The sequence below is a fragment of the Solea senegalensis genome, linkage group LG4 (assembly GCF_019176455.1).
Source record: "Solea senegalensis isolate Sse05_10M linkage group LG4, IFAPA_SoseM_1, whole genome shotgun sequence".
NCBI lineage: Eukaryota > Metazoa > Chordata > Actinopteri > Pleuronectiformes > Soleidae > Solea > Solea senegalensis.
In genome coordinates this window covers 8,310,568-8,454,746 of record NC_058024.1, presented here as the reverse complement: position 1 = coordinate 8,454,746, position 144,179 = coordinate 8,310,568, and the positions used below count along the sequence as shown (strand labels likewise).

The 144,179-nt window shown below is 40.1% G+C and overlaps 7 protein-coding genes across 12 annotated transcripts in view; 1 reads left to right on the top strand and 6 right to left on the bottom strand.

Moving 5' to 3' along the window:
• Window positions 1–46,192: 46,192 nt before the first annotated feature.
• eefsec (eukaryotic elongation factor, selenocysteine-tRNA-specific) lies at window positions 46,193–58,853 on the bottom strand. The gene is made up of 7 exons (XM_044023871.1): window positions 58,059–58,853; window positions 55,436–55,643; window positions 54,958–55,054; window positions 54,550–54,714; window positions 53,016–53,660; window positions 51,050–51,206; window positions 46,193–47,048 (listed from the first exon to the last, which is right to left on the bottom strand). The coding sequence occupies exons 1-7, from the start codon at window positions 58,357–58,359 to the stop codon at window positions 46,867–46,869; spliced, it is 1,755 nt and encodes a 584-aa protein (XP_043879806.1). The 5' UTR covers window positions 58,360–58,853; the 3' UTR covers window positions 46,193–46,866.
• Window positions 58,854–59,130: 277 nt separating this feature from the next.
• Window positions 59,131–65,330, top strand: ruvbl1 (RuvB-like AAA ATPase 1). Its single transcript, XM_044023872.1, has 11 exons — window positions 59,131–59,399; window positions 60,612–60,698; window positions 60,789–60,921; window positions 62,136–62,287; window positions 62,628–62,717; window positions 63,392–63,541; window positions 63,636–63,699; window positions 64,004–64,202; window positions 64,326–64,428; window positions 64,514–64,605; window positions 64,969–65,330. Exons 1-11 carry the CDS (start codon window positions 59,259–59,261, stop codon window positions 65,126–65,128), a joined length of 1,371 nt encoding a protein of 456 aa, XP_043879807.1. The 5' UTR covers window positions 59,131–59,258; the 3' UTR covers window positions 65,129–65,330.
• Window positions 65,331–66,321: 991 nt separating this feature from the next.
• Window positions 66,322–68,011, bottom strand: mustn1a (musculoskeletal, embryonic nuclear protein 1a). The gene is made up of 3 exons (XM_044023684.1): window positions 67,739–68,011; window positions 67,504–67,633; window positions 66,322–67,229 (listed from the first exon to the last, which is right to left on the bottom strand). The coding sequence occupies exons 1-3, from the start codon at window positions 67,745–67,747 to the stop codon at window positions 67,132–67,134; spliced, it is 237 nt and encodes a 78-aa protein (XP_043879619.1). The 5' UTR covers window positions 67,748–68,011; the 3' UTR covers window positions 66,322–67,131.
• Window positions 68,012–69,163: 1,152 nt separating this feature from the next.
• On the bottom strand, window positions 69,164–74,479 carry rft1 (RFT1 homolog). The gene is made up of 10 exons (XM_044023683.1): window positions 74,229–74,479; window positions 74,036–74,121; window positions 72,815–72,937; window positions 72,111–72,402; window positions 71,891–72,025; window positions 71,507–71,767; window positions 71,266–71,410; window positions 71,084–71,189; window positions 70,747–70,996; window positions 69,164–69,341 (listed from the first exon to the last, which is right to left on the bottom strand). The coding sequence occupies exons 1-10, from the start codon at window positions 74,289–74,291 to the stop codon at window positions 69,177–69,179; spliced, it is 1,626 nt and encodes a 541-aa protein (XP_043879618.1). The 5' UTR covers window positions 74,292–74,479; the 3' UTR covers window positions 69,164–69,176.
• A 513-nt stretch (window positions 74,480–74,992) lies between these two features.
• prkcda (protein kinase C, delta a) lies at window positions 74,993–91,603 on the bottom strand. 3 transcript variants are annotated; one of them, XM_044023680.1, is made up of 18 exons: window positions 91,393–91,603; window positions 88,082–88,214; window positions 87,290–87,489; window positions 87,133–87,199; window positions 86,080–86,236; window positions 85,678–85,709; window positions 85,469–85,554; window positions 84,921–85,050; window positions 84,731–84,831; window positions 82,775–82,871; window positions 82,502–82,632; window positions 81,004–81,177; window positions 80,818–80,909; window positions 78,719–78,781; window positions 77,163–77,301; window positions 76,860–77,048; window positions 76,061–76,189; window positions 74,993–75,973 (listed from the first exon to the last, which is right to left on the bottom strand). In XM_044023680.1, the coding sequence occupies exons 2-18, from the start codon at window positions 88,188–88,190 to the stop codon at window positions 75,815–75,817; spliced, it is 2,055 nt and encodes a 684-aa protein (XP_043879615.1). In that variant the 5' UTR covers window positions 88,191–88,214; window positions 91,393–91,603; the 3' UTR covers window positions 74,993–75,814. The 3 variants fall into 3 exon arrangements, with proteins under 3 accessions (XP_043879615.1, XP_043879616.1, XP_043879617.1); XM_044023681.1 differs by having other exon boundaries at window positions 88,082–88,211; XM_044023682.1 differs by lacking the exon at window positions 91,393–91,603 and adding an exon at window positions 89,221–89,412.
• A 5,945-nt stretch (window positions 91,604–97,548) lies between these two features.
• On the bottom strand, window positions 97,549–120,345 carry LOC122768790 (FYVE, RhoGEF and PH domain-containing protein 5-like). Of its 4 annotated transcripts, none has more exons than XM_044025013.1 (21): window positions 120,215–120,345; window positions 116,815–119,380; window positions 112,185–112,338; window positions 110,808–110,866; window positions 110,671–110,701; window positions 110,164–110,315; window positions 109,836–109,992; window positions 106,487–106,583; window positions 106,329–106,379; window positions 105,870–105,928; window positions 104,615–104,686; window positions 104,326–104,394; window positions 102,444–102,527; window positions 102,160–102,239; window positions 101,985–102,081; window positions 101,752–101,889; window positions 101,486–101,588; window positions 100,397–100,524; window positions 100,167–100,292; window positions 99,719–99,873; window positions 97,549–98,494 (listed from the first exon to the last, which is right to left on the bottom strand). In XM_044025013.1, the coding sequence occupies exons 1-21, from the start codon at window positions 120,222–120,224 to the stop codon at window positions 98,458–98,460; spliced, it is 4,425 nt and encodes a 1,474-aa protein (XP_043880948.1). In that variant the 5' UTR covers window positions 120,225–120,345; the 3' UTR covers window positions 97,549–98,457. The 4 variants fall into 4 exon arrangements, with proteins under 4 accessions (XP_043880948.1, XP_043880951.1, XP_043880949.1 ...); XM_044025016.1 differs by having other exon boundaries at window positions 100,194–100,292; XM_044025014.1 differs by having other exon boundaries at window positions 106,487–106,580.
• Window positions 120,346–138,307: 17,962 nt separating this feature from the next.
• Window positions 138,308–144,179, bottom strand: part of ccdc174 (coiled-coil domain containing 174) — a 6,932-nt gene continuing 1,060 nt past the window's right edge. The window contains exons 3-11 of the mRNA XM_044024987.1: window positions 144,127–144,179; window positions 143,825–143,883; window positions 143,585–143,741; window positions 142,392–142,481; window positions 142,130–142,266; window positions 141,907–142,001; window positions 141,124–141,268; window positions 140,859–141,014; window positions 138,308–139,616 (exon numbers count right to left, since the gene is read on the bottom strand). The exon at window positions 144,127–144,179 is cut by the window's right edge and continues 48 nt beyond it. Coding sequence (XP_043880922.1) covers window positions 138,883–139,616; window positions 140,859–141,014; window positions 141,124–141,268; window positions 141,907–142,001; window positions 142,130–142,266; window positions 142,392–142,481; window positions 143,585–143,741; window positions 143,825–143,883; window positions 144,127–144,179 — 1,626 coding nt within the window. The 3' untranslated portion in view covers window positions 138,308–138,882. The remainder of the gene's footprint in view (window positions 139,617–140,858; window positions 141,015–141,123; window positions 141,269–141,906; window positions 142,002–142,129; window positions 142,267–142,391; window positions 142,482–143,584; window positions 143,742–143,824; window positions 143,884–144,126) is intronic.

Below are 144,179 nucleotides of genomic sequence, written 5' to 3'. Positions count from 1 at the left end.
GTTTTTTGTAAGTTTGCCATTGAGCTTCTCATTGTCGGTATGTTCTGATGTTGTTATGATAACTGTTTAAAACACTGTTTTCTTTTGGAAGCAATTTAACACAAATTTCACCAAAATATTTGTATTTAAATATTCCACAAACAACTTTCTACGACTTCTCCCAATTTTCCTCCAGCCTCTCTGCTTTTGTCATTTTATTTTGAACATCTATGAATAAATGATCGTTACAAGTGGAAACTTTCTTAGCTACGAGACGCCTTTGCGTCAATTCACGCCGCCTTGAGCCTTTTCAGAACTACTCTGTTTCTCTTCATTTTCTATGCAGTGGAGATATGTTGAAAATCCGTGTCATGTTCTGTGAACACAGTGACAGTATAGTGTTTCATTAGCAACACATTAGTCACAGCTATTACAATGTCTAGCACTAGCCTGGTCAACAGTTAGCATATCAAGTTTAGAAAACAGTCAGATTTCAGTCTCTTTGAGGAGAAACTACCCACTAAATTTTACCCATGTTGTCTAGACGACAACAGCTGATTTCTTATTATTAGGGACCAGAAACATGAGTTGCACACACTGGAGGAACAAAGCGCCTTCTTTGATAAGTTAGTAGTTGGGATACTTTTGTTGAAGAACCATTCAGCATTAAAATCTTTTCATTTCTTTTTTACATTGGTTTAGTTTCTTACATCATGTGGTTGTGCTGTTGAATCTCAAGTTTTTTCTTTAAAACACCAACTTAATGTAAATTGAGGTTAGGAATAGTAGCAAAATAACTGGCCCCAACTCAACCATTATTCGGTACCCTTCACTCCAGAGCAATGCTACGATGACCGCGCTAGACCAACTTCACTCACGTCAGTCAGCTGATTTGGTGAGAAAAGCATCATTTAACTTCATTGCCCCCAGTGTATTCTCAAACAGAGCTTGATGTCTTGTGGAGACAAACAGCCACAAACCAAGCATGAGAAAAAAAGAAAGGAAAAAACGGAGGTCCTCCATTGGTGTCCATTGTGTTGTTGTCTGTTTTGTTGCGTTCAATGTTGTTGTTCGTTATGGTCGCAGCGGTACAACGTCACACTACATATCTCGCTGGTGCATTATCCATTATATTATGATATTTTCCATTATATTTTTCCAAGCGAGCGGAGCCGATACTAAAATGTTGTGTCAAATACGTGTCAAAGACTGCTGGATATTGACTGGTCACAGTGTGTCGTCGCTGGAAGAGTCATGAGCGCCACGTCCCACACAGTGGAAAAATGTGTGCATTAATCTCCAACATTTAGCAAGGAAATGTCTAACATCTCAGTGTTTAACGGACAGCACTGCCAAAAGCTGGCGACTCACAACCCGTTCAGTGGATTTTCAGTTCAGTTAGCGTAGCCGTGCTATGGCGACCTCACCTTCTTTGAGGAGGAGATATATGAAGTAATGGATAACATGTCTGATACTAAACCAAGTAGAGTTGAGTCGAGAAAAGCAACATTAGACTATTATACTGACCTCTATCATGGACAATCACATGCACAAAATCCAATGGGAATGAATAGCACATACACACACATATACTGTATGTATATATAAATATATATATGTGTATATTCTTATTTGACAGTAAGAAGATGTGTTTGCACAAAAACAGAGGTACTCTACAACTGAGTTACAGCCACACATCTAGAGTCACATGCAGTCTGAGATTTTCACACAGTCAGTCTGCTTATACTGTGCACAAAGTGTAAGAAAATCCACCTTTCTCCTCTCAACTGGATCTATTGTGAAATAAATATGATCAAACTGCTCACTTACACCCTCGTATTGTGCGTTTTATTGTCATTTAAGAAAATACTTCCTTCATGAACCACTGCTCCGGGCCACGTACAAGGACAATGCTGCTCAGATTGCTGTGACAAGGCAGCCATGGAGATTCGGCACAATCAATGTGGATTGAGTGACACTGTGAGGTTATTAGTCCATGTTCTGAAACCTCAACCTGCTCACCCTCTCTGCTCTACACCAACTATAAATTACACCTTGTACAGTGCTGTGCTCCTGTTACACCCGCACAACTATGACTACCTCAGATACCTGGTAATACAGTAGCTCTGTAGCTTGCAACACATTTACTTCTTCTCATTTAAATCAAGCATTCATTTTTGACTTGAATGGAGTCCAAGATAATATCTGTCAAATGTGAAACAGACCTTGTTCCGATATGTTCATACATCTACCAAATGTCGGTTACGTCATATTATTACAGATATAGTACACGCTAACATCAATGACATGTCTTTGAGAGCCTTGAGCACTTTGCACATGCGTGTGTCTTGACATCACACCACAGGTTCACCTTTCACTCCACAGTTCGGCTGCTCTCTTTAATGCGAAAAGACTCTATTGTGTAAGCATGCAGCCCACATACAGTTTATCTGACTCTCACAGACACACACACACACACACACAATCACTCACCTACAAATGGCTGCGAGGCTGCTGTGGTGCGTGTGTGTGTGTGTACTTGTATTTGTTGCCTCTTTAGGACCTTTTCCTGGCATAAACAGGACCAGAAGTCCTCATGGAGACCAAAACATGGTCCTAATGAGGCAGAACCTCATTTCAGAGCAACTGGTTAAAGATTAGGGCTAAGATTTGTGGTTGAGTTAAGGTTAGGGTTAGGCATTAAGTGGTTCTAGTTGAGGTAAGGGATAATGCTTTGTTCAGGCTCTCAAAATGAATGGAAGTCAGCGCAGTGTCCTTAGAAGAACAGCTGCGCAAACTGGAGTGTGTGCGTGTGTGTGTGTCCACAAGTGTGGGGGACATTGTTCCGCAAATTTCTATGACAGGAAGTCAGCTGGAGTCAGTCGACACACTAAAGGAGGCTAGCATGCAGTAGGGCCTGGGTCCTAACTGTACAGGGACAGATGGAAAAGGTGAGAGGAAGTCAGTTTAAGCAGATTTAACTAATAGTTGACTAACTTATGGTAAAGTAAGTGCATTTACTATTACCAAACCAAGACACAGCAGAGGGCTTTGAGTAAAGGTGGATGGAGGAGAAATAGAGGTGAGACATGACTGAATGAGGGCACACGTCCTCTATTTGCACAAAGCCAAGCTCCACCTTTAGCTCCCTCATCGCTCTCTCACCCTGTTAATCCCTTAATGACAAACCAGTGAGAGTGAGGGTCAGCACACAGGAGGAGAGAGAAAGGAGTGAAGTCAAGGAGAAGACCTAGTGTAGTTTTGTCCAAATGTTGTTTGCACTGCTATTCTGTGCTTCATTTTTGGAAAAATAAATCTTTTGAAAAAGAGATTTGGTGGTCTATCCAGCATCACAGGAAACAATGACTGTAACCCATGCAAACAGAATCAGTGGTAAGAAAGTCATGCATTTGTGAAAGAAACACATGTGGAAACATTAAATGAAGCAGACACGCATAGAGAATATATAGAAAACTGTGAAACACTGATTTGTTTCCATATTGTTAGAGCTGACCAGCTTCGCTAAAGTGCTGCAATGGAAACAAAGACAGTGTTTATTTGAGTGCATGATCTTTTTTTATTTTTTTAATGTGTGTGTGTGTGTGTGGTGTTCAGATTAATACTCCATTGTGACTGGAGAAGGAGGGCAGCAGAGGATCATGTGACAGGAGTCAGACTGAACCCGGCGCCTACACACTTCTCAGGGGTCACGAAGGGGTCATCATGTGACCACTGTGCCCACTGACAAAAATATACACACACACAAAGCACACTGTACTGTCAGTGCACATGGGAAAACCATATAATATAGTTAGCGTAAAGAAGCATGTATAGACACAAATGCACAGACTCAGAACATACATGTGTGCAAACCAATCAGTCGACATATCTCTCTGTTTCCACAACTTATACTTACACATTGTTCTCCATTCTCTCCTAAATCATGAAACTTGATATTCCTGTGCTCTGACTTCCTGCATGCAGCATTAAACCAAGCCATTAGTCATATTCGGAATGAGGAGATCAGTGGAAGGAGACATTGGGGAAATGATGGAGAACGAGTGAGATGGAGGGAAAATATTTAGTCGAGAGAGACATTATTAAGGTAGAGAGAGGAGGGCATGAGAGAGGTAGTGGATCAGGTTTCAGTGTGTTTTCATGTTCTCCCCCATTACAGTAATGTGCTGGGACCACTTAACTAATGCATTAAAGCACTGTGATACCCACAATAAACAGCATCAGACAATGAATTAGAGTATGAGAGGCAGAGCGGGCCACTGAAAACTGCAGACTGTACATACTTAACCCCTCTCCTCTCTTCCTCTCTCTAAACACACAGTAAGATGACTAACTTCATTAGCCTCCCCATTCCTCTTAGTGAGCACAGCGAATTGAAACCTAATTACCACACCAGAGACAAATTAAAAGCTTTTCCTCTCAATGGCTGCAATCCATCTCCTGACAAATGAACAGCGCCACTTCCACTGTGTTCGTGCTCGCTTTCTCCTTCCCTGCATCCACATGTCTTCATTCATGCCGACACACTTCCTTTCAAACTGCGCTGAGACTAAAGCTTCAATAGCAGCAGCACATTATCACACTTATACTAATATCAATCAAGAGTCACACAATAGCTCACTGTAGATGTGTATACGTATATATATATATATACATATATATAAGCAACAAAACTAATCAGGGAAATCACATTTGTCATCAAACAGACTTTCCGACATCTAAATAAGAAGTGACGCTAGTCCTTTTTTACTGCAAGTCAGCTGTTACTGTTGGCTTTTCCTTTTGTCAGCCTTTATTTTCTTCTGCCGTCTGTTTTCCAGTCCTCCAGTCATTCATACAGCAGAATGTTCATGTTGTTTTCTACATACATACAGAGTATAATATAAAAGTCATGTACATTCTCATATATTTAGATCTACCATCAAGAATGAAGGCTGAGATTCATAATTGCTGATATTGTCTAATATTCTAATATTGGATATCCCAATATTGTATTGATTGACATGAAATTTAGTAGAAAATGATGTATTACCTGACATGAGTTTTGTTCATGCATCGATTCATCTCCTTTCATCTTGTCTAAAAAATCTAACTAAAATATAATATTAGTTATATGTGCGGACGCTAACGGTCATAAAACAGCAAACAATAACAGCCCTCACACATGAACTCTTGATATGTAAAAATGACCCTTGTTTGACCCTGTTTCCAATTTTGATTTTGCCCTGCTGTTATTTACAAGCAACTAGCTGTTGCTTGTAATGCTACATAGTATTATGGATTAATTGAATTAACTGTTAAATAGTGTTTTTTTAGTAATTGTTCCGATGTACAATGGGGATCCATGCAGGAAGAGTAGCTATTGCCTTGTGTGATAGCTAATGGGATCTATAAAAACAAATATCAGTTCATAAATGAATGCCCATCACAGCCCTTTGAGTCTGATCTACCATGACTGTGAAAAAAAAAAAATAGGGATATCAATATACTTTTTTGCACTAAATCAAGTTACTCAAAGTCGCACTAACACACCCAGATAATGGAGTTGGAAGACAGATTAATATTGCATTGTCTACATTCAGCTGGGCCCAAACTGGCCTGGCATGTTCATAGACCCTGACCTAGGCCTTTGACCAGGAAATGATCAAATAACCCAGTACATGGAGGATGAAGACAGCAGAATCTGGACCGGTTCATTTACAGAGTGATGGAGACACGGATTTTAGGCTCTGTCAGTTTAAAGAATTAAATATTTGGAAGTTATGTGATGGTAGAAAGACACAGAATGGCGTTTGACATGAAAACAATTAGCCACTTCCTAAATGTATAATACTAACAAGCTGAAGGGGGCTTAGTAGAGTTGGACACTATACTTCCTGCAGTAAACTGCTAAAACTTAGACGAGGACAGCATTCCGATTAAATGGAGAAGTCCAGCTCAGCTTAACTGTGCGTGAAAACGTAGCAGTTTCATCCACAAGTTCTTGACAAATAAAGGCCATTGTCTTTCCTAAAATAATTCCTTTGCTAAAGTATTTTTAAAAAGAAGACAAGAAGTCCAGGTCACAGCATGAGTTTGTTCACGCTTAAGTGTAATCACTATTTTACCATCCACCCAGCTGTAAAAGCACTTTGTAATTAATAATGGTATGTATCAGTTAGAGATCAGATGTTTTTGGGTTGTGGGGGTTATGCTTAATCCAATGATGTCTTCTTTTAACAGATACTGCAGGCTCCCAGACTGCAAGGTTATCAGACTGGCTCTCTGCTCACTGCCACTTAATGGAGATCGCAGGAGATTGTGGCTCACAAATTCACTATTACTGCTACATTCAGCTATCTTTTTCTTGTCTGTGGTATTTCTACTTTTTCACAGAGGGACTAGCACCAGCAGACTTATAGGAAACAGCCACCATCACCAATTATTCTGGGAACAAAGATACAAAGCGCAGTCCTTGCTAAACACATTCCAGTCAGACAGTCAGAACAAAAGATTGTCAATGGAAAGCTGGTTTACAATGAGATTCCATGTGATTGATTTATAATGACCCAAATCATTAAAAGCCACCATTGCTAATACATGTAAAGTGTGCTCCTCTCTGAGATTGGGACTACCCCAGCCTGAAACGCATGGTTATCACATGGAGGGCAAAGTGCTCTTCATTTAAGACTCTTTATCACTAGTCAATCACGGCCGAATGGGTTTGAATTGACGACGGATCACTCGCGCTCAGTTTGCAGGTACTAATGCTATTATTTTCCCGCTGGTTCCATCTCTGTCTGTCCATCCTAATTCATTTAGACACAATGAAACCGACCCAGAGGGGCACAGCAGTGGACCCCTCATAGACACTTTGCCACAGAAGCTGCTCTATTTCTTTATTGTATTTACCAAGAGGGCATTGTCATGCACAGAAAGTGATTGTGCTGGTGTGAAACTCATATTTTTTGGCGCGGCTTCTGGCTGATTGACACAGATATCGTATCTTCCACTGACCTTGTGCATCCCATTACTCCTCCTGCCTGCTGCATCCTGCACTCTTATCTGTTCACTCCCCAGGGAGCTGCTTGTAACAGCACTTTGTGGCATCTGTCACACAGTGAATGAGTGATGGTGCTTGCATTTAAATTACTTTAAGGGCCTTAAACAGGCCCCAAAATACTGTTCTTTTGACGTGTTTTACCAAAATATCCTGTATAGCTCACAAAGATGATATCAAGGTCTTATAACTAACCTGTGACGGCAATAACAAAACTACTGGATTAGGAATCATGTCTGTGTAAAGAGGAGAGACGCTGGTGAAGCAAAAAGAGTGAAACAACAGGCAAAACAAAGAGAAAGACTCAGAATGTACATTACAGGACTGACTCTCCTCCAGTATAAAGGGTTTTTTATGCAACACCATGGATTGTCATTTGAGTGTTCACCGTCCTCTTTGTCATGCCAACAAAGCTGCAGAGGTATGATGGGTAAACGTAGATTCAGCAGCTTGCTGGACTGAGGACAAGTCGTGAGTAAAGAGGGGAGGCAGAAGAAGGAAATAAAGATGTATGAGACATTGTATATATAATATATTCTATTAAATTCATTCAATTTAACAGTTGTGCGAAACTATAACATTTGAACAAATGTCTGTTACATTCAAACCATTGTCAGATGAGTTCAAACAATGCTGCTTAAGCCTCCCAGCTCCACACGACTCTCTCTCTCTCTGTTTCTCAGTTTTTTAGTGTTTGGATCTTAAGTTGCCCAGCGATATTCCTGCACTGCACATAGGAGGTGATTTGTTTTATGTCAAGACAGACGGAGGCAACAGCAACACTGTGCTAGTGAAGTGAGACGGATTCAAATAGATTGGAGTATGACTAAAAGGTGCCCGGAGAAAGTTTCAGAAGTAAACTCTACTGCTCAAAAACCCGGGTGCTGTGACTGAATGACAGTCTGTGGGAAAATGAATGTAACTGTCCCTTGAACATTGGTCTTATTTGCTAGTTTGAGGTCTTCAGTGGCACTTTTGGCATTTTTATGTGAGACGTCACAACTAGTTGCCACTTGGTTTAACTTAATCTAACCTAACCATTGCTCCACAGCTCCTCTAGTGAATGAATCCTTTACACTTGACTGCCATTACTTGCGTCTAAACTCTTTTGTATGGGTGGATAGAGAAGAGTAATAGTGATAAAAGAGATAACAGGCAGTTATATTTCACTTCACAGGGAGATCAGACACTAGCAAAGATCCTGCTCTTATATGGAGCTGCAGTCCTCATCCTCCACCGTGTGTTGATGGAGCCCCAAACACTAAACCACTCTCCCTCCTTCCTCCTCCCTCTCCTCTTGTCACTGCAACCTTCATTCTCTTTGAGATAAGCACTCTCCTGCTTTAAGTAATCTCCTGTTTTCCTCTCTCCTTTTGCACCTTCTTATTTTCAGCTCCCCGTCTCTCCATTTCTACTTTTATCTTAGTCGCTCTCTAACTCCATCCATCCTGCTCTCCCGCTGTGAGCTGAACGGCTTCAGCTCCATCACCTTTTAACCCTCCATCAACACCGCGCCATCCAGGACACCAGGATGTGTCGGAGGCCGTGCCTCGGCTGTGCTGCAGGGTGTAGAGAGGTAAACAGTAAATACTCAGAGAGGGAGGAGTGTACAGAGGGTGTGTGTGAATCAGGTCTTTGTGGCTGATTTTAGACAGAGGTGTAAAAGGAGGACGGACCAGCTTGGCTTTGTCCCGGCAACATGATACAACCAGCTGAGCAAAGAAAGCTAAAAGGCCTCAATTCAGACATTTATACTGTCTAGTATGTGTGTGCTGGGCCCATGACGGAGGGTTTCATGACAGTAATCATTCCATTTGAATCTATTGCTGACTGTTTTTCAGGCTGTTTAAGTGGAGGCAAAGGGACAATACGGAGAGTGGAACTGTAGACTTGGGTTTTGTGTTTATCAACAGAGCACCTCCGATCAGCTAATGATAAAAGCCCAGGTGGAGGTCTGAGGTTCCTGCTTCATCCACGGCCTCCTGAGGCGACCGAGAGGGCAGATTTCACACTGTAAAAAAAACGTCTGAAACATCTTTCTTGTGTTAATTAACTGTAAAAACAGGTTGCACAAAATATTTATCTTGTAAGGTTAGGGTAGGTTTTTAAGCCTGTTTCCTCCACAGATTGACACAAATGAAAACAAGATATAGACACAACAGCTGACTTGGTTCCTTAAGTCATTGATTTATTGATTTATTGAAGTAAACTGCCAATATGGTTACAATTTGCCAGTTGTAGCATCCAGTGCATGCAGTCCAAAGAAAGCAATAGACATTTGGAATTTTTTAAATAATATAATACATAATTCTCAATCATTTCCTGTTGATTTTAGTTCAAATTAAGCTGTTTCATTCACATATGAAAATGCTGCAACTGTTATTGTTTAATTCAAGAAAAAAAGGGGGATTATAAATAGTTTGGAAGTGAAAATAAAGGTACATCCTGACAGAGGCAAAGAATAAAAGGAGTCGAGGATCATTCATTCATATCTTGCTTGTCATTCTGTCATAACTTTGTAAATGTTGAAATTATTAGACTGTCAGGCGAGTAAAGAATAAATATCTCAAGATCAACAAAGGTTCTTTTGGACTTAAAAAGAAATATTATGCCTTATGTTGATTCTGTTACTGAATATATTTCATTGAAGTTAGAAGATGTTTTTTTTTCAGGGAAAGTACACCATTAAATAATTAATGTCTTTGGCCTCCTTTACTCACAGTTTTCAAGTCTGCTTCACTCGTCGTTGCCGCAGGCTCAACTGCTAAATCGAAATGGAGTTGGAAGAAAAGACACCACTGTCTCATCTTTCAGCAGAGGGCAAGGCGAGCAAATTCACAGCCAAACTGTCAAATAATATTACATTAATTTGAGGATAATTTACTATTAATTAACTATTGAGTCCTAATGAAGAAAAACATGTTACAAAATTGTAATGCATTATAGTGTATTACAACATTAATCTTTTATATATATTTATATATATATATATATATATATATATATATATATATATATATATACATATATATATACATATCAATCAATATCCTATTTTTCAAGCCCTAACATTAACTTATCATCAAGTTTACAATAAAGGGATGGTTAACTGACATAAATATATCAAATAGGACGTTTGAAAGCTTGTTATGTGAGTGTTTTAGGTCGACAAATATCAAAGATTTTGTGTTTGCCGCCCTTCACCTTGCTTGAGTTGAAGACATCAAAGTTGTTGATGCTTTAATGGTGACTACTTAAACTTTCCACCTCAGCTGGGTAATTTGCACTCATGAGTTTGGCTCATTTTTAACAGTGCACTTCAACCCGTCTCGGTTAACCACACACGATCTGGAACAAATCCTCACCGCACACACACACAACACTTAACACTTGACCTTTAAACTCTGCGAGCAGTACCACACACTATGAGTCACAGGATATTAGGAAGGGATATAAATAGTGAGAGGCGAGAGAGAAAGAAGAGAAACAAGGAAAAGAGCAGCGAGCACGTCCCGGCACCTAATTCCTCTCACATTCAATCAGAGCTCGCTCTCTATTATGACACGACAGTGATTATGACAGTGATTATCTGTCAAAGATCTTACTTTTCTTTATGTTCTCAACTCCTTTGTATCCACTGCCTGCACATTACCTTTTACAGACATTATGTATCAGACCATAAATTGGCATTAGTGCGTGAAAAGCTTCACTGAGGATGAAATGAAAGCTCCTTCTGTCCTCACTCGAGCTGCGTCTTTGTCAAGTATCGCCCCAACTCTATTCACCGAGCTACGACCTCGCTATAACAAGCTGTCATTACAAATGAACTGAGAGGTGAAAAAGCAATTACAATCTCCTTTTAATCCGTAGCCGTACCAAAAAGTCAGATTCAGTTCGTCTTTGCTCATGCTTCGTGTGTGTGTGTGTGTGTGTGTGTGTGTGTGTCCTAATCAGGACATTGTGAACAGGGATCAAGTCTCTCTTTCACTGATCGGGATAACATGTCTAATTAATCCAATCTTGAATTTCCATTCAAACTCAAGGTGAGGTAGATGAATCTTTGAAAAGCCCTGATTCTTTTAAAAGAGGGGAAAACACAGGTAAGAGTGAGAGTGAGAGTGCTTCAGCCGGAGAGGGGGAGGTGGTGAGTGGATGTGGGGAGTGACAGGATGGGAGAGGAGAGGAGAGGTATGGTGGAGGTGGAGGGGTGGATTAGTTTCTGCCTATTTCCCACCTTCAGCCAGAGGAATTAGACTGGGGGGAAATGGGGGAAGGAGGGCTGATAGTTTTAACAATCTGAAAGGAGCCCAGATAAGGAGCAAAAGAGAGGGCTGGGCATGGAGGGGATCGAGATGGGAGGGAGAAGTTAATTACCTGAGCAGAGGCCATGGAGGGAGGTGACTGGAATGAGGCAGAGGGAGATATCTCACACGGCTACCCTCCAGAGTCCCTGATGCATACAGAAACAGAGGGAGGAGCGGGAGGAGGGGGTTTGTTTAAGTGGCCTCATGGTCCCTCCAAGACCACAGACAGCCGCGGAATATTAAACAGGAATCAAAAGGAGACACTCATCTGTAGGCTATCTCCCACAGAGCAACAGACCTGCAGTCCCGCAGCAATAAAAAAGGCATGAGGGAATGATTTCTGTCAAGGTTGTAAAGGCTCGTTGTGAGCGAATGCAAAGTAGCTGCGTTTGAATAGAGCGTTTTATATCAAATATTTCTGATACATTTGTGACGGTCCTTTTAACCTTTGTACAAACCGTGTGATCGTTTAAAAGTGCCCCAAAGAACAAGAGAGGAATGCAGGGATGGGGAGCATTAAAGGATATGAGGGGAAAAAGTAAAAGCAGAGTCCCATTAATAGAGCAAACTTCAGAGCCAAATTACTAAGGCGCCGCGGAGATAGTGATCAGAGTGGGGCTGTGCACCATGGGTCTGTTAACGCAGCACTCAGTGCATTTACATCACCATCATTACTGCGCTTATCATCAAAATCATCCAAAGCTACTCGTGGAGCCCATATTAAAGCTGTAATGGAGTACATTAGTTCACATTGTGAGAGGTGAGCTTTTGGTCGGGTCTAAAGTCGTCTCACTGAAAAAAAACCCTCAGCATTTTGGAAGTACTATTCCTTTCAAACAAGGAAGTGAGTAGAAGTGAGGCCGTCTGTGATTGGTCCCTGAAGACCAGCCCCGCGGCTCATTCGCTGGCTGGACCGTAATTTTGTTAAGGGCACGGGTTGCTTCCTGTGCTGGTTAAACATATCTGTGTAAATGAGGTTTGGGATGCCTGAGGGGAGCGGTTGGGAGAGTTGGTGGGGGTCCCAGTAATGGAGCCAGTTGAACAGAGCACCACAGGGAGACAGAAGAGGGGGTGAAGAGGGAGGACAGGGACGTGGAATGAGGAAGCGAGACAGAGGTAATGGAGGTTAAATGAAGTGGAGATAGAGGGAGAAATACAGCGACATCAAACTTGTATTAGCTTTGATTAACAGGCCTGGTTTGAGTTACTGCTCTAACATTTCCAGACGTCAAACAAAGTTGACCCAGTGCGCTGAGAGCTGTGTTCACGGTGACCTCCCGGGTCACGACCAGCCTAATGTGTCTCACAAAGCAGAACAAAAACAAACACACAGCTGCTCTCGATGGCTGAAACTGCTCCGACTCAAAGGCGCGTTACATGTCCTTCACCTCAATAAAACCGTCAATTATCTTAAGTATTTAGGCTCAACAGAACCCTTTCTCTTTCTTTAAGTCCACGTAAAGCATCTCCCTAAAGGAAAATGTGTTACTGACCAATTTGCCAAATTTGAATGATTTAAAAAAGTTTTTAAATAATTGGGTTTCAACTCATGTAAAATTGGGCAACATTCTCTGCTCTAAGACGCTGGGGGTGTGTCCACTGAGGAGCCCAACACACACACACACTCTACCCCTGTATCACAGATCAACAGAATATTAGCATATAACAAACCACTTGTTTAACAAACATGTAGAGAAGAGCAATTTTCTCCATTTTGGTGGCAGTTTAATGACAAACTGCACACTGCACTGGTTTAGCTACAGTCCTACTCCCTCTCTCTCTCTCTGCTCCTTCGTCCATCAGCGGTACCTGCAGCTTTTCTTTCTGTTCTTCTTCTCTCCATCACATCCTCATCACATCCTCATCTTTTCAAGTGCATGTTTCTGCATGTTTTTGTATCGAGGGAAGACACATTTTCAGACTAATAAACCAAAGGAACAGATGAACAGGTAACTTGCTGATAAAGTGTGCTGAGGGTTTTCATATGATTACAGTGTTTGAGGAGGAGCGATGCTAACTATGGCTTCAGTGCATCACTGATTCATATTTCTGACATGCCTAAAAATCCCAAACAGAACATTTTCAGTCTTTATTCCACAGTTGAATTATTTCATGTGTTCTCAGACAGTATTTTCTAACATATACAATGTGTGACGAGAAGTCTCTGCACACTTTAAATTAAAAATATGGCACAGTGCTGCTAAGATGGGAGATAAAACAGTCAGAATGAAAGAGACTGCTCGGCCCTGAGCTGGTTTATGTTTGTTAATAAAGACTGATCGCATCTCCTGCTTAAGTCTGAATGGCAGGAGCAACTCTACCCCACGGTCCACTCCAAATCCAATTACAGCCAAACAGTGACAGTTAGCGACCCAGGAGCCAGGTACCCTCCACTTCCCCATCCCCGGAGGCCGACACGCCCCCCTCTCTATCCCATCCGTCCCTCCCCAGGCTCCACTGAGCCCCTTACAGGCCCGTAATTGGATTGGTCAGCGGTTAACTCCATTACAACTGAGCAGTCAGGCACTTGATATTTCCAAGTTGTTGGCAGTAATTTGTGCCTATTAGCAGCTTTTACTGAGAATAAGAGTCCCAGCACAAACAATCAACCAAGTATGGTTTTGGTGTCCGGTGTATGTGTGTTTGTGTGTATGCCCGTGTGCGTAAAAGGGTGTTTGTTTCAGAGGGAGATTCAATTTGAGGAGTCAAATCTAATCAGACGACACAGAAGTCTTACAGGACAGCGTGTGGTGAAGTGGGTGTCGGAGGGGCCTGGGTGGCTCGGGTTACCTCAGAAGTGGTCCAGTAATGGGAATGGGGGGGCTGATGGTGGTCTGGTGGAGCTGAGGATGGAGACATGGGATATTTGCATAATGTGTGTGTAACTGCCTCCCACAGTGTCATGTGACTCACACTTTTTGAATATTTAAGTCTGTGTACATCAAAGCGTCAGCACAAACTAAGATTATCCCGGGGAGTCTGTGGTTATTTCAACTCATTCATATCAGTGAACAATTGATATTGCTCATTAGCAATTTATTTACTTATTACTTATTACTTTACTTATTTAAAAAAAATCTAGTTTTTATTTTAAAAATAAAAAAAATGTACTTTTTATTTTAAGTCCTGATTAATGGAGCCTGAAACACTTTCCTCTCGCTCTTTTTACGTAGTTTTGCATGTTTTTTATTTCATGTATTATTAGTCTAGCACAGACATAATAATACATGAAATAAAAACATACTTAAAATTGCAAAACAAATCTACCAAATGAATGACTTGAGGGTACAGGTTAAACTACAGAAACATCTATCTATGTTTATAAAACAACACAATGTAGCATCAACACCTTCATACCACAAAATGCTTACACAGCTCTCAAAGAGAGGTTTAGGAGAAAGTGAACCTTATAACCTTAATGGAGGAGGATTTACAGCAGAACTGATGCATTAGATTCAGCCTGATGCACCTAATAAACTGGTAACTGAGTGTTAAAAAACATAAGATTAGATAAGATAACCCTTTATTATTAACAGTGGGATTGGAAATTTACAGAAGTAACCATTAACATATTGGTCAGCTTATTCTAATGTGTAGACTGAATCTTTTGTTGACTTTATTGTGTGTGGGTAATACTAATAATAATAATTTGCTTTTACCTTATAATAAAGTACACAAGGACCATAAAACTGAGAGCAGAGGCAGCTCCAGGTTTCTACAGGAAGTAATAACCTCACTGACGATAACCATCTGAGTGAAGATAAGAGGGTGGATGGGGGTGAGCGAGGCTGACAGTAAACATTTTTTGGTTTTGTTTTATTCAGTTCCACTTGACACACACATTTTTTCAACTTACACCGGAGCCTAATTTCTGACTGAGGTGGCAGAGCTGGGGACTTGGGACTGGGAAGTCCATCTGCAGACGAATGGAAATATCTCTCGAAATGTGTCGACAGTGGTGTCAAAGCCCAATCAATCAGAGAGAGGAAGAAAATTGCCAAGAGGGGAAGAAAAGGAAATGCCTGGAGTCTTATTCTAAATTTAAATCAACCTTTACTCTCCAGTTTGTCTACTTCTCTTTTTCTACTGTTCATCATTTGCAGGGAGAAAACAGGAGAGCGGTTTCCTGACATTCATTCTTCACATAGAGCGTGTGTGGAAACTTCAGGGAAAGGGATGAGGCAGGGTGATGTGTCTGCGAGTGGAGAGAGAGAGCGAAAGGGGAAGAAGGAGAAAGAATGGAGTTTTTTTGGGGGGTTAGTGTCTAAATGTCTTTCTTTGAGGGCGACCTGTCCACCTGTCACAGACCACATTCCTGCACATTCCTGGGATCTCACGGACAAAGCGTGGTGAGAGGGCCAGGAACTGACCTTGGCTCTGCCTGTCAACAGCTGATCTCTCTGATAGAAATTGCAGGGAACCCATAGCCTCGTGTGTACGATACAAGACGATCCCAGACTTATGACCAGACACTTATCCACACAGGGAACCCTTTTGATTTCACTGAGATTGGTTGACTTTGATGCATCTGGCATATTATTTGCCAGATAGGTTTGATATGGCCACCTGCTTCAGCTTAGAAAGACTGGGAAAATGGGGAGAGCGTGAGCTTGGTTCTGTCCAAAGGTTCACAACAAGTCGTTTTTCACTCTGACGAGCCGTTTCCCTGCCATGTACAGTCTTTAAGGTTCACTACACTAACCAGATGTTTCCTTGAGAATAGTCGCTACAATGTGCATGAAAATAGGTGTTTTTCTTAAAAGATGTAGTTGTTAAGTATGTGCCCTGCTTCAAAATCTAAAGACATTTTAGTCATATTTGTGTTATAACGTTATTAATATGTTTGTATTGTTTGCAAAATTTAAGACAAAAAAACACTGTCTGCAATTATTCTTACAATAATCATTTAAAGATAGAATATGTGTAATAAGTGTCCACATTAAAATATATAAAATGACAAGATTAATGTTGTATACTTTGTTGAGTAGTCTCTTTAAATCTACAGAAATCTGAATTTCTATGTCTGGGTAACAGACAGTTTCATTTTGATCCACCTTTAATGACTTTATCTGCTCTAACTTCTCTGTTATTACTTGTGGTGCAAACCTGTGATGAAACACCACAGTGTGGAAGGGAATATTTGATACGACTTGTTAGCCAGTGTTATGTCTTTTGTCTTGTCTTTTTATTGTGCGTCGTTGTCACTAACGCATTATGACTATCAGCGTTTGCTGTGTTCTGCCAAACAAAGCTCTGCCCATAAAGCTCAAACGCAAAGGAAACCAAACAAGACAGCAAGACAACAATTCCCATTATCCCACGCTGCTTCCCGACATCAATAAACTTGGTCTTTTGTTATTGTTTTGAATGATTTACCCATAGCAGCAGAAATCTCATACTGTGCATTTAAGTCATTTTTCAAGCAAACATGGCAAATGAATGTTTTGTCTGATCTCTTTGTATCTTTGTCACTTATTTATGTCTAGGAATATAGCAAACTGAACGTATTTGGGTTCTGAATTGTTTAAAAAAATTTGCATTTTGCCTATTTTCCACTGTTTCTCAAACCAAAGAATGAACAGATAATTTGCCAAGAATATTAAAGAGTAAAAATGCAGCTTTAAAATATTCATGGTTATGTGGAACGGTATTTTTCTACACAGTGCAGTATATTCAAATGAGAAGAGCAGAAAACTAAAGCCACAACAGGCTGAACCTCCAGCCAAATGGAGAATATCCTGAGACTATCTATCATATTGCTGTCTGTCCACCTCAGTTTCATACCACGGTGAGCTCTGAGCAGTGTAGCATTTCAGCTGTTAACAGAGTGGAGGAACAGCAGTAGGAGGTGGGGTCGGGAGTGTGGAGGATGCAGGAGCTTATGAATGGAGCTATTCTCCCTGAGTGGACTTCAAACAGGTCTGCATCAATCAGTCAGGTGGAGCACTGGTGGCTGAGCCATGCCTGCCGGCCGTCAGCCGGGGGGTTTCAGCTGCACCGAGCATGCCCTTCACACGACAGACTGACTGACACACTGACCAGGAGTGAGCCAAGTGGACTGCAGGCACACACATGCAGAGGAGAGGGCCTGGCACACTCACCTCTGCCCAAATCCCCAGGACTTGTGGAATCCTGGGATCCACATGGAGCAGCAGCATGTAAAGGCCAAGGCTGAATACCTGTCAACTTTACTGCAGGGCAAACACACACACACATACCGGCTGTTTTCCCCGACTTCAGAGGACATTACGTTGACCTACATTCATTTCACTTAGTCTATTCTAATCATAACTACCACTGGCCTAACCCTAACACTAACCCTAACCTTAATTTATGGTTGGCTGACATATGGTCGGGTCCTGAGGTGTGTTCTGGGTCTAAGAGACAAAACTTCCTGAAGTCTGATGAGGGCCAGTATATCAGTGCTTGTAAGATATTTGCAGCCTGGCATTTAAATGATTAAAAGATTATTTCAAAGTATGTGATTTAAGATCATTTTCAAAGGCAAGCCCCACAAAACATATATCAGACAGACAACTCTACTGCATCCGAATACAAACGGCTTATGTGTGGCATACAGGCTCCAACTCGATCACTCCCTCCAGATATGTTACACTGACATATCCGGGAGTGATTAGCAGCAAGCAGAACAAATCCCCCTGGAGCCTGCAGGTGGATGCTGGGGTGGTGCTCGGGCTTAATGCACGAGCAGTAACAGCAATACGGGCAACAGTAGCGCTGATGAGCAGAGGGAGAGCTGGGGAAAAATATGCCGCTTAAACAGCCCGCCAATTGAGAGAGGTGGGTGTACGTGAGGCGTGTCTTATGGACAGTGGAACACGATTCGAGCTGGCTGCTTGAACGCGCTCGCCAGCTCGCCTCATGAGCAGCTCAGGCAGACACACTCAATGTGTGAACAACAGAGCTGTGTGAGCCACAGCAGATCAGCAACACATCCATCCTGGCCAAAGACTCTACTCACTACACCTTTCCTTCTCTTCCCTTTTTTCTAAGACAACTGCAATAAGCATGAAGATCCTTTACTTCTGTTTGACTACAACCCTGTCTCTGAGAAATTATATTCACATACAACCAAATTCTTCTACATTGGTTTCGGTCTATGTTTGGGTTGCACAAGGAAAAGGAAAGGTTACTGTATGTACATGGAAATCACTGAGAACGCAGATCAGATCTTTTACCATCCAAACCACATAACCTTCCACCAGGTATCTGTACTTCCTTTTCCCATGCATGACAAACACTGCTACAACTTCCTTTTCAACAACTGATAACAAATCATACAACTGTCCACATTCAGACCAGGGTAACACAGAGTGGACAGACACTGCAGTATACAGTATCTGTGGATCAGGAAACATTCTGCTCACCAGCAGACTGCTCAGCCACGACTGGCAGCTTCTTTGAGGTTGAGCTGGCACAACAGCAGAGCCTCTCAGTGGGCTCGTCTTTGTGTTTGTGTTGAAATTATGCTCTCTCTCTCCCTCTCTCTCTCTCTCTCTCTCTCCCAACCGCCCTGCTCACTCTGTGACTTCACCCGGAGGTCACGGGGTGACATGCAAGACATTGCTTCCAACATACACAATGGCCTTCCATTCATAAGGCAGTGGAGGAGAGAAAGAAGTAGAAGTGGAGGAACGTTCTCTCAGACATACGACTCCCTATCGCTCCATCTCTTCATCATTTCCCCTCATCTGTCTGAGCAGAGCAGGCTGAGCAGACTGTGCCCACATCCTCCTGCAGCTACGAGGCCCCCTGTCTGCCGCCCTTCTCTCAAACAAAACCCACTCAGCCCACATTCCCCTGCTCCACAGGACCAGGTTATAAACTGTGTGTGAACCTGCATCAACAGCCTACAGCACAACAAACCCATCACGCGCCCTTGCATCATAAAAAAACCCAACCCACAGTGTATCTTTCTTTCTTTTTTCATTTCCAGCAGCTGATTCTAAGGCATCCATGTGTCACCTGCTGCCCTGTGTGAATTCTGCCTGATGCCACCGTCACACTGGGCCAGGATGGTGGTGAGAGAGGAGGGAGAGCTAACCCTAAGGCTGAGGGGGCAAAAGAGGGGAGTGGAGGACGCGAGCAGAGGGTGGTGGTGGGTGTACGGGGCTGGTGTTGATGGGTGGGTGGGATGCAGCAAGGATTTAAATGGAGATTGATGCCCAGGGGGGGTAACCTGGCAACAGGCAGGAGTTGCTGTCAGATTAGAATCTGAGAGAGAGAGATAACCATTTTACTGCCTCCTGGACTCAGGAGAGCTGGAGGGCTGCAGTGTGTGTGTGTGTGTGTGTGTGTGTACCTTTGTGAGGACCAAAACACATATAATCCATAGGGAGTGAGGATATTTTGCCTGGTCCTCACAACTTTAAAGAGCTTTTGGGGGAGCTGGTTTTAGGGTTAGGGTTAGAATTAGGGTTAGGGTTAGGTTAGGTTTGGCTTGAGGGTTAGGCGTTTAGTTGTGATGGTTAAGGTTAGGGTAAGGGGCTAGTACTTGTACCTTTTCTGGAATACACATTAAGCTTGTCAGGGCCTCCTCATGGAGACCAAAAGTCAGAACCTCATTTGCGAGGAACTGGTTAAGTTTAGGACTAATATTTGAGGTTGTGGATAGGTTTCATTTAAGTTTAGGCATTAACTGGTCATGGTTAAGGTTAAGGATATTTCTTTTGTTTAGGCTGTCCAAATGGGAATGGGATTTAATGCAGTGTCCTCATAAGGATAGCTGCACAAATCTCTCGTGTGTTTGTGTGTGTGTGTGTGTGTGTGTGCTTAACCCACAGTACCATGTAGCAGTAGGCAGCTGCAGTTGTTTCTAAAGACCTGGTTAAAATACCACAAAACAAAGCACATCTATCCATCACTGACTGCATCACTTGAGTCTCTGGGATATTTCGTAACACCTTCACAATCAAAACACATGGAAATATCTTGTACACAAGCAACAGTCAAAGTGTCATGTGTTTGTTGACTTGCATATATTTCCGATATATCATATGCCTGACTTAACAATACAACACATATGTGAGGGTTTTCTGTCTGGAGTTAGAAATTCATCATAGACAATAGACCACCGGCCGTCTGTATTTACATGACAATAGTCTGCCAGCGTGGTTTTATAACATCCTAACAACAGCAAAGGCAAAGAGCAACCTCTTTACAGAGAGTGAGAGGGGCAAAGGTCATACATGAAAATACTTTCTGAATAAAGATGAGCCTCTGAGCAAAATGACATGCAGCTGTGTGTTAGTGGTGAATAAAACACAAATATTACAATAGCTGGTTGGCTTACCACTTTCATACAAACTTAAATATCCCAATAATGATTGCAGACTTTCATTATATGTTGTGCATTCATGGTCTCCAGAGGATGAACCTCATAGGTAACGTACTTTTATAAGTATCACAGGTAGGTTTAACTTTCTTTTCGCTACAGTGTTTAAAAACCAGAGATTCAGGGTATCTTTTTTTAATTTAACCTCTATAAACATCGGCAGTGTTGGTAGACGTTATCTTGTTGACTTGACCTGTTTATCCATACTTGTCTCTTTGTGCGCCATGCTGCGGTGCCTCACATGAGTATTTACAAGTATTTCCTGTGCGCAACATGAGAACGTCACCCAGTGACACGAGATCTAAATACCGTTATCCTGAGAAACACACAGAGTCGTGTGGAGCTGATAGGTTTAATTAGTATTGTGTATACTCGTTTTTTTTATGTATATATATATATATATATATATATATATATATTAAAACAGAAATCATGATAAAGAGACCTACACAACCTCAGATACAGATACATAAACTCCACAAATAAATCTGAGGGCAGTTTCAAAGACACACACAGACCCACTCGGGGCCTGCTGGCTGGCAGATTGAGAGGGATTTGTTGGATGGCACGCGACTGTGTCATGGCAGCGCCTCCACCTCCTGTCAGCTGTGTTTGTGCAGTGACTGGGTGGAGAGGGAGGGGGGGGGTCTACAGACGAGGAGAGTCTCTGTATAGAGGAGCCAGAAAACAGAGCATGTAAATCTTTTCGACAAGGAAGAGGGACGGGGAGGGAGAAAAGAGGGGGCACGGGCGAAAGTTGAAACAATCACATTTTCTTTTGTGCAGGTGTTTGTGTGTGTGCACGTGTGTTAAACACAGCGGGAGAATAGATGTGTTGTGTGAAGGCTGAATGACACAGGCGGACTCAATGGCATTAAACAAATAAGCTGAGTTCAGGGCTCCTTTCTCTTCTGGTTCAACTTTCCGATGATTTGCATTTGCCCTTTAGCGATTATAAACGTGCGTGTGCGTGTGTTCTTGTATGTGTAGCTTCGTGAGGACCAAAAACTTCCATGAGGGGATTTTGGCTTTCAGTGGGTTAAGACCTGGTATTAGGGTTACATTTAGAATTGGGTTTGGGTTAGAGTTAGGCATTTAGTTGTGATGGTTAAGGTTAAGGTAAGGGGCTATGAGGGTCCTCACTACGAATGCTGTGTAAACATGTGTGTGTGTATGAAGGGGTCCTTCCATCTTTTATGGATTTCATTTCATTAGGAGAAGGAGCTTAGAGTTTGTATAGACGATGTATGAAAAGTATCCGTAAAGTGGCTTAATGCTTAAAACGTTGTGTTGCATCACAGTATGAACCCCTGCTCAGTTTGATATTTGCATTTACTGGAATTCCCCACAAAAAAAACTGAAAACATATCAAAGGCGTCACACCTTCAGCAAACGCAACATAGAGGGTTTTGTTTTACTTTTTTGACAGCTCTGATCAATAAGAAAAGAAAGAAGGAAAAAAAGGTTATTTTTTACCATACTTTTTCAAGAACTTGCAATTAACCTCTGACCAGTCGTTTCCAAAAGTGAATCATCTGGAGATAAACTCCAAAGTACAATCCCCACCAAGTTTGGTGAAACTCATGTCACAGCTGCGCACAGAGTCACACACACTGATGACGGGAAACAATGGTTTGTTGCAGCAAGGAAACCAAGTCAGCAAAAGATGTTCGGAGCAGAGTGTTTTATTGTGGAACTATAAAACCTAATTTATGTTATGGCTATAAACCTGCTCCAGCATCAGAGCCATGAGTGTGGTCCTGAGAGTCTTGAAAGCACACTTTCTTAATGACAGTTTTATTTCACTGTGTGCCCGTGTGCTATGTTGTTATCAAGCATTCATTTACAGAGGTATTTATGAGCCGAGATCTGTTTTACAAAACAGGTACTTCCATCCAGACAGTTTTACACGGGCCTAAATCGAGCTGATATTGCTCAAATGACACAGTTAACGTCTCCCAATTAAGACTATTAATACAGTTGGATACTAGCAGTAAATAATGGACAGCCTCTGGTGTTGCTTTAGGCTACATTTACTGTAAAAACCTACAGGTAAAGACAGTTACATTACAGTACATGGGTTATGACAGTTGCACACATTCTAGAGCCAGATGTTTCATGCAAATATCAGCGTTGAAAAAATTTGCCTTAATGTAAAATACTTTGGCACAAACAGTCCTGAATACAGTGTTAAAGTTCTCATTAGGTCAATTAGTTAGTTTTTATTAATCCCCTTAGGGAAAGTATTCCTCTGCATTTTGACCCATCCTAGAATTACGAGCAGTGGGCTGCCACAGTGAGTGGCGCCCGGGGAGCATTGGGGGTTGGGTACCTTGCTCAGGGGTACCCCAGCCGGGTGGGGATTTGAACCGGCGACCCTCCGGTTACAAGTCAAGTTCCCTTTCCCCTTGGCCACAGGCTGCCCAAATTAATGATAATTTTGCAGGAACATCCATTCAGTTATTCTTATCTAATTATTGTATTTCATTTTATAGGGCTTTATAGTATTTAACTGTATTTTATTATATCTTTACATAATGTTTCCTAATTATTTGTCCTGTTTATTACCACTTTTATTCTACTGCTCGTACTGCAACTGTGCATGTACACATGATGAATACAATCTTGAAATGTGAAAGTATTGAATCAGTTGTTTTGGTAAAGTTACCACGGTAAAGGCAAATTCAATTCATTCAATGTCATCACATTTTCTGCCTTTTCGTGTTATTTTTGCCCTTGCAAGACTTCAGCAGAAAGTCTCAAGTAGCAGGTAGCATTAGATAATGAATTATTCAGCATGAGGCAGGTATTGAAGGAGAAGATGAGGGGATAAAAGGAAAAGACGGCAATTTCTGGTTCTCATTTCCAGTCCATGGGCATTACCGCTTCATTAGCAGGCAGCATGTGCTAAATATTATTCTGACTCTGATGACTATCACACTCCTATGTAATGAGATACAGGCACCATGAACGCATATCGTAGACATTTTCTCTTCCCCTACAACACCTCCTGACCCTCCTTTTACCTCTGGGTAAGTGCAATGTGAATGTCTCTGCGAGCACACGTACAGCAGGAGAAGTGCAATCACCAGAGAAGCACGAAATAGAGGGAGCAGAGAACGACACACATCCCTAAAACCAAACTCCATGTCACGAGTTACTACATCTCCTCCTGTGTGATACCTAGATCTTATTTCAGTTCCAAGATTTTAGAACCTAACTCCACACTCTCGTATCTCCCTCTGGCCGATTTAGAGAATTATTCAAATGAAGAAGAAACTTTGTCCGATAAAGGCCCTCAGATGTTCTTTTAAGGACCTTTGAAGGTTGCAGATGGAAAGGGGATTCCTCTAGAGTCGTTCCCTCATTAAGAATGATAATTGAGATCTGGATGTGTTTGATATACAACATTAAACTAAAGGTCTGAGCTGGTTACTGAGGGAGAGAACTGAGGTCAGCACAATGGAAATGTTCTACTGCACAAACCCTCATGTGAATTTTAAATTCTAATCATTTTAACTCAGTTTTCACACAGTTTGGTTCCACTTCAACTTTTGCTCCTTTATTACAGGAAAACGGTGCATGGTAAATGTGTGCTTTTTTAGGCAACTTTAGCAAGTTGCTGTGATGTGGCTTGTATAGTTAGCAATTAAGGTTGAGCATCTTTAATATCATTCCACGGTGAACAATTGTGAGATACACTGTATATGCAGTGAAGTCAGTGGATTGTTGTTCCTGCTGTGTGCTGTGCAGTGGTTCATCATATACTTATACTCATATGCATATGCATAACCACCAGCTGTATTTTATCATCTAATTTCCTCTAAATGGGAAAATCAGCACAATATTCTAATGAAGAAGTCCTGAAACCAGTGATTAAGGCCAGTAAATCCAGGAAAATGTCTCCTGATGTCATAAATGTCTCAAGTGAGACAAGCTGTGGAGCCGACCCTCAGTGGCTTTACATTCTAATTTCCTGGTTGGCCTCAGGAGGAAACCAGAAGACTACATATATTCTTATTTATATATGGTCTATGGTTGTAGTTGGTCAGACCAGGGGTCTCTAGCTCAAATAACCTGGGGGCCACTGAGCGTCAAACCGATCAGTCAGAGGGGGCGACACGAGTTGAAAATTGCATCACGGTATTCTATTATGATATTGCCATAACAACATTTGTGACAATATTTCACATAATTTCACAATAAAAGTGTCTTTGTTGATATGGAACAAAGTGAGTCAAAACATTCACTTCTCTCTATCCTAATGCAAGGATGAGGACATACAGAGATTGTTTTATTAACAGCAGTGTCTCAAATTGGGATTTCGATTTAAAAACAATGACTTGTTCAGCCTTACTTTTTACATTCTTCTCAGAAACGTTTAAAGTCTAAACTCTTCATTTGTGCACGTGACTGCAAACGGATGGAGAGGTTGAAGCTCTGGTGCAGAAGAGGATGAGGGGTCAAGATATAATGGTGGTGAGTATTATCTGTGTGTCGGGGCCGATCTGTGGCTTCATTGCATTATCAGGCTGTTTATGCTACATTGCAGTAAAGTGTTATGACCTCCCAATCAGAGCAGGTCTCAGAGATAAAGGCCAATCAGAGCTCAGAGGGCCGATAAAAGAAAATCAGAGAGGAACAAAGTGATAAGAAAGCAGACCTGGCCCTGCAGGTGATGAGCTGTGGCCTCAGAGCCACGCAAACCACATGCAAACTCACACACACACACACACACACACACACATGCAGGAGTCATTGAAGTATTAAATGATTTTTCTACAACTAAAGTCACTTTAAACGTATTGATGTACATTATGAAGATAAAAATGAATGGATTAAACAGACTTTAAAAGAATCACGGTGTGCGTTATCTGTACCACAATTATAACACTGTTGTGTTTTATCTGTAAATCTCATGACAGGTAACACAATACAGTCTAGCAGTCTAGATGGTGATACTTTAAGAATACAGAGTCTATCTATGATTTAAGATTCAGTAAAAGTCTGTGAACATTCAGAAAGTTTTCATGCACAGTTACGTCGAGCTATAGATGCAGCTGGATTATGAAGTTTAACTGGACGACTGTTATTGTCCAATTGTAAAAGCACTACTGGGGAATCCATTCATTGAAGTGTGTCTGCCTCCACGACACTAGGTGGCGACATGACACATTTCAGCTTATTAGAAACAGGTGTTTCCCAGCTGACCTATTACATCACAGACAAAAACAATGTTGTTCCCAGTCGAACGCCATTTCCTGTCTTGCTATGATCCACTAACTTAAAACTATTTAAGCTGACAGAGCATATATTCTGTCTTTACTCATCAGTCACAACAAAAATCTGGATTTTACCATGATTTTCTCACTGTTATCTTCTTCTGTGTACAAAAATAATTTGACTCCTAAGGCAATCTAGGCTTGTTAGTCCAACTTTGAGAAATGTGATTTTGGGAAATTTCAATTGAACGAACATGTTTTTCATGTATTTTAAAAGTCCATATTTAGTTGGACTTACACAATAAAAATCGTTCTTTGTTCTCTGATGTCATGTAGACGTACTTGGAGTAATTTCTTTAGGAGATGGTCACACTTCATTGCTTGGCCACAATCTGAAAGAAAAACATGTTTTCTTTGGAACGCATTTCTATTCAAAGTATCTTAAAGTGAAGTCTACTCATTTAAAACTTGAAGCAGAATGAAGGAACATCCGGCAGTGAACATTAGGCTGGGGTTAACGGCGATGTGTGATGTTTACACTGAATTACAAACGTGCTGTAAACACACACCTGACAATGTTCACCGAGTGTTCTTTTGATTTTCTTTTTCAACTTTTCAAGGTGGATGGTTGAATGGTGACAACAACGGGGTGAAAGGGAGCGTTTGAGAGACCTTCAGAAGTCTCTGTGGAAAATGAAAGCTCGGCCAGAACAGAGATCACAGGCTGCAATTACACCAGCGTGTAGCAGTGATGGAGGTGATAACGCGTGCTCTGGGGCCAACACAAAGCTGGCACTCTGAACCCCAGCTCACCCCGTCTTCCTCCACCTCGAGCCCAGAGCAGCTGAGCAGAAGACTTTGACTTCTTCCCACAGGTCAGGCAGAGGTCAAGTACAGGAAAGAGCCGGGAAATGCACAACACAATCAGACCTTCTCATCTAATCGTACGCCTGCTTCATTTTCTGGGTGTGTTTTTTGTCTTTCCCATTTTAGTTGATTTTTCTACTTTTTCTTTTTTTTTTTTGGGCTGAGACATTTTGGCAGAGGCTTTTTATGCAGGCATGCACTGCACAGTAAGTCACCCCGTTAAAAAGAAAACTTTGCAATATGAGAACTACATCTGGGTTTCTTTAAAAACCAAAGTGGAGACATTAACTTTTTGTAGAAAGCAAATTTTTACCGACTGTTAAAAAGTGGAAGTGTGCATGTGTATGTGTACATGTCTGTAGCAGGCTGTGAGGACGGATTTCAATCCAAACCTGTCTTTGTGAGGACATTTTGGCTGGTCTTCACAACGTTAAAGGGCCTTTTTGGGTTAAGACTCCATCTTAGGGTCAGGGTTAGAATTAGTTTCAGGTTAGGTTAACTGTTAGGGTAAGGGCTATGGAATGCATTATTTCAATGAGTGTCCTTGCAAAGAATGCTGTACAAGAACGTGTGGGCTGTGTTGACCAATAAGCAAACCTATCTTAATGAGGTCATTTTGGCTGATCCACACACATTTAATGGGCTTTTTGAGGATTAAGACCTGGTTTTAAGGTTAAGGTTAGGCATTTAGTTATGATGGTTAAGGTTAGGGTAAGACCAGCGTGTGTGTGTGTGTATGTGTGTGTTACCTCTTTAGGACCTTCTCTGGCTTAACTGACCTTGTCAGGACCAGTAGTCCACATGGAGACCAAAACCTGGTCTTGATAAGATAAAAACCTAATTTCTGAGGAAATAGTTCAATTTGAATGTTGGCACTGCCACTGTTACAGGATAGTGTCTCACACGGTCCACATGTGTCTTCACGCATGTGCTCGATACAAACAAAAAATTGATTTAGAACTAATCATGCTTAAAAACCTTAGAGAATACTTCCATCTCAAATATCACAATGTACAGTATACTACATGTATATACGGCCATGCCTGCGTGTGTGCACCCACCCACACACACAAACAAACACACATCCATGTACACGCACTCACAATTCACCTCCCTCTCACCCCTCTTCCCTGGGTGGGAATCCATTTCCGTCTCCTGATACATAAATAAATAAAGGGGTATATACTGCCCCAGGACAGGGATGGAGGAGAGAGAGAGTGTTAAAGCAAGAAAAAAAGAGAAGAATAGTGGTGGACAGACGAAGGAGAATGAGGGCGGAGGAAGAGGAAGATGGGGGGGGGGCTGGTTGTAATTGTTTCCTAGCTCAGGGAAGTTCAGTCCCGATGCGACGGGACCACTTCTCCCAGCGGAGTCCACCTCCCCTCTCTCCCAGACACAAGAGGGAGGCCTCAATCAAACACAAGAGCCACAGAACATGACCTGGCAAGTTCAGCAGGAAAAGAGGGAGGAGAGGAGAGTTAGTGTGAATTGATTGAATTACACTCGTCTGAAAACACCATGTGTGGGGCTGAAAGTGGAGAAACTGACAAGCTTTTGGTTAATAATGACTCTGTGCTCTAATAAACAGTTCTACGACTGCCTGGTTATCGTTTATGTTACATGATAACCATTATCAAACCAGAGTGCAGAGCTTATTATACACATCCATGTGAGCTCTATAAAAGGAGGAGAGGGGGGAAAATAAGGTTAATTGAGTTTGTTTTGTTTGGAGCCAATCTAATGATGGGTGAGAGGAATAAAGTTATGCCTAATGGGGACTGAAGGAGAGAAAATATTTATATAATGAAAGAAAAGACAGATTTTTGAGCAACAACATCTGCATTTGTCTTCTGGGGATCATATATCCTTTCCCTTTCTCTCATCTCATCCCTCACTTTTCCATAGGAGACTAATAGCTCAAAGCGCCAAAAATAATTAACCGTACAAATTTATTCATCTAATTTAAAATGGCCGTCCGCACAGGAGTATTGTGTATGGGTTTTTTTCCCTGGTGCTAATTCTAGCTGTAAGTGTTGTTTATTGTCGTATCTCTCACAGTCACACCGGTGTGGGCAACAGAAGCTTCACCTGTCAATCACAAACAACCCCGTCAGCCACATTAATTACACAGGACACGTGCTGTGACAGTGGAGAAACGGCATCCATGTCAACACAAAGACTCCACTGTAGTCCAATACTTATATGCAAACAAAATACTAAAAATTCAAATTCATGCTTGATATAGACAGTGTTCTTTTTCTTCTTGTCTGTTTTGTTTTATGAATGCGATGCATGTGATGAAACCGTTCTCAATGGAAACTAAGCAGGAAGCAGTGGAATAAGGAAAGCATGATGAGTAATCCTGAATGGGCAGCAGTATGTGGGCTTGCTAAAATAATGGCAATGATGCATTCAGATGAGTTGCACCTTAGAAGAAGACAGTGTGTCTCAAAGCAACATGTGAGTCACCTGCTTCCATGAAACCAACCTGTCAACCTGATGTGGCCAACCCCTAAATATGACGCATAGGTGTGGTTTCAGTGCACAGGTATTCAACTCAACTATGCACAGATTGACTACCAGATTGCTAAAACATACCTACATACATACCTTCCTGCATACGACTCATAGACTAGTTACCGTTGACATCTATAATCAGACCATGGCACAGAGGGACTCACTTGTGGAAGTCACTTGTGCCAAGGTGCAGCAGCAGGGAGGCTGCTGTGAAATCTCAGAACCTTCGCTGTTGTCCAGCAAGTGCAGCTCCTCTTCTACCTCAGAAACAATCAACTCCAAATTAACAGACTTATCCAGACAGCCATGAAGATTATGGCTGTAAGGCTTTATGGCTTTAAGACATTTTCCAACAAACCATAATCAGACAGGTGTTGTTCACCCCACAAACAGCTTCTCCCCTCAGGCAGACGGTGCAGAATCCCTGAAAACAGCAGTAACACCTCAAATTTACATTTGTCCCCGATGCCAATAAAACCCTCAACACCACCTGGGCCTTAAAAATAAAGGAAATATAAAAACATATTTCTGTGGACAATATGAAATAATATTTCATTAATATGAAGTAAGGTCTATTGTTTACAGTGTTTTGGTCAACAAACAACACAATAACTTACATGCTGGTTCTTTTCTTTGGCCTGAATTCTTTACTGCAACCTCCAGACCACATGACGCCTTCACTGTTCCACTATCTCTCCATTAAACATCTCACGTCTGGTTCAAAAAAGAAAACGCCCTCCACCTCCTTCGTGTTATCTACAGGACAACGTCACACCACAATGTAAAAGATTAGGTGAAATAACATATGAGATCAAGTTGCCTCACTGACCGCAGTCTTAAGTCTGTGGTGCACAACCTTATTGAAAAAGGGTCATTCAAATATTTTTGTCCTGTAAGATTGGAGAGAATCCAGAGCAGCAGTCATCTCTTCAGCATCAGTGGGATATTGGGGTTTGAATGTAATTACTCTGTGACCACTTAGTTCAGCCTGTCACTGCTAAGGTCACATAAATAAGGCTCCATATTTGTCTCCAATCGAGTCACTAATCTTAAAGATCTAAGAGCCTGAATCAATCCTCCATTCTGCGTCTATTGATCTCATCTCCTCCGTCTACCAGTTTCACTCCCGCTTTTTCGTCTCTGTCTCCTCCCCGGCATGCTCTTTGCAGTAATAGATACTGAAGATGTCAGCCAGATTCAACACTTATTGCTTATTTAAAACGGCCTCTGACCCGCACACAATACCCTCCACCACATCCCTCCAGATACGGCGAGGAAAGAGAACGCGGTGCGTCTCATTGGGCACAGTTAATGTTAAAGGGCTGTCACTCGTATTGTTGCAGTAGCCATGAAATGATCAAGCCCAGCTAATGGCTGCCTTATCTCTGCAGCAGGCCTAATAATGGCTGTTCAAAGCCCGCTTCTCCAGGTAGGAGTTATGTCATTAAGCTCCAATATTACACATGGACTAACCACAACAACCATATGGTCTGAGCTCAGAGTGAGATACTGAAATGTTTTTCAAAGCCTGCAGGCCTGGACATAATGGATCAAAGCAGAAAAAAGAAAAGTTGATTGTAAATGTCTACATGTGTCCGTTCCTCTTGTGTTAGTAATTACGAGCATGCGTAGTTATAGTCGCTTATACTCATGTCGCTTCATGCCTTGCCTGCAGTGTTTTCACAAGTAGCATTACTTACTAAAAAAAAAGCCTGTGTTTTATTCATATTCCTTGAAAAGAAACACTCATGTTGAAGCTGGTACTGCTCGCAGCAGCTGCGTCGCTGGTTCTGGCCAAAATGGTGACAGGCGAGGTTGCAGAATTTTACTCATGGAGGTAAATAATGGTGCTTTTCCCTTATACAGTTCTAGCACTACTCGGCTCTACTCGGTTTGGTATCAGGCGCGCTGTTTTCCATCACTATCGTACCTCCTCAATGTGGGACGTTTCACAGAAACTGCCGTAATGCTGCTTCATATGCGACAGAATCAGTTCATTAAAAAGATTAGTTCAGTACTTCCTGCATGACCGGAGCACAGACTCCATCTGACACAGTCACGGAACTGAAATGCAGCTGAATGGGATGTGATTCGGCTTTCAGCAGCGCTGTCATTTTATTACTATATTGAGATTTCCTTGCTAAACGTTCAAGATTAACGCACGTTTTCAAGAGTTTTAAATCCTTTTAAAGCAGGTACTATCACTAATGGAAAAGCAAAAAAACTGTGCTAGAACTGTATCATGCAAAAGCGATGCAATTTTCTTTTGATTTCTATATATTTGTGTTTTTCTGATGGAGTCTGCGTTGTGCCGTTGATGTTAGTAGACTCCAGTCCTACACAAAATACAACTCACTGGCTTCGCACTACCCACTGCTTCAGTGAGCGCAATTTAGTCGCTGATGTTTACCTGAGGCACGAATAACATCATCCAGGATGTCGCTGAAAATGTGACCCGTCTCAGATACATAAATCAGTCTACAGGCCATTGTTGGCAACAGAGGAGGTTGCAGAGGGTCTCATTTTTTAAAGTCTTATTCTGTTCATTCATTAGCATTTATAAACCATTAATGCACGAATAATCTTACATATCATCGCTTTAACTTCTGTTCGTTTAAAGTTGTGTTGTCTGTTTAAGACAAATGTGTAGATTTCCTGCATAAAGCTACCAGAACCACCAGAAAGGAGCATAAACCTTATGACTGAGTAAATATCCTCGAGAATGACTCACTACACTTGATACAGTCAGTCACAACTACTACAGATCTGATTTATATGACCTTACAAATCCATGAAGACATAAGACCGTAGATGCAAAGTGACCACCTAACATTTTCAGGGCTTAGCAGGATTATAGTGTGTAACACAGTTTTGCCAGAGTCAAAATTAATCCAGCAAAGAAAGTGTGACATTATTGAACATCCATGTTTCGTCACCTGAAAGTTAAGATTTGTTTACAAGAATCAAAACACGAGAAGAGGAGGAGGGAGCGTTCAAGAAAGCTTGAGAGAAATGAGAGACGGTGAGCAGCAGTTTTGGTTCATCAGGATGAAGAGGAAAGAAAATATATATGTGGTGCATTTTCCAAGAGCTAAACCTTTCCATGTGACACAATGAGGTTTATTCTACACTGACTTTCACTGAGGCTCCAAACCAATCACCCGTTTTATCAAACAAACACTGTGATTATGAAGATTAACACAGAGAGGGAGAGAAGACGGATCAGACCAGGCGGTGACCGTCGTTGTGGTGGTGGAACCAGGTGTTTACACAAACTCTGTGGGAACCAGATGACAAAATACATACACTGCAAACATACAGCATAGCAGGCTAAACATAAATATGTTGACGTCTGATTTGTCTAAGTTGTCGCGCGAGGGACGTGCTTCAGTGTCATCGCTGGTGTTTACAGAAAACAGACTGTAACAAAATGTGTGGACACTGTTGAGAGACAAATAAAGGCTGAGGATTCACTGCACAGATTGTGCCCTGGAAAGTCACTAGTCTACTGTATGGTGACATTTTAAAAATCAATTTCTAGAATTTATTTAGGCTTAATAGGGCTGTTAGGGCAATTACTATTATTATTATTAGTCATTTGTGGGGGGATTTTGAGTAGAATTTCTTCATATATATATATATACATATACACATATACACATGTATGCATATATACATATATATACATATATAAAATCATGTACAACACAGATATATTCAGTTTTATATAATACAAAAGCAGATTATTTTTAGCCCTGTGCAGCATTTGTGATAAATGACTTCAGATATCTACCGTGTAAAAAATATGTATTTATGAAAAAATAAATAAATAACTAAATGGCAGAAATTTAACAAAATACAATTCATCAATTTGAAAAAACAAGAGCAGGAAAATATTGTCCCTCTTTAGATTGTGTGTGTGCAATGTGGTTGATTTGCTTGTTGTGGTCTGTGGTTTGTTTTAGTGTCTCTTTGTTGCTCATCTGCATCCTTTCATCGCCCATCACGCTCGCTGTGTGATAGCTCACCTCCTCGCTGTCTGGATCGCAGCTCACATCAAAGGTCTGCTCAACACAACAATCCCGATAAAGCAACACGTCATCCAGAACTTCGACCACCACATCCCTCACTTTTGCTATTACCCACTATCTGCTTGACACTCGTCTGTACTCGTCTGTACTCGTTAGGTGGGGATTTATTTTCTAGGTAAATAAGATAAAAGAACTGCACAAACAAAACACACAAAAAAATCACAGCAGAAAAAGAGCAGTAAGTTGAGTTAGTGGCGTGTACACACTTAACTTTAGTGGGATGTCTGACAAGAAGAGCTCCAGTTACACGCTTCAACTACTGTCTGGGCAAATCGGAAGCATTCAAGACACCCAACCCCCTTCCAGATATTACTGATTAAATAATACAGTCATAATAATCGAAGCAACGTTTCCATTTATGAAATCTTGCTCACAGATGGGGCCGTACCACAGGGGCCGTCTGTCCTGGCCCCCATTTCACAGTCTCCCTGACGTCTGCGCCCCCATGCCAAATGCAGAGAAGGGAAAAAGAGAAAAATAAATAAATCTTCTATTTTAATGGCTCATTTCCGTGGGACACTACCCTTAAGCCTTGGGCCCGACATCAGTAAGGAGACAACCCCTCAACCCCCATCCCTCCATTACATTTTTACCATCCACCCGCACTCTGTGCAGGAACAAGAGCACGGAGTATGTCTAATCAGATTTTTCAGTTTGGTCCTCGTCTGCAGAGAGCAGGCAAACAGTCAGACCTGCTGAAGCGGCAGCAAACAGGCGGAATGCATCACTGTTTCTTTCTTTGTGTTTGTGTCAGTGGGGAAACAACTATGATTTTATACACAATGACTTTGTCAAATAAGTCAAAAATTGCAGATAAATAATAAGAATAAGAATAAGAATAATAAGAACAATAATAATAATAAATGGTTCATTAGTGAAAGATGAATTTTCTGGCACAAACTACAATCTGGAATTCTTTAAAGAGTTTGTTAAAGAATCTAATCTAGTGAAAATAAATAAAAGCACTTGACACTCTGATAATAATGTTACAAGTTCTGTGATTAATAGATGACTTTAGATAAGTTTACATGACTTGATCATACAGAATATCTCTACATGTGCAGATGTGAAACTGGGAGCACAAACAAACACGTAAAACGTGACATGCTTTTTTTAAAAACATAGCTCTTAACTGAATTTTACGGTCTCTGTTACAAATGTATAGGCACTGCTTATTATTATTATTATTATTATTATTATTATTATATGTTGTTATTTGTTCATTCAAACAGTCCGACCACTGGATATTTGAAACCGATGCTACATATTTTTGGAGAGTTTGAAAAAAACTAGAATAAAATATCAGACAATCGTAACAAGCACAAATCCATGAAGTACCGAATTTTGATAGGAAACAGAGTCTTTTTTTATTGCAACCAAGATAGGTATTGATCATTATCTAACCATAACTATGGTAATTACATCAACGTTTGTGTTCTGCAGTTTCTTGTTATTTATTTATGACCGTAACATTTACCAATAACTTAAAATATACAATAACTAACTCTGGTCACTTTGGCCAATTTATCAGTGAAACTAAATGTGTTATATTTATTTTATAAATCTATTCCTACATAGTTTTTATGGTTCTCCGTGACAAATGTGGTAACTTGATCCACTAATGAAAAGGTGTAGTTTAAATCTCTGCTATATGAGTTCAAAAAAAGTGTAAGGCTCTGTGTCTCACTTACTGAATATTAAATAAACATAAATAAATGAAAGGATTTAGAGAAAAGGTTTAGGTTTAGTTAGTTTAATTAATTAAAAAGAAAAAAAAAAGAAAAAAGCAGGTGGCTTCAGTATGTATATTAAAGTGCTGATCAAATCTACCAGTATGTTAACATTTGTATACTGATGAGCAGTGAAATGTCCTGAATCCTGTCTTGACTATAGGTGTCATTGGAAAAGAGATATTCATCTCAATTTGATTCTGTAAAATAAAGGTTAAAAAAAAAAAACACAGCTGTCATTTGAAGCTTCAAAATGCAGATGTGACATCAGATGGAAAAAGCGGGTAAAAAAAGAAAAGAAGAGAGGACATGTATTTTTCCGGCTATATCAGTGGTGGGATCTGCCATTGACTGTGTCACCCTCCAACGCTCTGTGCTCCTCTGTTGTCTCTGTGCTGCATGTGTGCCTCCACGCAATGATGTTATGTACACACACCTGACGAGGCCGTGAAGGCAGAGGCAGGAGATGGAACAAAAACAGAGGGGAGAAAGGCCTGATGGGAATCTTTTCAGGACAGTCAACCCTGCACGAATTAATCAGGGAGCTGACAACATGAGGCTGGAGCAGAAAACAAATAAAGACAGGGTGAGAGGTAAAAGTGAGAGTATTCTGTCACATAACAGTCCAAGCAGATAATACAAAGCGAAAGAGCGGCACAACTTTTCATAAACTGTATTTTTCAAGTTTACGGCACTACATTTCTTGAACTGCAGGTGATTCCTTCTGCATGTGTGTGTGTGTGTGTATAGGAGAGTCGACGTCAGTCAAGCTGCTTTCTAATTAAGAGTTGCTGTGCAAGGTTAGCGATTGTTGCTAAGGGAGGAAATCACTATCAGCCGCTCATTTTCATATGAATGAGCTCTTTTAATTAAACCGAAACGGCTAATGAGAGCCTATATCAAAATAATAGAATGTTTTACCAGCTATGTGCAAAGTGAACAAAAAAACACAAGGATGACATATAAGAGGGAAAAAGAGCTGAAGAGAGAGAAAGAGAGAGACAAACGCGGTTTAAGAAAAAAAAAAAAAAGGCGGGGAGATTAACTGGTTCTGAGCAGAAAACAGATATCTGTTGTCTTTGAACCTGTAATGTTATTTCTGCGCCGACAGAAGTTCAAAGAATCTGGAGACCGATGGAGTTAGACTTTGGTGCACAAAAGGAGCGGGTACGAGACAGAGAGAATAAATGTCGACTTGCATGTTTTAAGTCTGGTGTGTGTGTGTGTGTGTGTGTGTGTGTGCGTGTGTGAGTGTGTGAGGGAGAGAGGTAGGAAAAGAGAAACGCAGGAGGAAGATCTCAGAAAAGCAGAAAATATACTTCCATTGTTGAGTGAGTGTGAGTGTGAGTGTGTGTGGTTGTCAGACGTGTGCACACACACACACACACACACACACACACTTGTGTGCTTGCTGTAATTTCTCCATTTGAAGGTTAATTAACGCTCGGAGTGGAAGCTACAGGACTGCAAATCAAAGACAGTAAACAGTCTTCCAGCCGCCTCAGGGGATTATTAGAAAAAAAAGAAAAAAATGAAAGCTGCATAAAACAATAATAAAAAAAAAGAATATTTGAAATGTGAACTTTGAGAAGTAGTTTTTGCCTCCACTTTTCTGTGATAAAATTACAACAATCGGGAAGATGTGGAATAAACTTGCAAGAACAAAAGAGTATGAGAAACAACAAATGGGAAAAGTACAAATGACTGTGTACATACACTGTATATATACTGTATTTTAACATGATGAATCTGTATGGTGCAGAAGTAAATGAAATATAAATGTGCATTCTTGCAAAGTAGGTTAGAAATGGAAATAAACGGTGTTTCCTCCACTTTGCAAACAACACTTTAAACAGGAAACAACAGCTAATGGCAGCAACCGTTGGGAAAGAACCAATTACAAGGGGCACAGAAAAATGTTATTTATTCCCCTTGAACAAAACAGACGGAAGAGAGAGAGGGGTGTGTGTGTGCGTTGTTAGTGGTTGGCTCTTTACATATTTGATTTGGGGCTGTGCCGTGTGCATGTCTGCACCCTCAATCTGGCAAACCAGAGGGATATGAGCTAATTAAGGAGGAAGACAACCAAAGGGGCAAGACAGGGGAGAAATCAAATTAAAGGCACGCGGGGATTAGTGGAAGAGCCAAAGTTCTCTCGACTTTTGCTGGAGTTTAGCTCAAACATTTGGGGAAAGAGGACAAGACAAACTGGTAAACAAAGAATAAAGAGTTAGAAAGACATTTGCCAGAACTAATTTGGTTATTTCAGATCACATTTGCATGAAATGAACCCAGTTTTCATGTGTTCCATTTGTCTTGCTGTGCTTCTTTTTTTTCCCTCCTTGTCAGTTTCCCTCCGTCTTTGTCTATCTTTCCTTCTCCTCTTAGTTCTCTCTGAGGATCTGTCCCTGTCCCAGCCCTCCAGCTCCTATCTGATGGGCATCGCTCCACTGTTTTCATAAACACAGTTTTTGGAAGGGCTAGCATACATACATAAACAGCAGCACCACAGGCTGCAGTGTCAGATCTCCTCTAAACCTCCGTCACTCACTCCGCTCTTCTAAAAGCCCCATCAGGCAGTGTTTGGGCCAGACTGACAGTGCCGGCCTTTCAGATGAGTCCCAGACAGAACCAGAGCTGGTTTGGGTTCCCCTGCAGACTCAGAGCTCACTGGCCCATCAGAACCCCATTGTCCCTGCCTGTCAGTCCAGGATTAACTGTGTATACACACTGGTCCATTACAGAACACACAGCACAGACCTCGGGGCACACAAAATATCCTTTCATCTGATAGTCTTGTGCTTGCTTTAAAAACAGTTATTCAGAGGCTTTTGTGGGTTTAAAATGTTAGTGGATTATACTACGAAGAGGTTCTGGACCTGTAATCCGTTTTCACTTAAACTTCAGGAACCATTTGTGGTTTCCTTTGGTTGAGATTTAAAGACATCTATCGATAGTCATAGCAATAAAAGCCAGTATGCAGACCATGCAGTAAAGTCAATATTTTTGTTCTATCAATTTTCTATGTGAATGGAGTTGTTGCAAAACACTCGTCGAGTATTTTAGTTCATTGTTAACAGGCCGCACTTCTTTGACTTGGCTCACAGGCACAGCATTTTTGTCGTAAGGTTCAATAGCATTAACAGGTTCTACCAAACTTTCTAGCTGTTACGTGCAACAGTGGAAGAAGAGGTTTGTAGATTATTTCCATTTCATCCTTCTCTATATTTCCACAACATGTTCAGATTTCTTTACTCTATATTTGCTTGATTGTCACTTAAAACTCAACATATATTATTTGCTAAAACACGGATCAGCAATTGAATATTTTGGCCAAAACATCAAATCTTCATCAGACAAAGTGTCTTAAAACGTCTTCAGTCAGAAACAAAAACTCACGTTTGCTGCCTTAAACTAGCACTAATGTGGACATTGACTTTCATCACCGGCTTGTTATGAAGACAAATGTGTGTGAGATATGTACTTGTACTGTTAATGTTTATTGTGCAGCATTTCAATTTTGACAATTACTGCTTATTCTTTGGGCCAAACATATGCAAGTAGTTATTTTACACACATTTACTTCCCAAACCTGGCTGTCTCCATGACAACAGCAGTGTTTTTATTTTTCAAACCAAACATTCAGTTTGCATAACTGTCAATTCTAGCAAGACAATCTATTTGAATCAGTTCTTATTTTTTCAGAATAAAAGATTTTTTTTTTGTGAACATAAGCAAACAATTTCATATCAGATTTTTTAATTTATCTTCCGGGCCAGATACTGATGCTGGCGGGCCAGTTTTGGACCACTGGCCTAAAATATAAACTATGAACAGTGTGTAAAAACTGAGGAAATTAAGATATACAATACATGTTATTGTCCCCAAGGGGAAATAAGTTTTGGGCTACGTGATCCTGCATACCTCACAATCAATAAATAAAAGCTACACATATCAAAGTTAACATTTGAAAAAAGAATTTATAGAAAAAGAAGAGGAAAAACACTATAATAGAGACATAATAACATTAACCTATTCATCCAGCTGACACAATTGCAAATGAATGAATGATTACATTATTATCTCAATAATGCACAATTCTAGTTAGTAATGCACAGAATTGAACAGCATGGACTACACAGACAGATCTCTACGTCTGTAGCAAAACCTTATTTAAAATCCTGACGGCACAGAATTAGTTTTTAAAAAATGATTTGTTTTCATTTTTCTAGGTGGTAAAAGCTTGTGGTCAGGCATGTGATGGATGATCCAGTATTTTCTGTGCTCCTCTTATATAACAGTGCATCACTCTCTCCTCACAGAGTACATTTACTTCCAATACTTATCAGCACGTTCTGTTAATAGTACTTGTATGTTGTAGTAACATTTTTCATTGCATTGCAATGAAAAATTGCATTGCATTGCGTTTGAAATAAAGCTGCCGTGCCTATATCATTATTTAAATCATGAAAATAAACACTCTACCTGCATGTCATTGGCTATTTCTGTTTTCCCGTGAATCGATAATACAACAGGGTTTTATAATAGACAAGACAACAATAGAGAGACATTAGAGAGAGTGCATGGTACAACAGAAATGTCGAGATGCTGTGAGATACATGAGGAGTGAGTTAGGACTGTAGTGCATTTGTTTAGGAGGTGAATAAAATCAGAAAACTAACGTCTACCTCTGCGTTGCAGCAGGACACGAGGCTTCCCCAAGGCCCTCCCTCAAAGACGTTTCATTATATCGTCAAACAAGCATGAAAATCCAAGAATAGATGACATTTCTTTGACATCTTTTACAAAGTTATCCTATGAACGGATACATAAATGGGTTATCCCGAGTGGAAATGAGTTTTCACATGACCCCCACGCATCACATGACCCCCAGCAGCAGCAACGTTAGCCGCTGAAGTGAACCCCCAGTTTTTGAACCCTCCTCCCTGAAGCTTTACGTCTCCTCGGCAGTAACACAACGCTCAGAAGGGAACAGCTCCAGGCTTTTCCTTCAAATTCATTACTGTGTTGTTTTAACATAATTATTGGGAACTTCTTTGTGTTTACACAGAACCTTCGACCAAAATCCTTTAGTTTAATAACAGTTAAGTCTCTGCAATAAGTCAAGGGTATAACAGTGGTATCGTGATATCACGAGGGCTACCTTGACATAAAAATCATGAAGAAGAACTTAGGGTTAATCAGAAAAATGGGGAACAAAAATGCATTTTGATTCATTTAAATGAATGCAGCTGCAGTGGTTTACTGGAATAAATGAAAGACACTACCCTATGTTTGTATTAGTGTATAACGTTTTTGTAGCCTTAGCATCAGCCTTTTTTATGTGCCTTGATTTACGCAGGCCGCCATCTTGCACTGAAAACTTTCTCTAGCAGCCCAAACGGACAAGAAAGCCACCACTTTTTATCCCAGATATCCGTTTAAATGGGAGACTCAAAGCTTAAAAACTAGGTTGATTTCTAAAAATACAGCCTCTAAGTGCATCTGAGTGTCTGAAGTAATTACCTTGATGTCCAGCAGAGGGCGCTGTGAGCAGAACTTGGCCTTGGATCCATACTGAATGCAACTTTGGCCCCCAAAATAAGACAGCGATGATATGTTGTCTTGCTGTGAAAATGGAGGACACAAGAAAGTTAAAGTGACTGCCTGTTCTTCGACTATCAGCCTCTTCCTCTCATTCACTGTCCACTCGTCCTGAGGCGAGAGACAGAGAGAGAGAAGAGCAGCAAAAAAAACGACAGTTGTTTGTGCTGTGTGTGTTTGTGTGCGTGAGTGTGAGAATATGGAAATAGTACAATATATCAGCAGGTTGCCTTGTTGAGGTGCCAATACTAATTTGCATGTTTTTGTGTGTTTCTGTGTAAATTAGACAGGAATGGATATGCAAAAGACGTGAGCTTGCATTTCTTCAGGATGTACCTGTGTAAAACTCTATATTGATCAGCTGATGCTTGAGGAAGGAACTTAAGATTTTAGCTTTCGTAGCTAATGATGGGATTTCTCAGTATTTGGCGTGACCCAAAAATGCTGCCACACAGAATAAAATCCTTCAGTGGTGATTTGTTTTTAAAAAGTTGCTGACTTGGCCTCCAAAGTCCCAAACCATCAAATTGATCCACCAGCTGTAGGATGTGCTAGAAAAACAATGAACCCACAGAGACCCAACTTCACTTTTTGGCCTTTTTCTTTACAGAGCTCCCCACCATAAACATCCGTCCATCCATTATCTATCACTTTATTCTCACTTTTGTAAAGAAAACTCAACACTGACACTCCACTCTCCCAATCCATGTCGTCATGTCCATGCTGAGACTTTGCAAGACCTCCTGATTCTGAAGACTCCGGGCAAGGCTGGTTTTCCTGCTAACAGACAGTTGGGTGGGGGTCATGACAGCTCCCAGTCTCTCTGCAACAAGACATTTAACCATCACAATGACTCCGAAACTGTTAAATCTTTTAATTTAACAGTTAAAAATTTAATTATAAAAGTTCTGCTTTAAAGGATGGAGGAGGACACTGTCACGTGTCTGGAAGAAGACCTACACATTATCAAGCAGATGGTTTTAATACTGCGTTATCAGTGTATGATGCAACACAAAAACTGAGAATATGTTGTTTTGCTGTTGAACTGATGCAGTATATTCTAAAATGAGGTCCTGTCAAACTGACTGAAATCTTTAAATCCCTAGTTACTTTGCACATGAGTACTTTTTGTACACAAACAATAATACAATGCATTTCTGCAGATTCAGAGTCTCACCACCACAAGTTTTCTGTTTAACACAACCTTGACTTACAGTACATTTAAATATATATACCCTATATATCCTAATTAAAATAGTATTGTAATAAATACCACTCTATCAATGTATGAAATGAAGACATTCTGATATTTAATATACATATCTAAATATGCCAAGCTACTGTTGGAGGAGCAGAGAAATTAATATTAACCAAACAACAATGTCCACAGTTTACAAAGACATAAGTCAAAAACAACAAAAAAGACGTCCAGAGCTGATGAGAGACGAGGGAGAGGCTTTCCCAGAAATGGAGAAGTCAAATGAAAGAGGCTGCGGCGGTATTAATTAAACAGTGCCCATTTTAATCATAACTAATTATATTTGCAGGCGTGGTTGGAGAGGATTGGGGAGCTGGGGTTGATTGTATCTGTGTCTGTGCTCATTAGCTCAGTGGAGCTGTGTGATGGTGACATACGGCTTCTGTCACAGAGTAATCAGCGATGAGCATCGTCTCTGTCAGAGGAGGCTGATACTCTTCAAACTGTGACTTTACGACAGGTTGTTGTAGTTAAAAAAAAAGAAACAAAAAAAAACACACAAAATCCAAAACGGTGCAGCTTGGGTATCACATTGTGACCCCCCCAAAAAAAAAGTAGAAATTCACACAAATAGAGCTGCTTTCAGCTAATGAAATGTGCCGTCAAACAATTATAAAGGGGTATGACAGTCTGGAGTAAGCTATGAATATATTTCAGCACAAGAGAGCACATTAGCAGCCTGAACACCTCCCCACTGGGTAAACTGTTAATTAATGTTGCAGCCATTTATCAGTCAAATGGCTGCTAATTAGTCTTTTCTATCTCCTCTGCTTTGAACCACATTTTAAACTCCGTTCTTGCCCTCCTCCTTTGCTTTGTCAATAATCCTCCCACCATATATTCTTCCCCTCTGTGTTTCCTGCCTCTCTCTCTCTCTCTCTCTCCCTCTCTCTCTCTCTCTCTCGCCCGTTATCTCCGCTCATCAGTGACCGATTCCCAGCCTTTAAACATCCAGGAGCTCAGACGCTGACCCTCAACTACTGACTGACCTGGAGGTCACGAGCAAAAAGAAAAGAGACCGAAGGGAAATTATCATGTGTCTTATCTCTATGGACAAGATTTAAAAAAGGAGGATGATTTAGTGGTGAAGAATATGAGCATGAGGCCGCATTAACAGGCTGAAAGTCTCAGGAAGAGCAGTCACTGTGAGCACGTTCCCATGTCAGGGATCTAGTCCTTGTCATGAATCCATGAAAATGTGTGTGTTTGTGTGAGTGAGGCCCGAACGAGTTTGTGGGGGGGGATTCTAATTATGAGAATTGTATTTTTGAGTTCATAGTTCAAACTTCACTGTGTAACAGATTTGAAACTATACCAATAAATAATTGGTCAGTAATAGGGAACATGTTATTCTTAGAATAGATAATTGGAGCACTGTGTTCAGGACTCGGTTGATACAAGGGCCGTCCTGCATGGAGTTTGCATGTTCTCCCCGTGTGTGCGTGGGTTTTCCCCAGGTTCCCCAGTTTCCTCCCACAGTGCAAACACATGCAGATTTGGGGATTAGGCAAATCGACACTCTAAAGTCATCTATAGATATTTGTTTATAATTAAAATGCATGGACTACAATTTAAAAAAAAAAAAGAGAAATGCACAATCATTTTGGGGCCACTAAATAAAAACTGATAATCAACTGGGGGGAATTTTAACTTTTATGTATTTATATTATTTACATAATTTAACAATAAATAGTTAATGAATAGAGCAGAAAACATGATCGGTCATCACAAATTTAAAATGTAATGAAGCATTAGCACATGACACATCAACACATGAACATGCAAGGATAAAAACTTAAAAGATATGAACCCTTTTCAACAGATATGAGTTATTTTCTAATTTTCATAGAGGACAGAATAAAAATAGGCTAATTAAATTGCAACGTGTGCACATTGCTAATTGTGTGTTTAAATATGTGTGTGTGTGTGATGAGCAGAGGTGAGAACACACTCGTGGCTGCAGTCTCACAGTCTCCCTGTCTGTCTCCTCTGTCCACAATCAGCTACTGCCCTAAAAGCAGATTATTCAGCTGAGTCCACCCTGACCTCTGCACCTAAGCTCAGAGGGGACTGTAGTATGTGTGTGTGTGTGTGTGTGTGTGTGTGTGTGTGTGTGTGTGTCTCTGTCTCCCACACACTCACACTCACACACACACACACAACAGGATTAACATGCATCTTAAAAACATAGGTGAACCATGCTGCAGCCACACTCCTGTACCTCTATCATATGACACACAATGCATTTTATTTATTTAAATATGATGGAACATTATATTCTGTATCTGTTGCTATGATTTCTACAATAAGATATGTATAAATGTAGATTAAATATACAAAAAACCTGCATCTCAGACTATAGCACAGCAATGACTCACATATGAGTGGCCAGTGTTATGACATTATGGGAAATATTTAGGAACCTAAAAGATAATTTTCATTATTCCCTCATGACGCGCGCAATAACGAGAAAAATGTTTTCAATTAAAAAAAAAAAAACTAGAATGGAGGGAGAATGAAAGAGGTGGAGCGAGAAAGAGAAACTGGAGAGACTGGAGAGTAAAAAAGCGACAGATTTTTTTTTTTCGTCTGGTTTTCTATAAGAGGAACAAGAGGAGATAAGACTAAAAGGACTGTCACTCAGAGGAACAATCCCTCCAGTGTCCCCTCTTACTCCTGCTGCTCCTCCCTCCCTCCCTCTCTCTCCAATTTCCACAGATTCCTGCTGAGATAGAGCTGCTGTTCACAGGGACAGTTTGCTGACATCATCTGCTACACACTGAGTGTCCTGCACTCTCGCTGCACCGCCTTACAACACACGTCTGTGACAGTTACACATGAAACAAAAACAAAAAAATCACAGAGGTGTTCATATTTTCAAAAGCAACCTTTTAAGTATGGCTTTACATTAATTTGTGTCCCTTTATTTTGCTTCCTGGGTATTTTACATCATTTTATTCTATTTCTATCAATCCCTATTTTACGTTTTTATTTTAATTCTTATTATTTATCATTTTAAATGTAGATTCGGCTTAATTTAATTTCCAATTCTGCCCCTGTTTTTTCTTCATTCTTCTCCAATCCTTTTTTGTGTGTGTTTTTAATATTTATTTGATCTCCTCTAGCCCTTGTATGAACAAATTAAATGTGTTTGTGTGTTTGCCTGTGCGTGGTTAAGGAGTTTGTGTCAGTTTTTTGTGTGTGTATGAAAAGTGATGTAAAGTTTTGTTTGATTGACCTCATACAGACATCAGTTTTTCAGCCTGGGCGTCATTTTTGTTTATGAGCAAGGAATTTCTTGGAAATCTTGTTGGGTGTTGTTGTGTTTTCAGTACATTTCTCATGAAACGATGCAGAGACATCATGTAAAAATAGTACCAAACACGTAAAATCTGATGTGGATCCAGATAATGATCTGCATTTTGGGAATCTGAAAATGATATTATGACTGTGGCTCCTGGTGACTCATAAATCAGCAACCCAATATAGTGATGCTGCAGATCTCTACCACTAATCCAGGTTCACTTTTGGCTTGCAAATCTCCCTTTTTATACAGCCTATTATCATTTCTTTCTTTTTTTTAAAAGGCTTTAAAATTGTATCACAATAATTTCAAAATGCTTTTTAAAACATAATATGTGTAACTTGAACACAGCAATTTAACAACAACTCCTTTGCAAGACAACGCCATATGAAATGCAGCTCCCGCCTCTATATGATACCGTATATAAAAATTGTTATAGGCATGTTATTGCAAGGATTCCAGATTTCAGAAACTGTCCATTCTGCCCTGAAGCATGAATGACAGCATAACAAACCAACCACATAAACCCACAGTTGGGGTTCAGCGTCACATGCAGAAACTGTGACAAAGGTAAGGATGTCGAGTGTGGCTTTTCAGGCCAATAACTGCAGCAGTACATTCATAATCAATCAATCTGTATTTTTATTTAATTTTGATAAAATTATCATTTGTTTGGTCTGCCATTTTAAAAGGAGGTGAAGTCATCAAATGTATAGTTTTCTCAGTAAAGCAGTTCAAAACTTCACATTATTAACGTTTTACTACAGTCTTCACAATTTTACATTTTTCCTGATTATCACAATACGTGCTGCATCATTCTCTGCCAATCTATATTAACTACAGCAGTCTCACAACTAAAACAGTGTCAGCCATCCCAGGTCACACAGAAAGTAGCAGTCAGAAGTGGAGTATTAGCACAGAGAGCCTGTCTTTATTTTTCAAAGATTAGTATCCAATTCAATGTATGTGCAACTTCTCATATCATTGCTATTCGGGTCAAAAATGCCATTTAAAAAAAAAGGGAAAACATCTTGAAATCACACAGCAGGAGCCAACGAATACAAAGCCAAAGCATGACATGACCTTTGGCTCAGCTGGAGACACAGGCACAGTCAGTGAGTAAATAAATGTGAAGAAAAAAATCTGCAAGTTCAGGATTTCAGTGTGTTCATGCCAGAACGGGCTCAGCTGATCTGAAAACTGAAAGATTTTAGTGCTGATCAAACGAATTGATGCAGACTTTGTCCACAAAGAGGAGGAAAGGAAGTGATTTTATAAGACAAATCAAAAGCATCAGGTACAAACTGTGCAGTCTCCATCCTTGTGATGGAGCAAACTGGATTAAGTCCATCTCCATAAAGCAAGATAAGACGACCACTGTTTCAAATGCGTTCAACATTCCACAATCATTACATTTCATCAGACTGTCTCCAAACCCAAAAAAAATAAGCCAACACAAGAAAGTTACACACGCTCCTGCCCTGATACAGAGGCTGGTATTCCCCTCACCTCTGCATGACCTCTTCATGTCTCCAGCACTGTGACACAGTATCACACGCTAAGTGTGTGCAACGGAGGTCAAGTCTGGACCATCTTCTTATGTGGATCAAAAACATAGCGTTTAAAATGCAAGTGAATGCCAACAGGCTGAGAGTCTGCTTTGGGCTCCTCTTCATTTCCTGGTCCACCTTTGTTTCCACCCTTCCCTCTCTTCTTAGTGGTGGCAGATAACAACTGCTTGGTTTCTGGGCCAAGACCCTCTGAGGGAAAGATAAACAGACAGGTCAAGCCAAGGGGGATAAATATCTTTAAGTGAGTGTAAAGCAAATGTGGAGTTTCCTCTTCACACATTACAACTGTGGAGAAAAGTATTATGGCATAAAGACTGAAAACAGCTTCTCTCCGGTCTTTTAAGTGTGTCTAGAAATATGGCTCAATGACGCACTGGGTAGTTACCATAACTCCTCCTCAATTGCTGTACCAAAAATAAAAGCCCTCAGTGTGCTTTACCAGTGATTTACCTGTTCACTTGTGAGTAACGACACCAGCTCCAACACTACTGTCTTAGACGATATATCTTCCCTCGATGCTACACATGCAGAAAAGCTTTTAAAGCATGTAAAATTCCTAAAAATGTAAAAATTAAGTATAGAAGAACAGAAAGAAGGGCAGACCCCTGCTGTGAGGCTGCAGGTACGTGTCAGTGTGTTTACATGCAAGTTAGAAATCTGATTTTAGTCAGACTAAAACAATAATGTCACGTTAACACGTCCGACTAAAATCGAGCTAGTCTTAGTTGGACTAACATACCTGGATTATACGATCCATCTGCCTTTAACCCCAAGCGGTCGAGGCAGATGGCTGCACATCTCTGAGCCTGGTTCTGTCAGAAACTTCTTCCTGTTAAGAGGGAGATTTTCTCTCTCTACACTGATGCCGAGTGCCTGCTCATTGTGTGAACTGCTGGGTTCCTCTGCCCTCCTTGATGTTGTCTATGTACAGGGCCTTGAGATAATGTATGTTATGATTTGGCGCTATACAAATAAAATTGTATTGAATTGAATAGTCTGATTACTCCTGTATGTATACACTAAACCGAACTGGAGCCATATTTGGCTATGGAGGTGGAGTCAGACGTTCATGGCCAATGTCTCCTCTTACATTTACATAAAAAAAACACTGATGAACATAAAGTTCAGCTTCTTTGGTCCCCACTAAACCAAAGTTTTAACTTAACTTTAAATTTTTACTCACTCAAATTTGACTGGGTGCTTTGTAACACATTTTCCTTTGGGGTGACAAATAAAGTGTCAAATAAATATCCTCCATTTTACACACACTTTAAATTAAAAATAAATAAAGAAATAAATGAATGAATGAATGAATGAATGAATGAATAAATAAATAAAAAAAAAACAGTACTGTGCATAAGGTGCTTTGGGTTTGTTTATGTCTGTGAAATTAGCCACTGCCAATGCTTAAATCATATAGCATGTGTATGTAATGCTCAAGCATCTTTTTACCACAGCAGATATTTTTCAACATGACATAGGACAAAGGTTTCACCAGTAACATTAATTAGGGTTCCAATCCAGTTTTAAGAGAACCAGGCTCACACTATTGTTCAATTTTAGGTCACACTAAGTACTTGTCACTTTCACCTGTAGAAGCTATTTTTTTACAATTATAAACAATTATAACGTATCCTCATTAAAGCAGTACAGAAAAATCTATTGCATAAATAGATACCTTGTGTAAGAAATCTGGAATACAGTGTTATGTGCAGCACTTAGGTCAAAGTAATCATTTCAGTGAACACATATATCTGATGAGTGATAGAGATCTTTCCTGTTATGTGTACAGTAGGTGCTGTATCAGTGCTGAAGCCTGTTTAGTGAGCTGACCTCGAGATCAACCGATGTCTTCATCCTCCTGATGTAACTGATCAAAATGTCTGCGCTGCTCCTGGAGTCTCGGTCTTATGGTTCTTCCTCCGCCTCATTTTGACACAAGATAGACCCTGATATTATGGTGTCCTCTATCGGCCTACGCTCACTCATCGCTCCCCCTGCACTTGGGCTTCATTCTCAGCCTAAACAGCTTCCTGTGAATGCTTCTGTTCATTCCTCTTCATGCATGCACAACAAATTCTTCACTGGCACCAGATCTGCTCCTCCGTCTTTCTGTGTGTGTATATTTTGAGAATTAAAAAAACAAAACAAATCAAAACTGGCTGCTTGTTTGCTGTTTTGCACACGGAAGGTAAGAAATGTTTTGGGTTCACTGCTTTACATGCTGCCTGTCTGACCTCACGTACAACGGCGCCAGCATTATTCTCGTTATCTCTATGCCAATGTGAGGGTTGTTATGGTTGCAGAGCAGCCAGAAATCTCTTCTTGTTATCTATGATCAGCTGAAAACGTCCATTTACCACCACATAAAACACTCGTACACCCAAACTAAAATGTTTTGTGTTCACATACAAGGGACACAAAGGAGCTGCATATTTTTCTTCAAATGTTTATAGGAATTTATCTGTGAAAACACATAAATCCTTTACCACATCTACTGTATAATAAAAAAACACTGCAGAGGCTTAATGGAATGGGACTATCACTGAAGTATTTGTTTCGAGATAAGTGCAAGTGAAGCGTGCACTCGTGATTTGACTAGTGACCTACTCATCGGGCAGCATTTATCATACAAGGTCCAAATTTAACAGTAAACAGAATAACTTTGTGGAATTGGCAAATAAAATGAGGTCAGCACATTTATTTTGGGGGTGACGAATAAAAGCAGACTTACACCACTGTGTTTTTATTGGTTAGAGGAGATAAGAGCGTGTAGGAATGCTAATCTACCTGCTCCCTGCACCCGCAGGAAAACTGCAATACATTCACTGTGAGTGAATCAAATACCAACAGTGACTGTTGCTCAGTGGTGACATATATAGAGGATACACTGACAAACAAAAGTGGCTGCACATAATTAGCAAAGAAGTGATAAAGACTTAATTAGTCGATTGACATAAAATGAATCAGCAACTTTCTTAATAATCAATTAAGTGCATAAACTACATTCTAAATAAAGTACTCAACGCTCTCTGATTAAAGCTTTATAAACGTTTGCAGCGCTGCCTTCACTCTGATTAATTTGTGCTCCCACAGCAACATTCACCACTAAGTAGCGACACTCCTTCTCTGCCGTCTGTGGCAGGGGTTTTATTTTTTATTTATATATATATATATATATATATATATATATATACATATATATACATATATATGTATATTTGTTTGATACAACGTGAAACAATTCAGTTGAATTTATCCATATGAGAAAAAAGACAATAAAATATTTGCATTGAAACGCCTTATAGAAGGCAACATTTAATAACTGTTACAGAGAATAGGATTTACTGTGTTTTACACACAGAAAGGGAGCTCATCATGACACCTGCGCTGATGAAAAATACCGGTGTCCTTACCAGCATCTTGCTACTGCTGACTCTTAATGACAATGACCTCACAGGAACCTCAAGGGACACCAAAAATGTCTGTTAGATCTTTAATGAATGGTTAAAAAGTAGGAAAATTACTCATTATGAAGTTCTTATTAATATTGAATGACCTGTTTATTGTGTCTACGGTGAAACATGACGTAAAACTAGTTTATTACTCATATAAAACTATCATAACCCTTTTTTATGTATATGAATGCATTAATGAAGTATATCAATAAAATAGTTCATGTGTCATTTATATCTCTACATCAGTTATTTGACCTATATCCTAATCAGCAGAATAGTACCATCTCTGCTCTAATGCCCGTGGGGAGTCTCATATGAACACCACTGAATGTCTGCTTTATGCTCATGCCAGAAGATGTGAGTGTCAGTATGTCTGTGATTTCTGTGTATGCAAGTGTGAGGGAGAGAAGAGGATGTACTATAGGTGAGGTTCTCCTTTCTAAATGTTTTTGTTTTCTCTTCCCTCCTGGTGTGGAGCCGTGGGTTTGGAGCAACAGAAGGTAAAATAAACAGAGAACAGACTTCCACCGGAACACCGGCAATCCCCAGCGGAATCCTGGGAATGTGGTCCAGGATTACCACATCCTGAAAACTACTTGTAGAACCCCAAAAGCAAAGGGAGGATTGAGAAAGTGCTCTGGATATGTGTCCTGATGGACAGGGATACTTCTTTATGCAAGGCAGTGTGAAACTCCCATTAATATCTGCTGAGACACATGTTAAACGTCTTACCTGGTATGCGAATTTTGAACTTCCCGCTCTGTCCAAAACCACCCTCGATCACGCCACTCTCACCCGTCGACAGAGTGACCTTCAACCCCACGAAGAGCTGGAGGTTGGTCTCCTTCTTGAACAGGTTGCGACCAATCACAGTGTAATCATCGCTCACCTAAACCAGAGAGAGAGAAAGAGCCTTGTGAGCTGGAAGATTAATGAAAGACACAATGGAAGATGTGATGCTCGGCAATTAAAGCCCTAGTGCGTAAGTTAGTGATTTCTGTTGATGATGATATTATTCTGGATTATTTATCCAAGGAACCAGATTTTTTTCAAACAGCAGCATTCACTTCTAAAACTCTTTGTGGGCACTTCTTTGCGTTTCCAGTTAAACTCCAAACTGACGTCTGGCTTTACTACCACAACGTTGCTGTTGCCTACATCTGTCTTGACATAAAAATAATCAACAATGGATGAACTCACTTTACAATAGCTTGATATTTGTTTATATTTAAAAGTTATTCACATGGTTTTACATAATTTGCATGTGTGTGATCCAATGATTTTATTCTGTTCTTCCTTTTCCTTCATCTGGTGCCACTGATATATCTTATAGGTTGTTAGGGTTTTACCACTTGTTCATTGTAGCAGCACGGCGGGGAAGGGTCGACAATCTGTGCTCCTGTCCTCTCATTACCGGAACCCTAATCCTCGTCGTCAGCCACGTTATTCGATGGCCCGCCGTCTACTTGTCTAGGAGCCTCTCTTTCATCCTCCTGAAGATTTTATGCTATATTTGTTTGTATTTCTTGCTTATCATCCATCACTAAGTCAATCTGACCTACCACTAATGTGATAAGAAGAGGGCACCACTCTGTCTCCTGCTCTCTCTCCAACGCCAGCTCTTCCTTTCTCTTATTACTAACCCTTATTCATGATTGAACATTTGACCCTGACGTTCCTTAAGCGTGACTGATGCTCTGATAATTTTTTTTTTTTCTAAATTACAGTCGCTATACACATGAGACAGACCATAGGAAATGTGACTACATGAGGCCGTCGTATCTCAGAAATGCCAGAAAATGCATTCTTTTACCAAAGGGAATTCTTCAGTCCTGAAACTTCACTGCCTTTTTCTGGGCGACAAATACAACGTCACATGGCCACGATCTGACCTCTGGCACACACTGTTCTGATCCTCAGGCAATGACTAGAGCTGTCAACAGCCTGAGGTGTGAACAGCAGGAAAATGGTTCACACACTTGACCCCTGACCTAACTCTAACGCTGCATGATACCTACAGTGTGCTGCAGTGCAGACAAATAAAAATGCAAACTGCAAGAAGTCAAGGAGGGTGCTTTTAGAAAGATTGTCAAATAAGATGTTAAAGAATTAGATAAGGTGAGATACAGATCAGTCTGAACTTAAGCTTGAAATTAGAACAGAATGTAACAGCAATAACACAAACTAAAATCAAGATGGCGCGTGTGTGTGTGTGTGTGTGTGTGTGTGTGTGTGTGTGTGTGTGTGAGAGAGAGAGAGAGGAAGAGAGAGATAATGCTGAGGCAGAGAGAAGAAAAGGTAGAGTCAGGTTAACACACAGATATGTTGGTATTCCTGTGCCACTCAGGTGTGTCCAAATAGCGCCAGCCTCTGACAGCTAGACAGGGCTAGTGGCGTCAGGCGGCCACCCACACACACCTCTGTGCCTCAGCACATGCTAAGGCATGCGTCTGCAGCCATGCCTCAAACGCTGCTCATCAGGGCTGCATATACATGCTTGTTTGTGTGTACGTGTCTGTTTATGAATATACAATAGGGGCTCTGTCTGAGAAGCACGCTCCAGTGCCATCAGCAATGAGAAAAATCCAAAGCAACCAGAAGCAGAGGAACAAGGAGGTGGAGAGGGCAAAGGAGCAGGGACAACAATCAAGTCATGCAAAAGAACACTTTTAATAACAACTACTGAATATCCACTTACCCTCTCCACTTGTCCCTCCTTATGTTTGGTCTTGTAGATGCGCAGATTAGACAGTGCAGTCTCAGTATAGCTTTTATCTTCAAACCCCTGTAAAAGACGGCCTTGGAAGGCCAACCGGCATGCATTGGCGTGGATGTCACTGTCCAGCTTGGAGCCAATCACGAGGCAGAGTGAGGGACATGTGACAGGCCGCTCAAACTCTAGCAAGGCCCACTGCTCTGGGTCAGGTCCTGAACTCGCCTCTCCCTGTCCTGTGACATATTCATCCTGGTAGAAGTACTCCCTGTCGAAGGTGAAGGGTTTTTCCAAGGAGCAGGATAGTGATGGAGGTGTTCTAGAGTCACAGGCGGCCTCGGAGGAACCCACAGGAGGCAGACCAAAGAAGGTAACCTTCGCCATGACTGTCTCATGACCCACAGTGATGTGAAACTTGGCACGAGTGGCAAGAGAGCCCTTGAAGTAGCCTATCTTCTTGACAGAGATGACAGCTGCATAGAGGGTGCGCAGGGATCCTGGGGTGCACACCACACCCCGCTCTAATAGTTTAGGATCAAACTGTGTCACACACACTCCCACACGATCCCCCTGCATGGCCCCTGTTACTGGCTTCCGAAACATCTGCACCGATTTTATCTTCTTTGTCACCTGATATCAGAGAGCATAGAACACAAAAAAGTATCAGAGTAAACAGGGTTTGACTCAAACATACATGTCTGACAACAACTTAATTCAAATTCATAGCTGTTATCTTTTCCCAAAATAAGCGATTTAGATTGATTTTATGATTAAATATGACATTAAATATGACATATGACATTTCCATGAGACACGTTTTATTTAATATTTAAAAACTTGAAAATATACATGGATAAATATATACAGCATGAAATGAAATACACAAAAACATTATCTTAGTTATTATCTCCACACTACAGGAATGCTATTTTAGTGAGGCCAATCTATTCGATTTTTTACATTTGAACTTTTATCAAAATAAAATACAGCACTGGTTAAAAAGTACTGTTTTTTCAGTATCGTTGATGTAGAGTCTATTGTTCCAATAAATTGATCATTTTCAGAAAAAACACAAAACACACAAACAAATGATTTGTCTGTCTATCTTTATACAATAGTGGTCATCGCATCTGTGGTTGTCCTCTACCACACAATCCCATATCAGGAGAAATCAACCAGGAGGAAGCTCTACAAAGACTGTTAATTTAGCCATTTGCTGCCACCAAGAGGTGAATGTGATAATTGCAGACAAAAGTGCTGAGCGGAGCTGGAAGTTTGCATCTGTTCTGTATTACCAAATTCTTGTTCAGCCAGTCCACCCCCAGCCCCCTCATCTTTCCCTTACATTAAACTGACACATCCTCTGAACCCACTCAGCCATCTCTGCCTCTGTCTACCCACTTCCAGTCGACTGAACTTCTGAACCTCTGTGGTTTCTACAAAAGCCTTACCAGCTCTCAAGAATGCCACTTTCCTGTACACATCAAAGATTCTGAATTCCTGCCTGTCTGGATCATACCTTCAGTGCAGGGATTTCCACGGTGTCATTAATGGCCAGCGACCCTTGCAGGATGGTGCCGGTCATGACTGTTCCCTGACCACGGATGGAGAAGCAATGGTCTACAGCCATCAGGAGGTCACCTGCAGGATTTCTCTGAGGGAGGTATGTCTGTTTCTTCAAAAGCTGAGACAGACACAAAAAAGGGTTAAAGTAACACATTTGCACACAAAAACATCATCATATTGCAAAGCCAAATTGACACAAATTACTATAAAACCAGATTTATGCATATCAAGCAAAAACTAAGTCTGAGTTTAAGGTGGATTCTGTACCACTGTGCCTCATAATATTCACACTGATCTAAGCCCAGTACATGGGCAATATTAGTAGTAATGGAGAGGGCACCAGTGTGTTTCCAGAATTTACCTCAATTAAGTCTGGCACTCCCTGTGGTTCCTCTGTGTCCGGAGCCTCTGGGCCGCCAGGTTTCGCTGCCACAGCAATCACTGGACATTCCTTAAATCTGGCCCACAGAAAAGAGTTATCCACCAATTACTTCATGCTTTGATGTTGAAATAATGATTTCATTTGCTTAAATAAACAGATTTTCTTTAACTGGGCCTGACATATAGACAGCTAAAGAGATGTATTAATCAAGACACACTGAATGAGACATTTGGAAGGAATAGGCAGCAGTGACTCAAGGGGTAGAGTGGGTCATCCACTAATCAAAAGGTCAATGGTTTGATCCTTAGCTCCTAAAGTTTGCATTTTAAAGTGTCCTCGGGCAAGAACACCAAATTCTCTCAGTGCACTTGTGTAAAGTGATTAATGTCTCACAAAAGCCTTATATATAAAGCGCTGTATGCCAAAATGCATTTATAGTTTACTAATTAATGCCAACCTGGTGGTCTCCAGTGTTTTGTGCATTCTCTTGGTCATCTTCTCGATGGCACTCTGTCTCTTGTTGGGTGGCAGGAGGTCTATCTTGTTCAGGACGACCACCATGCGAGGGCAGGTCAGCTGTCCTATCAGCAGACACTCTGCAGTTTGAGTCTGTATCCCCTTCACCACATCCACCACCAGCATCATCAAGTCAATGATCTGGGCACCTGGAGAAAGCAAAAAATAATACAACCAACAATTAACCAATAATACTTGACATGGGAGAAAAACACAGTTATTTGCTTTTTAAGAGATCTTTCCATGTCTCTGTTGTGCTTCTGTAAAAAAGAGCAAAAACTCTTCATAAAGCCTATGAAGTGAGTATGAATTTGCCAACTGCAACACTAACAGGAACGGACACAGACAACTTAAGTTGAACAGTTGAACAAGAAGAGAAATTAGAAGTGGGGTGCATAGAGGCAAAGAGACTAAAAGGCTAGAGGGTTGAAACTAGAGCTGGAGCTCACTTGGTTGTCTTTCCTTCCCCTCGTTCCTTTTCCTGACTTTGGCAGTCTCTCTTTCCTGTGCTCCCCTCTTTTCTCTCCCTCCATTTGGCTCTCTCTCCTTCCTGTGCTCTCCCCACTTGAGACAGGAGGTGAAGTTTAATACATACACCAATTCCCACACTTTCCTTCCTCCCTAATCTACAGCATGTGCCACCTCACCTCACTGGCTCATAGGTATAAAAATTCTGTGTTTGAGCACCTCTTTGTCTGCTTTCCCGGGGATACATGTAACATATGTCTAACAGCGACTTTAAGCATTTAAAACAGTTAACACAGTCCCAATTCAAAACATTGGAGCATCTGGGATGCCACCCACAGAAGGTTTTCCAAAACATAAAAGCATATGCTGCACATACAGTATAACTTATTTGGTTTATTTCCACATGTCAGCAACAAGTGGAGATTGAAGGTGAAAGTGTGTCTCCTTTACAGCATCACAAGATGACAAGGTTACAATAACTGACTGTTAAAACATTACAAACATTAAATATCTACCCATGCACACCAACATATCTGCCTTCAGATAACTCTGCTTTCACGAATCTATATTTTAATGCATCTTCACTACAGACTAATTTTTCGTCTTTTCTGGTCAAGTTTGTGTTTTAAGAGGAGGCTTTTAAAGTCTTCTCCTGTCACTGTCTGTCCTTATTACAATCTTTTAGTTTTAAAAGTGAGATCCTGTTTTGTTGTCGGTTTTTTTAATGCATCTGTCAGACAAGGTCAAAATGACAGTAAGTAATCATCTGGTATAGAAAAACCTACACCTGAAATTCATTCTCTCTATTTCTACATCTCAACTTAGATTGTGACAGAGAGAATGTGCCCCCTGCTGGAGACGTATTTGCACATACAGTAAGAGAGATATTGTGGCTCATTCTATCACTTCTGGGTTTTGTTTCTGGTTTGTTCAATTTTAGTTTAGCATCTTTTTTTCAGTTTAGCTGAGAGCAGCCATACTGGGTGGGTTCGCCACCAAATTTTGGCCTTGTTCAGACCTGGTATTAACATCCGTCTTCACTGATCAGATCACATGCAGACAGCCTTAATTATGACTGTCCACACCTTAAAATGCGTCTCCTGTGACCATTACATATGATCAGATCTGGGCTTCCTCGACCTTTATTCAAATACAGACTGACGTCAAGTTTGTTTTTTGGAAGAGCAAAATTATGTATTTAGGAAGTCTGACTACACAGAAGTGTCTGATGACAATCTGTGTAAATATTGTGGTGTTGAGATCCTCCATCAGTCTGTTATGTTGCTCATTCTGAAAATCATCATGTTCAGTGCTTCAATCAAGATTCTGTCTCTATCAAATTGTGTTTCCACTTATATGTGAGCTCTGTATGAACCACTTCTTTGTGTTTTCAGTCCTACTCCAACCTGTTTGCAGCGGTCTCATTTAACTAGTATAATGTTGCTCTTACCTCATGTCAGTTTTGACATAAAACAAATCACTATACAGCAATCTAAACACTCAATACTGAGGAACACAGAGGGCCACGTGGCACTGATAGGCTTAATCAGCATTGAATGAACTCATCTGACTAATGTAAGACATTTGTTTATATCTAAAATTGGCATACTGCAGATTTAACATTATATCATTACACAATCATAAAAGCTCAAACATATTTTAGGCCTGTTGTGCTGAACAATATGTAACTTATATATTGTTACACTGAGGGTTAAGACTGCTTCCTGCAGTCAACTTTTCATCTGTTGATAATTTTATTAACAAATCAGTGAGTTAATTGGTCCTTGAAATGTCAAAAATACTTGAAACATGTCGGTCAGTATTTCCCAAAACTCATCAAATGTAGTGTTTGTGCTTTTATCAGAGCTGAGCAAATGAATCGGAATCACATGTAAGAATAATAAAAAAAAACATGTTTCAAGAAAAAAGATAGATAGCATTTAATTTGGTATTTGATTAACAATCAATTCATTACCGGAGCCTTACAGTAATAATACCATGCCTATAGCCAGGCATCCTATGATGGATGTAAGATTCTGATCTGCTGTCAAAGTGACATTTGGCATCAAAACATGCAGAGAACTCAAAGAGCTCACCCCCAATGATGGTTCGGATCAGCGAGGCGTGTCCTGGACAGTCCACCAGAGTGAACTGAAGGCTGTCATACTGCTGTTCTTCGTCTCGCAGCTGATCGGGTAAATCCACCGTGAAGGAGGAGAAGCCCAGGTCCAGCGTGATGCCTCTCTCACGGGACTGCGGGTTCTTGTCGAAGGCAGCCGTGGAGGCGGTGCTGCTCAACGACCTGGCCAGCGACGTCTTCCCGCTGTCGACATGTCCGAGCACTCCAATGTTGAAATTTAACGTTTTAGTGCGGTTGACTCCACCACACTCAGACATTTTGACCCTAGTCTGATGTGCTATAAAATGGGGTCGTGTGTTTTCTTTCCTCAAACCTGGACCTTGAACTCAGCTCCACACGGAAACAGCAGGCGGTTCAATAAACTGTCTCCCTTGCGTTAATTAAAACTGAAACACACAACGCTACAAGCTGTCTTATTTAGTTTGTGGCACAACTGAACTATATGTAGTATGTCAGTTACAGGACAGCATGCTAAAGCGGTAGCTAGCAAAAGTTTTAGAGAGGAGAGGGGAAACGGGTCTGCCACAACGAGTTTTCTTGAATGAAATCTTAATTGTTAACTTCTTAAATTGTCAGGGGAGCCATGTCTTATACAACCCTGCATTCATTTGCAAGTCTCGTGTACTCACCACAAACTTTCTGATGTTGTTTCTACTACGACAATTGCAGCGCAACACAAACGGAAGTTAGAACTCCTGGGGGGGCGGGGGTTTCTCTGTATGAGTGATGCACATTTTAGCCAATGAATGAGTTGCCTGCGTTCACATGAATGGTCTAAGTGGGCGGCGCATCCGCTTATACCTTTTCCATAGTAACCCACATGGAAACCGATTTCCCTTGATGTTCAAAGGAGGAAACTGTCCAGAGACTTTGGGAGAAGTTGCGTACTTTACTCACTCTGGACATACATAAAGTAATTGTTCCGATATCGGCAAATTATTGGACTTTATAAACAACTGGCAAAGACTGATAAACAGTAGAGGGCAGCAAAACCCTGTTGTTAGGTCTAGTCTGCCAAAGTCAGCACTTTAGAAGAAGATCCCCCAGTGTTTTGAGTTTCGGCGCCGGTTGCGGCGGTAAGGAATTACCTGAAGCGTATACTTTTGTATCTACCTGAACATCGGTTTGCAGCTCGTGCATCAAATATATCACAACTATGAAAATCGAGGAGGTAAAAAGCACCACGAAGACACAGAGGATTGCCTCCCACAGTCATGTAAAAGGACTCGGGCTAGACGAGGCCGGGAATGCTAAGCAGAGCGCATGTGGTCTGGTAGGCCAGGAGGCTGCGAGAGAGGTAACAATCATCTTTCACTGCACCTGCGTTATTAATGGTATTGTTATCACGTTTAGGATAAATGTTTCATATATATCAGAAGTGTTTATGAGGAACGTGTCCACTGTAGGCACTGTACACTCAGCTAGTTTAGTTAGCATAGTGGTGTCGCTATTTCATACGGAGGTTAACGGGAATGTCCATCATCAGTAATTAGTAATTCATTATTGCTTTTCAGTCTAATAAACATCATATTTGTAACATTTTAACCAGACTGTATAATGACAGCATGTACGAACGCAGGAAATGACCTGGAAGTAATAGCGTTGAGGGTTGAAAAACAATTTATAAACGTACCATAGCGAGATCTTTCAAAACAAATACAAAAAATGTACAATGTTTTTTTTTTTATTTTGTCGTTGATCTTTATGTTTGAGGCCAACCTAAAAATAAAACAAAATTGTAAAACCTAGCACGAGTATGTTACCTCCATTGTTGTTTGTTTTCGGTTTCCATGGGTGAACCTGACCCGGAAGTACACTGATCTACATGCGCGCTCCCAAAAGCAAATCCTTTTTGTTCTGGCATTAAATATATTTGCATTACATTATTCTTTTCTTACATTTATTTATTTATCTAAATGCAGACATTTAACCAATTTTTGAATAAGCTGTCTTCCAGATAAAGGAGGCACACAAAGCCTGTAAATATAATACAGTATTGTGTATATAAAAATATAATACAGTACTGTAATAATCTGTGCAGATCTAGCTCTGCACAATTTAAACTGTTTTAATAATTGTTCTCTTTATGGTATCACTATGCATGTTGCTGTATGCTGTATTATGATTATGAAAAGACTATATATATATATATATATATATATATGTACAGTATGTATGTGTACATATATTTGTATTCATCTGTTATTGAAAGGAAACTTGACCATGAATTATTGTTTTGGTTGTTTTTTTTTTACTTAAAACGATAAATTAATATCTTTAATGAAAGGTAAAGTAGCACTAGTTTATTAAATTGCACTGCTTACTTATATGAATTGTGTTAGTTTAGGCACAATCATGACTGTACATTTGTAGTAGACAGATGTAGACTATAGCATGTTTGTTTGTGCTTCACAGTAATCTAACACATACATGGTTAATAATGAACAATAAAGTTTTAGAAATATGCTTTGAAGTCACTTCAATGTATATTGCTTGTGTCGTTGTCTAGGCTTGTGGCATAATTGTCGAGCTCATTCGCTCGAAGAAGATGGCAGGCAGGGCAGTGTTATTGGCAGGGCCACCTGGTACAGGGAAGGTAAGTTTTCAGCATACATTTAGTAGGAGACTCTTGATGTTGCTGAGTATCTTCCCCCTAAAACCCCTTTTTTACCTCTCCTTCTTTTAGACGGCCCTTGCCTTGGCAGTAGCACAGGAGCTGGGAAACAAGGTGCCTTTCTGCCCGATGGTCGGCAGTGAGGTCTACTCATCTGAAATTAAAAAAACAGAAGTACTGATGGAAAATTTCAGGAGGGCCATTGGTGAGTTTCACTTAAATAGTTAGCTTTGAATCAAACTTTGGTTCGTAATACCCACACAAATCACAGTGACTTAGGTTGATGTGTTTTGGAAGGCTCTAACCTGTTGTGATATTGATAATAAGCTGAGCATGAATTCAATTTTCACATTTCTTAGAGCCTGTTCAGACCTGTTGATAACATCTGTTCTGAGTGATCTGATCATGTCCAGATCACACTGAGTACAGGTCTCACAAGAGGTTGACATCAGACATATCTTTACATTCATACAATCAGCATAATTTTATTCTCGCGAAAAGACATAACAGGACTGTGTATTTTTACTAAAAGGTGTGGATGTCATGTGATCATAGGAGACACATGCCAGGTTTAAAACAGTCTTGCTTAGGGCTACTTGCAGGGCTGTTTATGCAATTGGGTCACTGAGGACACTTTAGATATTAATACCAGGTCTGGACAGGGTCTTAGTCCACAACACAGAACCAAAGTAGCAGCAAGAGGGGCAAAAGTCACATCCAGATATCTTGATGAAAAGTGTTGGCAGAAACAGCAGGAATTATCCCAAGCAACAACACAGAAAAATTCAAAACCAAGCTAACTCCCTGTTGGCACCAAAACTGTCGATTTGAAAAACAAATTTTGGTTCTTGAGGTACAGTAACACACTGAATTAATTTAGTCCTATGCATTATTTGATGTAAATGGCTAAATGTGATTCCAGCTCAGTTTTCCACTGAGGATTCACATGGCATCATTCTTATGAGCTGAAAGTCAACATTCTACAGTGGATTCTAGAAGGAAGGAAGGCTTTAGAGGGGAAATTTGTCTGAGTGGTGATGGCACCTGTCGCAGGGGAGGAAATGGAGCTTAGGTAGACGGACAGCTGGTCGTCAGCACCTTCGCTCCTCCCCTAGAACAAGATCCACTGGAGGAGTGGGCTTCATTTGAAGGTTGTCATCACCTTGTCGACAGACAGTCCCTGCTGTCTGACCCGCACCACTAAGGGCCTTCCACCTGTGTGCTGCTCGTACTCGGATAGAATGTGATCATGTTACACAGTAATGATGCCCAGTAATTTCATGGGCACGCGCACACGTGTCTCTCTCTGTGTAATAAACGCATTGTTCAGCAGTCAGAGGGATGTGGCGGCTTAGCTGATACAGGAATCTCAAGGCCTGATGTGTTTGTGTGTGTGTGACTGATGTCGCCTGCCTTCAGGACTGCGTATCAAAGAGACCAAGGAGGTGTATGAAGGGGAGGTAACAGAGCTGACCCCCTGTGAGACTGAGAATCCCATGGGAGGCTACGGCAAAACCATCAGCCACGTCATCATCGGTCTCAAGACGGCCAAAGGCACAAAGCAGCTCAAGGTCAGATTGGGAGCTACATTATGCTTTATCCACATTAATTGTATTGTTTTTTATCAGGTATTTAAAAAATAGTCTCTTAGCTGTGTAATTTTTTAAACTTAACTTAAAATTATTCAACAAAACAACTGTAGATACATCAGGGAGCAATTTTCCAGTGTCATTAAACTCCTCTGTCTTGCAACAACTGTTTTTTGCAACAACAAAATCCTAAATCAGTGTCATCACCTAAATCTCTTCCTTGGCCCATAACCTACATCCTTCACTTTTTGAGTTATGCTGCTCACAAACAGACTATCGATGTAACAAGTGTGAGTCAAAATATCTTGTCTTGTTTCTTTAGCTGGATCCTAGTATTTATGAGAGTCTTCAAAAGGAGCGCGTGGAAGTGGGAGACGTCATCTACATTGAAGCAAACAGTGGAGCTGTCAAGGTATCATCATATCACTATTGTGTGTCCCTGCTTTGATTGGCCTGTCAAATATTGTAATTCACCTGATTGTCTTATTTCACAGATTAAATATTGAAAGTTCAAACTTAAAAAGAGAATCCTGTGTAGGCCAAGGTTGAGTGATTTCTGTCTTGCCTGTCCTCTTCTGTCCTTCATGGTTATGTACTTTCATCTCCCTCTGTTCTGCTTGAAAGCTCAGCTGCATTTCTGCTGTTCACTGGAATGAGTCTGTCTCTCATTCCTGCAGCTCTCTGCTCTTCATCTATCTCACCATCTCCTATAGTGCCTCTTTTCCAGCAGTGGTGCTTGTGGTCTGTGTTGACAGGCTCTGATGACGGTTCCTTTAATCGGTACAGGTGGGCTGAGGGCGCAGGTCGGCTCTTGTCAGAGGCCAAAGAGAACGGGCTGGGCGACACATTTGTTGCTGTTGACAGCATCTCATGACCTGCCTCCTCAAACCCTTTCATCTCTCAGCCTGCTCTCTCTGTTGGGCCTGGCACTAGGTTCAATCATACACCTGCTCGGCCTCCTCTCGTGCACCGTCTTTGTTTCTCTGTCGTCCAGAGACACTCACTTCAGTCAAACCAGTGGGTGGTTAATTAATTAGTTTGCTATTTTACAAAAATGATTCACATTCTTTGCTATTGTACTTGCAGAGACAAGGTCGCTGTGACACATTTGCAACAGAGTTTGACCTGGAAGCAGAAGAGTATGTCCCACTGCCCAAAGGTGATGTCCACAAAAAGAAGGAGATCGTGCAAGATGTCACGTTGCATGACCTGGATATTGCAAATGCCAGACCCCAAGTACGTTACTGCTAATGTTCTTCAGTGTTACAGAGTTTTATCCCTTTTTATATTTTTAAAACTAATCAATCATCAATTCATGATTCAATCCTAGGGAGGACAGGACATTCTTTCCATGATGGGACAACTGATGAAACCAAAAAAGACAGAAATCACAGGTAGGAAATGATTTACAGCTACCGCTTCCTGTTAAATGCCTCATTCCCACTGGTCAAAAAAACAAATGAATCCTGGGTTTAAACAGGATTTTGACCAGTGGGAATGTGTTTGACATTCTTACACACACATTTATAACATCGCACTTAATAAGCAGGATACAGGATTGAAAAAAACTGAACTGAATGTGTTGTTTGGCTTAAATTATGCTATTTATATTTGCAAACTGTAGTGTGAAAGAGTCTCATGCCAGAAGTTGTTTTTCAATTTTCAGTCAGTCCTTATTTAATCCTTGGTCTTTTGTAGATAAACTCCGAGCTGAGATTAACAAGGTGGTGAATCGCTACATCGACCAGGGCGTAGCTGAGCTTGTACCCGGTGTGCTGTTTGTGGACGAGGTGCACATGCTCGACATCGAATGCTTCACCTACCTACACCGAGCACTCGAGAGCTCCATCGCGCCCATCGTCGTATTCGCGTCCAACAGGGGAAACTGTTTAATTAGGTGAGAGGTGTTAAAATGTGTTTTCTAGAGCAAGAAGCACAATCCTAAAAAGGAAAGAGACCAGAGACATTTTTCTGCTAAGATAAAGAATTGTAGATGTAACTCTTACCTGTCGTTCACCAGGGGGACGGAGGACATCAGCTCTCCACATGGGATTCCTCTGGACCTGCTGGACAGAGTCATGATAATCCGCACCATGCTCTACACACCACAGGAGATGAAGCAGGTGAGTCTGACAGCCAAAGTGTCTCCATGTGTGATGAGAGACAGCGAGTGAGGCATGACTCACTTACGTGCCTGTGATTTTGTAGATCATCAAGATCCGTGCTCAGACTGAAGGGATCAATATCAGCGAAGAAGCCTTGTCACACCTGGCAGAGATCGGCACAAAGACCACCCTCAGGTAAAGACTGTCACTCAAAGTGGGTGTCACTGAATGACAGGGACATCTCAGCAGCTTTACATTAAGTGTTCCAGGTTTATTTGATCACATAACACCACACTGTGGGTGGATCAGTGATTTAAAAAAATGAGTCATTTTTATCTGCATCTTTATAAATTGGTGAAAACAGTTGGCTTATTGATAATAGATGTAAAAAAACGTTCTTTACTATTTGTGATATATTTGATTGGAAACCATAATATTTAGCCCCGTCTGGTGCTAAACGTGATAGACCAAGAGACAACATCATCAACATCACACATATTTTTGTGAAATTGTTCAAATATAATGACATGAGGTTAAAAATTTGCTGTTTGTTTGCAGATATGCTGTGCAGCTGCTGACACCGGCCAATCTGCTGGGACGTGTTCAAGGAAAAGAGAGCGTGGAGAGAGAGCAGGTCGAGGAAATCAACGAGCTGTTCTACGACGCCAAGTCCTCGGCTAAAATCCTGCAAGATCAACATCATAAGTTTATGAAGTAAAACCGGAGTTAGTTCTTTCTTTCACAGACTATAGAGAGTGTCACCAGGGCATGTTACATCGTTCACTTCAATCCTCTGCATTTTCCCCATCGTCACTTTCACCATCGCTCATTTTGTTCTGCAGCAATTACTGTAGGAGTTTTGTTTTATTCATTCTGTTTGTTAATGGAAATAATTTTGAATAAAAGTGGAAAAAAAACAATTTGACTTGAGTTATCATTAATATTTTCTCTACATTTTTTTTCTTGAAAAACAAAGCGGATGTTGTTATTTCACATATTCAAATTACTTGACAGCAGTTTTTTTATTAGAAACAAACTTAAGCTACAGGATGCGGGATATAATCACATTTTGGCAAGAGAAAAAAACACATTTAACCGCATTGGCCCTTTACTGCCATTTCAGCAGGTAAAATAATTAAACTATAATCTGTCAAACATAATACTTGTGAATTACATGCATCATTTTTAAATCAGAAACACCCATTCAGTCACTAAGCAGTATGGCCTATAATCATTATAATCACCAGTTTATACTGGCCCTTAATCCAATAGAACTGAATGAAATTAAGTAATTTTAAGAAAAAACAACTGTCAGCCACATGGTGGTGTAGTGGTTAGCACTCTTTCCTTTGCAGGAAGAAGATCCAGTTTCGTGACCTGGTTGGAACAAGGGTCTTTCTGCATGCAACTGTATGTTCTCGTGTGTGTGCGTGGGTTTTCTCCAACAGTCCAAAAACATGCAGATTTGGGGATCAAGCAAATCAAACACTCTAAATTGACTGTGAATGGTTGTTTTTCTCTTTGTGGCTGTGTGATGGACTGGCGAACTGTCCAGGGTTTACCCCGCCTTTCGTCCTACGTCAGCTGGAACTAGCACCAGCGACCCTCATGTGGAGGATAAAGCAGTAGAAGATGAATGAATTGATCAAACTGTCTAAGGATAAGGGGCTACCAGTCGTTCATTTTTGCAAGTAAGAAACTGAGCTGCTTACATTAGCCCTTCACAGTTGAAATCAAATAATTTGGATGGACAAATTGCATTTTAGTCACAAAGTAGGTGTTGACATCACAGCAAGTCATTTTAGTTGTTTAGTTTAGTTTAAATAGCCCTTAAAGATCCATTGTGTAACATTTGGGAGGGTTTACTGACAGAAATAGACTAAACTACCAATAAGAATTGTTTTAAGCATATAATCACAGGCCTTGCTTTATTGAGGGTGTCACCTCGTGTTACCATGTTTCTACAGTTTTATTACTTTGAAGCAGAAGCTTCTAACATAAATAAAAAGAACTGCTGGCTATCTAACATGACAACGACTGAATAACACTTTTAAACATCTGGATCTATGTGAACCTCATCAGCTAATGGATGACTCAAAGCTCTCTTTGAAGCTGCTCAGGCCACTATGACAAAGAAAGGGCTGAGCAGAGAAGTCCCGTTGTTTCACCATTAGATGTCACCAATTCTTATACACTAACTTTAACAGGCAAATAAACGGTTAAGAAGGACTGAGTGGACTATAATCTGTCTAAATTAACCGCTTAATGGAATCAAGTCACGCAGATGGTCATTAGTTGTAATGAGCATTTACATGTATTTTAACAAGTGAATGAGTCATGATTATTCAAATAAAAGACCTCATGACTTAAATCAAGAAATCAAGTCATTAACTTGCATCATTGAACAGTAGATAAATGCCAGTGAGAGGAAACCACAACAGAGACTAAATTAACCAAATTATCGATTTGAGATACCATTTATGTAAATAAAAATGTATTGGGAACCTGTATATCTGTTCACTATAATACTATAAATGCAACTACGTGCTACAATTAAACTTAGTGCAAAAACACAAGCAGAACTTGGATGAACAGGACAACGGCACAAAAAAAGTAAGAAGGTGGCTTTTTATGCTGATTTCTTTTTTTAAATGGATGGATATTCAGCTGGAACCAAACCCAAACCCTTAAAGTGTTGTCCAGTCATGGTCCAGAGGTCTGCTACTTTCTGACTGGACGACCTGAGCGTGTGTTGAGCGCGGTCTCTGCTCCAGACTTAGCTCGACTGAACACAGACGGAGCAACTTTACCCGTTTTCTCTGCAAAAGGAGGAAAAAAGAGCGAGAAGTAACTATCACAAGTGTGGTATGCTCTTCATAAACACATGCACTGATTTCCCCTCATCCTAGTAGGTGAAACAGAGAGAGAGAGGGGAATCTCCCATCATTACAACCCCCCCTCTCTGTATATGGAGTGGAAACTTCAGCATCATGGGAAATGCTCCATACACACCCACTGACTGAATCTGATTTTAATAATCTAAAAAATGCATTTCTTTCCATCTCCTCAGTGTAATATTGTGTGTGTGCTTACCACACTCCTCCATGACTTCAAAGGTCTTGCTCTTTGGTGGCCCACCAGTGCCCAGTTTGCCCTTTGTTTCAGTCAGATCCTCTTCACTCACTTCAGGACGCTGCATGTGTTCACCTTCTTCCTGTCCTGGCTGGAGATCAGGCACAGGAAAGGCACAAGTCAAACAACATTAAAGAGATTCCTGCCCACCCATTTCTGGCATGCACCATTTTGGAAACTCAAAAAGTGCACTCACTTGAGACATTGTGGTTCAGTGGGTGAAAATATCCTCCTCCTCTGTCAACTGTTGGTCTGCTTCTCCTGTGCGTTCACCTCAACACACTCACAAATTACACAACCGAGCAAGATTCTCTAGTGGTCAATAAATGTGTTTCAAAGACAAACACATGACGCAATGAGTGTGCGGGCTCCTCCTCTTCTGTCTCTGCCTCTGGATTTTCTCATGGTCTGCCATCTTCTCTGCTGCTTCAGTAAAAACTGATGAGCTCACTTCTACAACTGGTAATACGTTCCCCCAAGATAATACTCTCTGCTCTACCTCTCTCAACCAACACTGGTAACAAGTGGGCAAAGAAATGTGGACTCAAGGTCAAGGGTTATGACTTTTACTTCCTGGAGGAACTTTATGGCATGGTACTAGAAGAGCATAAAGAACAGAGAATCACACTGCCTTCCCAGGATTTCCGGCTCTTTTCTTTTTTTTTTTACATAATTAGGGACAGCAGTGATTAGTAAAGAGGAAAAGTCCACCCAGCAACATGTCAACAATTGGGTCACTCTCATACTGTTCAGGCTCTAAGAGAGAACAAGTAAAAGACACAAACTGGAACAAGAACCTAACGTACAAAACCTAACCTAACGTACAAAAGTCTAAGTAGACAGACGTCAGGAGGAGATCCCATATGTACTCTTTTTTGAATGTGTGTAAGCTTATGAAATGAAGACTCTTCCTGCACCGACAACATAAACAATCAGGTGCTGGTTATCAGTGGTCACAAGAACAAAAATGTCAATATCAAAAGTCAAAGTGAACCTCACAAATGTTCTTTCACTCATGAACCAAATCAGCAAGTCATCATTTCAATGTGCAGTGGTTTTTGGCTTTTGATCAACATGAGATCAGACACAAAGTGCATCACAAGTGAAATCCTTCAGAAACAGAATCTTATGAACAAAATACAACTCTATAAACCGCCCCAAATGTATCTGCTTTAAAAATGTCCATTATTTACACAATGTGATATTAAATCTAAAATAGACCAAACATCAATTGGGACCTTCCAAAAAGAGAAAGACAAGTATTGCAAAAGCTGTCTTTTGGTCATTTTACACAACAGAATTTCATATATTTTAATTATAACACCACAAATATGAATAGAAATTACCTAATTTTATTTGTGTTAGACAACCTGCCCCAGTAACAAAGTCATTTTCATCTTTAAATACATTCTTCAGTTTTTTTCACCCATAATTACATCCTGAAACGGATCATGGCATCATTACCGATGCAGGAATGTTACAGTAAAAACATTGCACGCACGCACACACAAAACAAACACACAGAGGTCAAGTTTCAAAATGTTGTTCCCTCGTTGCTTTCACACAGACAGTAACCATCATTTAGTAGCATTTTAGCTACTGATTGTGCATTTTTCTTCCATTTTTGGTCAAATTTACGTGTGTTTTTTTCCGTACTGAGGCAACAGCCGAGTCCTCACAAACTGTATGAGCCTCGTCTCTGTGAGGAGAACAACTACAAGCACACCAAGTAGACTCACTGCTCCCACGCCAATATGGACCAGCCTCAGTAACCAGCCGCTGTCACAGCAGAAAACACTCTGAAAATTGAATAACAATATAACGTGAACACGGATTACCACAATAATATCAATCTCTGGATTAGGTTTTACAGGACAATCAGAATTAAATACAAATACTGGGATTTTTCAACCTGGGCTTTATGTTTACTTGTGGGTGTGTCATTAAAATAGTGCTGACATTAACTTTAACAATGGGTCCAGATGACTGGTTCAGTCAGCTGCCACAACATTGCCACAATGTAATCCTGTGGGGCAACTGCAACATTCACATTATGTCCACTAAAAGTGCTGGTCTTCACCAATATATTGCTGAAATTGGCTTTGTAAGAGTCTGACATCATTACTGAAGCACTGTAGTCAGTAACTCTCGCCCAAGGCCTGCTCTGAATTGCCATAAGGCTTGAGATGTTGCAAGGTATATGTAGCTGACAGGGACAATAATATGATATTGAAGGCTGCCCCGATTTGTTTGAGCTGGACTACACCGTTGACAAGCTCACACCAGATCATTCGCCACTGCAAGGATGTGAAGTTCTGGAAAATGGTGGTGTTGCTGTGGCTGCTGTGAAAACGGAGAACACCAATGTGGTCAAAGGTGGAACCTGTTGATGCCTGATACTGGTGGTTGTGTCCTTCAATAATACCTAGACATTTTTTAACGCTGTATTCTGCTTCAGAGCGGGATCTGAGTGAGAGCTGAGTGACACTAGTGCTTCTGTAATGTTGTCTCTTTGGTAATGTTGTCTCTTCAAGACTCTTACAATAACAATTTGAACCATTTATTGGTGAAAACAAGCATTTATAGTTGACATGATGTAGATATATAGTATAGCAGTTGCCCCAGGAGCAACCTCTTAGCGGCCCAGCCACACAGAAACAAACTCGTTTAACTGCCCCTCAAAGATTACTACATAAATTCCTATAGTAGTACAGACCATTAATGCAGCACTCTGCACAACCTGATAGGTTTGACAGCACTGATAGTTCTTTTGCATTATATTAAATGCATTTTGAGAAGTGCCTGGGTCAAATATTACAAACATTTCAAAGAGAAACAACTGGTAATTGCTAATATTAAATACTCTTAATTGACTCCAGCCACATCCAGTGTACTCCTTGTGCCATTCCCAAGCCTGGATACACAGGAGGGTTGTGTCAGGAGTAAAAGTATCTGCCAAATCAAATATGTGAATTATTTGCTGTGGTGACCCCCAGAGATGGAGAAGCTAAACAAGCAAAAAAATATATACAAAGCATTTGTATAATAATTGAACAGCCTTGTTGTGGTCACTGTCGTCATATTGCAGCTGCTGGTTGAACCAATCTACTGGATTCTAAGTATCTGTGAGTACCTTTAACTGACATAACCCACAACAGAGAACTCAGTTGTTGTTAAGAATAAGGAGGAATGTCTGTCTTGTACCTCTGAAACTGCTGTGATGACTCCACTGACAGCAAGGGCCAGTAGGAGGAGCGGGGAGGGCCGGAGGCCTCGCAGTGGTTTCCACGCAGTGAACTGGAAGTAGCGGTGTATGTAAAGCAGGCTGTGGACGATGCGCAGGCCCATGTTGAGGCAGTTTGCAAGTATGAAGCCGACACCACCAGCCCACCACGTCAGCACGTAGGACAAGACAAGGAAGGACACAGACAGAGCCAACATCACCAGATTGTAGCTGAGGATAAAACAAAATAAAAAAGTGTTAACTGACATTAACCATCATATGACGTGTGACAACATCTGCATATGTTTACTTCCTTACTTGTCAACCTCTCTTTGGCTCATGGCAGCAAAGACAAAACACTCGGTTACACCGTTTACAGCGAGGAGGAGGACGTAGCAGCTGTAGCATCGCAGCAAAGTGGGACCTTTGAAAAATAAATTATCATAACAGATTTTTATATGTTATGAGTCTTCATCTTGGCGTCACCACAGCTCACTCACCTGCTCCACTGCTCAGCAAAGAGCCGCCGTAAATGTCCAGAGCCAAGTGAGAGAAGGCGTAGCCAAACACTGTGATGATAAGACCGATCACTAAAACCAGTTTTAGCAGGCACTCCAGGACATCTGCTGCTATAGCAACATCTTCCTGCCGTCATAAAAGGAAGTAAAATCAGTGTCTAGCTTTCAAATAAAACATTCATGAAGCAGTGTTTGCTTTGTTTTGTTTTTTTAATATTTAAACCTGTTTCTGGTTTTTGACATCATGTCCTCTCTCCAGCACTTTGGCAAAGAAGATGTAGAAGCTTTCCTCGATGGGCAAGAAGATGAAGCGCGCCACCATGGAGCCCAGGTTGTTGACGATGTCATAAACGCCCTGGTCTCCAAAGCTGAGGACGTTCAGAAAGGTCATGATGTAACGCTCACCCTCTGTCAGGATCTGCTTCAGGAAGGACTGTTTGAAGAAGCTCCATGTGAGCCGAGCTAGAGTCCAGTCAACCAGTGGCTGCAACAACAGTTTTTATGACAAACATCTCAAAACTCATCAGCTTTCGTTTGTGGATATTCTCTGTGTGTGTGTGTGTGTGTGTGTGTGTGTGTGTGTGTGTGTGTGTGACAGCTCGACTACCTCTCCATCCACTCTACAGGGTAAGAGCTCCCCAACGTGGTGCACAGGAAAACTCTTCTTGTAAGCTTGTTCAGAGCCCAGGAAATGAATAAAGTAAGCAGCATAACACAGCACCAGGACTCCTGTGTACACCAACTAAGAAGAGATTAAAGTGATTAATTACAGTAGGAAAGAGATATTTACAGATATAATGACAGGGAGACGTCAGCTGATTTCTTACATGAGCAGCAGAGAAAATGTAGAGGCCCCATTCACGAGCGGACACCACCAGCACCACAGTTATACTGCATTTTGCAATCATAGCTAAACTCTCAGCGACCACCTTCAGGCGGACAAACATGTGAGCTTGAGCCAGGACCCAGAGAGGCTCAGCCAGGAGCTCCTGCACTCCAGACAAGCCAAACAACACCACAGCAGGGCCATAGTACGGGACAGTCTGAGGATCTGGGATCTCCAAGAGCCACAGCCACACACACACCAGCAGAGCCGCCCATAACACACCGAGAGGCAGTCTGACAGGTGAAGACACGCAGGTAAATATTACACAGGACTGGGGCTGGGTACCAAGCTCTGTACTTTCAATGTGATTGTGCCAGTCTAACCAGACAGAAAAACTATTTTCTATCATGAGCACTTGAACACTGTAAAGAACTGCCTTGTGTCAAATTATTGAATTATGTGTTTACTCTTTTTTTCCCACATTTTTCCTAGTATTAGATTTTTTTTTATATTCAAGTTATATCTATATTTTATATTCTTCCTTCTTCTTAACTAGACTGCCTTTACAATTATTTAGCAGAAATGGAACTCTGTTTCTGACAATCAATCCTTTCTTGGCACAACATCATACAGGTGAGTGGTACCCAACTTGACACAAGACCCAAGAACATTGTTAAATTAAGTTCTGTTGTGAATTCAACTCACGTCAGCCACAGCAGGTTGATAACTTGTCTCCAGCTGTGGTTTGTCCCAGATCCCCCACTCAGACACGCTCTGCGGAAAGCCTCTCTGGACAAAAACACCAATGTGGTGTAGAGTAGTGTAAGCCTGCACAACACACACACAAATTAAATGGTTAATCATTGATGATGGACAATAAATTCAGTTCTATTAATTTTATTACAGACATAAAGTCCAGTAAAAGAGAAAGAAAAGGGAAAAAACTAAAACATAACAGATTTCAAAAGCACATAATACAGTATCTTAAAGAGTATATAAATATAAATAACTATACTTATAGACAACTACATTGACAACCAGCTCACCAGTTTAAGAAATAATAACTTCTTAAATGCTAGCTTCTTTATGATAGTGAACTGAATATCTTTGGTTATTGGTCATGTTGAGTTTTAGAAAACACCAGCTGACATTTTCCATCAATTTTTGCACCGGATGACATTAATACTGCTCAGTTCATGTAAGTTAGAACAGTGTGACAGAGAAGCAGCATGTACCTGAGGAAGCCAAATGGAACACAGCCATCATTAATGTGGTCATTTGCACCTGTAGTTTCCACTGCGGTCAGCAATCAATTTCTCCATGGTCAAACTACCAGACGCTGAAATTTAACGGCCTCCTTACCAAAGCTTTTACAGTAAAAAGCCTGTGAACCAATAAATCAAGCTGATTTGTAAGGATATCAATATCCGCTTTTCAAAATTAAACCATAGAGAACTGTATCTCTGTCTGAGTGCACTTTTGAAAGCACATCTTTGAATGGGAAAAATAATGAAAATCCTCACCGCTATAAGTTTCAGAGACCTAATAACTACACTTTGATTAACTGTATAAAGAGAATTCTCTATAAGTTCTAAACGAGAACGATGAAGTTGTGTTCAGCACATTGATCTGTACTAGTGCACTGGAGGTCGGCCATTTTATAGTGCAGTTTTCAAGTTAAAGGTCTCCCATTGGCATTTTTTAATCAAAACTATTTGCAACTTTGAGACGCAATAAAAACAAAAATGTCCATACTACTACTCGATAGACTACTATGATACTGGAAATCTGACATTTTTAGAGATATTTCAAGTTAAATATCCCACATTAGCAAAATGTCCATAAGTTCTAACTAATAAAATGGACCACTGGAAAATACTCATCAGTTGCAGTCCTGGCTGCCATCACAACATCTGCCATCTTTACCTGACATTAACGACACCAATTAGCTCTTTGGACACAAACCGCAATGTGAATGCGTTCAGCAAAAAGGTGAGCACACGAAACATCACCTGAAACAAAAAAAGACACAAGCAAAAGTCAGTCAAGTCAAAACTATGACATGAGTAGCGTGGTAGTTTACCTGTCTGTCTTTCTGTCTGACTGTGTGTCCACGTACCTGTAACAGCACATTGTAGGACGCTAGTGTGGACGCGCTCTTCAGCACATCCTCAGAGCTCATTGTGGACTTCCTCCTCTCACCCACTATGAGTTTGCATCAGGCGAGAAACTGAACAGCAACCCGCTGCTTTCTACAGCGGAAAAACATTACATAAACACGCTGTGATACAAGTGTGAAGGCAACAACTGTCTGACAGCAGTGAAATCGGATATCACTTCCGGACACACTGTTACGGCTGCACTTTACGCGCTGACGTCATAGAGCGTTGCGTCCAAATGTGTTGTCGCTAGAGGGCGATATAATCCTTCTAATAATCTAAACCAGTCACTAAACCGGGAGTACCATGACCGTACCATGTTGTAGTACTGCCGTATTGTAGTACCATATACATATATATATAGTAGTACTACCAAGTACATTATATTAGTTCTACCTGTAGTACTCCGGTCCGGACTCCATTTCCATAAATCATTGATAACTGCCACGTTTTGACGGAGCATTTATATTTCAACTGGCGTAACTCCTCCAGTCTTTACGGTACGAGAAGGCCAGGAAATGTAGATATTATACACGCTGTTAATTTTCCATGTGTTAGCTCGTCGATTTTAACTTTCGTATGAGAAGAGAAACGGAGACAGCACATCAACAATGAACCATGTGACCCCGTAATAGTCGTCCATGTTTAGGAACTTAATTTTCTGTGGGATAAAGATATAAATCTAGAAGCGACAGCAGGAGTCTTAAAACAATAAACATCAGACTTGAGAGTTGATGTATTTTAATCAGATGTAAAAGATGGAGTAAAAATAAAAAAAAGCAAAAGGTACATCCTGAGTGAACCAATAAACATGTTACATCAACATACTGTACATATGCATATTATCTACACAGCATTTTAGTGACTTCCTGCGTATTGTTTACAGTCGCGTACCATTACTAACATTTTTGCACCCCCGACTGCACACAATCCATCCCTGACCCTGTCGGACATTTACAAACAGCTGTAGCTCTGTTTACATTTGATCTTTACATGGCACTGTTCAGTCAACCAGACAACCACAAGTTCTTTTTCTGCAAGACATTCATCCAATCCAAGGCAAGAAATCATACATTCACAATTAGGCAACAACGAACATAGATGGGGTTTCTTTCTTTACATGCTGTCACCTCATTAACACAATCTACATTTGAAGTGTACAGTACAAATTATTCTTCTGTTTCTTTCCCTGTTCACAAGTATTCAATACCACTTGAGTTGAACTGACAGAACTGACCAAAAAGAGATGCAGAATGGCTACAGTGAAAGCTTTTCAGCCTCCAGCCATAAAATTATTATTCATACAGGCCTTTACAACCTAAACAAATAATTAGCATGCACACAAATACAATAAAATTAACATGTACCGTACAAGGACTTATTTCTACTCTTATTTTTTCTAAACGTACCCATGAAGAATAGTTTGTGCTTGAGATAAGTTCACACAAATACTGGATGTGGGTCAGCTCACTTCTCTGTGACAGAGTAAGTGAACTATCTCATAAACAGTAGAGACGTGACCCGAGTCTGATTGTCATAAGAACAGTTACTTTTCTAAAATGTGCTCCATCTTTGGGTTGATGAATGAAAAACCAGCGAAAGCTGACTGGTCCATGGAGTCTATGAAGTTCTTGTCGCTGTAAGAGAGCCGAGGCTTCTCACTGAGGAACTCCCGATCAAAGTTGCTGCAATCGTTGGGTGCTTTCTGCAATTAAACATATGTCAGCTAAATAATAAAACAAGCCATAAAATGATTACAGCTGTATGACACCACAACCATAGACATACATACCACTTTCGGTTTGAAGGGGGGTTCAACCTCCCTCCTCTCCAAGGCCTGCCAGTTAATGGCTTTGAAGAAGGGGTGTAAACGAATATTACCCACGATTCCTAGCCTGCGAGTGGGGTCTCTCTCAAACAACTGCAAGAAACAAAGTAACGTGCAACATTAGAACATAAAACACAGCACTGTCACTGTTCTACAGGGATTGAATGAATAGTGCGATAGAAATATAGCTATAAAAACAATCAAACAGATGCAAGGGTACTTCAAAAAGGTCTCAGCCTCAGAGCCATGACACGTTTTGGGGCAGAATTGTTTGGGCTAGAATAACTTGTATCACTGTCCATAAAAACTCACATATCTGTAGTCACTTCTTTACAAGTCACACTTTTAAATTCAGTGGGTGAGAGGAAAACAGAACAATGGACAAGAAGATGGCAGAAGCAGTGGCTTTAAATTGTAAATCTTATACTCAGCCAAACCTGCACTTTCTAACTTCTGTCGGTTTCTCTACCCAAACCCCATCTGTAGGGTTGCCATTTTCAGACTGATGATGGTGTCATCCCTGCTGTTGAGCAGAATATGGAGGCTTAAGATGTGACCTTCTTCCAAGAGCAAAGTTTGACCATCAGTGGACCAAGTAATATGACGTTAAAGGAGGCAATGTTGAAAAATAATGTAAGAATTTTCTCCTGTGAAGTTTTGTAGGTGAAAACCTTTTGAAGTCATCCTTGTATAAAACACACTCCAATAAGGAGAAATGGCAACATAAGACAAGATGTATTAGTATAGGGAGTAAAGTGCAGACCCTCTCCATCAGGTCCTTGGCCTCTTTGTTGATCCAGCGAGGATAGTGAGGAGTATCCATGCGGATTGACTCAAACAGCTCATCCTCATCATCTCCATGGAAAGGCGACTGTCCGACCAGCATCTCATATAGCAACACTCCAAATGACCACCAGTCAACTGAGAAAGAGTATTTCTGTCCCAGCAGGATCTGGATTCATTATAAAAAAAATGTATTAATTACATGCAAGATGATAAACATTAATCTTTTTGATATTTCAACATATCAGAGCAGGAGAGCGTCTCCAAGTGTGAAGCATTTCACCTCAGGAGCGATGTAGTCAGGAGTGCCGCAGAATGTCGTGGCACGATTCTCTCCAAACACGTTCTCCTTACACATCCCGAAGTCGGCGATCTTTATGTGTCCCTCATGATCCAACATCACATTGTCTAACTTAAGATCTCTGGAAATAAAACAATTTACTGTTTAGTGTTTATCACTTCGGAATGCCACCTAATGCATATACAGTAAGTTTTGATGAACTCTTTGTGACCCTAATGACTCATAACTTACAATCAGTTTAGAGGCAAAGTTTATCTAATTTCCTCAAGTTGAGATTTTGACTTCCAGTCAGACGCTGGTTACATGTTTGTTCCTGCGATTTGAAAATCAAAATGTGGTATCGAATTGAGGTTTGCCTGAGAAGTACTACAACTGACATTTATAATCACTTATTCCAGAGGTTCACAAATGCATAGAGGGAGACAGGCCCCACTCCAGAGCTCCAAAGGAACACCCTTTGGACTGTGTGATAATTTTTATATTAAAATACAGATGAATAAGGATTTTTTTTTGGTAAAACAAAATAAGAGATTGTGTAGACCTGTAGTAGGCCAGCTGAATTCCACTGCTGATTCTTTTTTTATAAACAAAGTTTGATGAAGAATGATGAAGAATCAGGGAGAGGAGCATTTCTCAAAATTAAATACAGTCTCGAATTTGAATCAAAAGCCGGAATGCTTAGATCCCCTTCACTGTACTGGATTCACTATAGTTCATTGTTTGTTGATTGTATTCCTCATTGTTTCCTGGCTCTACTCTTTTACTGGTTCTGCAATGAATACAATGAAAAATAACAAATATAATTCAAATGTAGTGTTTTTTTCCCTCTGTTTTGTAAGTGTGTGGGTTCTTTAATTTATATAATCTTGGGAATATGGGTCCCTTATCTTTTTTTAACTAATTATTGGTCTCTATAAACACAGACAACAGAAAATAATGAGACAATATTATTTCATTATTTTCCTGACCAAGCGCAAGGTTATATTGTCAAATGTCATGTTTTGTTTAGTCTGAACAACAGTTAAAAATCCAAAGATGGTCAGGCTACTCTCACATAGAATGAATTGTGTAATCTGGGAATTCATTATAGTGAAAATTTAGTCCACTGACTGTGTTGATGAACAGTGGATAGAAAGTATTAGAAAACATTCAGTATGTTCTCATGTGATTATGCAACAGTTGCACTTTTCATAAGTTTATTTTTCAACAATAAACAGATATAATCACACTTCGCTCCACAGGATACATGTTTCAATGATATCTGGAATGAAGCCACAAGGACAGTTTTCTTAACAGTCCCCTCTCACCACCGCAGCACTACCACACAGTCACAATGAAACTTTCAGAGAAGAAGAGGTGTCAGAATGCGTGGGATTATCTAACCAAGCAAGTTTAGAAACTCTATTTTCACATGACACTTGCAGCTAAACTGAAATCAAGGGGGGATATAGTTTTTGGTGTAGAGAAATAAAAAAGTATGGTCCTACGTGTGTTGTATGATTTGTCTGTTTAAATGTAATTAAGCAGTTTGCTCTGACCTGTAGATGATCCCTTTGGAATGTAAAAACTGAAGACCACAAATGATCTCAGCCGAGTAGAACCTGGAAAGACAAAGACAGAGGAGACGGTAGACATCAGTACTGTTTATATTCACTACTTATCTCTGGTGGAACCCTACAAATCTGCTCACTACTGAGCTGGCCACTCAACATTGTTGCCACTGCAAACTTATTTCAGTGTAGAGCTGAATTATTAAGGGGGACATTTGTATGTAGCAGGAGACAGGTGAATAACACTTTCATAGTGTGAAACCTGAGAACTGCTCAGAGCTGAAAGATTAGCCTATCCCTCCGACCTGCTTCTCCTGTCATGTGTCTCAGGTGAAACTACTGAGTCCAAAGGGTAAGAGTAACCTCTGCTTTAACCCAGTAGCAGGTTGTTCTCTGTATTACCAACTTATGAGGACTTAAAGATCCAGTGTGTAACATTTAGAGTGGAATAAACTACCCATATGAATATGTCTGTAAGTGTATAATCGCTCTGAAATAAAAACAATTTGGTTATGTAGCCTTTAAACCAAGCCTTCTATGTACTTGAGCTTGATTTAAGGAGGCCCCCATCTTGAGCTGACGTGTTTCTACAGCAGGAAAAGCTTATTATGTCAACATGGAAGATCCAGCTCTGCCTGCATAAGTAAATGGAAAAGGATGAGTCCTCATTTGTTGCATTCTGCAGTCTCACTATTAGATATCACTAATTACTACACAATTGACCTATTCTTAAGAAAACCTTTTACTCAATCTTTTACTTACCAAACTTTTACAGAATGAGTTATAAAGTGAACACATTCACATCTAAACCACCCTAAAACACTACAATGTAAAAGGAAGTCTATGTATGTATGGTTTAAAGAAGGAAAATGTAACTTGGTCCTGCTTCAGTATGTGAAGAAGACAGATGATGGTCTGATGGAAATCTTTACAACACTGGTGTAGCAGGAGTGACTAGAGGAGCTGAGACTTTGAGCTAACAGTAACTCTGCAGTCCACTCAGCTAAGGAAAAACATTACATAACTAAATCCAGGAGATACAGCTCCACTGTAACAGCTTGTGCAGCAGCACAAAAACCTCATTTATTACATTTAAACATATATGCAAACAAACGTGCAAACTCTCTGAGATGATGAAGCAGCCCTGTTTCTGTCTTACTCAATGTGGGATAATCTATCAATCCACCCATCCTAAATACAAGTCACAGAGTGAGGAGGATTTATGTGGATGCCAACACAAGATCAGGTGTCTGTGTTTGCCAAGTCGAGAATAACTCCTGTCATCTCACACATCGAGAGGAGGCAGACACGAGTTTAACTACAGGAGATGTACATGCAGACTGCATAACATCGGCACACAACCACCATTTGTTCACACTCAAAACAGTAGCACACAAAGCAGAACACTCATTCAAAACGGAGTCAAGTCATTTTCTTAACCTTACATAGCACTCGTGGTAATTAATTTTATTATTACTGATCTGCTACTTGCAGTCAAACCAAGGAATGCATTTCTGCTCTGAATAAGTAAAATACATGCACATATCGAAGTAAAAGACCATCAAAATACTACAGTTCTTGTCCAAGGAAAAATTAGTATAACATGAGTTTTGCATATTTGCTGCATCTAACACAATAACCACAAAGATTTGGACTTTAGAAAACGTAATGTTACTAGAGTTACTGCACTTTTTTGGAGGTGTTCCCACAGAACAATGAGTGTTGTGGTGGGTGGAAGTAACTGATACTTATGCTTACAATGTGTACACTAAGAGCTGCTCACTCCTTACAAGGTCACCTGGTTAGTGAGCAGCAGCTAATGGATGCCATTCCAGCCCTAGTCCATCAGGGTTCATATATATATATAATATATAATGTGAAAAAAAAAAACATATTGGGAGAGAGACAAAGTGAGTGACAAAGGGAGAGAGTACACATAGGCTGCTCTTTATGAGTCTCTGCTTTACATCAGCTCATTGATTGTTTATGTGAGAGTTTCTGTGCAGCTACACAAATATGAGCATTCAGTAACAATGTCAGGTTTTGTGTTGTATGATATTTATGTCCATGGGTCAGGAAAAACTCACGTGGTTCTATAGAGTTCAAAGCGCCCTTTCTCTTGAATATGAAACATCAAGTCTCCTCCATTCAGATACTCCATCACAAAGAACAGATGCTCCTGTAAACAAGTATTACTTCAGTATTAAGGATATACTCCAAGCTTATTATGTAGCATGCAGAAACATGTGGCTGTGGGAAGAAAGGGGGACTACCTTGGTCTGGAAGGTGGAGTAAAGGTGTGTGAGAAAGGGATTTTCCCAGGCTAAAGCCAAGACTCTCTTCTCTACCATAGTGCACTCCACGTCATCATCCATCAGCACTACGTCTTTCTTCAGTGCCTTCACAGCAAAGTACTCGCCGTGACCTTTCAGCTCTGCTAGAAGAACCTGTGGAAGGAGAGGGAAGTTGTTTTGCTATGATGTTATTGCTCTTTCCAGCGTGGGTCATTTTTCATTGATACATCATCAGTGTTGATTTCTTGTTGATACCAGTATTGCTGTAAAAGGGGTCATATGTAAGAAATGTATTATAATAAGTCATAAAAAGAACATGATATGGTATCAGAGATTAAGGATACATGTCAAATTGAAACTCCTGCATTTGTGGCCCACAAGATCTATTTATTATTTGGCTTGGTGCTGTGTTCTGCTGTCCCACCCATCACTACCCACACCATGACACAGCCCACAGCAGCCAGCAGATTCAAACACAGCGAACTGCAGCTATGGATTGGAAATGAAGAACATTACCAAACCTAAAAAGCCTCACTACCACTCCCAAAAACAGTTCCTTTTTTTCTGTGTTTCAAACACAGAAACTTTGGCAACCACACTACAACGGTTTGAGTTGGGATTGCAGTAACCATTTTTAATGCTAAAGTTTGTTGTTGTCTTTAATGGTCCGTTCAGGGGCACTGAATTTTGGATTGAGTGTAATTACTGGGTTCAGTCAATTGGGTTCAGGAAGGTGGAGGTGTGGGTCTGTGTGAGTGCCTGCAGCTCTGTTTGATCAAACACCTACCTTTCAGTCATAGTTATGACAGCTGTGTTGACTGGAGTGTTGTTGTTGTTATGTTAAAATGTGATTTTTTTTTAATATATATACAACCCACATCAACTAAGCAAAAAGACAAAACTGAAAATACGGACATTTACTTCACACATCAAACGAACAATCTCAACCTCACTGTTGTCATATTAGATCATCTAATATATAAAGTTAAATATAAAGTCTATACATTTTCACCCCTGTGTTTTAATTAAAACAACTGAGAAATGTAAACACATGAGTCACATTTGAATTTTCTGTATATTTCATTTCAATTAGAGTTGATTAGTTCTATTTGGTGGCTATTGTGTTTTCCATGTTACCACATTTGTATTCCAGTGTAGTTATGTGGGAGGATATGTGGATTTCACTAAGAGTTTCTCGTTCCTAAATACAAAATATTGTATGTCACACTTTATCCTGAAAATTATCCTAGATTGAAATTAAACGCCATCCACAATATCCCCATTCAAATTTTATATATTGTGTATTTTGTTTACAGATATAATTTTTGGCTTACAGATTGTTTTGTTATGTTGTTTTTTAACTGGAGGTAATAGATGACAAAATCAAGAAATGTTGGGAGTGAGGTTCACACCCATGAAGTCTGAACTTTGAACTTGGTCACACAGTTAGATTCACACTGACGTGGTTGCATCGTACCTTGCCAAAGCTGCCTTTCCCCAAAACCTTGTGGAGGATGAAGTTGTCCACATTGATGCGGGTCAGATGGGTAATACGCGACTGAGGCCGAGGACTGGATCCCTCCCACAGTCTGCCATAGGCAGATCCATCTAACAGCCAAACACGCATGAAAAGTATAAGTGACTTCCTAAATACTTTTTTGTAAATTCACTCAGCACCGGGATAATGGTTTTGCAAGTGTAATCACAACTAAAGCCGTTCATATTCACATGCACAGAAATACTCACTGACCATTGATTTCCAATCCAGCAAGTTTATTAACTTCGTCATAGATTCCAATATCTGGCAAATTAGGCAGGTTTGGATCTGAACGGCGGGTGGACGATTTCTGAGGGAATAAAGAAAGAAAACCAAAAATGAAGCATGAAACAGCCACATGAACAGTTTCCTAGAAATGGTTACCCATGTAGATATGTTCAAGTAATGAAAGCACATGTCAGATCCTTCCTTTTAGCAACGTTTGTATGTCTATATGTACTGTATGACCCATCTCTCCCCTAAACAATATACATGTGTTTGTAAACATAGCATGTAAAAGTGGGGTAGAGAACTGGGAGTTCCACAACAGGTCTGTCCTTAAACACACCAGGACAGGAGGCTCGGGTTACTGTTGAGGTCCGGTTAGGTGTCACAGTGTGGGTGGATAAATGTGACACTCAGTCTGATGGTTACACTACAGAGGTAGTCTATTGTTAATCATCGGCTTAATCAATCAAGTGATAATAATACATCAGTGACTGAGTGTAGTCAACAGATATCCTGTATTCTGTGTTTGTGTTTGGACTTGTCTATGTGTTGGGATTAATGTTACAAACAGCCTCATATAAAAACTGGGTTTAGGGCTAAAATGGACTTGAGGTAATATGAAAATATAGTGACGTTCAGAGTTGACAACATAACCTGTTGTTTGTTTCAACATCTGGATATTTGCATGGCTGTCTCAAAATGACTTTTAGAGTGGGACAAAAACCATCACACTCATACTGTATTTGTTTGCGAATTGAATTCCAAACAAGAGCCTCTAACATTTTATACCTGGGATTTGTGAAATTGTGAGATTGTCAGATGAATCTGACCAGTGGAAAAGGAAATAATGGTAAAAATTCACAGTCTTTTGGAAGACCATAATAAATAATGTATCTACATCAGAATGTTTTAATTGTACATAAAATATGTTCAAGTCTTTCTACATTAATCATCGTAAATTAAATAGTTGTGTCTTGTATTTTTGCTAATATTGTGCTTCAGTAACACACTCTTGTTTGAAGAAATACACTTCACACCGTCCTCCAGACATCTTAGTATATTGCATACATTAGTGTAATATAAACCCATGTGGGAAAGGCATTCAAACATATTAAGTGCTTATCCTTTTCAAAAGTAAGATAGAGTATTTTCCACTGAATAGTATACCAATAATAATGTTACTGCCGCTCCCTGTAGTAAACTGCTTGGAGCTGCTTTTCCCTCTCTGTGTGTGACAGTCCACAGATGAAAATGATCACTGTCCTCACAAGCCTCTCCTTCATCTACATGTCTACCTGTCTTGAAGCCTCATCCCCCCGCTCTGCACACCCCTAACATCGTCATCTCTGGTGTTCATCAACAAAACATGTTACAAAAAGTGTCTCTACGTTCATGTGTCTACAGAGGTCTTATGGGACAAACAAATGCAAGTACACCTACAGTTTGAGACTATGCATTCCATACACACCAACTGTGCATGCTCCCTGTAGCACAACACTTTCCAGTCTAGTTGGTGGTGCACACTTGTTTTAGTCAAAAGAGACAACAAACAAGATGAAAGCATGGACATTGTGCTTGAGATTATGCGAGGACATTTGCAAGTACCTATGCAAACTCCTGTTAAGAAAGAGCCACTACTTTTAATGAAATTAAGTACATATGAGGAGAATGTTAGACTGACACAGACCCCTATTTCAGTATGAATCAAACCGCAGCCATGCAGAGATTCCAAGCAGCTCATGGAATTTGGAAAGTATGACCCAGACCTAAGTCCCTTGAAATTATTGCTATTATTGCCTGCTTTTGCTGCTGAGCTCACTCATTTAGCACCTAACACCAAGTAAGGCAATTCTAAGACTTTATACTGACTTGAACACTTAAAAAGACAATTGATCTGAAAATGCATTAAAAGGACTGAAACTAATGTCTCCATGAACTCACCTGGCTGACTTGTGTCAGTGCTTCAGCAAGTAGCTTCTGGTTGATACCACAAAGGTTGGCGACTTTATCCTGACACTTGTGATGAACATTCATGGTACAATCTACAAACATAATAAAAGAAAGAAAATAATGTTAAAGGAAAACACTTTGAGCTCAGCAATCATTTAGTCAAACACTGTATGCACAGTACCTTCACACTTCAGGCCTTGTTTGACAATACCCCACAGCAGACTTCCACAGTGGTCGCAGAAGGTGGGACTCATGTAGTTGTGGGTCTTGAAGCGGTGCGGCATGTCAATCTTAAAGCGCTCCTTTTGGAACTGTGTGAACAAAAATGGTTCATCATCAACATCTCCAGGTGTAACTGGTGAAGGAATCCACATACATGGCCTGGGACGCCTTACAGCCCTTCTGCACCTGATCATTTCTGGGTCTCCACTGTGACCACGCTCCAGAATATAATGTTACATGTTCCTCACCCCAGGTCTTTCCTCACTATTTAAAATGCCTCTCCCATTGTGTGGGTGTTTGTTCATGATCACATGTTGCGGTTATCTGGGTCATTTAGTCTTCAATGTCTTTATTGACCAATGCTGATGATCACTGAAAAGAGATGTGGACCCTAGACGGTATCTATTCAAACTCTGACCCATTAATTCAATTAAATAAGCACCATTGTTTACATTGTTGAGGAAAGACACTTCACAAAAGTGTACTACAGAAATGTGTGTTACTTGCCATAGTATCCCGACTGTTAGCAGCAGTACCGGTGCATCTGCCAATAATCTTGTCTATGCATTTCTTGTGGATGGCTGCATTGCATTCTGATTAAAAAAAAATAAAGAAATATCAGCATACTCTGATTCTGTATGTGAACATCATATCTTAACTGGCAACAGTGACAAAATTAAAATGTATTACACACATAATTCACACATAACACTTACGTCTGCATTTATAGCCTTGTTTGTTGAGCCCCCTGTAGGAGAAAGAAGCAGAGAGAGGAATCATTCTTTGATCACGTTAACGGTTTACTGATTAATCCTGGTAATAATGAACAGCTGGAGGACACCCAAGAGGATTTGTTTATCACAGTTTCATTTTTCAAGCAAGCTTCCTTTGTGATGAGACCAGGATGGGCTTGAAAGCAGATTACTGAAGATCCTCTCAGCAGATGACATTATCTGATACTTCTTTGTCCAAGAAAGGTATTGCAACTTAATGGGAAAGTTGACCTCATTGATTTTTGCAAAAAGGTTATCAAAGAGAGTAAATCAGTGGTTGTGAGTTCAGCTGCCTTACAGTTTTAAGTTTTGTTTACATGAGGCTAAAATGTAGGCCTCACTTACCAAACAAACTCTCTGCAGACGGAGCAGAAAGTGGGCTGTCTGAAGAACGTGGCAATGAACTCATGGTTCTTTATGAAGTGGATCTTGGCTTGTTTGATTGCCCCTCGTCTGCGGTTCAGAGTAGGTGCCTCTTCCTCTTTTGCGTCCTGCTTCCTCTCTTCGAGATACACAGAGAAACACAGATCATAATACTCCAGACACTGGAAAAACAAAGCAATTTTTTTCAACAGGATGTCACAAATTATTAGCCTTAATGATAATCTATGGGTTGATGAAAATAAACTAAAAGGAGTGTTTTTCTGTCCCAAAAACTCCACGGTTGGATCATTGAACTAGAATGACAGGAATGACAAGCATGAAAACTTCAGAATATAAATTAGTCAAACTGGTTGGGGCACTACAGACGGTGCTCAATCAATACAGTATTTGATTAACTCTTAAGTTACAAGACAGAATTATTATTTTTTTATGATACTTTTATTTTGTATGGGCAGCATCGGAATAGCAGTGGTAAAAAAAATTGAACACTGTTAAAGAGTTGAAATCATAGACTGCTTTAATACTTACATATATATAATGTGTAACATTTCTGTATTAAAATATCTAAAAATGAAAGGGCTAATCTTAAAAATACTGTTGAGTCATAATGTTTTCAGTAGTTTTTAAATCTATAGAAATCTGTATTTTTACTCAAGGTAATGGTACTACTAGTTGACCAGTAGTAGTCTGTAGTTTGTAACTGTCACTAATGGATCATGACTAGTCATTGTTATTTGCGTGCGTGTTTTGCCGCTAAAGCTTTCACTGTAAAGTGAAAACGCACACAGGTAACCAAACAAGAAGAAAACTTCCTAAGAATACGTCTTTTTGTACTGTTTTGATTAAGTGACCCCCTAGTGAGTAAAAATATATACTGTGTATGTAATAAGTATTAAGGCAGTGAAGTACACAGAGCAACAGCTCCAAAAAGTCATACAGATTAGCATACAAACATTCACAAAAAGGTAAAGAAATAAAAGAAAAAATAACTGTTTTCATTTTAGTTATATTCACCTGTATCCGCTCCCTCCAGGAAGTACTGCACTGCCATCATTACTTTCCCAGAAGGATGGAGATCAACCTGAACACACAGTTAAACACAAAGTTACACTTGGCCAACCAAAAACATCAGTTTGGAAAAAAAACAGAGGAAAAATTTCAAACATAATACCCAAAATTCCGCACGTCCGTTGGCTTTCTTGCAGCGCTCGGCAAGGACAGACACACCGACAGAGACTTCAGCCAGAGGCTCTTCTGCTGTCTTCATCAGCAATACCTCAAGCACACGACCCTCGTAGATGTGCGCATCAAAACTAGCTTTCCATGCTGGGTACATGGTAGGTTTCCTCTGAACCAGGGTCTTACCTCGTTCTTAGAGAAGGCAGAGAGACAGAGGGACGATGGACAAACGTGTTTAGTTAGCAGTCAATAACAATTTAAATATTGTTATTATTACAGTGCAGAAAATAAGAATGATGAGAAAGCTTAATGCCAAGGTCAAACTACACAATTTGATCTATTACTATGGTCAAAGGCATGACAGACTACACAAACCCAACCAGACATCACACCTGACAGGGGATGGACCATGGGGAGAGTCAACACTGAGAGAGTATTGTAAACAAACAATGGCAAAAGCAGCATGAGTGATACTTGCTGAGTTTAGTTGCGAGAAAAGAACTTTAGGTAACTTAATCAATCCACTTTCCACTTCACCATTTTGTTTGAAGGTGCTTGTTACTTTTGAATGTGTAGAGCACTCAATGTTCAACATCAACTGAGGTGATGGAAACATGCAACATCGTCTTACACCTCGGTTTTGGCTGACGTGTCCCAACACCCTATGTCTGTCACATCAGGCTATAATTGTAGTTATAATGTGTAGTCTGGTCTCACCATTAGAAAGACACTTCCTGATAAAGAAAGAACAAAGATAAAGAAAGAACAGTGATTTTGTTTTTACCAGTTGTCAAGGCCTCCTTCATCTTGATTGCACAGAAGGGAGCATCTTCCAGTGGGGGCAGGACGCCCAACTCATACGAGTTAAAGGTGATCCTCAAGAAAGGAGCCATGGTGACAAGTGCCAGGGTCACCTGCTGTCAAAGATAGGCAAACCCAGTGTTACCCTGGTGGTATTGATCTAGATAAAGCAGTCACTGTTGTCATATTGCACATTTTGTCTTATGCAGCAGTAAGACATTTGGCTGCAGCTCAACCATGACTTTGCCTTCACTCTTTTCATAACCAGAATCCACATGCATGATATGCAGAGGTTAAGCAACATGTTTTTTCTTTGGCTGAAGACTATCTTTAGAAAACAGTGCAAAAATTATGCACAAAATTGCTTAACTTAACTTAACTTAACTTAAATAAACATTCATTGAAACGTTCATCACAATACATTGAACACTTAAAATCGCTCTCTCCAAACTGCATTTTGGGTCTTTTTATCTTAGACAGCTTGTGTATGTCTGTGTGTGAGAGAGGCAAAGAGGTAAAGACAGAATCAACACACCAGCTCAACAACAAGGTGTGATTTACTCACGTGAAATGTCTGAAAAATCTAAATGTCTGAAAAACCCATATGTGACAGTCAATGCTCATATTGTGGCATCAGAAACAAAGTATTCTCAGTTCATTTTGAAGTGTAGCAGGCCAGATGATGATGTCAGCTGAGTAGGAGGTCACTGACTGTAGGCTGGGACACACACAGTGTGAAGTATGTGGCCACATGCTTCCACAATCACCTCCAAATATTATAATAATAAGATAAGATAAGATAATATTACACGTATTGTTAATCATCCAGTTGTGATCAGGACATCTCAGCTCAGACAGATATTAAAGTCAGGTATGAATAGGGAAAGTAAGACATTTAAACTTAGCCACACCCATAAGGAGAAGGAGAACTAAACATTTTTACACACCTGTTTCTGTGTGGAGGATAGATACTTCAGTCTAAAAATGTATTTTTTATTTCATCTTTTGTGTAATGAAGGAAGAAATATATGCCAATAGTGGCATATTGGTGAGAGATCAATGTAGCCCTACATACTGGGCATTGCTGAGCTTACATGTCACAACTCTTTTGACAAGACATACTGTATTCAATGCAAGAGGTAACTCCCATCAACTTCATGTGCTGGCAGGAACTACAGACACTCCCATGTCACTCTACATCCTCTTTCTTGGTTCTACACCTACAACCATGGTGTCAAAATTGTGCCTCTGCTGCTTGTTGGTTCCCTGCCACTTTGGTGTTTTCAGTTCTGCAGATTCTGTAAAGCCGCAGCTGCATAAGTGGAGGTATTTTTCCGTCCTGCAAAAGCAGAGCGAGTCTCAACATGTTGCCGATCAAAACACAGGCATGTAGTGCTCAACACTAGAGCTGCTTTTTGCAATCCTGAACTATCCATGCTGAGGCCAGAGACAAACACAAGGAGGGAAACACAGTCAGATGAATGATTAAATGCAAACTCACTGCTGCAGTGAGCTGTGATGTTGGGGAGTTCATCAATAGCAAACACACGGTGTGACTGTGAGTGGGGCAGTGATTGATTTCCTAGCAAACTGTTCATGAGCAGGTTTCGATTTGTCCCATCTGTTACATTCAGTAGCATCAGCATGCTTGCAGACTTTCACTTGACTTCCTACTCATCTTTATTTTTTTAATTATTTTTTTAAAAGTATCAAGTCATTATGTTATAATACTTGGTGTGCATTATAAACCCATTTTGTTATCTAAAAAGTATTATGGATAAGCATCAATAATTAAATGGTATTAAATGAAGAATCTGAATTTGTCTTATGGCATTATCATGCATTAACAAACATAGTAACAATAAAATAAGACTAAAGAAGTCTTAAAATCCATTGATTAAAGCAGATTTAATAAAGAAAAGCAATTGCTTTACAAGAAAGAGCAAAGAAAATAGCATATATGAAACTATGTCGCAACAGTGTAATTTGAAATAACTGAATAATGGAGGAGAGATGTTTAAAAAGGTAAATGACTATACCAGCTGCCCTAATCAATAAATCAAGTAATAAATGCCAAGTTTATTCTAATGCTACAAAAACAAAACACTTATACAAACAATATTTTTTACTCAATTTCTGTCAATATACCTCGGACATTTTAGGGTTTACACACTGAACATTTAAGATGTTTTGTGTATTATTTGTTATTAACCTGTTATGTTATCAGATAAATTCATTAAATTGGGGTTGCCCTGATTTCTAAATATAGGCACTGAAAGCCACATACAAACGACTTTTTCTCAAAACTATTTTATTCATTCATCGTAGCGGAGAATCAGTCAGTGCATTTCCCTTTTTTCAGTAAGTAGGAGGTTTACCTGTGAAGGATGTGGTTGAGCAGCAGTTTGCTGAACAACAGATGTCTTTGGCCACAGTTACAAACTAGACTTTCCACAGCACGAATGAATACAGGGCTGGACAACACATTGATCATTTATCAATACTGTGACTTGAGACAATTTTGGAATATTGTCATATCATGATATAACATCTGTTATGTTTTTTTGGTTGTTTTTTTTTGGTTGTTACAGTACTAATGTTGAGGCATTTAGCCAAATATTATATTTACATGGAACATTGAGATAAGAAAAGTCAGCTAACAATTATACCTCAAATTTAGCTTTATATCGAGATATATCGTATATCGCGGTATATCTTTTGCTGTTCAGACCTGCCTTCATCCCTCCTTCTCCTCTTGTTCTACCGTATTCTGTGACCCGTGAGATTCTGTGACCTTAACTGGAATTCCACAACGACACCATGGCCACAGCTGAGCACCACCCCGTGGGTTAGGCCATTACATGACAGATGAATGTGGTGTTTTTTCGTAATTGTGACAAGTCACAGATTCCGTACCATGGTCTCAAATTATACTCGCCCATAAAAAAAGGGAACCAGTGGCGTTTTATAAAGTCTAGTTTCTCATTTCCAGTAAACGAGCAGAGGTCGGTAAGATTCGACGGTGCACACGGTTGTCACTGTCACTAAGTCATGGAAGGAGTGTTGCTACTGTACACACACACGCACACACACACTCTGACTGTTAATGGTGTTAAGCTAACTTCGGCGCCGACTGTTACGGAAGAAGAAGTAAAAGAAGAAGTAGAAGAGAATGATGAAGAAGAAGAAAAAGGAGGAGGAGAGTAAGAAGAAGTAACTGTAACTTTTTTGCGAACGTTAAAAACACAAATTGCACGAGAAGAACGAGTGAAGAGGAAACTGACAGACACTCACCTCAGTGCTCGCTCTATTCCACCGCAGCAGACGCACGCAAAGTTACTCTTTTCCTCGTGGTTTTTTCGTTCACTGATTCCGTCGATTGAGGAAGTGAGACGCGCGCTCTCTCTCTCTCTCTCTCTCTCTCTCCCCCTCCCTCTCCCTCTCCCTCCTTACACAGAGAGAGAGAGAGAGAGACTGTGACGTTCACCTGGTGTAAAGACTAAGAGAGAGAGAATAAGGAAAGAGAGAGAGAGAGGACCGACTGTGGCGTTCACTTGGCAGAGAGAGAGAGAGGGAGGGGACAGGCAGTGGTGTTCACCTTCTGTAAAGATAGAGAGAGAAAGACATAAAGCAAAAAGAGGGAAAAAGACAAGAGAGAGAGGATAAAAAAAGAGGGCAGGGTGTGATGTTCAACAGCAAGACAGAGAGGGAGAGAAAGAGAGAGAGACGTCCACCTGCTGTTGAGAGAGAGAAGTGGAAGGGGGCGGTGGAAGGGGGGGGGTCCCATCTGCCCTATTTTGAATAAATAGAATGTCTATAACATACATTCTATTTTAACTTTTTATAGTATCGTTAATATCTGTCTATGCTTTCTTGGTAATGCATGTTTATTATTTATTAGCTCTATCTTTACTGTCTTTGCTGCTGTGACAATGTAAATTTCCCCACTGCAGGACTAATAAAGGACTGTTATCTTATCTTATTATTTATTATAGTCCATGTTTCCACATTTCACGTGCTCTTTAAAAAAATATTTGAAAATTGACTGCAGTCTCACACTCGATATTGACGACTGTACGGACTGTAATGACCATAATGACCGTGGCCTTTATTTCCCCAAATGAAGAAGGAGGCCTGTGACAGTCAGGCCTTTAATGTTTCATCCCCTTCAAACATTAGGTCAAATTGATCATACTGGTATAAAAGCATGAAGCATTTAATGCGCCAAACTCCAGGTAAAAGTAATTTGCTGTTAAAAGATCCAAAATATATGCCACCACGATATCAGTTTGAACCCTTTATAGTAACATACTGGGGTCATTTATTGGCAATATTGAGATTACGACAATTAGTGTAAACTAGTCAGCAACATCACACCTTATCTCTTTAGCAACAAAGATACCCATACAAGAACACACACACTCAACGAGGACACAGTCAGTTCTGTGACACGTCCTCAGAAGTCATTAACAGCTGATGCCACAAAGGTGAAGCTCTACCTGAGCTGAGCATCTTTCTTTATACTTTTTTTTTTTTTGCACAGTATGAAAAACGCCCTTGTCACATCAACAAAATAACATAATATTGTAAGATTTGGATTTAAAGCCTGGTTATAATGTGAGAAAATATGTTTTTTTAATACTGATATCAAACCCTAACCCTCATCAAGATGAGAAAAAGACAGACTTTAAAACAGACCAGATTATCACTCAGATTAGCTCAGATTACCACTTTGCACTAATGACTGAGTGTTTATTCTGAGAGAATTGTCAATAAATTGACTTTAGTGAATTTCCATCATTTTAATAATTGTGAAAGGGCAGAATTGTTAATATTTCATGTGAGTGTCTAGCATGCCATCATACAGTCCTAGTGATTGAATTTAAAGTGCCACCAGGGGGAGTCCACACATCACAATAAATACACTCACAGTAAATTGATCGTGGGGAATTTCCATCATTAAGATAATTGTGAATGAGGAATATTGTAAATATTCCCCACGGCTAGCTTGTGAATGTTGTCCAGCTCGCTAACATACAGTCTCAGTGATTTATTATGAGGTGCCACAAGGGGGAGCCAGCATCTTTCCAGTCATCCCACAACCTCTGGATTTATAATAGTTGAAAGAAAATGTAAGGTAAAGTAAGTTCTGTGTGTTTTAGATTACATTTACATTACATTATATCACAATAACAGAGTGAGTTGTAAGTAGTTTGTTGAGGACAATGACGATAATCAGCTGTGATCATTTTAAATGATTAAACAGTTTTGACTCTTCAAACTTTGTATTTTATGATCTAATTCTTCTGTGAAGCACTTGGAACCTTGTTTTCTGAAGTACTATTATATTGTTATTATTGTCTCATATAACGTGCAGCAACAGTGGGTTCCTCTGTGCAGACCTGTTGATCACTTGAGTTGAGAAGACAAATTCTTGTACACATATATAAGCATGTGCATGGCTGTCGAGAGAGTGCCCTAGATTTCTGTAAAATAGTCTCGTGTGTGTGGGGGGGGTGGGAGGTTTTCTTTCTTTTCTTTCTGGGGTCACGTGGCTGGCAGGCTGCGGGGGCCGTTTTTGAGGTTTGAGCTTGGTTTTGCTGAAGAGGTGGCAGCTTTGTCTCCTGCAGCCAAGAAGATCTGTTCTTTTCTAAACTGAGCACAAGTGCTTTCAAATTATCTACAACCTCGCGCTGCATGTTTGTGTTCATCCCCCACCCGCCCGCACACAAATGAGCAAGGGTAAAACCTCATTCATGCCAACTGAGCTATTCTCATCCTGATGACACAAGTAAAATATTGGCCGAAATGAAGACGCTCTAAATAGGAAAGGCAGCAGATAGATTCGTATGCAGGGTGAGTCATAATTCCATGATTAGGTGTGATTTAAATGTTTATACAACTGTATGTGCTTTAGTTAGTTAAGTGAAACCTGCCAGGGAGGAGACAGAGACGAGGCACAGGTGTGCCCGTGTTCTCCCTCTCTCCTCTGAGGATTTACGTAACAGGCAGATTGTTGACTCATGGCAGACACCGGAAGTTTAGGTGTGAGTTTGTGCAGTAAAGACTTTAAAGCTCACCGACTCCTCTGTGACTCCAACAGATGCACATTTAAGCAAACGTCTCCTTCTGCTTTCCCTCTTTGCAAACACACACACATCCACACATACCCACTGTCATGACCTAACAGTGGGATGTATAGGTCGTCAAACAGGCGGAGGGTAAATTTAGCATGCAGAGCTTAAAGAGAGCCTGCATGGTGAAGAGCCACGCAGAATGCAGAGTCGATGTTTGTATATGGCAACGGTAACTCAGATAACCACTTGTTACAACCAATGTATAAAGAAGACAATAAAGTGGCCAGTGAGTGTGTGTGTGTCAACAGTATAATATAAATGATGTAAGACCAACCTCAATTATATGATGGTGGAATTACAATCTTGTGTGACATATGACACATGGTCCATGTGAAGAAGCTGCTTATCACAAGCTTGTCTCTGAGCTCATAAACACGCTAAGATCATGCTGTTGTTTCTGTTTTCCCTCATTATTCAGCATAGACACCATGTCACTCTCCTGCTTTTCACCTCAGCATTATCAGATGAACACAGGACCCTTGATTGGGTACACATACAGGAATACCCAAGGGAATGACCAGTGAGTGTAGTTTCTTGTATTTCGACTTAAGACGTACGCTGGGCCCCTAAAAATGAATTAATGTAAAAATAAATTTGGTTGAATTTGATTCCAATAATGTCAACAAAAATTAGAAACAGTTCAATTTTCTCTCTTTTTCACAATTAAAACATATTCAAACTAAGTATAAATCAATGAAAACTCTATATCATCTATAAAACAGGCAGATGGAGAAACAGTTGCATCTTTAAAGACGCAGGAGGGGAGAAGTGGGACAGTATTTTTGCCTGCTTTATTAGATGAGTGAGATGATTGATACTAAAAGCTGGAGCCTGCAGTTAAAACTGGAAACACCGCAAGCTCTTAAAGGCATTAAAACCAATAATTGCCTTTTTAATCTTTTCAGTGGGAACAATCCCATGACATGTTCTCCTTCTTTTACTTTTTTGGCCATTAACTAGTCCCACATAGAAACTTCATTCAAACTTCCATTCAGAAGTTTTCAGTACTAATTTGATACTTTCCAAAAAAAATCACCTTTTTTTTATAGAAAGTTTATCACACAAATTAACTGAAACATGCGTCAGATGCAACGATTTCTACAACTTACAGAATTTTTCTAGGTAGTGAACGAGTTATACTTAGATGCACAGAAAGAATGCAAAGCACATTGCAGAAGGCAACAGGGACAATAAATGTTTAGTCAGAGGTGCAGCGTGTGCTGCAGGCTGTGTGTTTTTCTGTTTTTGTTCTGTTGAGGGAGAATGGGCTATTTAAAGCTTTAGGGGAGGAGGAATAGGTGCTACATTGACTTGGCAGTGTAGGCTGCAAAGAGTTTGCAAAGTGGGACATGAGAGTCCGTCCCTCTTTTCTTCCAGCCTCTCCACATCAATTTTTTTCTCTCCTTCTCCCTCCCAGACTCAGAGGGAAACAAGATGCAAACCCAGAACTGTCAAGCCAATGTCAAGTGGACAAACTATTTCTATGTACATTTTTGACTACCATATAATAAAATACAATATAATCCTTCCCTTTTCTTGAGAATCTGCAGCCGACACATTACTGCAGAGGCTTTGTTCGTCACCAGGCTCATGACATCAACAAAAAGTCATGAGCGGGGTGGAGTGGCCCAGTGGTTAAGACTGGTACCCTGTGTGTGAAAGACATCATGGTCGCAACGGTTGCAAGTTCGACTCCACTCCTGGCTGATTGTACTCGATTCCATTGTAAGTCGCTTTGGATAAAAGCGTCTGCTAAATGACATGTAATGTAATGTAAATCAGTGCATTACCTTTTCTTCATAAACCTGAAAACGGCCAGTAAATTTGATCTCACAACTCTGCTTTTAGAGCATCTTAAATTTGTAAAAAAAAATAAAATAAAAAATAAGTATAAAGAAAGATGCTCAGCTCAGGTAGAGCTTCACCTTTGTGGCATCAGCTGTTAATGACTTCTGAGGACGTGTCACAGAACTGAATGTGTCCTCGTTGAGTGTGTGTGTTCTTGTATGGGTATCTTCGTGAGGACCAAAATGCTATAAACCACAGGAAGTGAGGACCTCACATTCTGTGACCCCTTAAAAGGGTGTTTTCAGTAATTGGGTTTAGGTTAAGGTTAGGGTAAGGGTTGGAGTTAGGCATTTAGTTGTGATGGTTAAGGTTAAGGTAAGGGACTAGGGAATGCATTAAGTCTATGTGTCCTCACTACCACTACTGTGCAAACACGTGTGTGTGTGTATGATTGATTATTGGCTTTCTGCTTTGCTACAGCCCGTGGCAGAATGGAAGTAGGCTTGGATTATGACGTTGTTGGTAACTGTAACACTGTAAAAAAAAAAGAAAGAAAGGGCTCCACCATCAGTCCCACAGCCAGCTGTCATTACATTGCAGTACTTGTCATTTTCTGATATATTCATTATTTAATACACAGACAGTCTTTTATAGTGTCGCTTGACTTTGCAGTTTGAGCCCTGTCTGTTGCCATAAGTCAACAGTTTCCTGTGTTGTGCTGCTGAGGTGAAACCAGACACAACACACACACAAAAAAGGTAAGGCTAAAAACACAGACGATGAAAACGCTTAATTTAAATGGGTATAATTCAACATGAAAGCTTTACTGTGAACTACAAAACAACGTTAAAACCCAGTGAAAGGATAAAGTGAGATGGAGCAGGCAGAGTAAGTGCGAAGCAATATACTGTATATATACATATACTGATGCATAACTGTGTCTTCAGCAGCAGCAGAAGCTAAGAAAAGACAACTGGGGTATTTAATTAAAACAACAGAGAGAAGGTGAAAACAGAACTGGGGCTAGAGATGGAGAAGAGAGTGATGAATGATCTGTCCTCTATATAGGACGACGTGTCTGCAACTTTTCAGCAGCCCCAGAAAGAAAACTTTGTGCCTGATATTATTCTGGGTCAGGAAGCCTCGGGGGGGAGACGAGAAGCAGAACAGTTCTGGCCTTTCTCTGGCCACAGAGCTCGTTGGTCTCTGTATCGCCCCATCCCGTGTGTGCTGGAGCTGCTCAGAGTGTGATCTCATACACACTCGTCAGCCAGGCGTTTGATCAGAACAGGCCCCACACGTGCAACATGCCAGCACAGACATGATACGCTCACACAGGAGATGCTACAGATGCAGCGCAAACAGCATGGCAACATGGATGCAGGTGTCTCTGTTTTTAACGTCGTGTTTTAATGAACACACGAGTGACAGAAAGTCAATGACGGCCTGCTGTGTGTTAATGTTTAGTCCACTTGTCACCCAGAGGACACGAGGGGGATAAAGAGATGACGCAGACACAGGAGGATTCCATAATGAACCACCACCTTTACTTGATTGTAAAATAACAGTTAGAAATAAAGTCAATAAATCATTAACTACAGTACAAAGTTCAAGACTTGTCTGAACGTGGGAGTTTTTACACAAATGTGACTTTATATTTGTTACAGGTATTTAAATCAGTAAAGATATATACATACAGTATATATATGTATATATATATATACATATATATATATATATATACTGTATATACGACCACATTTAACAATAAAAAAAAAAGAGTAAGTGTAGTAAATTAAGTGAGTAAGTTTTGCCCTCCATCCCTAATATCAGTGCAAATAAAAAGCATAATAACTATTCACTGGCAGGAACTACTCCAACAATACAGTACATGACACTTCTATTTATAAAATTCTTTGATTCAGCCTGTGCCTTGTATATACATATTTTAAACTGAAAACCAGGCTGTTCCTGATTCAGGCATTTCTGTGTGAGGTTGAATTTGTTTGTCATTTCTCCACGTCCCTAAAATGAAGGCGAATGTCATTGAGCAGATTATTCATAATGTCCTGAATTACATACAGTATATGTCCTTTTTCCAAAGATCCACGATCTTCCAAGTGATTGGGGAGGGGGTGATGATGATGAAGATGATGATGATCCGTCTCTGGGGAAAATGCAGGTTACATGAACGTACTGTTCCACACTGGCCGGAATCTGGGCCATCACCACTCGTGGCTGTGAGCATCACACCTGCTGCTATAGCAGGTGACAAAGTAGGTGAACGTGTCCTCTCTCAAAGGACAAAATGTCTTCATTTCTTCAGTCCAGTCAGATGAGAGACAACTTTCAGACATAATCAAATAGTAGTTTTTTTTTTCCCCTTTTCACTATGCAGCCTTAGTGGTTTCACAGCGAGGCAGCGTCAGTGTACCTATAAAACTGTGGCTTCCTCCATAGCATTTGCCCACCTGTGTGAGGAGCACAGTCTTCATTAGAAGGAAATAGCATCAACTGCAATGGGGCTAAAACTGACAGTCCTCTGTCTCTCATCAGGACATGTACCCACACTACTGTTCATACTAACTTCATCTTATCATTTTACCAGTCCTGGCTTGTTTTATTGCACAAATCTTGCAGCTTTATTTATATATTTTTTTTAAATTTTGGTTTCTATTTTGTACAGTCGTTGTAACGTTTGTATTTTTATATATATTTTTTACCTTTTTACTTTCAGATTTGGTCACGTGCCTTATGTCCCACAGTCCACAATTTCATTGTATCCTAATGTGCAATGGCAATTCTATGTCTAAGTCTTGTCTACTCTATTACATACTATCTATTTTAAAAACGTACATTAAGAGAATATAGAAAGTAAAAAATATTCTTAGATGTTGGGCTGTGACTGAGGAAAAATATTAAATGTTAAGCTCGTAAACTCTTAAGAAACCACTGATTAATGTGACCATTCCAAACTTAATAATACAAATCATGTGAGCCTTCACACTATAAAACATTGAGGCATACGCTTCTGGCAAGTCTCTTGTCATCTAAAATGATTTGTTTTTCATTTATGTCATAACTTTCTTGTATCTGCCTCTTGGCCAGCTCGTCATTGCAAACGAGAATTGGTTCTCAATTGACTTACCTGGTTTAATAAAGGTAAAATAAAAATAAGTATCTTAAAATTAATCTTTTTAAAAAAATTCAAATAATAAAAATCTTAAAAAGCCACCTGTACTACTCTTAAAGTAGTGGCCCCCGTTCTGACACAGTAATGCATCCTTAGATCTGATCATAGAAAGTACATTTGAATTGAGGACACATGTGGTCACATTTGTGCGCATACATGAACCCAATCTGCCCTGAGGACACATTAGAGATCAGTTTATTTCACACTAAACGCTGATCGCAAAGCTTAAAACTTACTGTATTTCATGTCACAGACACACACATCTATGGTCAGACTCTTCAACAACACTATTTTGTTCTTTCAAACAGACATCACATCAATGTGTATTTAAATAAAATATGGAGACACCAGATCTGATCCTATGTGATCACAGCAGACACATCCAGGATGCATTTTTAATGGCATCACCCGGTCTGAATGAGAACAAAAAGTTTTTTTAAATAATGTATTTAGATTAGATATCTGTATATTTCTTTATCGACCAGAAAACCCTGTCTCTCACCTCTGGGCTGTGTAGTTGTCCTCAGCTTTAAAGGCATAATACAAAGTGTTTTTGTGGTAGAGCTTGAAGACGTTGGCCTCCTCCTGTCCGTCCTGTCTGTCAGGCAACTTCACTGTGAACCCCAGCAGAGGCAAACTCTCTGACGCTACTTTCTCCTGTGAACAGAAACGCCATCAGAAAAAAAAGTGATATATAGTAATGAGGCTATGTTTTTAACCATGCTCGTCTGTCTGTTTGTTTGTCAGCAGCATAACTCAAAAAGTAAATGACAGATTTGGGTAGAATTTTCTAGGGATGTAGGTCGGCATTCAAAAACGATAGATTTTGGTGTTGATCCAGATTTGGATGTAGGTTTTTTAAAGTGTGTTGATAGTGTATTGTCACTGTGCTGTCTGAGTGCTTGAATCAGAGCTGCGCAGGTTGAAGGGGAGCGCATGTGTCCCCTCACCTCTTTAGCTCGGTAGGTGTAAAGCACCTTGTCTTTTAGAAGGAACCACAGTCTCTTCCAGTTCCTCTTGCTCTTCTTGCTGCGCTGCAGACTGCCACTAACAGAGCCTTCCTCTGACACCGTTACCTGCACAAATTAAAAAAACAGTGCTGTCAATCGTAACACATCATCAGTAATCTGAACTGCGCGGTGAACATGGCCTCAGAGCACAGGCAGAAGGAGCGGTGTACCTGGTTGAAGGACAAAGTGCCTTTACGATGTCTCCAGATGTTGGGCGGATGAATGTTTTGGAACACAGCAGAGAGAGGGCGGGTGGAGCGGTTTGGACCAGGGCTGTTTTTACCTGCAGACATGTCTCCTGCAGAGACATACGACTTCATATCAACCACAGCAGAGAACCCACAATGGCAAACTGCAGAACATGGCAGGTTAAATGAGCACCTTGAAACTAAACTGCAACTTTGCATCACATATTTTACTTTCTTTATGGTTTATTACAGTGCTGTTCAAAAGATTTGGGCCACCATTACATTTGTTTGTTGTAGCAATGCTAAAAGGACCATACAGTATAATTATTTCATATTCACGTCATTGAAACTTCCAGAAAATATGGGAAGCATGTATGCAATTTGAACAGAACACAGCTTCTACAGGTTAAAGTGCCAAGTATTTAGTGTGACCAACCCTTACAACCTTGGCTCTGTTAAAACTGGGGTGGAACCGTAATTAATGTTACTGGTAAAACCAGTGTTTGTTTGTTCTATTACATGTTGGAAAATATCTGCTGTGAAAAAGGTTTGTTACACCGGGTTCATTCAAGACAAGCTTGAGCATTACATGTATGAGTTAAACTCACTGCCACTTTGTTACCAACTGACCAACTTTCAGTCACACCGTTCTAATCATAATGCCAATGATCACAGAATTTGGCAGACATAAAACAACAACAAAGCAGCTTTAGCACAGTACTGTATAACATTATCTTTATCCTGCGAACAATCTGGTTAGAACTACAAACAGTACAGTGATGTAGTGTTTGTACATTACTGTAGTGTACCAATGTGCTTGTTGTACACTATGATAGTAGCCAGTGACCTTCTACTGTTTGTTCTACTGTAAATGTGCAACTTCCTGTGTTTTTTGAATATTCTACTTGAATTCAGTCAATTGCAAATTGAGCTGTGTTTCACTTCCATCACTGGGTTTCATACTGATAAAGGTAAAAAAAAGTGATGCAGCAGTTAACTGTGAGAGGTCACCACACTGCCTCTACTGGTTAAAAGAACAACAGCAACACTAGCATTTAAAGGCACACTCACCTCTCTTCTTTAGTTCATTGTAACAGTGGTCACACACTTTGGCCATGTGGTCTTTCATGTATTTCAGTGGATATCTGTTCCTGGAGCAGCTTCGACAAACAATCTGAATTTATATATATATGTATAAAAAAAAAGCACAGGCACCAATTAAAACACACTTTGAGCTCTGGTCAAAGCCACAGTTTCACAGTTTCACTAATCGTCTCGGTTGGATATCACAGTCTCATATCTCAGTATCAACAGAGTTTTATGTGTGTGTGACTCACTCTCCCGCAGCCGTGACAGTGGTGTCTACGAAGTGTGAGGCTGAAATCTGCTGTGCAGTTCATACACATCAACACCTGTGAGATGGGGACAAGGGTGGGAGCTTTCTCTCCCAGAGAGAGATGCAGACCGTCTCTGGCCTGAAAGAAACAAAAACACAATCACACACATGTGAGTGTTAGTTTCTTTGTGGTTGTTGAGGATAAAATGATGAAAAGAGGAGGAGTTAACTCACCTCTGCTGAGCAGCTGTTGAACGCTGCAGATCCTCGGGTGTGTTCAGCCACGGTGCGACTCAGTGTGTAAAACCAGTCCTCTCGTTCAAGGAAGGAGCTGTAAATCAATCAACAATCACATATTGATTAATGGATTTCACAACAAATATGACATTTCTCACGCAGTGTGACCCACCTCGCAGTCAAAGTTATGGAGATATCCGCTCCTTCGATCTTTAGTGCATTCAGAACATTCTCTATGACGGGTTTGCTGACCTGCGCAGTTTCAATAACATTATCACAAATCAAATTTCAGAAAGAGAATATATTTTTTCTTTTATCACAGTCTGTTAACTGGGTTGGTGGAACCATTTCACCATATAAACAATATAACATATAACAATAAACAAACAAGCCTATATTAAAAAAACTATTACTTCCATGACTACACTTTCTCTCTACGTTCTATTGGCCTCTGACCTTTAATCCAGTGAGAGGCAGCATGTTCTTCAGTCTGTATTTCCCGTCCTGCTGAGGATACGTGTAGAGCAACACATCGTTCATCTGAAAATAGAAAAGCACTCATAACTCACTGCACACACAAGGTTTTTTTTTTTTTTTTAAATCATGTGTTAATGCAAATGTGTAGCTTTATTTAAACAGTACAGCAGGTCAGCTGCACCATCTTCCTCACTCATGTGTTTGCAGGGAACCTCCAGAGGGTGGCACTCTAAGCTAATGAAACAATGAGGTAAAACTGCACATAGAGCAGTACTTGTTATGTTGAGTAGGACACCAGGAACAAAGCATCTTGTATTTTCTTTTTAACCTTCTAATACACCAGCAGAAACACAACCAATGTCCACCTAAAGGAAACAGACTGACTTAGTTTAGAAGACATAATAGTTATAAAAGATATAAACATTCTAATTAAACATGTTTTTATCTCACAAAGAAGTTTCAGTGTCACTTTGTGCAGAATTAGACACTTTTGTGTACAAGTGCAGGGATCATTTCTGTGCGCTTTCTTAAAGCCTTTATATGCAGTGGAATCTGTGACATCACAACTAGGTAGGCAACTTACCCAAATGTGAGGGAAAACCTGTAGGCTTTAGTACAAAAACCCTCGAAAAAAATTTTTTTTTCCAAGCACCCACTTAGTATATGTCTTAGTGTGCCACCATTGCAGTACAAACCCCTATGATAATACTACTTCAGTAAATAGGAATCACATTGCATCATTAATCTCTGTATTATTTTTCCAGTGTACACACATTGTCACTGTGTGTTTTAGTACCTTCTCCTGCAGACCTGTTTTATTACGCCATTTTCCAACATTAATAACTGTTAAAAGCATGTGATGAGGATAAACTTGCAGGGTATTGATTACCAACATTCTTCCAGCAGAGACATTTATGAGCATTTTTAGTGTCGAGCCCAGATCACAAAATTTAAAAAGACGCCACAGGAGGGAAACGTGGTGCACTTAGCTGATGCTCTGTGGATGATTAGCAAAGATGTTCATTTTGAGTACAATATTTTTTAGAGCTATCTCTATTTTATCCGTTAACAAACTGAATGTCTGGGACAGTCTATTTCTTTGTTTCACTCTCTTTTCTCATATGAAAATATGGATGGACATGGCAGTAAAAATTACAGTTGCACTTGTTTTACTCTAAATTAGACGTAAATCCCTTTCATTTGCCACTTCATCTTAGTACTGTATGTAGAGTATCAAAGCTGCTGAAGACACAGCAGACTAATATAAGCTATCAGATAAGTTATAAACATTCACAGGTGTACATATAGATGCCTCCATTTATAGGAGTAAGGCGTTGACCTTTCCCATGCTGTCAGTAAAGAACTGACTCAGGAAGTCGGCATTCAAAAACATCCTGCAAGGAAATGGCTCAGTCTGGGAAAAGAAACAATCCAAAACAAAAAAAAATAACCCAACAGGTATCTCTTCAAGGTCTCGTGTGTAACATTTTGGAGGGTTTATCAGCAGAAATTGAATATATAACCTACAAGTTGTGTTTGTACATGTGTATAGTCATTTTAAAATATAAGAAAATGTTGAATTTGTTTTCAGAGCATTAGAATAAATCTTTTGTGCCACCATGCTTCCAATGCAAAAAATGAGGAATGGAATAGAGAGAGAAGAGTTCTGAAACAGAGTTTACATCCTTTCTGGTGTGTGAACGCCACCATAGTTCCCTGAAGCACTTAGGAATGGGAGGCGTGAGCAGAGGAGTGCTTCAATTGTTGCACTCTGCCGTCTCATCATTAAACATCACTAATTCACTAATTATTACACACTGGACCTTAACCTATTATATTAAAAGCAGGAAAAGGTCTTTACCAAAAACAGATGCCTCGGCTGCTGACTCTTCCTGCTGACCTTCATCAGGGTTCCCTCCTTTACAAAGACCTGATTAAAAGACAAAATACATACATGATTAAGTCAAACTGAACATCCAGTGTCTGCCGGTGACACATACAGGACGTCTGCAATCATTAATGTTGTTTTATTCCAAAGCGGCTGGGGATTCCCAGCTGACTGTGTAAAGGGCAGCACAGGGGTGGTGCAGAGCAGACAGGGTGGGCAGACAAAGAGTCAGACTCAAACAATGCTGTTATCAGTGACTTACCCTGCCAGGCTGCAGCAGATCTCGCTGACCGTGAACGCTGTACTCGATGTTGACGAGACGCAACAAGTTCTCCTGAGCCACCAAGACATAACAGAGAGGAGAGAGATAGGGACAACATTAAGATGGTAAAAATAAGAGGAAAAGATGAAAGAGCACGAACATGAACTCAATCTGTTTTCATTCATCATCTCATGTGGTTGCAACAAGATAGTCTACTCAGAAACATCATGATTGGGTAATAATAATTATAATAATAATAATAATAATAATTTCAAATGATGTCCATCAGCCTGTTCCTATGCACAATCTCAATTTGTGTGTAAAAGAAAACCTGAATAGAGACAGAGAAGATTTATAGTTACATAAAGTTTTTATGCTTATAGGTTAATCAGCTGCAATCATGTGACTGAAAAGTCCATCAAGCTTGAAACCACAACATTTCACAACTCAATTATAATGACAATCACAAATCAGCAAATCAGAAGCAGCAGATAAATGCTTTTTGACCACACACATATTTTAAATTGCTTGGGGCTGTTTAATTACATCATGACGTTGCGCCCTCTTACCCTTCTGTGGTGAGCCAGACTTTTGTGCCACCTAGAGGCACAAAAGGAGGAGCAGCTGACTGAGTGCACAACAATATATGCAATGCGGAAAATGTTTTTTCGTTACTTATATCAACACCTTTCCTAACCAACTCAATGTTCTGATTAAGAGTCAGTGTGCTGTATAGGTGGTCAGGGTCACCAGATCATTATCATGACGCTGATCATACCTTTTTTTTTTTTTTTACTTTTCCCTAAAAGCTTGATCTCTTTAAAGCATACTCAATGCTAAATAAAGACTACAGTTCATATTTACAGTATATTGTATCATTATAAAATAGGGGAAATGCTTAGATGTTTTGTCATATGTCTTACTCTGTATAAGCATGTACTGTGGTGCTGCATTTATTCAGGAAACAATTCTTTGAGTGTGGTGTACAATATATTTATGTGCATCTGTATATCGTGCTGGAAGACTGATGGAGAGAGGATGTCATCTGCTTTTGTACCTGCATGTGTACATCAGGGTGTTGAGGTCATTTGTGTGTTTCTGTTGCATTTGAACAGACTGTGAAAACAAATTTCCTGCTGGACGATAAAGATGATATCTTAACCTTTAGGTGAACGAGTTATTAGGGACAACAAGCTAGCTATCTACAGAGTTTTAATACACAGAACCAACTGACGTGCTTACAAATGAAACTTACCCCATGTCTTAGGCTGTCATTTACTTGATCTTCAATATCAGACACTATTCCCACAGCAGCTGAATGAGACAAACACAGATGAGAAGAATGTAAACAAGTGAACATTCACACATTTGTGCAAAAAACAAACATAAAGGTCGGAATTAGTCAAGAGCGTGGACGTGACTGCATGTCTGGAATGACGAGACTCTTATCGGAGATACAGCCAGAGATAGTGTGACTGCAACGCGCCTTCTCATGAATTACACATTGCACAGCAGAGAGCTGAAATATCTTCCTGACACAGACAAAGAAATCCAAATTGGCCCTCTCATGGCCGGCTCTCCATGCCAAATGAGCATATATAAATTCCCTGGAACACACAGCGACAAACCGAAGCCAATAAGGCTCTCCCATGAGTGGAAGAGAGCGGAGCCAGAGGCCTCTGCGCACACTGACGCTGCAGTTTGTTTACGGTACCTTGGGTGTCCTCATATTCCTTGGAATCAGGGGAGAGGTTGTTCAGGTAATCTGTGGGAGGAGTGAAATACATTCAATCCCCTTAAGTGTCAAGAAGGAAACCACTGTAAATGAAATATATTTGTACTCAGGAAACTCCACATTTCACTGATCCTCACCTGTGAGGAGCATGCGATACTGAGCAACGCGCACGATGACCCGCAGGAGCTGATGTTTGAGAGAAACCTTTTCCCCGACTGGACTCTGCTGCTGCTGCTGAAACACAGACATTAAATACAAGTTTACCACTGTATTCACATCACTGCTGGTTATCAGGACATTTTCAAAAACCTTAAACAAAGAAAATGAATCGTGTACTGAGAAGTAAGTTATTCCACGTGGGAGCTTTGGATTAGATTCATGTTCTAAGTGTGAACCAGGGTCACTGACACTTACTGCTTGCCAGCACAGTGTGTCTCCCATGCTGCGGGGACTGGGGACATAAATCTCTTTTAAAATTTACATTAACAAAATTTATGCTTAATCTTAAAAGGTACAGTGTGTAAAATTCAGCAACATTTATTGGTAAAGTTTTATGTTGCAGCTGAATTTCCCTTTCAAGTGTTTTGTTGAACCTACATAATGAAATATAGTTTGTATCTAAATTCAAAAGATGTTTAGATTGTCCACTGTGGACTATTGTAAACACATGGTGGTCCAAAATGTTGGTCTTCGTAGAGCTGACCCAGCTCCTGATATAAATACAAAAGACTCTTTCTGGTGTAATGAAAAACAACAATTCTTACAACCAGGTGACTGTACAGTACACACATATATAATGAAAATTATTTCACCAAAATCTTACAAAACTGGACTTGGCTAAAGATAAATTCCAAAAACAGTTCTCTATAGTGACACCTGTAGCTGTGGGAGCTCGCAACAGCCACGTTTGAGCATCTTGGGCTCCGGCCAAAATGTTGATTTTATGGTAATTGTATTTATTTACTCATGAGAAAGATGCACACTGATGAGGTAAAAGCAACACTCTTGTCTCAAGTGGCTTCAGTCACTTTCCATTATGGCCCAACAGGCTATACTTAATCAAACTTTCTTTTGCTTTTTCTGCTCTTGTGGGGTTTGTTTTGTGCTTGGAGTCATTGGTTGATTTTAGCAGAACGCATTCCTTCACAAACTACAACTCAATCACTACTCACTGCTTCAGTAACAGAGGCCAGAAGTCAGCCAACCTGGCTGCAATTTCCAGGAGTGTCAGTGTCCAGCGTATTCCACCTCAACAATGCAAAAGCTGCTACAGAGCCAAACATCCAACTCAGTGGAGTTAAGTTCAAGCACACCACTAATCCAACCTACCTAGGAGTGACCCCTGACATGACCCTATCCTTTAAGGAACACCTGAAAGACACAGCGGCAAAGGTGAAGTCCAGGAACAACTTGCTGTGTAAGCTTGCTGGTTCAAAACACTGCACACTTCAGCACTGGTCTTAGAGTTCTCTGTAGCAGAATACTGTGTTCCTGTTTGGACCGGATCACCCCCCACACACCATGTGGACACCAAGTTCGAGACAACTATGTGATGTCATAACCGGGACTATTCACACAGCACCACTCCCCTGGCTTCCTGTGCTATTAAATATAACTCTCCCACACATCCGGCGAGTAGCACTTACTCAAAGGATGCTTCACAAATTCAAAGACTCCCCACATCTACCAATCCATGCCGACCTTTTCAATCCACCCACTGCTCGTCTACCGTCTAGAAGACCGATTTTGAAGACCCCAACCTGACGACTTCACCAACCAGTCAGCTCAGAAAAAGGAGTGGGAGTCCAAGGACAAACATGTGGTGTCAGAACCCACACAACAGCTTTGTGGCAACAACCTCTCCAAGAAGACAGTGGTCAACCCTCAATAGATTCAGGACTGGACGTGGCCGCTGCTTGGCCAGCCTTCACAAATGGAGAAGTAGCCCAAGCTCATTGTGTGCTTGTAGAGAACAATGGAAGATATCAGTGAAGCTTCTCTGCTCCACAGACTGAAAGGAGGGCTGGTCAGCCTCCATACAGCAGACCAGGAGGCAACTGTTTGACTTGAGGACTCCTATCATTGAGACATTTTACTCTAAACAACACATTTAAGAGTCAAGAGGAGATAAATTCATCCTCTAAGGTCTAAATAAAGTTCATTATCGTTGAATATTTTAGCTTTTGAGGTCTTTCAGTTCGGACTAAAGCGGTGAACCAGAACCTTCCATATGCTGAAGAAGGCAAAGCACAGAAAGTGCTTCAAAGAACCTGAGCACATTGAAACGCTTGTGCTGTTAAAATCAAACCTCTCCTCAGTGGTCTATAAACTGGAGAGGAAATATAGAAAACTTGTTTGTCTATAAATAAAATGAATGTATTATTGTGACAGCTAGATTATTAGAAAAGGATATAATAGTCGAAAACACCAATTCTACCACAGCCTTTGTACTTAGCAGCCGGCTTGATATATTTTATGTATAAATTAGTGACAAGTGAACAGATGCTGGATTCCTATTATCACATCCTTTTATTTTATGTTTTTTATTTTACCTTAAATATATCAACTCAATATCTTCTATTAAGTTGTCTCTGGCTGACTAGTTAATGAAAAAACATGTTCATTTAATTGAAGCTAATTATAACTCCTCACTTAAGTGCCTGAAACAGCTGCTGGGGAATGCAAACTACATTAATTTTAAGATTCCCCTGTTTTTAAAGATCTGTCCAGAGTTGTTTCATTGCTCTTCTGAGTGGCTCAAGCCAAAAATATGTGTTCCTAACTTCGAATACTTAACACATAAAATTTATATTTTTCCTTTGTGTGTCATGAATGTTTCTTTGTTCTTTGAACAGCAGAGAAAACAATGTGGTTGCTCCCCTTTAAATTAAATTACTACTTCACTTCACCATTTCTGCTACGGCACGAGGGACACTTCATCTTTGTCACTGCACACACAAACACACACAGACTCTGCAGATAAGCGATCATGTGCACAGATGAGATAAAGATCAAATATACAAGGTTGGCACCAAATGTCCATTATTATTTTTAATTAAAAAAAACCCAGAGATGTTTCTCCACTGCAAGTTTGTTCCCTCGTTTTCCTGCAGGTTTTGATTACAAATTGTAATTTGTTTTTATTTGCTATGTTGCTGTTGCCTTGCAGCAGACTCAGGTTCACGACCCGGTCGGAACAAAGGCCTTTCTACATGTTTGCATGTTCTCCCTGTGCGTGAGTGGGTTTTCTCCAGGTTTTCTAAAAACATGCAGAGGTTAATTGGACACTAAATTGCCCATAGGTGTGAGTGTGAATAGTTGTTGTATCCCTGTGGTGGGCTGGCGATCTATCCAGGGTGTACCCAGCCTTTTGTCAGCAGGGCCTGGCACCAGCAGCCTTGCAATCCTCATGTAGAGGATGAAGCGATGGACTATGGATGGATGGATTTGTGTTTGGAGTTAGAGAAGAGAGGCTGCAGGTCTGACCTCAAACTGGTGAACAATCGCTGCAAAGCCAGGTGAAGTCCGGCAGCTCTCCTCCAGCAGGTTCATACTCCGGTCATAATGGCCGATGTAGGTGGTAAAAACCAAGAATTCAGGTTTTCTGGTCAGGAAGATATCAGCAATCTTCTGGCTCTCCTCCCTGAGCAGGGACACAGTTTGAAGAGGAAGAAGAAGCAGAAAGAACATGTACAGGTTATATTTATTGCTTTCTGAGGTGCAATGATGAGCACACCCCTTGGAGATATGGAAGAAAGACAAGAGGGGGAAAAGTTCCTTATAATCATGGTAAATGTGTGCCAGTATTCCTCACCAGTGTCTGAGTCGATTCTCCAGCTCTGTGAGGATTCTACGGTGCAGGGTGTAAACATCAGGCAGCTCGTTCAGAATCTCTCGCAGTCGCTCCTCTTCCAACACGGGTTCCCCCTCGTCCCCGACAGCTGCCCCCACTGCCTCCCGAAAGTCCTGGCACATTGGACGGAAAGGTTTATGTTTAAAATAAAGTCTAAAGTCTGCTTCTTATTCCCATCAGCTCAGCAGTATGAACATCACACCGCAAGACTAACTCTTGGCAGGCAAGTGAAAGAGCAGCACTTGTTCTCCTCTTAATACTAAAGTGCCCTTGAGCAAGACATAAATGCCCTCCCTGCTCCATTCTAGCTGCTCAGACGTCTATATATACATCTATATATATATAGATGTATATATAGATATAGATATATATGTGGACACAGTGAGAGAGAGAGACAGACAGAACAGACAAAGAGAGAGAGATTCATACAGAATTCATTGGCAAATCAAACAAGATTATTACACTCACTTCCTGAAGAAGCTTTAGGGCTTTCACGTGTCTGTGGACAGAATAAATATATGCACACAGTTAATCAAGAAGCTGGGAAGTTTTTACAGGTAGGTTGTGATGTTTTACAGGGAAAAAATTGGTAAAACAACACTTACAATCTCTCTGTATCCACCAGTTCTTTTGCAACGTAAAAGGCTCTGGACCGGCCATCAGGCTGTAAAAACAGGGTGATATCATTTACTCAAAATGGCCTAAGGGTTCAAAAGAGCTGGAGCATTTTGGCTGGTTCAACAACTACAAGTGGTGCACACATCATCTCCTAACAGCTATAAAATTCTAAATAATGAGGACAGCCTTCAGTAGCCCATTAACCGCCATTAACCCACAGTAAAATCCAGACCTGTTAGGGCAACATTAGCACACCGCTCAAGATGAAAAGCTTGTTTTATTTTGTCATGTTCTTTTCTGTTTGCATTTAATAAAAAGGTATTATCATCCCTTTTAAAATGATGGTCCAGAACAAATCAAATTAAAGCACACTTAATGAGTAAACAAAGGTCCTTTGTGAAAACAGTAAAAACAAGAATAAAAGAGGCCCAGATCTCAGATGGTTACTCAGTGATGAAGATGATTAAAGGTCCAGCATGTAAGTATTAGTGACATCTAATGAGACTATAAACTGATTATAACAACTGTAGGACTTGCCCATTTCCTCCTACCTTTCACCACATTAGGGAACTACAGTGGCCTTTACGTACCAAAAAGGATGTTGTTCTACTTCATTAACATATAGAGCTTTTGCTTCAAAACGCACACTCTGGTTGATTTGTCTGTTCTAACTAATATAAAACGCGGTGGTGCACGATGGCGGCCTCAAAAAAGCAATGTTCATGCGTACAGTACATATCAAAGGTTTATTCCAAGGCTCACTCACTCTCACTCATCTTCTACTGCTTTATCCTCTACATGAGTGTCACGGGGTCACTGGTGTCAATAATGAAAAGAATAATTATTATTTATTTATTGTTATTGGCACCAGCTGACATAGGGAGACTGGCAGGAAAGACCCTGGACAGGTTGCAACTCCATCACAAGGCCACAACAACCATGTAGCCTATTCCAAAAATCAAATTCACTTTAAAGACATTATAACATATTCAAAAATACACGTGTGGTGTATTCAATTTCTGCCAATAAAGCCTTCTAAATGTTACACACTGGACCTTTAAGATTGAATCCCATATTAGTTAATTTAATTTTGTTTTATCATTGGTTTTTTTTTGCTACTTAATTTACAAAGTTGTACAACAGATGTGCAGATGCACAAATGCACAAATTACCCAGCCCAAGGTTTGGAATTTTTCTCCTGTGAGCCATGTTGGAGTTGGAGAACTCCTTCCTCTCCAATTAAGTGAGATGGTAGATGAGCAGTGATGCATTAGTGAGTTCATTTTTATGGTTTTAAGGTGAAAAGTGCTTTTCCTAACATTTAACACTCATCATTTACATCATCACTTTTTGCCTGAACTTACCTGTCTGTTATAAGTGCTGTGTGCAACTCCGTCTTCCTCATCAGAGGTGCGTGCCTGGTCTTCCTCACGTGTCATCTCTCCCCTGACTTCACCCACTGAACCGGCCAGTGGACTCACAGCCAGCGAACACACGTTGTACGCTTCTGTATAGGCACTTTGTAAGGAGGAAAGGACAAGTTAATCGGGTGAGTGAAGAATACTGTAGGTTACACACAAATGCACTGTAGCATCTTGAATATATTAATACTCTATTCACTCAATAAAATAATTATTACTGTATAGTTGCTGAGGGTCAAGCAATTATTTTACTAGTTGAGTAAAATATTCCAGAAAATATTGATAGGAAGAGCAGTGATTCAACGATGTTCTCCTGACAAGATTCAAAGTGGAATTTTTTAAACGTCAAATACCTACAATACAATATGATCCAGTGGTTATTAAACAGTCACCTCCATGGAGGAATGCCTGCTTGTGACATTACACTTCTGCTAAACTTCAAAGCAAACGTTCGATACTACCTATAATACTTTCTGACCCTACTCTTACTCCTGTCTGTTGAATATGACTGATTATCATCCCTGTGTGTCCAGTCGTGATTCTAAAACAGGGGTGTCAGACAGAGTACAGAGGGGCCAAAATTAAAAAAGTGGGTCAACATTAATTGATGAACGTACTTAAACTAAGGCTTTATGACAAATGACACCTTTAAACGAACTGATAAAGGAAAATTGAGTAATACTAGATTGCTCTAGATTGTCTGTTACATCATATTATGTTATATATTATCTCTGCACTTCTGTGCCGCCATAACATAACTAAATCCTCAACTTTTCCCAAGACATCTTGGAAAATTCAGAACAAACAAATAATAAATAAAAACAAAAATATTTAAAAATAAATTAAACATCAATGACATTAATTCATTATGCCTTGATTAATGATTTGGTCAAGCTGTAGCCACCTTGACCAAATCATGTATTGAAAAATGCTGTTCTGTTCCGTAGCAGCTGTGAATGTGTCCCGTCAGCTCTCGTGTGAACATATTCTCATCACACTTTTACGGTCCACTGAAATATCGCTATATTAAAAATACTGCATTTAGTATTAGAAGCATATATGAATTGATAAAGCAATGCAAGACTAGAGAAAGCAATTAAGTAATAATGAAAGGCCCACGGTGACAACCTTTCTCAACCGGGGACTCGTGTCTCGTGTATTTTATGCCATGAGATTCTCTTCTGCAGGGAGCCCAAATGAATATGCTAATGGCTGCCGCTCAGTAGGAAGAGTGAGCTATGCAAATAAAAACATGTCCTTAAGTTACTGTAGTAAAGCAGTAGACCACTACGTGACCAATTGTCTTGCCGGTGTTCCTGTCACGTTTGAATCCCAGCACCAATGGACCGAATCCCACTGAGATGCAAATTAGCGACATATGAACGACATATTTGAGTACTTTTGATCTCTGCATCGTAAACATTACAGCCGCACGGCCCATTACTGTTCATAGGGTCTCACTTTGGATGAGCTACCAGGGGGGTGTTTGAACCACAAACTACATGCATGGTTTCTATATTAGGCTTTTATATCACTCTCAGAGACACTGCCTCTGTCACGTCTCACAGTCCTGCCATGTGGTTTCAAGGCCCAAGGCAAAAATCTATGGTGATAAATCACAGGAGGCGATTAAAAAAATAAAAAAAATAAAAGATTCTGCCTGCCTCAGGTTCCTAGTTGAGCCATTTATGATCAAATTATCATTATTAACATAATACCTTCAGGTTATGCGGAACTAAATCTTTTTGTTTCAGCAATTAAAATCTTTAGCAAAATATGATTTTAGTGTTAGTGAAGTAATATCCAGACAAACACTGGTGCTGATTGCTTTGATGTGATTAACGTTGCTATATTTAGAAAATAATTATCATTCTAAGGCAGAGGTCCCAAACTCGTGGCCCATGGGCCATAAGCAGCCCTCCAATCGATTACATGTGGCCAATTAACCAATTAATATCATTATAATTAGTTATTTCTGTATTTTTTTTCCTATTTACAGAATCAAAACAAACTCTTTTATATGGAAAATCTGTCAAATGTCCTCACAGATATTGTTATTGTGACATAACGGCAGAACATTGAGATTTTAAGCTCATATTGCACGTCTCTACTTGATTTTTCTCAAATACTTTTACTGAACAGACTCGAACCCCCTTCTAAGGTAACATTATGTGTTATTATAATATTCACATATACAGCTCTGGTTCCAGTAATGGAAAATCAATGACATAGAAATAACAAAAGAAATGTTAAATGAGACCCCATCAATATTTTCCTCTGAAGTTTCTTGTAAATATATGCTGTATTGTTAGATATAATTAGATGTCCATATGAGTCATCCATCCATCTATCTTCTATCTTCTATCTTCTGTTAACCCTCCACATGAGGGTCGGGGATCCACTCACACCTATGGTCAAATGAAGTGTCTAATTTGCCTAATCTCCAAATCTGCATGTTTTTGGACTATGGGAAAAAGCCTGAGAACCCCAAGAAAACCCATGGGGAGTATATGAAAATGATTTTCATTTTCTGATTTCTAGCCATAGGTAAACTTGTGTATTTTACACCTCCCTCTTCCTTGACTCCATGCTCAGTTGATGTTCTCACTGTCATGTTTCACCCGTGTTCTTTAGGTCTTGGCTGTGTTCTGTTTTACAATGGCCAATAGGTCAACCTTGTTTCTTTCTTTCTTTTTCGAGGTTTGTCTGCTTTTCGTTAAACATTCCTGTCCGATATTTTGCATAAAGACTGCGGGAGATTGTTGTTAAAGTTTGGGAGCAGTCAGTACTTGTCAGAAATTCCTCTAACTCCTTTAATGTTGCTGTTGGCCTCTTATCTGTGTTCTCCCAGTTTTCTTGTCTTCTTTTTAGAGGACATCCTGTTCCTGGTAATGTCATTGCTGTGCCATATTTTCTCCATTAGTTGATCATTGTTTTATGGCATATCCAATGTCTTGGAAATTATTTGTACCCTTCTCCTGATCAATACCTCTGAACAACTGTATCCTGTTCATACTTTGGGAGCACTTTGTGAGTCACTTATGTTGTGGGTTGCAACTAAGAAGACGTCAGGAAAATGCCACAGGAAGAGCTGTGCTTTATTTGAGTCTGTCAGAGTCACTATAAATTTGCTTTTAATTCTTTTTTTCCTAATATTCGCTATGGAGCATTTACTGCTGTTTTGCTTGTACACACACTAAAATGGCGAGCACAGTGAGAGGGAAGCACTGCAGTGAACAACTGCTGACTACAGAACACACTGAGATACAATCTCAGCCTCTTGTTCGTAACTTGCTCGAGAAGAGCAATGACTTCAAAATGCTCTGACTATTAATCATCCCGAGCAGCCCGCATGATATGGGCACAACCAACAGGAACACAGGGGGATGGGTTAATGTCAGTACAGCATGGCTTATCATACCAACAAATAGCATCACAGCCCACAGATGAGAAGCTCTGCCTACTGAGCATCTACACAAGAGGCTGCTTCTGCAGATGATTTATGAATGAAACCCCTCCCCGTTTTTAACTTCGATGTGTCAAGATCACCTCCGCCGGTGTTTCCTCCTCTTCCACCAAACATGCCCCAACAGCACACAGACGCTTCACAGCTGGGGCTTCGTATACCTCACTGCATTGAGAAGGGGGAAGCTATTGTACTGCACTTACCTCTTTAGCATTGATCATCACATCCATACGGGATGCGATCACAGTGTCAGGGGACTCAACATAATAAATGGTTATAAATCTTCCTCCCCGGGGGTGCTGTTAAACCCACACAGCAGTCGAGCAGTAATAAAAAAAAGAAAAGACCAGTGCTTGGTGTAAAGGTTGTAAGGATCACTGATAATATGTCCAGCAGCATCAGCCTGTATGAACACACCCTAAAGCAGAGACACAGGCTGTGCAGATGTTCTGTCTACACTCAACAAGTATTAAATGGATTGTCATGACTGACAGGACATCTGATGCAGAAATGCATCTTTCTATAAATGAAAGGAACATCTGTCTGCAGTTATGTGATTAACAGACAGACAACTAACAATGGATCGCTTGACAGACTTCAAACTTGGCAGGTGACTAACAAAGGGCACCAGCGTGTGCAACGTCAACTTAGACATTGTTTGGATCAGAAATGTCAGAGATATTCGGCTCATTTTGTGCAGTTAACAACTACAGAAAACAAGCACATATTAACCAAGCACTGCACTGGTGGTACTCGGATGATAAATCACTCTGGTGTTGGCGATACATCAATATCTTTTCTACAGCCCATGGAGCAAGTGTATATAGGGTGTGTTCAAACATCACGACTATGCCAGGGGAACTGTTTAAAAGGTTTTTTGTCACTTAATTGATCATTGGTGTGTTTAAAGCATAACCCTCAACAAACCAATCAGGGTTCTACTTCCATTCCTTTTAAAAGCTGTTTTTTCTTGCACCTTGGCAGATTGCTATTACTTTAACTGCACACACATGAAAATGACAAGGTTTTTCTTATGAAACTAACATGTCATTATTGGCACAATTTCACAGCAGGTTTAAGATTTGGGCCATAGTCTTGTTTACATACCTTTCTGTTTCATCTTCAGCAGACTGAATTCTGCCTTTGAAACCAGGGAGGCTGCTCATGTCCACATAACCGTCTGTGTCATTGGCAGATGACAGCACTCGACAGGGTCGGTCAAAGAAGTTTGGTAACGGTCCTTGTGGAATTGGCCTCCGCTGGGGCACTTGGACGTTTTCATAGTCTGAGCTGATGGCGGGAACGTTCTCATAGTCTGATGTATTTGTGTTAGGAAAGGAGATGGAACGAGGTTTGGTCAGGGGGAGAGGTATGAAAGGCACCCGCGTGCGATCCTCAAAGGACTCCACTCGGATAACACTTCGATTGAGGAATGCCACGGAACCCCCTTTTCTTTTGCTTTCTTTGTAAAACAAGAACGAGGAGGCTGGCTCAGGTGAAGCTTGAAGTTTACTAGCTGAGCGTGAGATGAGCTGTGGGGAGCTACTTAAGCTGTGGCTATCTAAATCCAGCAGTCTGTTCTGTGTTTTGGGGCTGGACTCTGATGAGGACTTGGAGGAGGATGGATTGACATCCACTGTGGACTTGTTCTCCGTTTTACGCCTAAACTTAAGCATCAGGAAGTGCTTCAGGGAGGACTTCTTTTTCCTGTTTTTCTCAGGTGAGTCACTTGTAATGAGCAATGAGGGAGAACTCTTTGTGATGGGCTTCTTGGTTATGTAGGCCAGCTCAAATGGGGGAGGAATATCAACCACAGAAGTTGGAGTGGACAAAGGTGAGCCCCTGGAAAAGCTTCCAGATGAACAAGAGGCCTCTCTCTGCCAGTGAGATTCGTGCCCTTCTCTGTAAACACACAGAGGCTTATCTTGTGCCTCCATGGAGAGAGAGCGGGGATACAAGGACAGATAGTGCGGTTTGGAGTAGCTCTTGTTTCGCACTGAGTTCAACATAGGGCTGCTGCTAAGAGCAGGTTGTCCAAATCCACTCATGTAGGGGCTCTGAACAAACTGCACTCCCATCTCAGCCACATTGTTATTAATGCAGTGTGACAGTGAGCGAGATTGCATCCCCGTGGTTTTCCTGTCTGCACCCTTTGAACAGTTTCTGGGCTCCTCATAAACAGGCTCATCACCGATGTCCTGGTCCGTATCAGTGGTGTCATCCATCAGTGGCACTATGTAACCCTCCAGGTCATCGTCTTCTCTAAAGATGTCCGAGTCATTTGGGGAAAGCAGCTGGCTTTCTGAGAGAGAAGATGTCAGCGAGGTGTCAGTGTCTGACGGCACAGATATTGATACCAGCCTGAACCTCGGCTGGCAGTCAAAATCATTCAACAGGGCCTCTGCTGTATGAACCTTGTGCTCCTCACTTTTGAAAGATGGCCATTTGTGACATCCTCTTACCTTGTTTTCATCCCTGTTGTTGCGAATGAATCCACCACTGTTAACAATCTTGACGTAATCCTCAGAAGACGCAAACTCTATTTGTCCATGTTCTGCTGTTTCCTTGTTGTTCCCAGCAGACACAACACTGCCATTCACAGACATATGAGTCTGTGGTGTTTGTGGACTATCTGACAGTCCATCAGCTTTGTTATTTCTTGGCGTCGTGTCTGTTTTAATAATGTCATCCGAGGAGACGTAATAAGGCTCATGAATTGGATCATTCTCTATGACAATATGTCCCCTAGTTGCATCACAGAAATGTTTCTGGTCTTCAGCGACAGAGTCATAAAAGCTAATGTTCTGTAGGCGTTCACCCTTTTCCTTCATTTTACAGCCACATCTCAACTTCAGGATGTTACAAGTGATGCCACAATTTGAAACAGTTTCCTCCTCGTTCTCCTCTCCTCCTGATGGAAAAACCTGTTTTGAATTAGAGTCCTTCCTGTTGTCATTGATGAGGACATCAGCGTCATCTATGAGAGACTCTGTTAAGTCATCTGCTGTACAGTCACTGGCTTCATCCTCCTTGATTTGGTGCATTTCCAGTCTTTTCTTCATGTCTCGTCTTTCAGCAGAGGGGCCACCTGCCTCCTCATCAATGCTATTAAAAGAAATATCTCCCACTGAGAGGCCATCTGTGTCAGCCAGCGCCTCACCCGCATCAAAACCTTCAGTGTCCATATTCTCCGTGAGGTCCGTATCCATCATCTCCACCGCTTCCTTCGAGTTAGTGAGTTCAGCACTGACCCATAGTGTTTCTAGGGAGTCCCCCTCCACTGTCAAAGTACGGTCAGATAATCTCCAGTCCTCATCCATCTTCTGAATCATATCTTCTTGCATTTCCTTTTCCTCCTCTGTCACCTTTCCGTCCTCCAATCCCTGTGACACATTCTGTGATTTTAGGATGGAGGTGCTACATTGCTCCTCTGCTGTAATCCCTTTGTTTAGACCATCCTCTGTCTCTTGGTCGTCATCAAACTCTCCGTCTGAAGTCAGTAGGGTGTTGTTGGTGCATCGTCCCTGGCTGCCATTAAGTTCTAGTGTGACTTTTGGTTTGGGAGAGATAGACGGTTTTGTCCGCCTGGCTGCAGACATGAGAGGGGAGGGCAGCTTCAGGTTAGCGTGACAAACAAATCTCGTCTTTGGAGCTACAGAAGGCTTGGTGTAGTCTGTGAGAACAACAGGAAAAGGAAACTGTTAGATTATGAGCTTTAAAATAGCTAACAGGTCATTTGTATTGTGTCTCTGTGACCTAAAACCGTTCAGAGATTTTAAACTATGATGCAATAAAATTATGATTGTGTTTGTGCTATTAATTCATTTTAAGTTAATCAGGTTCTTCACAGCAAATACTCTGCAACTTACAAGTGTGCGAAAAAGCTCTCTTTAAAGTTCACATGTTAAAAGCCACTCAAAATGATAAAACACGGTCCTTGAAGGACAGGATAAGGGATAAAGAATAGAATCTATTCTTTGTAATATAATACTGAAAGAAAAAAAAAATTCTAAGGGATTTCCCTGACTCACTTCCTGTGATTCAAGGGAGAGAAACCCCTCTCAGGCTTAAGGCTTTTAGTGAACTACTGTAAAGGCAGTAGCCGATGGCCAATTTTGAATATTGTGTAATGAATAAAATCCAACCCATTTATTATAAAAAAAAATATATATGTAGTATATAATCAAACATGACACAGGTCAGATCTTTGTCTCATCAAAACTAAAAAAAAGACAATACTTCATGCAAACAGCATTTGATTGAATTAGATTTTTGATCAGTTACATTTCTTCAATATGCAATAAAATCAATAAACCTTAAACCTGACATTAATAGGCACACTTCACTTCACACCACTGGATTCACCTTAGTTACAGGATTGCGTAAAATGTAAATAATAATAAGATGTTTTTTTTTTCTCTTTCTCTCGATTTGTGCAGACCCTTTAAACTTATTCAAGATTGTGTACACACACACAAAAACGTCCTTTTAAATATAATGATCTCACCTGTGTTCATGATGGCGAAGCGAACATCTGCAACATCTCTGACACCGACGCTGCCGCCATACACCCGGGGTTTCTGTGAAGTGGCAAAGCGGAGCAAACTCTGTCCAACTGTGTCCACACACAGAGGGGGAGAGAGAGAGGGAGAGAGAGAGAGAGAGAGAGAGGGAGAGAGCGCTGCTCAGCTGATCGTTTGTCTTCCCTCAACAGGACGAGAGTGGAAACCAAATGGAAAGAGACTCGAGCCTCACAGCTGCAGCTCCAGTCCATATGAACACACATGAACGTCAGTCTGTGCGCGTGAACGTTCACAGGCTGAGTGAGTGACAAACAGCGCAGCAAAGACGCAAACACACACACTCAGGAAGAGGGTTAATGCTCGTATCGTGTGTTTATGTATAGGACATATAATAATAATAATAACTAGTAACTAATAGTAACTTTTCTAAACTTCACACTGTACATGAAAACATCAACCTTTGGGAAAGGAAAATCATTTTTAAAATGACACATTTTTATGGTATAACCACATCTCAACTGAAAATGAAAGGGGTAGTGTGGTTGTATGAGGTACAACACTGAGCCACTGTGCCACTAAGCCTGCCACCGTTTCCTTCCCAGACACTCACTCTCTGATAAAAGCATGAACAGATTTTACAAATTAATAAATGGTAGGGGTGGGTCAAAATATCGATTTAGTTATATACTGTTGTCCTTCCTCATGCATTACGATAATCAATATGCCAATATTTATATCTCAATTAACAAATGAATGCGCTCTAAAGTAAACAGTTCCTGCCAGTGTATCTCGCTGGGTGTCACTACTGATACATGGTCCACAATACCAATATGATATCATTGGTATTGTGGACCATGTATCATGAGGTACAATTCTGTGATAATCAATGTATTGCAAGACAATCTTATAGTGATATCTGTCTAACTGAAGAAAACAAAACATCTGTGAAAAGTTAAAACTGCAGGATTTCTCTATTTATTCACAGCATGGAGAACAAAGTACATAAAGTCTATGTATTGAAGGTGGATTGAACATGGATGGGTCCACTGGAAACTCTGAAAGTTCCACCCGAATTTCCCTCATTCATTTGAGCAATGCCATCGCGAGGAGACAACAAGTAGTGATGCCCAGCAAGTGAGTGCCTTCATTTGTTAGATAAAATATCGATATCTGCCCTGGTGTATCGATTATCGCATAGCATGAGGAAGGTATGAAATCGATATTTTGACCCACCCCTAATCTCTGACCCCAGCTGGTTGTGGATGATGCTATTATAAAGCTACATTATATGGTATGATCAGGGTGTATCTGTGATCTTACATCAACCCTGTGGCATTGATAAAGCAGCCTTGTTTGCCTGCACACCCATCTGACTGTCTGATTGGTGTACAGCTCTTTTCTACATAACAGGAAACTGCTCTCCCTGTTTCCTGCTCAACCCAACTTCACATCCTTCGCAGCTTGTGGACATCATTCTCACATTAACCCCTCTGTGAATTAACTGTGACTCAGTGGCGGTGAAGTAAGGCGTGCTATTTTTATTCTTGCATTGTGGTCAGCTGGTCATGATTTATTACACTAAAAACATATATACTGCGTGTGCTGTGCGTGTTGCTGCAACACACTTGATGATGGGGAGTGGTGGTTCTGTGGAAGCAAATCCTGTCCAAACAACAAACAAACAAACAAACAACAAAGTCCTTCTGGAAAACTCAGAAACTCTGCAAAAAAACAACGTTAATCTCTGTTTTTCTGTTCTTACGGCAGACAATTAGTCCACAGCTACATGAGCAAATGTTACACATTACTCCATAAAACACGTACGTACAAACAATGCCATCCTGAAACTTTAAAGAGCCGGTATGTAACATTAAGCCAGTTTCATTGGAAGAAATTGAATATCGCTGACCTCACCCTTCCCTTCCAAGTGTGTTGGAGAAATTGTGTAGCCTTCAGTTAACAGCAAAACTCAAAAGATGTTTGTCCATTGTGGGCTATTGTACATACATGGTGGTCCATAATGGCGGCCCCTTCGTCGAGCTGACCCTGCTCTTGATATCAGTGTAAAAAAACTCCTTCTGGGGAAATGAAAAACCACAATTCAAACAAGTATGATTATTTTATCTTCAGTGTCTGAAAAATGTAAATAATTTCACCTGAATTTTACACACTAATTTGTTTTTTTGTATGCCTAAATATTATTTATACTTTAGGCAAGGGTTGTGCTTTATCAGAGTCCACCATCTTGTGCAAGGTTCCACAGCAGAAGTACCAGTAACACCATTATCTCCAATGTTAAAACACAGTGGCGTAAATTGACCGAGCAAAGTCAGCTACTGAGGCAGATTTATTCCTAATAAAATATTTTGCTCTCTCATCATCCTCCTCTTCCTCACATATACTTCACACACTGGTACAGTGACATTAGATTAAGATGGAGTGAGAGATAAGGTGACTCTAATTATTATTATTATTATTATTATTATTATTATTTAATTTAATTACTTATAGTTTCTACACACTCCGGACAAAATTCCTCAGCTCCACTCTGATCACATACCCTGGTATGGAACAGTATTTCTGAGTTTATTACCAGAGGAAGCTTGCATTATTGAAGTGTGATTTTTTTTTGTCTGTATTATCTGGCTGCCACTGCCACTCACAATGTAATTCTATCATTAATATGTGCCCACTGCTTTATCTCCACGCAGCTGTCTCTATGACCTGCCAGCGCAGTGAAGGTGGCCCCGCTAAATGTCGGCCCCTGAATGTGCAAATCAGTTGTCGGATTCATCTATAAATGCAGTCATTGTCACTGGTGTTCTGCTCATTGAAAAACATAACGTGGCTGCACTTCTGACCCTGTTTGTAAAAGCAGGAACTGAGTTTTCATACCGAGTCAATATAAGAGAGGAGCGCGGACAGCGCTGTGAGAATACTGACAGATCATGATCAATACATGAGACACGTTTCAGAAGAGAAGTGGAAGTGGAGAACTGTCCACGTTTCAACTGATTTCATCAGTGAATGCTGACCATTATGTATATTGTGACGTTTTATTCTTCTTTTAGATATTTTAATATTCTATGAACGATATATATGTAACAGGGTCACACATTCTGCAGTGTCAAGAGGTAAGCCAGGGCCGGACCACATCAGTAACATGGGAATAAAAAGGGGCACCCACAAAAACAGACAATAACGGAACATTCAACTGAAAACAAAAGGTAAAACAATGGACAGCAAAAATATTTGTGGAATTATACATATTAACACATATGATGTTATTTGTCTGTCTCCACTTGCCAGGACCATTTAGTAAAATATGAGATTTGTAATCTCAGTGAGACTTTCCTGGTAAAAGGTGCAGTGTGTAATATTTCACAGGGGTTTGTTTTTGCATTACGGAGGTCCGTATTTTGCACTACCGCATTTCTTCAGCTGCCTGAATGAACAAGCCAAAAGTGTGTTTTACGCCTTTAGAAGAGGAAGATTAATATGCAAACAAAGAATAATGACTCTGATCAACAAGAACAACAATCAGTGCGTTTACATGGATGTTAAAAGATAATAATTTGGTTTTCTTAATGTCATGTAAACATGTTAGTCCGACTAAAATCCTACTAGTCTAGTTGGACTAACATACCTGGATAATTCATAGTCCGATTACTCCTGCATGTATACGCTTAGTTAGACTTGAATCGGACTTAGTTCTGCACATGCACCAAAATGTATTCTCCGGTCTTTGACGTAGAGGTAAAAGAGGTAAAAGTAGACGACGTAAACATTTGCAGTACTGTTGGTACCGTAGCGTCAGCCAGAGCAAAATCTAAAGCGAAGACCCACTTTCAGACTGAAGAAGAGACGAGATAGCAGGTACAAAAACATAAAGTTTGTTTTTCTGTGACGTAAAAGTCAACAGGAAACTGATTCAATATGCACTAGCTTACAGTACAGAAAAATATAGCTCCACCTACAGAGGCGGAGTCAGACATACAAGGCTCTGACTTGGCAAGTTGTCTGATTGCTTGTACTTGGACTACGGCCTTAGCTCGATTAAACTGTGCATGTAAACGTACAAATGTTAGCCGCATGGAAAGTCGCACTCTTATGGACTCTTTGCTTTTGAAGCAGGGGAAGAAGTCGTCTTCCACAAGAGGACCATTGGACATTTAAATAAAGGATGTAACTGTAGTTCCACCAGTGGTACTGTCCATACAAACATGACTACATGGTGGACTGATGTGTCTTTAATAGTTGTGGATTAGTCCGTTGTTGGTCAAGGTCTATTTTATATTTTTAATGAGATGTATGAACAGTACATACAGTATGTGCTGATTCTGTTAACCTGCGTCACCACAGGGCGAAGCATTGTGTCCCCGCTTAAATCAAAATGAATGTGCTTATATGTTGGAGTTCAACACCAAATCAATAACGTATTTATATGGAGCTCTGTCATTGTTTATGGTGTAAGAGATCCAGGTCAGATATACATACTCTACATCCGTGAAATAAGGCACTATTGATATTTAGTAAAGATTATAAAAACAATGACATGTGGTCTGAACCCAGAGGTCCATCTCTGTCTGCGTGTCTCCTCTCTGCGTCAGGCGAGGAAAGAGTGCGTCTCCTCCTCTCTCCTGCTCTGAGGTGGAACAATAAGGCTCGGGCCAAAAAAGGAACTCCATCTTGATATACTCCTTCCTGTGACTGTTTTCAAGTCTTTCAGCAAAACTGGGGCAGGGAGGGCGTCGCCGCCAAAATTAAAGGATAATTCCAGTTATTTTCAACATGGGCCTCACTATCCTACCCTTTTCTTTCCATCATTTCAGATTTATTTGGTTTAGAAAAAGCAAAGTGTCAGTTGGCGTGATGACATTGTTTTGGTGTCCTATTCATTTTATAAATATTTTATACACAGTGGCTCTTTTCAACATGGTAATATTTAAGTAGACCATTAATTATCAATAGTGAACATTTCAATTACTTTTCCCAAAAGCTAAATGGCTCATTACACATTTTTTGTTCTGAATCTGAACACACATCAATTCCCATTTTAACATTAGCCAACAATCCAACAAAAATAAATCAGGTTAATGCGAGTCGTTGAACCAATCGGACGCAGGAACAAACTCTTGTGTCATGGCTGTTTAATTTTAGCTTTGTTTCACATCATGACAAGGAAGAAAACACAGCTGGAGGGTTGTTTTTGTTCTTCTGTGAGAACTCTGACAGCTTTACAATAGAAATTGTTTGTACCAAAGGAAAGCTGTAAACAAGATTTATGATATAAACACGTTTTCTATATTGGAAAGACAAATGTATCTCCGTGACATACTTGTTATTTGATATTTGTAGCTATTAATCCTACGCACACAATCTTATGTATAAAGAGTCTTTACCTTCATGGGAAACAATAATAGCACAAAGCTCTGACTCAGGACAATAAACAACAGACAATAAGAGCAGAACCATTTGTACAGTAAGGAAACATTTTTAACTAAATATAAGGCGATAATGTCTGTAACAGTGATTTATGCTTTTAATACCTCACTAGTCAGGATTATAGACATACACAAGCAAACGGCTTTTAAACAAGCGGGAAGTCAACAGCATAATAAAACACTGTGGTTTATTCAATCATTTTGACTTTCAGCTGATTTATCACAACTGAGCTAAGTGACATCCATCAGGGTGTCGTCATGGGAAGCAATAAATCTGATGAACATATTTAAATGAGAACTGATCACATACATCTATAATGATCCCTCTGGCTAACCTGAGGTGACCCTCTGTCGTGCGTGTGCGTGCATGTGTGTGTACTTACTTGACTTGTATTTGTCACCTCTTTCGGACATTTTCCAGCATAAACACTCACCTTGTCAGGACCAGTAGTCCTCATGGAGACCAAAACCTGGTCCTAATGAGGCAGAACCTCATTTCTGTTGAGTAAAATGTGAATTGCGGTTAGGTTACAATTAGGCACAAACTATTTATGGTGAAGGTAAAGGATAATGTCAGTTATAGGCTGTCCAAACAGAAAGAGCTGCACAAACCTTTCCACTCATTTCTAAGATTTGAATTGTTGTCAGATTAAGATTATAGGATTAGGCGTTCACTGGTTATGGTTAAGGTTAGGAATAAGGCTTTGGTTAGACTGTCCAAATAAATGAAATTAAGTGTTGTGTCATAAGAAGGATAGCTGTGCAAACTTGTTTGTGTTTTTTTGTGATAAAAATGACAATAAAAAAAGAAATTCCTCTCTCAGCAACACAAAGGTTGAAGTAAACACAGTAATAGTTTACATCCTTTTTAAGAACAACAATATTCCAGAGACAAAGGTGTTTGATATCCTCTTTGATCACTTAACAAAATAAAAACACTATTTCCTCCAGCACAGAAGAGGCTGCCGTGGGATAAATCTGAACCACGGTGTACAGACTAGATTCTTTCTCTTCTGAGGATCAAGTAGTTGAACAGCGCTTAACAAGTGTATTAGACCACAGACAGACAGACAGACGACTTTATTAATCCCTTTAGGAGGTTCCCTCGGGAAACAGCCCAAAGCCACAGCAATCTTTCAATTTTTCAATTTGTTTATGTTTCTGTAACGGTTAATGCACCAGTATGGAGAATCTCTTTAACCAAAATTATATTTTTAATGCTGAAATGTGATTATTATTGTTATCCATGAATTTTCAAATTTCCAGATGATGAAAAAATAGTAAAGCACACATTATTTCTTGATTAAGATGTCAAATATAGTTATTTACTTGCATTCCTGGACAGAAAAAAAATAGTTTTAGTGGTTGAATGTTTATGCTTGATTGATTTCTGAGTTGGCTCAAATTTGGGTATGAAAAGATTCAAGATTTCTTTATTGTCATTCCAACACACATTAAGACATGAGGTCAGAACGAAATTGGTGAATTCAGTTCTAATAAATGTGTTAAGCACTGGATGTACTGATCTCAACTGTCATGGTTGCCTTGGCGTTTTTGTGAAAGTTAATGTTTGTGGCAGAGTAGTTGTTTTTTTAAAATCAGATGTTTGCTTCTGTTTGGCAAACTGCCTTTTAAAGGTTTCATTAATAATGAAGAGTAATGCAGAGGGGATAGAGTCTGTTTTTACAGAGACACCATTAATCTTTGACTGAAGGACACATTGAGATGCAAGAAGCCCCTTAACAGCCTCTGGATCTGACAAATCAATACTGCCCATGTGGCACTGGAGTAAGCAGGAGTGACATGGCTGCTGCCAAGAAACATTACTTCCTCCCTTTCCAACCACTAATTTAGGGAAAGTCACTGACCGTCACGTATGACCGTTAAATTGCCCTCACTGACCTGATCTTTTATTTATTATTCCACTGCTGCCGCTGTTGTGGGAATGGAAGACTCCCACATAAAATTTAGTTTTTATTGTGTAATGAAGGTGAGAGAACAATTCTCAGGAGGCTGGAAGAGAGAGACGCATGAAACTTGACAATCTGTTACCAGAATAGAGACCCACCGGTATCATATTTTTAATATACAACTTTAAGACTGAAGAGAGGCGCAGGAGAATTTCATACTCAAATAAATTCCAGTGGGATAGTTCAGGTTTTTGATAACATGGCTGCCAGCAGGGACACAAGGAAAACAAGGTTTTAGCAAAAGAGATTTGCCTAAATAAATCTACACATGCTGCAATATATTGAGAATATTAAACAACTGACGTTTTTTAACCACTCACTGCACCAAAGTCTATTGTGTAATCAACAGTTTTGGTAAATCAGCAGTGTTATTTAATAGGAAAACACAATTATTTGTCTGAACGTGTTATGTTTCTCCTAAAATCCGAGAATAACAAATTAATTATGTAACTTAACATTTACATACAGTACATTTACAGAACTATATATGATTTTATTCCTAATTTAACAGCTTCAGAGTCATTTGGTGCTTTTCCATATACAGTCCCAGCATGACTCGGCTCGGCTTGACTCTACTCAGTTTGCTTATCCATTACAAGACCCTCCTCAACATAGTCAAGCGGACTCAACTGCTGTGACTTGTAGTCGTGACTTGTACAGTAGTTCTTTTCAGTTTATTTAGTTCTTCCTGCATGACCGGAGCACAGACTCTGTCTGACACAGTCACTGAACTGTGGCGGAAGGGATTGTAATGCAGCTTGCTAAATTCACCAAACTCTTTTTATAAATGTCCTTGCTAAATGTTAGAGATCAATGTTTCCAGGATTTTGAAGTCTTTTTAACTGATCTGATCAGTGGCCGGCAGTCTGTCTACGTATCGGCTCAGTTCACTTGCAACCTCGCCAGAGCAGGTACTAAAAAAGGACCAGGTATCAGACTATCACCAACGGAAAAGCAAAAAAAATAAAAAAACATATTCATTTAGTGAACTGTAGGCGTCTGGACATTCACCGACATGGTGTCATTGAAGTTATTGTTTATTTTCTTCTATTCAATATGAAAACATTTCCCTCATGGTGTTAAATTGTATCAAGGTTCCATGCTCCTTGGTATCAGAATCAAGACAGAAATTCTAGTATTTGTGACAACCCTAAATTATTGGTGCAGAGTTGGAGGGAAAGCACTAGAGCCACCACGCTCAAGTCCTGTAAGGAAAAGAAGAAAGCTGTTGCAGAAAGCACTGTAGAGCGAGAGCTCGGAGTAAAGGTGCAACAGGAACAGGTGACATTTATGAAGGTCATAAAGCTTGTTTCCTGCAACACAGAAAACAGCAGCACAGCAGTTTGCACAGAGAAGGTGGAGGCGGTCACACGGGGGCCCACAGTGGCTGACTGACCAACCAGACACAGCGACAAAAAGGTCAGCAGGCCTTAGAGGAGCAGCTAACAAGAACAAGACAATGGTAATAAATGCAAGTAATAGTAGCAGAAACTAAATAAAGGCCATTGGAGTTGATGAATCTAGAAAACAGTCTGCTGAATATAATAATGATAATAATGATAATAATGAGGAAAGGGATTAGAAAGAGAAGAATAGCATGATCATGGGGTATATAGTATATGAGCTGATAATGATAAGCAGCTTCTTATGCCACATTTTCATGATAATCATATTATAGTGTATACACTCACTGGCCACTTTATTAGGTGCACAGGACACCAAATAAAGAGACAGGAGAGACATGTGGTGTTTTTTGTTTTTTGTTTTGCTGCTGCAGCCCGGTTCAACATGTTCAGAGATGATCTTCTTTCACAGTTGGTTATCTGAGTTGCATTTCTATCATTTAAAATGGTCTATCCCCACAGTTCTCAAACTGTGGTACATGTACCACCAGTGGTATTAATTTCACTATAGCAGTGTGTGAAGTATATGTGAGGAAGAGGAGGATGATGAGCGAGCAAATTATCTTTGCTGCTGCTGTGAAAAGTCTGTAGATGACTTTTCTTGGAATATTTACACCACTGGATTTTAATGTTGGTGATAATGGTGTTAATAATGAGCTCATTATTTTTCTCAGGTGGTACTTTGTATACAAACTTTGAGAACCACTGGACATCAACAAGGCATGTTTTCTGAAGAGAACTGCCGCTCGCTATTGTTTTGCATTTTTTCTGAACAATCTTTGTAAACCCTGAAGATAGCAGATCAACATTTTCAAGAATACCCAGCCTGTCTGGCACCAACAACTATGCCATATTTAAAGTCACTTAAATCACCATTCTCTCTCATTCTGATGCTCAGTTTGAAGTTCAGCAGGTCATCTTAACCATGTTTTCGTCCCTAAATGCAGTGAGTTGCTGATTAGATATCTGTATTCAGAAGCTATTCAACAAGGGTACCCGACAAGGGGTGAAAAGTCTCCTTGGTAAAATCTCAGTAACACTTATTAAAACATTTATTTTAATACTATGGGATTAAAATTCAAATATTTAACACAACATTGTGTCAGAAAAAGCTTCAGTCTTTTAGGGAATGAGTCAATATTCCTGGTAATCTGGTAATTATTATAATGTGAAGCATAAAACCACATGTCAAACGTTGTTTGTAGGATAATTCGCTGCATCTGTGAACTGCAGGTAGAGAACGTGTCAGCTGCTTTAGAGGAGGCAGAGGGTGAGAGTGGACTGCCAATGAGTGCACAGTTACTTTCCAGCTCTTTTCGCTCCGTTTCTCCCTTTCACTCGAGCAGAATTTATGAGGCCATTACAAGTGTACATGCAGCGTCAACAGTGCCCAGCTAATATCTTTATCCAACGCTGTGCAGGGGTCGTCTGTCAGACGACACATGTGCTGCCCAGGAGACAAAGTAGCCTTGCAGCACATGGATCAGCTCTGCACCCATGAGAACACTAATTACATTTATCAGCATCTCAAACACATTCACTGGCTTCTGTAGTCAGAAGCTAATACTGAACTTATTACAAGCTCATTCTTGTTATGAACAAATCTGTTGATTGAGAACGGAAACAATTTTAAATCAATGCAATGCACCTTTCTAGTCATGGTCATTATAAAGAAATAACATACACCTGTGAACATAATAAAGTGGCCGGTGAGTGTACATCAACCAGCAACAGTAAAATTACATTCACTGAAGTATTGTACAAAGGTAAACATTTGAGGTAGTTGATTTATAAATACTTTCTGCTGAATTTCAGAGGGAAAGTCTAGACTTTCTACTCCATTCAGTCGATTTATAGCATTACCTTTCATCGTGAGTCAGTTGTAAAATATTTAATCACAGGTTCCCAGACATTGTGGCTTGTGATTTCTTTTATGAAAAGCCAAGTGTTGAGATCACATTTCTACTGTCTATGACTCACATCCACCTTAAAGAAATTCCCTCCACAAGCTTCTCAAGCGGTTTCATAAATGTAACTGGTATGTAGAGGCAAAACTTTCTAATAAACAAAATCTAAAGTCTGTAGCAGGGAGGGGGGGAGTGTCAGCAGGCAAGTTTTTAGCACAGTGACCTACCAAAGAAGAAGAAAACAATGCTACAGCTCCCTCATACACGTCTGGTTCAAGCGGCTCACATCAACTCCCGGTTGAAGAATCACAGAATGGACTTTTTGCAACCAGTGGAGTCGCCCCCTGCTGGCTATTCAGTATGTTGCTACTTCCAGGTTGTCTTCATATAGCAAACTGGAGGATTATGTCCACTTTTTATATATGGTCTCTGGTTTTCAGTAGGTGCTGCATCACAATGAAGGCTCTGTAATAATAACATACCACATCTGCATCATTTGATACTCACGACTACAGAGATTTTCTCAGGTGTTAGTTACAACAAAAATTGGAGCAATCCTCAAGTTGTGGGTTGAACAGAAGCCAAACCTGGTCATTAGAGACTCTGCAGGCTCTTTGTCCCTCTTTCACTCGTCCATCTGCTGCTGGGGAGAGAGTGCAGCAGACCTGCCATCAGCTCACTGCCACCAGTCTGTTTTACATGTGGCTGTTTGACACAACACAGCAGGACCAACATTAGGGCCCAGAGTGGCAAGGGCTGCTCAGGAGCTGTGGCAGCATTAGCTCTCATTACACACACACCAGCTCATTACAACTCACCGTGGGGTGATGGTCCCCATCTGAAGCACATTGTTTCACAGTGTGGAGGTACTGATGCACACCAGTGGACCATCCCATTCACTGAGGGACCATTAAAGGAGCAGCAAAACAGGGCTCTTGTTGAACAGTGTGGAATGTTGAGGCGATGAGGTGTTGTAATGGTCTGCACTGTGGACACTCGTTTGAAAGTTTGTGGTCAAATCAGTGTGTGTGTATTTTAGTGACTACCTTATGTTAAGTGTGGGTTTTCAGTGACATTTTGACCCATTTTAATGGATTTTTATTGGTACCAGAATGAGTTTTTCAAGTTGTGGTTCAGTGTTTGAAACAGCAGAAACTGCAGCAGTAAAAGTACTAATAGCTCTAAAATCACTTTTCTCATTGTATCTCAGCTTTTCCCCATTATATTATTTAAGCCAAGATAAGAACAGCTGTCTGTCTCAGGTGGTACTGTAAAGAGGGTAAAATGCATTTAGAGGAATAAACCTGCTTATGTATTAGGAAGGAAATGTAATAATCTCTGATGAATGTCAGATTTTTCCATGTATGTCTCTTTTGGTTTGGCTGGAACTAAAAGAAAAAATTCCCTCCCTGTTGTTTCATGAACTTAAATTCATCTCAAGGTTACTTTACTACTTATCTTAGCAGCTTTTCCTCAGTGTTGTTCTGCACTGCAAATTCCTCTTCTTCTTCTTTGGGATTCTCCCTTTAGGGGTTACCACAGTGGATTATCTGCCCTTTCTCTTGTGTTCTCCTCTGTTACACCAACTGTCCTCATGTCCTCCTTCACAACATCAATAAACCTTCTCTGTGGTCTTCCTCTTTTTCTTTTCCTGCCCCAGCAGCTCCATCTTCAACATCCATTGTCCAATATAATCATTATCCCTCCTCTGCATGTGAACAAACATCTCAACCTTGACTCTCTTCCTTTATTTCCAAACCGTTCAATCTCAGTTGTCCCTGATCCTGTCCATCCTGGTCACTCCCAGAAAAAATCTTGGCATCTTCAGCTCTACCACACTCATGAAAATGATTTTAGTATCATTCAAAATGTTTGAGTCAATCTCATAATCTGACTTTCTACTCACACTAATGGCAACAACAGCATCGTTTATTATTGCTTTCCTACTGTTTTGTAAAATTCTCACATTGCCATAATGTTGACACCTTATTGTCTCTGGACCATGACAACTGCTAATCTGTAACAGTAGATTAAACATGACAACGGCCATATTTATTCTACTGTTATATATCCATGACAACTGCTAATCTGTAACAGTAGATTAAACATGACAACGGCCATATTTATTCTACTGTCATATATCCATGACAACTGCTAATCTGTAACAGTAGATTAAACATGACAACGACCATATTTATTCTAATCTGTAACAGTAGATTAAACATGACAACGGCCATATTTATTCTACTGTCATATATCCATGACAACATCTGTAACAGTAGATTAAACATGACAACGACCATATTTATTCTACTGTCATATGTCCATGACAACTGCTAATCTGTAACAGTAGATTAAACATGACAACAGCCATATTTATTCTACTGTTATATATCCATGACAATAGCTAATCTGTACCAGTAGATGAAACATGACAACGGCCATATTTATTCTATTGTTATATATCCATGACAACTGTTAATCTGTAACAGTAGATTAAACATGACAACGGCCATATTTATTCTACTGTTACATATCCATGACAACTGCTAATCTGTAACAGTAGATTAAACATGACAACGGCCATATTTATTCTACTGTTAAATATCCATGACCATAAATGTGTGATCATCTGCATGGGACATTCAAAATGCATAGTGTGTAGTGTATCAGCTGTATGAATGTGTGAGATAGAACCTGACGTGAAAATTGCAGTGTGTATATTATCATTATCCGACATCCCATTCAATTAATTTTCTAAATTTATTTGTTGTCTCAATATGTTGGATTTTACTGATCGAGTCTTAAAGACCTATTATCTTTAATGACCCCATTATCTTTATACCCTTCAGTTGCTTTTATGTTAATGTTGGTAATTTAAAGGAGAGGAAACTTAAAACCAATCATAAAGCCTTTAAATCCTGGTTCTTGAGTTTCTAATTCTGTCTCTATAGCTGCTCCAGTCTCTGAAATCTCAAAGATTCATACAGCTCAGTGAACTCATAGTTGTACCACCTACCCAGGGTTTGACAATTTATGGGTTTGATTCCCACTCCCAGTCATTGAAACTCTGCACCATAAAGCCACATCAAGGAATCCAAACCTCAAGCAAAGAGACTTTAGGATGTTACAGACAAGAAAGAGTCAGGTGCATAAGGCCTCACATAAAATGTTACAAAACCAAGAAAGAATGTGAAGTCTTCTGAATTTTAAGGCACTAAATTAAACTTCAGGTATTTAATCTGAATAACATCACTGTGGCATCAGAAGATGTGTTAAATTATTAAATGGTTTATACATTGAATACTTTATATTGAACATACTGAATATGTATGTAGTGTATGATTCTTGTGATGTTTAATTTGAAATCTGATGATATCAGTGATGTCAACTTTAGTCTAACTTATGGTGAAATAGCTGTCCATTGCGGGATAACATTGCTGCTGTTGGATCCCTACCCTCCTCCCTATATAATGACTAGATTACAGTGCAGGGATGTCGGGACATGAGATCTTGTCGTATGGAGCTGGAGAGGACCGCCTCTACTGTGGCTACAGACTGGATAAAGTGTTGCGGGATATTTAAAAAAAAGTTCCCTTAGAATTACTGTCATGGCCCTGAGAATGAAGGCATTTTTAGACATAACTCCAAGTAATGTCCAGAGGTCCAGACATTTTCCAGAGTTTGACTTACGCATATGATGAAGTCATGCACATACGTATGTTGTAATTTAATAAAGTACGTTGTAAATTTCATGTATCTGTAGTTTACTTTGTCATTCATATTTCTAGCAACTATCTTCATTACTAACAAATAAAATCAGAAGAAGAAGAAATGGTCTGTATTTATATAGAGCTTTTCTAGTCTGCACTAGTTTCGCCATTCACACACCCATCTATGTGCAGCACATTTTCTATCACACATTTTCATACCCATTCACACACAGCCAGCAGGAGTTAAGTGTCTCGCCCAAGGACACGTCGGCATTTATATAGAAAAGTGGAGCCTAGAATCAAACCCACAACCTTCCAGTTAAAAGATGACTCAGTCTCCTCACTTTTTTGTAATACTTGCTTTTGATACTTAAGTACATTAAATACTGTCATACAGTCATATACTTATTGTAAAAGGTGACTTCAACTTCTACCAAAGTCATTTTCTTATAATGACTTTATAAAGTAATTAGTATAATTTCTATACTTTTACTCAAGTATCCCTTTAGGTACTTCATACAAGACTGTTATCTGGGTGGGGGTGGGGATGCACCTGGCTCGGGCTTATAGGTCATTCATTCATCCCATTCACTCTCTGTGGAGGTTTTCCTGCTGTGTTTTCACGTGAGCTATTCTAGTCTAGATCTATTAATCAATGCATGGAATATCTCGCTGTCAGTTATTTGTGTAACTGTTCTCGTGACAGGCAACTTATGACTTGCAGGTGTTGGTATGACACTGCACTACTTAGTAAAATGTAGCCATCACGATAGGCTGTATGTTGTCATTGATGAGGATCGATACAAGTATCAGACAAGTCAGCACACAGACTGTATGTTACATACAGTAACTGCAGCAAAGAATCTGCAGGTTTATGGGGGGATTTAAAAGGATCTTACCATGTGTGAAGTTTTCCTTTGATGGCAGCTTATTGTCCTGGCCATTCCTTGTTTGCCTGCAGTACAATAAAGACATCAGTGATTACCTGTTCAGGTCTAGAGAACATGAGATAAAATCCTTGACTCATAAACTTATCATAAAGGCCCCATTAGCCCGTGTGCTACAGTAGCTTTAGCTGCACCTACAAAACTGTCATCACTTTTTACCAAGTACATTATATATATACACAGTACCAGTGTCAGTCTGAACAACACGTACATAACTGCTGGTTAATATTTTTGCACCAACAACTCAAAAATCATAATATATTAGATTTGTAGGTAATTTATCATCTGTCAGAAAAACAGAAGGTTGCCATTTTCATCGACCACAGCAAGAACAAACTGCTACATCTGGAGATTCAGAGATCATTTCTCAAGTGGAGCTTCCTCCTGAGAGAAAGGCGGACCCAACCTGTCTCTGAGACACACATTCCTCTACCTGCCACAGTTTAGACTGCATTAGATTAGACGCATCAATGTGGTGAGTCAGCAAGACAAATTAAGTCGAGAATTTGAACTGAATGGATAGTGAATATGATAGGAGAGTGTGTAGGTTGTTTTACTCTAAATCTTTTCTTTTCTCATGTTCATTTCCAGAATTGTTTCAGTAGTTTATATGAATATGATAACTGCAAAGTAAAGCTTTAAAAGGATTGTCTAACATTTGAGTTTAAAGACATGATGTAAAGAACAAGTAACTACTATCTTTCAGTCATTTATTTACATTTCTTCTTTTGGTTTCCCCATTTAGAAATATGTATGCATTCCACTGAGTGGAGTAGCTCAGTGGTTAAGACCGGTAGCCTGTGTGCGAAAGACATCATGGTGGCAATGGTCACAAGTTTGACTCCATCCCTGGCTGATTGGGATAAAAGTGTCTGCTAAATGACCTGTAATGTAATATTAAAGACCAACATGAACACACATAGTAAGTGTACGATATAGTTCATTATTTTATGAATTCACTGCATCTCCTAGTTTAAAGTTATCTATAGTTAAAGTATCTGTAATTGTAGGTATTCACGTTCTACAGATGATAATGATTGTTTTGGTGGTGGTTTTAAATGTGTTTGTATGTTTTATGTTGCAAAACAAATTGCCTCTCAGAGTAAATTGAAGGTTTTCTGAGTCTGCATCAAAGGGTATTTTTAAATCCTCTAACTGACTTTCACTCTGTGAGGTCCTGATGCTGTATCTCCATCATCTGCATCGTCTCCATAGGCAACAAATTTACTTTTAGGTTGAGCATTTGCGGTTAAAATGTAAATAACACATAGTGCACACTCACATTTACCAGGAGAGAGGGTGGCGTTGGGATCCAGTGCTGGAGTTGTCCATCTGGACTGGACTTGATGGTGTAGGAACAAAAAGGGGAAAGAAACTCAGTTTTAGGGTCAACAGTCCACAACACCAGGAAGAGAGCAACCTCTCCATCCAGTAAATTTACAGGGTGACACTCAATGGGGGAAACTTTTCTCCTACTCGACAGGAAACAAGAGACAGAAAATATGATAAGGTGACCCGGTCTTTGATATGTGGTAATGGTGCATTTCCAGTTCGTATTAATCAAAATACTGGAACTGAACTCCAATGGTTCCTGTGGACAAGGACACAGCCAGAGGTTGGAGTCAATCTCCATTAAAAATTCACACTAATGTCATCTAATGGTAGAAATTGTGCTCTTTGTAATTTAGCAGCATCACACTGATATGCATTATGTGGGAAACAATGCAAGATTAAAACTTAAACTGTTAAATCAGCTTCCACTGTAATAAATCCCGTCTCCTCATTATACAGTGGTACTTTAGGAGATGACATTGTGGTAATAAACTACCTGGGAAGCTGGGTTTAGGGCATGTGGCCAAAAATAAATGCATTTCCCTTTAGCATGATCTCACTAAAATTATGAACAATGTTTTAATTTAAAATGACAGTTTAGCACCCCTGTTCTGGAAATGATACTGTTGGAGACTCACCACTGACCCTGTTTCTAAGGCTTTCTCCTCATGTAGGTGGACAGAGGGAGGAGATGTTGCAGAACACCAGCAGGTGTTCATTCAGGCAGCAGGGAGCGGCAGTAAACTGGTTCACTCGTTGGTTCACATCAGGTTACTGGTAGCTTAAATATCAGCAGCACATCACACTGACACTTACTTCACAGAAAAGGACATTTATAAAACTCAACAAAACGACGCAATCACACCTTCTTTCTACTTTCTACAAGCTGTTATGACACAGTGTGAGGAATTATACGGCAGACATTTTCAGCATTTATTACAAAATAACCTAAAACGTAAAGAAAAACATTAAAATTATTTGAATGAATGACATTCAATTTAAGATTTAGCATAAACATCTCTAGTTCCAGCTTCTCAACTGTACTGTGAAGCTGCTGCTTTACCGTATTAAGTCATATTAACTAGACTCTGGAAAACTGATGTACATTTTCAGACTATTTCCAGAGACAAAATAATAAATTATTTTATGCAGAAAAATAATCAATATAGTGTACAACCAAAGATTACAGCACCATCTGGTGGATGTTTTCATACTGCAGATTAGAGTCGAGGCTTTGCCATCATACACATTGGTACACAAATGCTTCCTGGGGAGTAAAATTTCTATTTCTTCGATTTGAAACAACCCTTGAAACTAAAACAGTTTACACAATGAAAAAAAAGGTGAGAACAAAAATCCTCTTAAATAACTGATATTTATTAAATTCAAAAATCCTAAGAGCAGACATTGGACCTCACTTAAGATCTAGATGTATCAGTGCTTCTCACGTGGCATATGGGTGTGAGTGTCTTAAAGAGAATTTTTGGTGTCATCTTGTACATGATGATTTGACAAACCTGACAGTCCAGACATGTTTTAATTGAACTTCCATCAGAGGAGGATAAACATCTTTGTTCAATTCAAGGATCACAGCGTCTTCATGTGAATAAAATAAGTATAGACATGACAGAATAAATGAAATCAATTTATGCATCTATAGCAAATTAAATATTCTGGTTGTGACATCATGGTTTGTCAGATTGATAGATTTTACTATTTTTACTGACATATTTTATTCCTACAAATATCTTTTGGGAAAATACAGGTCACTGAGCAGTTATCATCCACTTGGACTTAGTTTTAGGCTGTAATGTTCTCTACACAATAACAATATGTTCCTGCATGAAGCCCTATGTTCTGTTTCTGGGATTTCCTCTAAAGCTGTATTTATCAACTAATATCGATCCACTACTAAGTGAACATAATATTTTAGAGGTCAAGTAGAGTTCCTGTAGAAGGACAGCATGGCATCCAGACTCTGAGAAGGTTCTGGGGGAGGCTGCTGGGCCTGGCTGTCACATGTTTGCTCCGAGGGCTGCTGAGACTGAGGCTGAGACTGAGGCTGAGACTGAGACTGAGACTGAGACTGAGGATGAGGATGAGGATGAGGCTGAGGCTGAGGATGATACTGGAAATACTGCGGTGGATACTGGGGCAGATACTGAGGAGGGTACTGGGGTGGATACTGTGGAGGATAGTGAGGTGGACCATACTGAGGAGGGTATGGAGGAAGGAATGGGGGATAAAATGGAGGAAGTGGAGGATACTGGGTATTGAAAGGCGGAGCAGACACAGCAGCTGAAGTGACTGGAGTATTTGAGGGTGGTGGCTGCACTGAGATCTGTGGTGGCTGCACTGAGATCTGTGGTGGCTGCACTGAGATCTGTGGTGGCTGCACTGAGATCTGCGACTGTGAAGTAGTTTGATGATTTTGTTCAGATTCTGTTTGAGATGAAGGAGAAGCTGGAGCCTTAGGTTGTGGCTCCTCTTTGTGCTCAGGTATTTCCTCTGGGCCTTTTGTCCACTTGTTGGACAGTCTGGGCTTTTTCTCCTGAGTTTCGTTCTTCTGTGGTATTTGTTTTCTCCCACCGGTGAAATAAGCAGAGGGAGGTGCAAATTCACAATCTCGCTCATCCCGACGCCGACTTTTCCATTCACTGAACATGAACTCTGAAAGAACAAAAAGAAAAAGTGCCGGGAAAAAAGTTAAGATTCTATACATGTGCAAGTACAGTAACCACATTTCTAAAAATCCCTGTCAGAGAGAGAGTGTGTGTGTGTGTGCATGCGTGCATGTGACGCACAGAGATGTTAAACAATGCGTTTTGTACTTAAATGTACTTCAATATTTTTGTCTTACTTCATCAATAGGCCTAGGGACAACATATGTTAAATTAGCCAATCGCTGTAATCTGGCATATTTACATATTGATGATCAGTAATGTACATGATATTCTTACTCAAATAAATACAGTTTTCAGATGAAGGATGCATTGCCAACACAGGTCTACATAATTTCAATTCCATAAGAACAAATTGTGTTTTTACAGTTACAGATTTTAGAGATGTTTCAGATGACAGTGTGCCAGTGTGTGTAGGGGCACAACTGAGAGGGGGGGGCAAGTCTTAGGGTGAACCATTAGCAAAATAAAGTGATTAAAATTGCACCAAACAATTGGCCGAAACAAAACATCACCCAATTCTAAACATAATTCCATATTCTTTATATTTCAAATAAATATCTAAGCACAGATACAAAGTGAAAGACAAAAAGTGTCGATTAAGACACAAACAGCAAATAATAATGGTGATGACAAATAAGGTGAGAAAAGAGAAAAAAACATCCAAGTTTTCATCCAAACAAAGTTTTTAACTAAATAATGCGAGATAAGTGCTCTAAACCACTACAGATGAAGAGCGGGTAACAAGATGAAATGTTTGTTTGAATCATGATGTACTATAATAAATGTCCTCATTGCCTCCACACAGATCTGATTTCATCTACCATAAATATTTATTATATTACACTGAAAAAGTAGCACAACAGAAATCAATCAGAGGATAAACGCTAATAGCCTCAAATATTTATGTTACTTTTTAGTGCCGACTAAAATCTTGCTACAGCTTTTTATCAATAGTTCCATCCAATGTGAACTTCAACTTCCTATAAAAACAGGCCTTTTCACAGGGGACATTTTGACTTTTTGCAGAAGAAAAAGTGCTAAAGCTAAAATGTCTCTTCATTAGTATTTTACTAAACTAAACATAATTTATACACCTCTTAAATTGTCAGAAAAATAATAGAAATCACACAAAAAATTAAATTTTTGCAGACAACACATTTACATACAACACTAGGATGTGAGGAGACTGACTTGTCATTTATAATAATAGCTACATAATGAGGTTTACCTTTGCCTCTGTCCCACTCTCTGACATGAGGAACTCCTGGTTTAGTGTCCCTTCTCTCCTGGATCTCCACTTCTACCCTCTTCACGATACTGACCTCTGGATTTTCCTCTGGTAGTGGAGGCGGTGGTCCGATTAATTCACTTTCCTCTTCCTCTTCTGGAACAAACAATTCACAGCAATTTGTTATGATCACCTAAAAGTATACAGGCCGACTTGATAAACATACAGTTTAATTTTCATGTTGTCAAACAGGGTGGATTCTGACCTTTGTTTTCGCCCGCCCTCTCTTCATCTTCGGTTTCACCTGGCTTGGTCTTCATCTTCCTCTGCCTCACCTTGGCCAGCCGGGCCTGCAGGATGGCCTGCCTCTTCTCCTTCAGTCGTTCTCTTTTACTGCGCTGATCTGTTGTCTAACGAACAGGAGAAATGCTAGAGAATCAAAAATTAGCCTCCTTCTCACTAGATTTATAACATTTTCCTGAGGGTTTAACTGTCTTGACCACTGGTGTCAGGTCTTCTTTAATGGCACGTGATGCAAATTTTGTAAATCATGTTCCCATTTAGAGGAAAATGGATGATAAAGCAAAGCAAATATGAATGGACACCAGCATGATTGACAGCCAGTATCATCCAATAAGTGCCTGGTTGTGCCTGGTTGTATTTCCAGTTTTGAAAACTCACTGGTCAAATCAAGGCTTCAAAACGGGAGTTCAGAAGCTTAAAAGGTGACATCATGACCTGTTGCAGACCTGTTTACTACAAAAATCTGATTTGACATTGGTGGCCAAGTACTTCAATGTTATTTTAAGGCACGTTATTAAGATAATATTATGTGCCTCTTTTACTTTGCCCGTTTGGACCACAACCAGTCCTGTAAAGGCAGCTGTTTGCTCCAAAGTGGAAAAAGGGACAATAGGGACAAAAAGGGCAGCATACTTTGTCAAGACCTGATGAAATCATATATGATGGAAATATGTTTGCTGTTTTCTTGATGATTTAACCATTATAAAAAAGGCATTTTAATCCATTCCATCTTTCGGCAGCTCACCTGATCTCTGAGCATGTCCAGAGTTTCTCTCTGTTTTCTGCGCTGATCTGCATCCTGAGAAAAGGCAAAGTAGCCCACACCAAGCTCACGAGCCTCTGACAAGAACAAACATAGTGTTTTATGTTTCCATAGCAGACAATCAAAAACTTTTTTTATTATTCAGTATTCAGTATTCAGTATTCAAATTCATGCAGTAAAGTTATGGAAATGCTTTGATAGTTACCTTGGCCTCTTATATCCTCATAGTGGACCGGTCCAATCGGCCTCTTCATAGCCTCCTCCTCTTCCCTCTCCCACTCCTGCCTCTGCAGATCCCGACGCATGTCTTCAGAGAGTAAAGTCTTCTCAGATGAGGCTTTTCTACATGGAATATTATTAATATTTTACATTATTAATATCAATACCATATCCATACAAGAGTTGTAGTTTCCAGCAGGATACCACTCTTAAAAGATAAATGTGTTTAATGTATTTAATGTATTTACCCTTTCAGGTCTTGATCCATTTTCATAAAATCAGGCAAGTCTTTTTTCATGCACCTTCGAGATCGACCCAAAGCATCAACATAGTCCACCCTACAGAGAAATAGCAGAGGAGGAAAAAGAGTTTAGTGAGAGTAGGTGTGGGCCGCTTACCGGTTTCAAGGTATACCACGGTATGAAAAAGTCACGGTTTCAAAACCACTAAAATTTTCCATCATACCGTTACTGCGTTATGAGCGTATTTGTTTTTTTTTAATGTGACGTGACGTCTCGTCTCGTCAGAGACAAAGTAGAGGTCCCTCACGCCGTGTGCAGCTGCAGCGCAGTGCCCCGTACCTGGTTGCTGAGAGTGACAAACAGGCAGCATGACGGCTGAAGGAGGCGAGCCCCCTGAACATTTCCCCCCGTCTAAAAGGACCAAGTCGGCCATATAGGAGTACTTCGGCTATCGTAAAAAGCCAGACGGCCATGGCTTGGAGGAAGAGGGTCACCCGACGTGCAAAACATGTTTGAGGACAGTGGCAGCCCGAGGAGGCAATACTTCAAACATGATAGCGCATCTACAGGAGCGCCACCCATTGCTGTATGCGAAATTCAAGGTAAAGTTAAGGTTGTCTGAAATGAACAAGCGTATAAGCATCTGACATTGGTGAAATGAGCTTGTTACTGAAGCAGATGGTAGATATCTTATCTTTTCTTTATCTCTATGATAGTAACTTCTTCTTCTTTTTTTTACTGAGGCAGATATGGTAACTAGCATATACATATTTTCAAATATCCATGTTCTATATATTGTTTAAAAATAAAAGACTGTTCAAAGGAAAAGTTTTCCTTTTTTTTGTTTTTAAATACAGACATTCAAAATACACATTTTAGAGCTGTAATCATAATACCGTGGAGAAATTATGAGATCTCGGTGGTGATGTGGACATGGATTGAGTTTCAGGATTAAAAAAAATAAACCAAAACTGAATTGTTACCCTTGAATTAGGTAAGTATATCAACACTGTGGGAAACCGTCATCTTTATAGCTTCATCTAGTATTTGTACTATTATCATAATAAAAAATAACCTGTAGCCTTCTATTTGAATTTAAAATATGATTGAGAGATTTTTGTCCATAAGATTGACATACCCAGTACTGTATAGTCACACAATACAACCAAAACAGTGAAAATGAACTGATCAGATATTACCATTCCTCATTTGGGTGTTGGGGAGCAGGTACGGGTGTTGAGTTGTCACATTCTTTATCTCCATCTCTCTCCATTTCCTTATATGCTTCTGTGTGTTTCTTTTTGTCAATAATCTTCTGTGTGAAATCCACCAGGAACAGACTCTCTGTCTCTTCATCTGACACAGTACAATACAAGTTAGTACGAGAACAACATTCACTATATCAAAAACCAGGAGGGTGTGATTTAAATGTCACAAACCGGGAAAATCTCCTTTTGTCATCTGCTCATAGAGTTTTGCCTTCTCCTCCAACTTGCGTCTGTTGTGAAAGCAAGGATTTGGAGAGTATCTTATGATCATGTTGTCAGAAAACACTCTCTCCAGGTAATTTCTTATTTGGGTCTGGACATTCCTTGATTTGAGGGACATCAGCTATGTTTACACTACTTAATAGGTGTCCTGTGTACCTTAATAAAGTGTAGGGTTAGTGTTAAACCACCCACACAATCTCCAGAGTTGCGCACAAGTCTGACATGGCTTATACATTATGTGTTGAACTCACTTTGATGCATCAAGACTTTTCTGCTCCTCAACCAGCTGCTCTGTATCTTTCTC

Coding starts and splice junctions, on each gene's coding strand:
- eefsec (XM_044023871.1), bottom strand. CDS start 58,359: ATGTCTGAGTGTGGTGGAGTCAACCGCACTAAAACGTTAAATTTCAAC. Junction 55,644..58,058: donor GATCCGAACCATCATTGGGG/GTGAGCTCTTTG, acceptor TGCTTTCTCCAG/GTGCCCAGATCATTGACTTG. Junction 53,661..54,549: donor TGGAAATCCCTGCACTGAAG/GTATGATCCAGA, acceptor CTCTGATATCAG/GTGACAAAGAAGATAAAATC.
- ruvbl1 (XM_044023872.1), top strand. CDS start 59,259: ATGAAAATCGAGGAGGTAAAAAGCACCACGAAGACACAGAGGATTGCC. Junction 60,699..60,788: donor GGCCACCTGGTACAGGGAAG/GTAAGTTTTCAG, acceptor TCCTTCTTTTAG/ACGGCCCTTGCCTTGGCAGT. Junction 62,288..62,627: donor AAGGCACAAAGCAGCTCAAG/GTCAGATTGGGA, acceptor TTGTTTCTTTAG/CTGGATCCTAGTATTTATGA.
- mustn1a (XM_044023684.1), bottom strand. Junction 67,230..67,503: donor TGAAGTCATGGAGGAGTGTG/GTAAGCACACAC, acceptor CTCCTTTTGCAG/AGAAAACGGGTAAAGTTGCT.
- rft1 (XM_044023683.1), bottom strand. CDS start 74,291: ATGAGCTCTGAGGATGTGCTGAAGAGCGCGTCCACACTAGCGTCCTAC. Junction 72,403..72,814: donor ATCAACCTGCTGTGGCTGAC/GTGAGTTGAATT, acceptor TTCACCTGTCAG/ACTGCCTCTCGGTGTGTTAT. Junction 69,342..70,746: donor TCATCACAGCAGTTTCAGAG/GTACAAGACAGA, acceptor TTCAATTTTCAG/AGTGTTTTCTGCTGTGACAG.
- prkcda (XM_044023680.1), bottom strand. CDS start 88,190: ATGGCTCCTTTCTTGAGGATCACCTTTAACTCGTATGAGTTGGGCGTC. Junction 82,872..84,730: donor CACTGACACAAGTCAGCCAG/GTGAGTTCATGG, acceptor TTATTCCCTCAG/AAATCGTCCACCCGCCGTTC. Junction 76,190..76,859: donor CCAAGGACCTGATGGAGAGG/GTCTGCACTTTA, acceptor TGTTTCTTGCAG/TTGTTTGAGAGAGACCCCAC.
- LOC122768790 (XM_044025013.1), bottom strand. Junction 110,867..112,184: donor ACAGCACTTATAACAGACAG/GTAAGTTCAGGC, acceptor CTGTTTTTACAG/CCTGATGGCCGGTCCAGAGC. Junction 100,525..101,485: donor CAATGAACTAAAGAAGAGAG/GTGAGTGTGCCT, acceptor ATGTCTCTGCAG/GAGACATGTCTGCAGGTAAA.